Here is a 144,179-nt window from a genome sequence, read left to right on the forward strand (position 1 = left end):
TTAGACCTTTCCGAGCGTCTCCGATCTTGTGGCATGTAGTCCGTCCTATTGCAAAGAGGTAACTGCCTAAGACTCGATTCAGCGAGCTGCGACACCTACTGCTAGGACGTGAACACATCGCCCACTCTCCTTTGACACAACTGGTGTCCTCCTTTGTAAGTCCATGATCAAATGGCAATCCCTGAGGGGAACTACATCGCCCTGATCCTTGTTCCAGACGAGGTATGTAGGCAGGTGGTCGTGCGAGACCACTCCGGGCACCTTTCTTTTTTCTTTTTGTGTGTATTTTGGTTCGGATGCTGATGTAAGTCCAGTAATTGGCAGTCGGGCTCCATGTTTGCCACCTTTGTGTGTGTTTGGTTCGGATGCTGATGTAAGTCCAGTGATTGGCAGTCGGGCTCCACGTTTGCCCCTTTGTGTGTGTTTGGTTCGGATGCTGATGTAAGTCCAGTGATTGACAGTCGGGCTCCACGTTTTCCCCTTTGTGTGTGTTTTGGTTCGGATGCTGATGTAAGCCCAGTGATTGGCATTCAGGCTCCACGTTTGCCTGTGTTTGTTTGCGTGCGTGAGCCGAACTACGGCAACTCTGATTCTCATGTTCAGATGAGATACGTAGGCACAAGATGAGATGTCTTGCCGAGTTTGACTAACGACTAAAAACTAATCCTTGTTTGCTTTCGCCCTTGTTGCGATCCTTTCTCTCGCCCTCGTTGCGATCGAGACATTCCCTTTCTCTTGCCCTAGTTGCAATTGAGACCTTCATTCCCGTAGTTAGTTTGAACTACGTTTTGCTCTGATTCTCGTTCCCGATGAGATACGTAGGCATAAGACGCGATGTCTTAGCGAGCACACTTATCCTTAACCCATAGATACCTGAGCTACGAAGACTCTGATTCTCATATTCAGATGAGATACGTATGCAGTGGATGCGACATCTGTGCGAGTCATTTTCTTTGACCCTTTTCTTTTAGTAAATAGTACATTAGATAAACACACACCCTTTAGACAAGAAACAACAAGAGTGGATCCCGTAGAGTACTACGGATGCGTAGGGGTGCTAATACCTTCCCTTCGCATAATCGACTCCCGAACCCAAGATTTGGTTGCGAGACCTTGTCTTTTCCTTTCCTTTCTCCAGGTTTACTTCGAGCGTTTCCTTTCCCTCCTTTGGGATAAATAACGCACGGTGGCGACTCTTCTGTCATTTCTTTTTCGCCGGTTGTTTTTTCGCAGACCGTATTTTTCGGGTTGCGACAGCTGGCGACTCTGCTGGGGACCTGGTTTCCCTAAGCGAGTCCCTCCTAGCTTTTGTAGGGTTCTTGTTTGTTGGGTGTTTATTGTTTTGTACAGTTATTTATTTTCAGCATTTACCTGCTTTACCTTATTGCATTCATGTACATATGCTTGTTGTATCTGTGGGTTGTTTGTTTGTTGGGTTGGGAATGTTCTATGAGAGATAAGCCCACTACCCAGGCTTGAGCAAACACATAAGTTTTAGAGTGGATGTTCATGAGGCTTGCGTGGCATGTTGCTACGTTAAGTCGTTCGTGAAGAACCACACCCAGACGAGGTTTCTCTTGGATATATTATGTCCTACGGATGTTCCGTAACGACATGATGTTCCTCTAGAAATTGTCGACTCTGGTGACCATTTTCCGAGGACTCAGCCGAGGCCTCTCCTTTGAGACGTGATTATGTTAGCTCTGGTGGGCGCATTCTCGCTGATCAATCCGAGGACCCCGAGACTGGGAACTTGCTTTAGGATGTCCTGTTGAGGGGAGTCAGCAGAGGTCTTTTATCCCGTAATAATGCCAAACCTTCAGTGGTAAACGTATTATTCTCGACTGAAGGGCAGAAGCTGACAAACTTCTGTTCTTAGAACCTACCAGTGAGGGGAGGGTTTGATCTCTACAGATACGGTTTCTGCCAGTGGTGCTGTGATGGTGACTTTGGTTCAGCCAAATTTATGGACATTTATTTCTGGGACGCCGGAGTTCTGTCTGTGGTTTATCAATGGGTTCCGTTTATTTCGGATCCCCGGGTTGAATTTGAAAGTACCTGTTCAGAGGATCTGACTGTCATCCGTTCAGTGGATGTTCCTGTGATGATAGTGATGTAATCTCCAGTTCCGTTTATTTCGGAACTCCCTAAGTCGGATTTATGGTGACTTAGTCCCGATGACTGTGACTAGTTCAGAGAATGGGTCTTCAGATGACTTGGTGGCGCAGTGACTTGCATTCATGCATTTGCATCGCATTCATCTGCATTCAACTCGTGTCTATCCGTACTCAGGGTCCACTTTTTGATTAAGATTCTGGTTGAGAGATAGCCAGATGTCAGAATGTTATTGATGAAAAAATTATCTGTCTCCGTGAAACCAAAATCAAAGGAATATTCCTGGTACGGATAGACATTGCATGCGTGAGTCATACTAACTCATTTGTTGTTTTGTAGGTGTCAACCAGTGCGCATAGCTCTTCCATTCAGACATACAGTCAGACTCAACAAATCCAAGCTGATGGATCTTCCCAACGCCGACATCCTTGAACTGAAAGAGATGATGAGGGGATTGTTCAGTATTGTGCAAGGGCTTGCCTTGGGGCAGAAAGCCATGTCTGAGAGATTGGAAAGGATTGAGAGCTGGATGACCAAGGAGAAAGTTCAGGGAAAGGCTTCATCATCCGATGTAACAAATCCCTCTGGCCCGGTAACAAAGAAACTCTCTGACAGTGGTCCGCTCAAAAAGGAGGTTGAGTCAAGTGGTGTGCCAGCAAAGAAAGAACGCAGTAAGGATCGTTATCATCCTTATGCTGTTGCTGTAACCACTCTTGTTGGCAACTCACCTGTACCCCCGCAACAACCACCACTTCAACAGAAGGCACCGAGAGCTAAGAGCCAGGTGAGGAAGAAGAAGGAGGATCGTCAGTTTGAGGAACCACCTGTGACTTATACCCTTTTGTTCAGGAGATTGAGAGATCTAGGATTAGTTCGGCCGAGGATTTTGATTCCTGTAGAACAGCAGCGGAGGCTTCCAAACTATGATGAGAATGCCAGGTGCGAGTTCCATTCTGAGGCACCCGGGCACAGTGTTGAGGGTTGTAGGGCTTTCAAGCATGTTGTCCAAGACTTGGTGGACTCCAAGATCATCAGTTTGGCACAGATCATGGAGGGGGATGTCAACCCTGTACCCAGGCAGGGTCCTGTAAAGATGAAGATGGCGAAAAAGGTCAAGAAAGGAATGGAGATGACTGAGGAAGATCAGTTAAAGGTTCCCATGTCTGTGGTCCCAGAACCTCTAGTGCAGGATGGACTTTCCCCTGTTATTGATAATGGTTGTGCGGCCGTTGCCACAGAGGGGTGTGTATTGATGGGAGACACGACCCAGAAGATGAAAGAAGTAGAAATGGACATTGGAAAACTTGAAATACCCAGTCAAGCAATCGAAACCGTCCAGGTGGAGAGCGCTCTTGTTGTCGAGAAAGAGAAGAAGTTGTCCATTTCTTCCTATAAACAAGCTCTAGAGGTGGTGAAAAACCAAGAGGCCCGAGGATGGGGCAGGATCATCGACATAGTGGTAAAGGCAGACATGTTCGGGATTGGTTATCCAGATCAAGAGTCGTCTAGACCAAACAGAGGACGTCGTCCACCGTACATCTTTGTCAGTGCAGGAATGCTGGATTCTGATCATGCTTGTTCAGTGAGTGAAGAGATCGACCGCGACCGCGAGCTCGAGCTGTGGATAAAGTCGTGTGTACCAGGCAATTGGAAGGCCTCCAAAAGCATCACCGTCACTCATCCGGAAGTGTAGTATTTCTGTGTTTCAATTGTTGTTTGCATGAAAGCCATACGTTTTGCCCGAAACGTACTGGTCCATTATAAGGGTCATCTCATGTGTTTCATTTTGCAACGTTTTGCATCAGTAATAAATGGATGTTTTTGTGATTAAAAGCGGTGTTCCCTGTTTTTCATTTTTTACAGTTTGTTTAAAAAAATAAAAATGGCAATGTTTTTCGTTTTTCTTTTGAACTTGTCTCGTTCCAACCTCAAAAGTGATTACCCTCCTGATCTCATCGATAACAATTTGGTTACACCTTTGTATGACTTCGACAATTCGATCTATCATGCCGAAGGAGAAGGCGAAGAAGATTGTGATTTGTTGGAATTAGCCAGGTCGTTGAAACCAGAGGAGAAGGTGATTCAACCGCATGAGGAGTGCTCAGAATTGTTGCTCCAAGCACCGCCGAGGTCAGAAAGCGAATATTGAGGCCGCTTCAGAGGCAAGTCAAGAACAGGATGGTATATGTGCGCCTGGTTGTATCTAGATACACCAAGGTAGGATACCAATGTTGTGGAGGCACGAGTTACCATGGAGAGAAGACTGTCCTCCAGGGAAGCGGAAACCGGTGCTGAAAGATGAGAATGTGTGTGGACTGTCGAGATGTGAGCTGAGCTAATTTGAAAGATGAATTCCCGGTACGTCACAACGAGGTATTGGTTGATTATAATGCTCAGTTTATCTTCATGGATGGCTTCTTGGCCGAGACCAGTTTGAATTGTTGCCAGATGATATGAAGTAAACCATGTCCATCACACAAGGGGCACCTTCTGGTTATAAGGTGATGTCGTTTAGTATCGAGAAGGCCGGTGCCAAATATCAGAAGTCTAGGGTGACTTTGTTTCATGATACGATTCATCGTGAAAGCAAATGCCATGTTGATGACATGATGACAAAGTCCCAAGCAGAAGAGGGGCATCCGGTGGATCAAGTTGTTTGACAGGTAGAGATAACTCATACTGTTGAGTTCGAATTAGCACACTTATGGAGTGCTGTCCAGCAAGCTGCCGAGGCATGTTGCGAACGAAAGAGGAATCAAGGTTGATCCTGGAAAAAAAAAAAAAAAAAAAAAAAAAAAAAAAAAAAAAAAAAGAAAAAAGTAGTAGGAACCTCTGATTCTGATACCTTCCGGGGAAGAAACGACTGCTAATCTGGTACCTGACAGCCCTTAAGGGGTCTATGAGGTGCGTATTGAGTCAGTATGACTAGCCTTGTCGAAAAGAGCACGCAATTTACCTAAGCAAAAAGTTTATCGACCGTGAAACAATACACTCATTGCTCGAGAAAACTTGATGTACTTTGGCATAGGCTGCTCGCCGATTGAGACAGTGTATGCTGGTTCATACCACCTTGTGGATGTCCAAAATGGATCTGATCAAGTATGTGCTTGAGGAGCTAGCATCGAACGGACGGGTTGTGAGAGGGCAAGTGATGTCGACTGAATACGATATTCAGTATACCTCCTAGAAAGCAACCAAGAGGAGGGTATTGTATGGTTATCTCGCCCAACAGCCCACTGATGATTGTCAACCAAGGAAGTCTGAAGTCCCTGATGAGGACATCTCGAGGTACTCGAATCGAAAGATTGAGAGTGACCGATCTCGGAGGAGGGGCCTGACCCCGAATCCGAACGGGTTTTGATGTCTGATGGGGAGAGTTTAAAGAGAGTGAGCTAGTGCTTCCCTGATAACATGTGAACGCACCAATGTTAGTGGCTGAGTACGAAGTTGGTATCCTGAGTGTCGTACTTTGGTACGGGCATCTACTGGGGCAACGCCTTCCTCATGCGGTATGGGATGGAAGTGATCTTGCCTGCTGGAGGCTAGATTTCATTGTAAAGGGTCCGGATGGATGAGAAGTTAGAAAAGGGCGAGTGGATGAGAACTCGGTATAACGCATTGAGCCTGGTTGAGAAAAGCGGCTGACAGTTACTTATCATGGGGCAGTTGTACCCAGTAAATGAAGCGTGTTGTTGACCGAGAAGCGCGACCTCGTGGGTAGCATGGAAGAGATGTGGTGTTGAAAAGGATCCTTCCTCCTCAAGACGATCGAAGGGCAAGTGGATAAACAATTATGAATGTCCGTTCGTGGTCAAAAAGGGTTTTCTCTGACAGAGCCTTGTCGCTGACGACCACGGATGATGAGGATTTTCCATCCCTTGTGAATGCAGACGCAGTTAAAAGATACTTCGTGAAAAAGAGACCCGCTGGACAAAAAGAACAAAAGAGTCCAGGCAAAAAAAGGGCATCCCGGCGAACCAAAAAAAAAAAAGAGAAAGGTTCGGGCAAAAGTTAGGGATAATAAAAGAAAAGAACTGTACACCCGGCAAGTCGAAAACCCCACAAGGGCGACTTGGGCAAAAAAGGGGTATCCCGGTGGACTGAAACCCGAAAGGGCGGTCCAGGCAAAAGAGGGAATGAAACGAACAACTGCGTCTAGCATGATCGTTTGTGCTCATGATGACTTGGATAATCTCCAACAGAGACCAATCGGAAGCATCTTGTTCAGAAGATAGAAAGTGCGGAAAGTCTTGAGGACATATGAGGTGTAACTGAGTCGGAACCCGATAAGATCATGGTTTCACATTGCCACTAGGATAGAGTTTTTTCTGTTGTGTGCAATCACCTCTTTCCAGGGTTTGCTTCCTGTGTGTTGCTCGGTTGTGAGCCATCTTTTATTCCAGTCAATAAAGCGTGTGTTCGGTCAAATAAATTTTGTTTTTGTTTTCATTACCGTTTTGATTACGAAAACATCCATTCGTTTTGATAAGAATAGTTGCATTTTGAAACATAGAGGTCCCTTCCGATGCATGCTTATGAGGTTGAAATCTGGAAATCTTATTCGGAAGTGTGAGTGACTTAGGCGTTGAAATATCGGAACACCTGGGGCATACCTGGGGTACGCTTTTATCTAGCGATCCCTGCTGCAGAGCCTGATCAGGGGCAAGAGGTAGGTGAACGGTGAAAAGACAGTGAAGGATTACGACGACGGTCCTGGAAAGTTAATCAAGAAGACTCTTCAAAGTCTAAGGACTGGAAAGTTTGTATGAATCCCAGGAATTCGATCTTCGTGGGATGAATCAGAGGAGTCTAGGCGAGTCCGGGTGTTCTCAAAAGAGGAAAGCCGACACTGTGGGTGGACGATGGATGCCGTTGTTCGGCGACTCGACAGGTGTTCCGTGTCCAATAAGCTGTATTTTCCCAGTGGGTGTGAGAGGGTTACCTCCCTAACAGATTTGAGATCAGTGTCTCCTCAGCGAGCCTGAAGGTTACTGCCTTCCCAGTAGAGTTTGTGTTGATGGTTTTCCCTCAGTGAGATCCCCAAGCGGATCGGGTTTGGAGAAAATCATCCCCAGTAGAGATAAGAATGGGTTGCCTCCCCTAGCAGGGCGATCTCCAAGCAGTTCGGGTTCGATGGAGTGCATCCCCAGCAAGGTTTGTCTTTCCCCAGCAGGGTGGAAGTTGACGTGATTATAAGATCCTCAGCACAGTTCCTGGAGTTCCCCGGTGTTTGTCTCTGGAGGAGACGTGTGTTTATGCATTCATCATTTAGATAAGCATAGCATATTGCATCATTAGTGCATAGCATTTCCATGATCATGGGGCATTGTGTAAAACAAAAAAAAAAACTCATGCATCAACATTGCAAACATATCCATTAGCCCTAGGCCGTGGTGACCAGCCGAGTTTGGTTTGTTGGAAAGAGTTTAGCATCGCGCCATTGGATCGGCTTCAGAATTGGGTTCATCAGCATGGTTGAGAGGTTGGTGCTTTCCCAACAGGTGACTCCTTAGTTGAGTGGGTATCCCCAGCAGTGTTACTCCCCGAAGTTGGCAGCATCTTGCAAGCTTGGGTCCATTCCTTTAGCAGAAGTGGGTGTGTCTGATCTCTCCATGTAGAGTCTACCCCTTAAGCAGAAAGTGTCTACCATTTCCTTCTGCGCTCCCCACCGAGATACATCCTCGTGGATGACGGTTGTTTCCGTTCCCTCCCTAACGGGATGGGTTTTCCCTATTGAGTTCTGTCCTCATTAGGATGAGTCCTGTTTCAGTCTGCCTTTTTGGATCGATCCTAAATTGGCTTCCTGTTGGCTGTCTCCCGTGCTTCCCTGGGGCATAAATGAATAATCGCTCACTAACCAGCACTCATTCATCTCATCCTCAGCGGAATTGTTGGCTTCTACCAACGAACCGGTAGTTGTAAGTCCTATCTTTGTGGTTTTCTACCTACTGGCTGGTAGTCGTAAAATCCCACTTTCACCCCCTAGCAGAGGTAGCCTTTGTGGTTCATGCTGTTTGTGGCTTCTACCAACGAACCGGTAGTTGTAAGTCCTATCTTCGTGGTTTTCTACCTACTGACTGGTAGTTGTAAAATCCCACTTTCATCCCCTAGCAGAGGTAACCGTTGTGGTTCATTCTGATTGTTGGCGGATTTTGCGGTCTTCTACCTACTACCCGGTAGTTGTAAATCCTTTTTTCTCGCTCGGTTTCTCAGCAGACTGTTTGTGGCTTCTACCAACAAACCGGTAGTTGTAAGTCCTATCTTTGTGGTTTTCTACCTACTAGCTGGTAGTTGTAAAATCCCACTTTCACCCCCTAGCAGAGGTAACCTTTGTGGTTCATGCTGTTTGTTTGGCTTCTACCTACAAACCGGTAGTTGTAAGTCCTATCTTTGTGGTTTTCTACCTACTAGCTGGTAGTTGTAAAATCCCACTTTCATCCCATTGGCAGAGTTAACCCTTTGTGCTCATCCTGGTCGAGGACTGGTTACTTTTCTGTGGTTTTCTGCCTACTAACCGGTAGATGTAATCCCCTTTTTGTGGTATTGATAGTCTTGTTCCCTTTGGATACTTGCCTTGATCAAGCAGTATTGTCCCTATTGGGTCTTCCCCTTCTTTTTGGATACTTGCTCCGAGTAAGCAACTTTATCCTCTTTTGATTGGTCATCTTTTGCATACCTAGTATGGTACCCCGTTGCCTTTCTTTTCGGTCGTTTATCCATTTAACAACCTGCAACCCGGTTATGGATAATCTTCCATGCGAGTGTATTATCTACGTTTTGACGGCTATAGATAATATATCTCATGCACTCTTTGGTCAATCTTTCGATTGTTATCCCCAGCATAGGTCTTTGGCATGCGTGCCGGCTCACGTATCACTGTTTTGCTATCTTCGCCGATGCTGATAGACATGAAGTTTTCCCGGTATCCAGACCGAAGTGGCATTCAGGCCAGTTTCCGATTTCCAGATCGAAGAAGTTCTCAACAGTCAGGACGAAGAACTTGTGGTGTTCAGACTAGTTTTCCCGGTATCCAGACCGAAGTGGCATCCAGGCCAGTTCCCGGTATCCAGACCGAAGTGGCATTCAGGCCAGTTTCCGATTTCCAGATCGAAGAAGTTCTCAACAATCAGGACGAAGAACTTCTGGTGTCCAGACCAGTTTTCCCGGTATCCAGACCGAAGTGGCATTCAGGCCATGTTTCCATTTACAAGACAAAATACCAAAAAGAATCAATTCAATTTTAACTTGTTCATTTACCTATTCCATTCTAATTCAACCATTAAACCAAAATCCAATTACAAACTTTTGAAACCAATTTCCAAAACTCGAATTCCACACATAAACCGTACGCAAGCGTCTTGAGCTCTAATTGCATACAAACCTTTCATTCTTCACTCTTATAGTCTTGCTGAATTTTTCTTGATTGATTTACTAGCATCCAAGTATTTCAAGTATGTTGATGTCAGGATGTTACTTCATAAGTCTTGAAAATCTTGCTAGAAATTTGGAAGGAAATGATGTTACTGGTGATGAAACTGCAAGCGTATATGGCATTGATGTAAGTCATTTGAGCTCAAATATTGAAGGTGCCATCCAAAATGTACTACACCGTTCCACATGTCCCCTTTTTGAAAAGTCCAATGATACATCCGTTTTTGAAATGTGGAGTGTATCAGAAAGTGATCATAAAGTGCCTTCTGGAGATCTGGATGACAAGCAGCTTAAGTCCAAGAAGCAAAAAAAAAAATCTTCCAAATCCCAATCTACCGGTCAAGCGAAGGGATTGCTAAAAATGTAACTCTGCAGCAGTCGAAGAATTCAGAACCTGAAAAGCCAAATTATAGTGAAATCAATTATTGAGGTCAAGCGGAAGAGAATTATGGAGTTATCTGCTCACACATTACCCTCACCGGTCCTCCGAAAGTCTCACTGGAATTTTGTCCTAGAGGAAATGGCATGGATGGCAAATGATCTCGCACGGGAGCGTCTTTGGAAGACAGCTGCTGCTGCGCAACTCTGTCATCAGTGTGAAAAAAGCTGGTAGTAGCATTCAAGAAGAAGTATGATACTGGAGCAGAATTTGGGTGTGAAGATGTTGCATATGATGAAGATGAAGGAGAAAACAACACTTATTTTTTTTGCCTGGTACCTATGAAAGTAGAGGATCATTGAAGTCAGTTCAGAAGAAGCACAAAAACAAGATAAAGGCTTACAAATTTTGGACTCTGAAGTGATGACTGGCAAAAAAGATACAGAAACTATAGTTATTCTTTCAGATGTTGAGTTTGAACCAAACGTGTTTTCTAATTCCATTTTATCAGTTAGTGAGACAGGTCAAAACATATCTGATGGCAACATAATGACTCATGCTGCTGGTAATAGTTCACCAGCAACTGACTGTGCAATCCAGAATGCTGCTTACATGAAAACTTCTAAGGAAATAAAAGAGGCCTTCCAGAAAAAGGATACTGCTGAAGCTTTCAGTCTTTCTTCTCAGAAACAAGACTGTGGTAATTTACGGAATAAGCTTGCAGTAGCTCCATATGTTGATTCAAAGGGCCCGGAGAGTTGTAAGAGGGAAGGAATTTCAAAATCCAAGGATAGGGTTAATTCGATAAAATCTTCTGTTGAGACTCTTAGTACCAAGAGTTTGAGTAGAACCGGCAGTATGGCATCCAAAATTAGTACTTCAGTCTTCATTGGACTCTCAAGACTCATAACCTTCACGTTGCACCTTGAATTCGTCTGGTTGGCTTCTGGCTTTAAATCACGACTCTTTGATGATATCGTTGGGTGTCGTACTTTGGCATGCAACTGTTCCAGGTTTCCTTTTGAAGATTTTTCAATGCCCTGAAGAGACAAAGCAAGTAAATTATATGTTTACTCCAACCTCAAAAAGACAAAACCAGACACGATATTTGAATATATGTCATTCTTACCTTGATTTTGTTCTTCCTTCCAATCAAAACAGAAACACACCTACACATGGCCATGACAGAAGATTAAGTCTGTTCTGAATCCTTTTATATTCAACCTCTCAAATACACAATCCTATTGCCTTTACATCACCACCCCGTGACGGAGAAGATTGAATCACATTGGAGAAGATTGAATCAGAGAAAGTTAGCCATAATCAGTGGAGAGAAATAGGAGCTTGTCCAAATAAAACTTTGGACCAGAGAGCCAAGCACCAACGCCTCCTGAAGTTGGTGGAGGTATGACTATAGAGTTGGCCAGAATAGTCTATGCATATGTTGATGCCTCAGCTCTTCAAAGTTCCATCAATATTTGCAGACCTATCAAATTGAAAAACCAACCAATGTTTTAGAACTTCAGATAAACAAATATCCACTAACCCCAACAAAACTAGAGATTACAGGTGAAGTAAAACTTACCACAGGTTTCAGCCCAAACACCACCTGCAATGACCAGTTGTGAGCATTCCTTTAGCACTCCCTACTCCCATGATCGCCCTGCATGATGAAAAAACCCTGTTACACATGTTTGCAGTAAGGTATGTCTATTACAGCCAGCCACTTTGTGATAACACAATCATCAAACAAACTGCACCATGAAAAAAAAAGCAATGTCAATGTTAGTAAGGCAATTGCAAGTGGCACCATCAACATACAAAGCCATAGCCAAATTTGCTGCAGCAGAAAGAACAAGTAAACAGTGAACCAAAACATCATTCTCAATCATTTAATTCTAAGGTTACCTGCTACAGCCATTGAACCTCAACCAAACCAACTGAGTCTTCTAAGAATTTTACTGCGGTTAAAAAAGATAGAGTAATTAGACAAAGCAGTTAAAATTCAGAGGATTACCCAAAACAGAATTAAGACAAAACAATGAAGAAGAAAGCGCAGCTCAGATTACCGGTCCCGAATCAAGCATCAAAAAGGCCAATCCCAACTGAGCGTATCAAAGGCAGTTTGCAGAAGATATTCTTTGGGAATTCCATACAACAACCTTAAACCCTAAAGTTGTGAATATAAAAGGAGAAGGAAGCAAATCAGAAAAAAGGAGGAGACGGCGAAAAAAAAAGGGAGAGCACAACAACAAAACCCTAGAAAACGAGAAATCGGAGGCGGACCAAACCCACCAAATCAAATCAAAAAAACAGTATTGGAAAGGAGAAAAAAAGACTCGAGCTCACCTGATTCATTGTCGTTGCCAGAGGTGAGATTCCCGCTTGATGTCTCTTTGAAACCGCGGATTTGTGCTTGTCTTTTGATTAGCGTTGTTGAGCATCTGAGTTTGATTGAGAACGGGATTGAGAGCGAGATCGAGAGAGAGACTTTGAGAGCAAACGTGAGGTCGCGTTTGGTTGAGATGTGGGTGACTGGGAACGAGATTGAGTGAGATTGTGAGAGAAGTGAGCGAGGTTGAGCGATTGAGTGAGTTTGTGATTTGAGAGATCGATTGAGGACGCGAGAGCAGAGGGAGTTTTCGTTGAGGGCGAGTGAGATAGAGAGAGGATGACGATTGGGATTCTGGACTTTCCTTCGTTGTCCTCACCTTTTCTTTTCCTTTTTATTTATTCATTATTGTTTCTCTTTTTTAGCAGAACCTTTAAGTCCCAATGTTTGAACGTTTAGAGTTCTCAATAGTCATTAACTATGGTTTATTGGTATTAGTATTAGTTAAGTGCTATTTAGTGTCCCCAAATCCTAACCTTGTGAACCCAACAGCCAGACGGCTGGGTTTGACTTTTTCTGGTAGTCCAACAGATTTTTTATCTTAGTTTTTATTCTAATGTCTAATATATCTTGGTTTACATATCTAAAATAGCATTAAGATAATAACTAATGATAATTGGCTTAGTGGAGAGAGGGTAGTTTTATAATCTTAAGTGGGGTGGGTTCGATACCCATGTGTAGCATTTTTTGGCATTTTATTTCTTTTAGCTATTTTATTTTGGCATTTTCATTTCTTTTTATGTTTATGCCTTTATTATACTCATAGTTTCATTTGTTAATAATGTATATTTGTTTTCTCTTAATTTCACCATTCATTCAAAACCATTTTTAAACTTATAAAAATCATATTTTTCTCGATTTAATATCGAGCCCATTTTCACACCCTTGTAAGTCGATTGCTTTTTAAGCATCGCCACCAACCTTACATAGCTTACTCTTGGGCTTTCTTACAATGAGCCGGTTCCTTTGCACTTACACTCATACATTGTTTAATGCTTTATTATTTCATTCTTTGATTATTTGATTCAATTATATACTTGTTTATATCTTACTTGTTTGATTAACTGTGGCCTACTTGTATGGTGTTTGAGGCATATATTTATATTGTTTGATTGCCATGTCAACCCCCATTCATAACAAATGTATCCCTCTCCCATGAAGTGTATAATATTTATTCTTTCATTCTTTATTCATCTGTTAATACAAGAATTAAAATGAACATTCGATAACCATTTCAAAGCAAGATCAAAACCTCGATCCAACGTCGAGTAATCACTTTTCTCAAAAACCTAACAGAACCAGCACGTATTCATCCACCCTTTTGTAAGTCGATTGCTTTATGCATCGCCATCAACCTTGTAAGTCGATTGCTTTATGCATCGCCATCAACCTTGTAAGTCGATTGCTTCATGCATCGCCATCTACCTCTATCCCTAACACTTCTCCTTGCTCTTTTCGTCGATACTCGTTCCGATTAGGTAGCACCCATTAGATAGACCCTTTTGTATGATAACATAGGTAGAATTCCCATATTCTTTGCATGCTAACATTAGGTAGATATTCCCATTTGTAAATCCTAAACACTTAAGTACACACTGCATGACAACTTTAGGGCAGAGCTTCCCCATTTCTTTTAGACCTTTCCGAGCGTCTCCGATCTTGTGGCATGTAGTCCGTCCTATTGCAAAGAGGTAACTGCCTAAGACTCGATTCAGCGAGCTGCGACACCTACTGCTAGGACGTGAACACATCGCCCACTCTCCTTTGACACAACTGGTGTCCTCCTTTGTAAGTCCATGATCAAATGGCAATCCCTGAGGGGAACTACATCGCCCTGATCCTTGTTCCAGACGAGGTATGTAGGCAGGTGGTCGTGCGAGACCACTCCGGGCACCTTTCTTTTTTCTTTTTGTGTGTATTTTGGTTCGGATGCTGATGTAAGTCCAGTAATTGGCAGTCGGGCTCCATGTTTGCCACCTTTGTGTGTGTTTGGTTCGGATGCTGATGTAAGTCCAATGATTGGCAGTCGGGCTCCACGTTTGCCCCTTTGTGTGTGTTTGGTTCGGATGCTGATGTAAGTCCAGTGATTGACAGTCGGGCTCCACGTTTTCCCCTTTGTGTGTGTTTTGGTTCGGATGCTGATGTAAGCCCAGTGATTGGCATTCAGGCTCCACGTTTGCCTGTGTTTGTTTGCGTGCGTGAGCCGAACTACGGCAACTCTGATTCTCATGTTCAGATGAGATACGTAGGCACAAGATGCGATGTCTTGCCGAGTTTGACTAACGACTAAAAACTAATCCTTGTTTGCTTTCGCCCTTGTTGCGATCCTTTCTCTCGCCCTCGTTGCGATCGAGACATTCCCTTTCTCTTGCCCTAGTTGCAATTGAGACCTTCATTCCCGTAGTTAGTTTGAACTACGTTTTGCTCTGATTCTCGTTCCCGATGAGATACGTAGGCATAAGACGCGATGTCTTAGCGAGCACACTTATCCTTAACCCATAGGTACCTGAGCTACGAAGACTCTGATTCTCATATTCAGATGAGATACGTATGCAGTGGATGCGACATCTGTGCGAGTCATTTTCTTTGACCCTTTTCTTTTAGTAAATAGTACATTAGATAAACACACACCCTTTAGACAAGAAACAACAAGAGTGGATCCCGTAGAGTACTACGGATGCGTAGGGGTGCTAATACCTTCCCTTCGCATAATCGACTCCCGAACCCAAGATTTGGTTGCGAGACCTTGTCTTTTCCTTTCCTTTCTCCAGGTTTACTTCGAGCGTTTCCTTTCCCTCCTTTGGGATAAATAACGCACGGTGGCGACTCTTCTGTCATTTCTTTTTCGCCGGTTGTTTTTTCGCAGACCGTATTTTTCGGGTTGCGACACATACTATGATGTGATGTAGGGCGCTAATGCATGGCAGCTGTTCCTTTTTTTGAATAATTGTGTTTCTTGCAGGTCACAGGTTCCTTTACTCGGTTACCAAACTGGAATCCCTTGTTGCTTGCAAGTTGTTCAATCCCTGCCTCGTATCACCATCAGTTAGCGGATACAAGTACGTAGTACTAGAAGCATAATGACCATCATTGTCGGTAACAATACGACTCCTTTGCAAAATCAAACCAACAACATGTGCACTTAAACTCTTTAGCTTCTCATTAACCTCCTTTCTAGTTCAAATACTCTTTCACATAATCATATTATGGACTTCCGCAGGAACAGAGGCAGACATGTAGAGGTTCCATTTTGAGTACATTTCACGAGTTTTCATAGGCATAATCCAAGGCAAAACCAATACAACTGTAACAGTAGTAAATGTCAGAGTGGCATAAAAAACTTGAACTGAAAAGGTGGCATCCTGAAATCTCCAGATGAAAGCATCTTGAAGTCTCCAATCACAATTTTGTAATCCGTTAATCAAAGAACAAGTCCCTGGGCAAAATTGTATTACTCGGGATGCTCAAGTCTACAACTCTCAATTGGTGCAAATGTTTTAACTGAGAAAGAAATGAAATTTGACTTTGGTTTGGTGCAGATTTGGCTTTGCAACCAGTTGGTGCAGCAGGGTAAATGCAGTAGGATGGTTAATTGGAAAAGCAAGATTCCAAAGGTTCAAGGCATAACCAAACATGAAGAAACAAGTCCACATGGTTAACTCACAGAGCATATGGAAATGGATAATGGAATGAGAGTTATGGCCAGCCATTTAGTGATTAGGGGTGACCAATGGCATAGGGTTGACTTTGGTCAAAGTTGACCAGAAAAGTCAACTGTTGACCAAAGTCAATAATTGGTTAAAACTCAATTTTATTTGCATTTTTCTTGTAAACAGTTAATGGATTGATGATTGTGGTGAAAATTTAGAGTTTTTGGATTTTGGGTGACTTTGGTCAATGTTGACCAAAAAGTCAACTGTTGACCAAAGTCAACAATTGGTCAAAAATTGTCAAGACTTGTATTTTCTTGTGTAGAATCAAATGTAATGGTTTACAATGACATGAAATAGATTGAAATGGATTAACAAATGGTTTGAAGTTGGCTTCCAAATTGTTTTGTCTTATGACTTGAATGTTTTGACTTTGAAAAATAACTTGACTGATAATGTACATGAACAAGGCCATGAAATGAGACCATAAGGTTAGGGTTTTGACATAGTATACATGAACCAATAACATGACTAGCAAGTGGCTTGAAACACAAGAAGCTTGGTTGTTTGGATGACCAAGACCATATGAGTATTAACAATCACATGAACCACACCATGACTTTGGACCAAGACCAATCCTCATATAAGACCAGAGTAAGGTTAGGCCAAACGTGCTAAACAAAAGTGAAAACATAAAAAATTTAGGACCAAAATCGGGGTATGACAGTTGCCCCTATTTAAGCGTCTTCAACTAGAGAATATGAAGCAGGACGTTCTTCATATGATCATAGTGGGAGATGGTTAAATACTAAGAAGACCCGGATTTTGATCCTGAATCCCTATGAAATAATTAACAATGCCTGTCAAAATCGGCAAAGAAGCAATCTCAAAAGAAGAATCCGTCTGGTACGGTGAAAATCGGCCTGAGTGCCGAAACAGAAAGTTGACATGGATACCAAAATAAATGGTAACACAGGAATACCCATGGTCTGAACGCCGCACATTAGTCTGAACATTAAGCATCGGAATATGAGAGTATCAATGTTGGTCTGATCGCCGGAAATCTGGTCTGAACACCACTTCAATCTGGAAATCGGAAAACTGGCCTGAATGCCACAAGTACTTCGACTTGATCGTCGAAAACTTCTTCGATCTGAAAATCGGAAACTGGCCTGAATGCCAAAAGTACTTCGACCTGATCGTCGGAAACTTCTTCGATCTGAAAATCGGAAACTGGCCTGAATGCCAAAAGTACTTCGACCTGATCGTCGGAAACTTCCTCGATCTGAATATCGGAAAAACTGGCCTGAATGCCACAAGTTGCATCGACCTGAATGTCGGAAACTTCTTCGATCTGAATATCGGAAAAACTGGTCTGAATGCCACTTCGGTCTAAATACCGGAAAATTGGCCTGAATGCCACTTCGGTCTGAATACTGGAAAATTGGCCTGAATGCCACTTCGGTCTGAATACCGGAAAAAACTGGCCTGAATGCCACTTCGGTGTGGATACCGGAAAAACTGGCCTAAATGCCACTTCGGTCTGGATACCGGAAAACTTCATGCCTGTCAGCATCGGCAGAAATAGGGAAAATGATAATTGAGGCGGCACGTGGGCCAACGACCCATGCTAGGGATAATAAGTCATGAACAACCTTCAGTCTGAGCACTGGAAACAAACTTCTGGCTTGTCACTTGGGATGTCGAGAATGTTTTATGCTTACATGCGTATGTTTGAATTTTTCAATGGCGTAATGCTCCATGAGAATGGAAATGCTACGCGATTTGGGAGGATGCAATGCAATATGATTCTACATGCAGGGATGCGAAATGCTGGGGAAAATGCCAAGTTGAAGCAAGGAATCCCGTTAGGGAAATGATCACAATCTTCTGGACCCTGGCACTACTGTTGGAGATGCACAGCATAATGAACTATGTGGGGAAATGACCGGCCACGCGGTGTTCTGGCAATGACGAGATACCGAGACTCTGACTGGGGAGGGAACGGCGCTGCAAACCTGTTGTTGGGGGAAGCGATAGTGGTTCTGGCAACCATAATCTACGAGAGATGACTCAGCAGGGGGGGCAACCACCGATACGGTACCGAGGTTATACTTCCAGGAAAGAGATCATCGATCTGGGATCGAAATCCTCGATCTGGCATCGAACTCTGAGGAGCGGTGGCTTCGGCTGGGGAGATACAGTCTGGTACTGTCAACTCCGCTGGGAATATACAGTCTGACACTGTCAACTCTACTGGGGAGTGTATAATCTGAAGCACATGCTTGAGAAGCACCGTAGTGAGAAACTGCTGGGGATTGAAGAATCCAACACTCTGATCAGCTCTGCAGGGATAAGACATCGGATTCGTCTGTTGGTGACTTCACTGGGGAAGATATTCACGGTCATCTGCAGGGGATTTTAAGGAAATGCCCCGAGGATATCTGTTCTGAATAGATGATTCAAAGTACTTAAAATTTACAGCAATTTTAAATGTTCATTGAGAATGTACCTGTAAAGCTCTTATGTTTCATGATGCAATGTTTATCAAAAATTCGGACGTCATTTTTGCAAACAAAACAGTAAAATGAAAATGAACACAGAGATGTACTGAATAACATGATTTTATTGATTGAATGGCCTCTGAATAGGCATTTACATCAGGAAGCAATCCCTGGAAAGAGGTAATCGCAAAACAAGAATTAATCTAATGGCAATGTGAAATGGATTTCTATTGGGTTCCAATTCTGCTATGACTTGCCCGTCTTCAAGATCTTCCAGATGATCAGCCTTCTGAAAAGGTGATTAGATTGTTGTCTTCCTTTTGAAAGTTTCCAGTCATCGACATGAGATGAGATTCAGAACTAAATCAGAACGCAGTCATTCGCTTGATCCCTAACTTTTGCCTGGATTGCCCTTTTCGGGTTTTCAATCCACCGGGATACCCATTTTTGCCTAAGTTGCCTTTTCAGGTTTTCAACTTACCGGGTGTACGATCTTTTCATTTTTAATCCTTAACTTTTGCCCGAACCTTTTCATTTTCTTGGTTCGTCAGGATGCCCATTTTTGCCTGGACTGTTCTTTTTACTGTCCAGCGGGTCTATCTCATGCGAAGTATTTTTTAACTGCGTCTGAGTTTACAGGGGAAGTGAAGTCTTCGCCATCCATCGTTGCGAGCATTAAGGCCCCTCCATCATAAACCTTGGTGACAATATAAGGTCCCTCATAGTTAGGAGTCCACTTGCCCCTGTGATCCGTCTGAGGAGGAAGGATCCTTTTCAACACTAAATCTCCGACTTGGAAACAACGAGAACGCACTTTCTGATCAAAGGCTCTCTTCATCTGACTCTGATACAACTGCCCATGACAAATGGCTGCCATTCGCTTCTCTTCGATAAGACTCAACTCATTGAACCTTGTCCGAATCCATTCAGCTTCATCTAACTTGACATCCAACAGGACTCTTAGAGAAGGAATCTCCACTTCAACAGGTAGGACTGCTTCCATACCATACACCAGGGAGTAAGGGGTTGCCCCGGTCGACGTACGTACTGAAGTGCGGTACCCATGCAAGGCGAATGGTAGCATCTCGTGCCAATCTCTGTACGTAACGACCATCTTCTGCACAATCTTCTTTATGTTCTTATTTGCTGCCTCAACAGCACCGTTCATTTTAGGACGATAGGGGGAAGAATTGTGATGCTGAATGTTGAAGTTCTGGCACAACTCCCTCATCATTTTGTTATTGAGATTGGAACCATTATCAGTAATAATTCTTTCGGGAATCCCATAACGACAAATGATTTCTTTCTTGATAAAATGGGCAACCACATGTCTAGTGACATTTGCGAACGATGCTGCTTCGACCCACTTGGTGAAATAGTCGATGGCAACAAGGATGAAGCGATGCCCATTGGAAGCAGTCGGCTCAATCTTTCCAATCATGTCAATGCCCCACATAGCAAAAGGCCACGGCGAAGACATCACATTCAGAGGATTCGGCGGTACATGCACCTTATCAGCATAAATCTGGCATTTATGACACTTCCGAGCATACTTGAAACAATCTGATTCCATGGTCATCCAATAATAACCCGCTCTTAACAATTTCTTAGCCATTGCATGTCCGCCGGCGTGAGTACCGAAGGAGCCTTCATGAACTTCCTGCATTAACATGTCCACTTCGTGTCTGTCCACGCATCTGAGCAGAACCATGTTGAAGTTCCTCTTATACAACACATCGTCTTTGTTCAAGAAGAAACTGCCTGTCAATCTTCTCAAAGTCTTTCTGTCATTGTTGGATGCCCCTGCAGGGTACTCTTGATTCTTCAGAAAGCACTTGATATCGTGATACCAGGGCTTGTCATTGACCATTAGTTCAGCGGCAAACACATACGCGGCCCTATCAAGGCGCATAACATCGATCCTAGGAGCATGGTTCCACCGAACCACCTTGATCATGGAGGATAGAGTAGCAAGAGCATCTGCCATCTGGTTCTCATCACGAGGTATATGATACAGCTTTACTGTTGTGAAGAAAGTCAATAGTCTTCTCGTGTAATCTCTGTAGGGGACCAGAGTGGGCTGGAGAGTATTCCAATCACCATTCACTTGATTGATCACTAGAGCTGAATCTCCGAAGATGTCCAGAGTCTTGATTCTCAAATCAATGGCTTGCTCAATACCCAAGATACAGGCCTCGTACTCAGCTTCATTATTGGTGCACTCGAAAGTCAGACGAGCGGTGAAAGGCATGTGGGCACCTTTCGGAGTAGTAATGACAGCGCCAATTCCACTTCCTTTGGCGTTGACGGCCCCATCAAACGTTAAAATCCACTTTTCATCTGGATCAGGTCCCTCCCCAACAACTGGCTCTTCACAGTCTTTCATCTTGAGGAACATGATGTCTTCATCTGGAAAATCAAACTTCATCGGCTCATAGTCTTCAATCGGTTGTTGAGCAAGATAGTCTGATAGAATACTCCCCTTGATGGCTTTCTGGGATGTATACTGGATATCATACTTTGTCAGTACCATTTGCCAACGAGCAACCCTTCCGGTGAGAGCTGGCTTCTCGAATATGTACTTGACTAGATCCATTTTGGAGATCAGTAAGGTTGTGTGAGTCAGCATGTATTGTCTCAATCGCTTAGCAGCCCATGCAAGTGCACAACATGTCTTCTCAAGCATTGAGTATCTCGACTCGCAATCTGTGAACTTCTTAATCAAGTAGTAGATGGCATGTTCTTTCCTACCTGTCTCGTCGTGTTGACCGAGAACACAACCCATAGAATTGTCAAGTACTGTCAAGTACATAATCAGCGGTCTCCCTGAGACTGGAGGCATAAGGATAGGAGGATTCTGCAAATACTCTTTTATCTTTTCAAAAGCCCTTTGACAATCGTCGTTCCACCTGATAGCCTGATCTTTCCTCAACAATTTTGAAAATTGGCTCACACGTGGCTGTTAGGTGGGAGATGAACCTTGCAATGTAGTTCAACCTTCCTAAGAAACCACGAACTTGCTTCTCTGTTCTTGGCTCAGGCATTTCTTGTATCGCTTTTACCTTGTAAGGATCCACCTCAATCCCTTTTCCGCTAACAATAAAACCTAGCAACTTCCCAGATCTCACCCTGAAAGTGCACTTGTTCGGATTAAGCCTCAGCTTGAATTTCCTTAACCGCTCAAACAGCTTCTGCAGATTTACCAGATGTTCTTCTTCTGTCTGAGATTTGGCAATCATATCGTCCACATAAACCTCGATTTCATGATGAATCATATCATGGAATAGAGTCACCATAGCTCGTTGATATGTTGCCCCAGTGTTTTTCAGACCAAACGGCATCACCTTGTAGCAGAAGGTGCCCCATGGGGTTATGAAAGTTGTCTTCTCCATGTCTTCTGGTGCCATCTTGATTTGGTTATAGCCAGAAAAGCCATCCATGAAGGAGAATACCGAGAACTGAGCTGTGTTATCCACCAAAACATCGATGTGAGGTAATGGGAAATCATCTTTAGGGCTAGCTCTGTTCAGATCCCGGTAGTCGACACACATCCGTACCTTTCCATCCTTCTTAGGTACTGGAACGATATTTGCAACCCATGGCGGATAATTTGTGACTGCTAGAAACCCTGCCTCCAACTGTTTTTGCACTTCTTCCTTTATCTTGACAGCCATCTCTGGTCTCGTTCTTCTGAGCTTCTTCTTGACCGGAGGACAACCTTCTTTGAGAGGCAAACGGTGTACCACAATATCTGTGTCAAGCCCCGGCATGTCCTGATAAGACCAAGCGAAGACGTCAACATACTCTTGCAACAGTTCAATCAACCCCTTCTTCACATCATCTTCCAAAGCAGCCCCTATCTTGATTTCTTTCTTGACGTCCTCGGTGCCAAGATTAATCACTTCAGTAGACTCTTGATGCGGTTGAATGACCCTTTCCTCCTGTTTTAACAGCCTGGCAAGTTCTTCAGGGAGTTCACAGTCTTCATCACCCTCTTCTTCAGCTTGGAAGATTGGATTTTCGAAGTCGAAGTGAGCCATAGCAGAACTGTTATCAATAGGATCCGGTGGTGTGCATCTGCATGAGTGATGGTATGTGCTTATGAGTGTGGACAGTGAGTGAGAACTAAACAAAACATTGCCAAATATTTTTATTCTTTTGAAATTTTGAAAAACTGCAAAAATAGGAAGACAGTGAACAAAATATTTGAATGCAAAAGACGTCCTTCATTTATGATAAACAATGTAGGTATTCACATAAATGAGCCCTACAATGAGTCATTACGCCCTGGGCGGAACGTAAGACTTGGACATGCATGAATAAACAAAGAAAAATTACTCCTCTAGAAGAGTGACTTGGACAATTTCCTCGGAAGACCAATTGTTGATGACTTCACCAGGGATCCTCGGACGCACCCAGTTGTTGATGTCGCAATCACTATCTCCATTTTCATCGTTGATCGCAGAGATCTGACCATATTGGATGACGCCAGCACTAGAGAAAGTAATCGGCCCCTGACGAGTCTGAAGTGCTGAAGTTGTAGAAGTCAGCGCTGGTTGATACCCAATCCCGAACTTATCGTCTTTCATTGGTAACTCCAACAGACGTCCCCAACCGGGAGCAACACCTGAATCCACCAAAGCCTGCGCCTGCTTGAAGGATGAGATAGGGGCTCCTGCTTTAACCCCTTCCACCGGAGCTGCATCCTTGATCTGAACTGACTCAAAGGCCTGACAGAGAGTCTCATGAATTTCACCTTCTACCTCTACGTACTTGAAGGTAGACAGGTTACTTACCAGTATGTCCTCCTCACCACAGACGGTGACAATTCTTCCATTGACTGGGAACTTGATCTTCTGATGCAGTGTTGAGGAGACTGCCCCAGCATTGTGGATCCAAGGACGACCCAGAAGGCAACTGTACGAGGGACTGATATCCATCACATAGAATACGGTGTTGAAGGTTTGTGATCCAATCTGAATTGGCAATTCTACCTCTCCAAACACCGACCTCTTAGAACCATCGAAGGCTCTCACCATGAGATCGGAAGGTTTCAAGATCAAACCTTCTACTTCTAACTTTGACAGGGCTCTCTTAGGTAGCACATTGAGAGAGGAACCTGTATCCACCAGAACATGAGATAACACGGTGTCTTTGCATTCCATTGAGATATGCAAAGCTTTGTTATGGTTGCGTCCAGCTGGTGTTAAGTCAGAATCAGTAAAACCCAACCCGTTGCTTGCATGAACATTTGCAATGATCCCTTCTAGTTGGTTTACTGAGATCTCCTGAGGCACATATGCAGCATTAAGGACCTTCAGAAGTGCCTCCCTGTGTGCCTCTGAACACAACAGGAGTGAGAGAATGGATATCTTAGACGGCGTCTGAATCAACTGATCGACTACCTTGTAATCGCTTTTCTTTATGATTCTCAGAAGCTCGTCCACATCCTTCACAAAAGTGGGCTCAGAGCCAGCTTGGGGTGCAGAGGTACCCTCATTTACAACTTGTTTGCCTTTGGCCTTAACCGCGGCATCAGTGCTCTCGGTTTAGGTAACGGGTGGCGAGAATAGTCTGCCACTCCTGGTGAATCACCCGATTCCACCAACATTGTCCACTGCAGGACCTTCAACTTTGAGTTCAGACTTTTGACCCTCTTCTACCTTCAAAGGTCGTTCCACCCCATGATCGTGTGTGTATACACTCCCCCCATAATGCCAAGGAATGGCCCTATTTCTTGTGAAAGGTAAAGGACCAGGGGTTGTGATTGTCATAGCGGCCGGTCGCACTGGTGGCACTAGTTGTGCTTCTGGCACACTGATCTGATTAGTCGGGTAAAAGATGGTGATAGTAGCGACATCATAGTCATACTCGGGAATTTCATTCATTGAAACAAAAACATCCGGAACACCGGAATCAAGTTCAGTTACATCAAGATCAGACACATTGTTTGGTATATCAGCAACAACATTTGAAAAATTAAATACATTAATAGGAAATACACAATCAGCAGGAACAACATCTGTGAATTCTTCAACAGCATCTTCAAATACCTCTTCAACTACCCCTTCAGCAAACTCTTTGACAGACAAGTCTTCAACTTGGAGGATACCATTGTCAAGCAAGACCTGGATACCCTGCTGCAGCTTCAAGCAACCCTTGCCCTGTATAGCACAATCCAAACAACCCTTCCCACAACCGGGGAAAACATCGGCCTTCAGCAAGCATTCCTTAATTTCCAACAACGGAGTCTTCAACTTCAACACATCCTTAACGGACTTGGCTTCTTCTTCCAGCATATTAATGTTTGCACCACCATGCTGTGGCATGGGATTGTTGACGACATTAGGAGCCGGTGCAAGGCTGATAGCCTTTGAATCAATGAGGTCCTGAACTACGTGCTTAAAAGCTTTGCAGTTCTCGATATTGTGGCCAGGTGCCCAAGAGTGGAAACTACACCTAGCATTGGCATCGTAACCCGCCGGAAGTCTACCAACCGGAGGAGCCAGAGTGCGTAGCTGCACAAGTTGTAGCTGTTGAAGACTAGCAAGCAGTTGAGCGCACGACATTGGAAGAGTGTCGAAACGCCGGTCCATCATCCTCTGCCTCTGTTGATAGGCGGGTCTGTTACCTGGTTGTTGTTGTTGTTGATACTGAGCTGGTTGACGTTGTGGTTGTTGTTGTTGTAGTGGTGCTGCAGCCAGAATAGTCACAGCTGCAACAAACGGTCGCTGATGATAGTTTTGAAAGTTATTCCCTTGGTTATTCCTATTTTGATATGAAGACACGGAATTCACGCCCCCTTCCCTCTGCTTCTGTCCTCCCATAAATGGCTTCTTTACTCCTGATGAAGATCCACCTCCATTGTGGCTCTTGTAGGTCTTCAGGTAATTCTCTACCCTATCTCCAATAGAGACCACATCCGCAAAGTTGGAGGCATTGCACCCCACCAGACGCTCTAGGTAAGGTCCAGGCAACGTATTCATGAACATGTTGGCCATTTCCTTTTCCAACATGGGAGGTTGAACACGGGAAGCTGTCTCCCTCCAGCGTTGAGCGTATTCCCTGAAGCACTCATTGCTTTTAAGAGACAGGTTCTGGAGTTGAGTTCTGTCCGGGGCCATGTCTGCATTATACTGGTATTGCTTCACAAAAGCCTCTGCCAAATCCCTCCAGCAACGGATATGGGCTCTATCCAACCTCATGTACCATTCCAGGGATGCCCTAGCTAGGCTGTCCTGGAAGAAGTACATAAGTAGCTTCTCGTCATCAGAGTATGCAACCATCTTTCGGAAGTAGGCTTGCACATGGGTCTTCGGGCAAGAGCTACCATTGTACTTGTCAAAGATTGGGACTTTGAACTTCGGTGGGACCCTCACGCCTGGGACCAATCCCAAGTCAGAAACATCTACCCCCAGGGGGTTTTGTCCTTCTACCGCCTTCAGCCTCTCCTCTAATCTCCTGAACATGGGATCCATGCCATGGCCCATGCCAAAGTCTTCTGGCAGCAAGAACTGATCATCTTGATCATCGTGAATGGGTTGTTGATCGTGGTTGTTATGTGGGATCGGGACAGGCCCCGGTCCATTAACCTCTGCAATTGGAGGATCAGTCACGACCTCTGGTTGAGTAGTTGCGGGATTCCTTTGTATCATTTGTCTGATCTCCTGCTGTCCCTGAGCTACTCCCTGAACCACATCCATGAATTGGTTCATGCGGACCCTCATCTCAGCAAGTTCTGCTTGTAGACTTTCCATTACTTTCTGCTGGTTTCTGCGGGTACCGTACCGGTGGATTCCTGAATCAGCTATCCTGCTAGTGGAACACCAAATAATATGAGAACACCGCGGCGACACCTGTTATGCAAGAATATGCAAATGAATATGTTAATGCAATGACATGTTTATCACTTCCAAAAAGGTATTCTACCCCCTTGATTCCAGTCTCACATCAGGTGAATAGTGCAAGAAGACCGAGTCATGGATAAACTTCCGAGATCAATATGCAATAAAGGGAAACCACCATACAAACAAGTTCAAGGAAAGGGGCTTTAGCCGAAAGTACATCAAAAGAGGATCTCCACAACAAGCCTGTGGATCACACAACAAGAAAGCAATAAGTAAAAGGAGGAGCAATAATCAGGACTCAGCCTCCTGTGTACAAACCATGAGGACTGCTCCTCACTTCAGCCAGCAATGCTATCGTGTCAGGATGATCTGGGAATTCTATCAAATGCCGGATAAGCAGATTCCTTTGGTGAATAACTCCATCCAACTCGTTGATGTGCTCTCTGTAGTAATTCCCATCATCTTCTCCGAATACCTCTTCAAGTCTGGATTTCTTCAAAGCTGCCAACACCTTAAGTTCTTCAATCTGTCCTCGAGCCTCATTGAGTTGATCGGTGATGTAACCATTGGTAGAACGGGCGCACAGAAGCTCATTGTTCTTCTCCTTTAGCGAAGTCTTTAATTTCTCCATCTGACCAGTCAGTTCGGTCACCATCTCCTCCTCCTTTTCCTTCCAAGAAGTTGAAAATGCATCCCATCGCTCTTGCCACCCAGCTAATTTACCATGAGCATCCATTAATTGTTGCTTGACTCGCCTCAACTCAGAACTGGATGATCCCAAGGCCTTGTCTGTCTTCCTGAAGAAGTCCACCTCCACAGCTAATTTCCTTTCTGCTTCCCCTTGCAATCTGACGGCTTCCCTCTTCTGATATTCTGCCTCATGGAATTGATGCATATAGTCTTGCAACTTCACACTTAACTCTGAGTTTTCAATTTGAAGCTCCTCCATGGCTTTCTTCAATTTGTCATACTCCTCTCGGCTCACCATTGTTGACCGCGCAGGAGTCGGTGGATACAAAGGTTCTTCTATAGGAAACGGCAGACCCAACTCTTCGACTCTTCCTTGAAGCCACTCTCCATACTGAGGGTAAGTTCTACAATCTCCTTTTCCAAGCACAGTTCTTCCTCTCTTGATCACCTTGAGCCAGGCCTCAGCTGCCTTACGGAATACAGTCAAATCAGGCGAAGAATGGAAAAACAGAGATTCTTCCACATCCTTTTCCAAAGGCGGAGTTCTTAAAGCATATCCAAACTGTCTGACTGCTAGAGAAGGATTATAGTTGATTCCTCCTCTTCTTCCTACCAACGGTACAATGGGAAGTTCCCATAACTGTGAATAATATCCGCCCGAAGCAAGCTCCGGTCAGACCACCAAGAAATATCTTCAGCTCTCAACCCCATCAATCTCTTCGACCAACTCAACGAGTCCTCGACATCAACGAACGCTCCTGACTTGGGTAGGTGAGAACTGAACCACTTATAAAACAAAGGCGCACAACAATTCAACAATCCTCCTTTTCTATTCTCATTCCTGTGATGCACCGAATGAAAGAAATCTCCCAACAAGGTCGGCACTGGATTACCCAACACAAAAAGGCGTATTGCGTCTACGTCCACAAATTTGGCAACATTAGAGAACAGGACAATCCCATACACACAAAGAGCCAACACAGCATTGAAACCCCTCTAGTCACCATCTTCAAGTTTCTTCTTTGCTTCTCCCAGTAAGAAACTCAAATGAAAACCACTGACTCCTCCCTTCTGACACATATTAGCCTTCAAGACTGATTTCCCCAAATATGTGGCCGAAGCAACCATGCTGAGATCGGGCAGAAGCTCAGAACTGTAGAATAACAACTGTGACTTGATAGGAACTCTGAGAACACTGGAAATCTCCTCCAAGGTAGGGACCAAAATATAATCCGGGAATGTGAAACACCTCAATGGAGGGTCATAGAACTGCAGCAGTGTGAATAGAGCATCATGTTGATCCTTGGAAAGAACCGTGACGAAACTTAGAATCAAACCGTACTCCTTCCGGAATCCTTCTAGAGAATCAGGATCCATTAACTTCATCAACTGTTGAATAGGCTCCAGACAGACCACCGGAAACTTGTAGGCGACATGTCTCTTTCTGCCAATATCCATCTCTAGAGAACCAGAAAAACTCGACCGGAATCAAGAAGAAGGTGTAAACCCCTGGGAATAGATAAACATGTATGAAGTGATATGAATGCAAAATGATGTGATGCAATGCAGTGACATGGAAATCAGGACTGCTGTATCTGCTTGAACATATGTCGGGTTGCACTGTTTGAAGAGAAAACCCACTGAAGAATATAATATAAGATCAAAACTCTGCTCCAGAAAACCGGGTTGGTTGGAGGTTAAGGTTCCCTGAATTTAGCCCGCCCCTCACTGGTAGGTTCTAAGAACAGAAGTTTGTCAGCTTCAGCCCTTCAGTCGAGAATAATACGTTTACCACTGAAGGCTTGGCATTATTTCGGGATAAAAGACCTCCACTAACTCCCCTCAACAGGACATCCTAAAGCAAGTTCCCAGTCTCGGGGTCCTCGGATTGAGCAGCGAGAATGCGCCCACCAGAGCTAACATAATCACGTCTCGGAGGAGAGGCCTCGACTGAGTTCTCGGGAAATGGTCACCAGAGTCGACGATTTCTAAAGGAATATCTGTCGTTATGGAACACCCATAGGATAAAATATATCCAACAGAAACCTCGTCTGGAATGTGGGTCTCATGAACAACTTAACGTAGCAACATACCACGCAAGCCTCATGACTATCCACTCTAAAACCTATGTGTACACTCAAGCCTGGGTAGTGGGCTCATCTCTCATAGAACAGTCCCAACCCAACAAACAAACAACCCACAGAACCCACAGATACAGCAAGCATATGTACATGAATGCAATAAGGTAAAGAGGGTAAATGCTGAAAATAAATAACTGTACAAAAGAATAAACACCCAACAAATAAGAAACCTACAAAAGCTAGGAGGGACTCGCTTAGGGAAACCGGGTCCCCAGCAGAGTCGCCAGCTGTCGCAGCCTAAAAAATACAGGGGTGCGAAAAAACAACCGGCGAGAAAGAAATGACAGAAGAGTCGCCACCGTGCGTTATTTATTCCAAAGGAGGGAAGGGAAACGCTCGAAGTAAACCTGGAGAAAGGAAAGGAAAAGACAAGGTCTCGCAACCAAATCTTGGGTTCGGGAGTCGATTATGCGAAGGGAAGGTATTAGCACCCCTACGCATCCATAGTACTCTACGGGATCCACTCTTGTTGTTCTTGTCTAAAGGGTGTGTGTTTATCTAATGTATTGTTTACTAAAAGAAAGGGGTCAAAGAAATGACTCGCACGGATGTCGCATCCACTGCATACGTATCTTATCTGAATATGAGAATCAGAGTGTTCGTAGCTCGGCTGCCTATGGGTTAAGGGTAATTGTGCTCGCTAAGACATCGCGTCTTATGCCTACGTATCTCATCCGGGATGAGAATCAGAGCAAAAACGTAGTTCAGCTAACTACGGGAACAAAGGGTCTCGATTGCAACTAGGGCAAGAGAAAGGGAAGGTCTCGATCGCAACGAGGGCGAGAGAAAGGATCGCAACAAGGGCGAAAGCAAACAAGGATTAGTTGTTAGTCGTTAGTCAAACTCGGCAAGACATCGCATCTTGTGCCTACGTATCTCATTTGAACATGAGAATCAGAGTTGCCGTAGTTCGGCTACATAGGGATTGCCATCTGAACATGGACTTACAAAGGAGGACACCAGTTGTGTCAAAGGAGAGTGGGCGATGTGTTCACGTCCTAGCAGTAGGTGTCGCAGCTCGCTGAATCGAGTCTTAGGCAGTTACCTCTTTGCAATAGAACGGACTACATGCCACAAGATCGGAGACGCTCGGAAAGGTCTAGAAGTGGGGAAGCTCTGCCCTAGAGTTGTCATGCAATATGTACTTAGGTGTTTAGGATTTACAAATGGGAATATCTACCTAACGTTATCATACAAAAGAAATATGGGAATCCTACCTATGTTATCATACAAAAGGATATGAGAATCTTACCTATGTTATCATACAAAAGGATATGGGAATCTTACCTATGTTATCATACAAAGTGTTATATCTAATGGGTGCTACCTAATCGGAACAAGAGTTGACGAGTGGAGCAAGGAGAAGTGTTAGGGATAAGGGTAGATGGCGATGCATGAAGCAATCGACTTACAAGGTTGATGGTGATGCATAAAGCAATCGACTTACAAGGTTGATGGCGATGCATAAAGCAATCGACTTACAAGGTTGATGGCGATGCATAAAGCAATTGACTTACAAAAGGGTGGATGAATACGTGCTAGTTCTGTTAGGTTTTGAAAAATGATTACTCGACGTTGGATCGAGGTTTTGATCTTGTTTTGAAATGGTTATCGAATGTTCATTTTAATTCTTGTATTAACAGATGAATAAAGAATGAAAGAATAAATATTATACATTTCATGGGAGAGGGATACATTTGTTATGAATGGGGATTCAAAGTATTGGAATAATTAAATCGGGTCCAAACAATAAATAATGCAATGTATGAGTGTAAGTGCAAAGGAACCGGCTCATTGTAAGAAAGCCCAAGAGTAAGCTATGTGAGGTTGATGGCGATGCTTAAAAAGCAATCGACTTACAAGGGTGTGAAAATGGGCTCGATATTAAATCGAGAAAAATATGATTTTTATAAGTTTAAAAATGGTTTTGAATGAATGGTGAAATTAAGAGAAAACAAATTTGCATTATTAACAAATGAAACTATGAGTATAATAAAGGCATAAACATAAAAAGAAATGAAAATGCTAAAAGAAAATAAAATAGCTAAAAGAAATAAAATGCCAAAAAAAATGCTATACATGAGTATTGAACCCACCCCACTCAAGACTATGATACTACCCTTCTCCACCAGACCACTCATGGTTAGTTATTATTTACGATGCTAATTTAGATATATAAACTAAGATAGAATAAACATTAGAATAAAAACTAAAATAAAAAAAATGACTGTTGGACTACCAGTGGTTAAACCCAGCCGCCTGGCTGTTGGGTTTTTCAATGGGGAATAAGTTGAAAACATAAACACAATTATTAACTAAACCTAGGAATTCTAAGCAAAACCTTTAATGTTTTTTTAAAACTTATTCTGTATAAAAAATAAATTAAAGAAAAAAAATAAGGAAACCAAAACAGAAGACACTTCCGTCTCCGTCTCTCACAATCTCACGAATTCTCCATCAAACTCAAAACTCTCTCAGGCGAAACCTCTATCTGCTCTCAGAATCGCTATCCCTCAACCTTACCCAATCGTCTCTCAAACGCGTCCAACCCTCTCTCTCTCAAACTCGCTCAAACGAAATCTCCCTCTGCTCTCAAAATCGCTCGCATCTATCTCTCAAACCTCTCTCGCGCGTACTTTCAACCTCAAAGTCGCTCATCAACGAACCCTCTCACGCTCTCAAACTCAAAGAATCACTCTCTCTCAACTCTCATGATATCTCCATTAACAAGCAAGTGAAAAGGATAAAAGGAAAAAGGAGAAGTTCTTACAAAGTGTCACGGCGGTGGTGAAAGGCGTGAAGAAGCTGACCTCCCAATCCAGGTAATCGATTTTGGGATTTTAGGGTTTTTGTTTGAGATTTTCCGCCTCCATGTTTTTCTGTCGTTAATTCCTGATTCTCTTCTCCTTTTATATTTCTGCAGCTAGGGTTTCAAATTGGTGCCCTTGTGTTCAAAAGCGTATCTCTGTAAAATCCTCTTTGATGTTCTCAGTTTGGATGGGCTTGTTTAATGCTAAAACCGGAAACGGTATTCTGAACCCACTCTTTCTTCTTCATTTTTGTCTCTATGCCAAATTGGGATATTTTCTTGAATTACTGCCTTTGCTAATTACCTTATTCTTTTTACTGCAGTGACTTTTTTGTGAAAACTCAAGAGCAGTTTCGGTTGAGTAGAAACGAAAACGAAACGGTTTGGGATGAACAGGTTGTATGGTGCTTGTGGAATTGATTCCTGTTGGTAGTTCCATCAAAGAGGACGAGTATGTCTTCCGGTAGCCCTACCACAAAGTAATGCATTCTTAGGAATAGGATATTCATCTCTCAGTGATGTTGAGTCTGTGTATGTTCACTGCAGGTTACCATGTTCCCATGAGCATTTTGGTCTATAACCATGGAGTTGGTTTGTTGTATTTTGGTAACAGGTGAATTGGTTCATAGATGCATTGGTTCTATTATACCTTGGTCTTATGGTTTGAAAATATGCAGGGCTTTCAATAAGACCAAGTTGCTTGTTCATTTGGCTTGGAGCAGCAGGGCTTAAATGCAAGACCTATTTGATGTAAATGAGGTTTTGTACCAGCTGGGTGAATCAAAATCAAAGGCGAGGTAGTCATGATCAAGGTTGACTTACCCATCAGTTCATGCTTTTTGATGATGAAATATTATAATGCATCCTTGCCCTGTGTCTGCTTGAGGTTCAAGGTAATGCTAACTGATTTTACATGTTGTTGTTGCTGCTGATGCAGGTTGAGGATGAGCATGAGGCTCGACACACGCCTGCTGGTACTGATTCTGGTCCAGGGTATTTGCTGCAAGTTATTTCACGTTTTGACTTGGCTCATTTGCTTTAAGCACTTAAAAGTCATAAGCTTTGAACCACACTTCAATTTATTTTTCTACAGCCAAAGCGTGAGAACACCGATGGTTTGAATGAACTAAACAGGGGACCTAGGGCCAAGGGTGGCAAGAACCAAAAGGTTTTTGCACCGACTGTTGTTGCTGTGAAAGGGCAGAATTTGCCTACTGTTGCTGATGAAGAGAAAGAGAAGACTTCTAATATTCCAGACCGTGAGCAATACAACAAGGCTGATTTTCCAGAAGAATACACAAGAGGTCCAGCAGAAACCTGGTGGCTGCCCTATATGCCTTTTGTTCTCAGTTAATACAAGTGGGCAGTTTGTTGGGCTTGCAGAGATGATTGGTCCTGTTGATTTTAACAAAAGTTTGGAGTACTGGCAGCAAGACAAATGGAATGGTTGTTTTCCTTTGAAGTGGCACATTGTTAAGGATGTTCCCAACAATGTGTTGAGGCACATTATTTTGCTGAACAATGAAAACAAACCTGTTACAAACAGTAGGGATACACAGGAGGTATTGTTGGAGCCTAGTCTGAAATTGATCAAGCTTTTTAAGGAATACTCTAGCAAGACGTGCATTCTGGATGATTTTGGTTTCTATGAGGGCCGTCAGAAGACTCTGAGTTGCTTAAGGAGTCTACCACCCTAGCTGTGAAGGACATTGAAAACCACACACTTTCTGAGAATGGAGCTGTTGCTAAAACTGGAGATGCCCCAAAGGGTGCTAAGCCAGTTGTATTGGAGAGTAAAATTGTACCCAATGGGGTTGCTAATGGTTGCTAAGTTCTCTCTACTGTTTCCAAAGATGGCGGTGATCGAGTTTAATGGAATATATATTCATCCTTTGCAATACTAAACTCAGCAACTTGGTTACGCCTGATTGGATCCGTCTCGCCTTCTCTTGCTGTGTGAAGATGAATGGGTGATTAGTGAGATCTGTACATCAGAAACTTCAAATTCTTGTAGTCCTACAATACAAACTTGCTGCCGTCCATCCTCTCTCATTAAGAGTTTCTTCCTGTCACCAAGAAGATCATACAATTCTCCACCATATATCTCAGAGTAGCTAAGCCAAAATTTAAATTTCTGATTTCGGTAAACTGGTCGATGCAACTGTCTAACAAGGTCGTTCGCAGCTCTGAGTGGTAATGGTTGCATTGTAAATGTTTTTCCACTTCCTGTCTGACCATATGCAAAACAGGTAGCTTTTACAGTATCAAGTTTTCCTCCCCATTGTGACGTGCCATATGATGCTTGCTATGAATGCTTATGCATACTATGATGTGATGTAGGGCGCTAATGCATGGCAGCTGTTCCTTTTTTTGAATAATTGTGTTTCTTGCAGGTCACAGGTTCCTTTACTCGGTTACCAAACTGGAATCCCTTGTTGCTTGCAAGTTGTTCAATCCCTGCCTCGTATCACCATCAGTTAGCGGATACAAGTACGTAGTACTAGAAGCATAATGACCATCATTGTCGGTAACAATACGACTCCTTTGCAAAATCAAACCAACAACATGTGCACTTAAACTCTTTAGCTTCTCATTAACCTCCTTTCTAGTTCAAATACTCTTTCACATAATCATATTATGGACTTCCGCAGGAACAGAGGCAGACATGTAGAGGTTCCATTTTGAGTACATTTCACGAGTTTTCATAGGCATAATCCAAGGCAAAACCAATACAACTGTAACAGTAGTAAATGTCAGAGTGGCATAAAAAACTTGAACTGAAAAGGTGGCATCCTGAAATCTCCAGATGAAAGCATCTTGAAGTCTCCAATCACAATTTTGTAATCCGTTAATCAAAGAACAAGTCCCTGGGCAAAATTGTATTACTCGGGATGCTCAAGTCTACAACTCTCAATTGGTGCAAATGTTTTAACTGAGAAAGAAATGAAATTTGACTTTGGTTTGGTGCAGATTTGGCTTTGCAACCAGTTGGTGCAGCAGGGTAAATGCAGTAGGATGGTTAATTGGAAAAGCAAGATTCCAAAGGTTCAAGGCATAACCAAACATGAAGAAACAAGTCCACATGGTTAACTCACAGAGCATATGGAAATGGATAATGGAATGAGAGTTATGGCCAGCCATTTAGTGATTAGGGGTGACCAATGGCATAGGGTTGACTTTGGTCAAAGTTGACCAGAAAAGTCAACTGTTGACCAAAGTCAACAATTGGTTAAAACTCAATTTTATTTGCATTTTTCTTGTAAACAGTTAATGGATTGATGATTGTGGTGAAAATTTAGAGTTTTTGGATTTTGGGTGACTTTGGTCAATGTTGACCAAAAAGTCAACTGTTGACCAAAGTCAACAATTGGTCAAAAATTGTCAAGACTTGTATTTTCTTGTGTAGAATCAAATGTAATGGTTTACAATGACATGAAATAGATTGAAATGGATTAACAAATGGTTTGAAGTTGGCTTCCAAATTGTTTTGTCTTATGACTTGAATGTTTTGACTTTGAAAAATAACTTGACTGATAATGTACATGAACAAGGCCATGAAATGAGACCATAAGGTTAGGGTTTTGACATAGTATACATGAACCAATAACATGACTAGCAAGTGGCTTGAAACACAAGAAGCTTGGTTGTTTGGATGACCAAGACCATATGAGTATTAACAATCACATGAACCACACCATGACTTTGGACCAAGACCAATCCTCATATAAGACCAGAGTAAGGTTAGGCCAAACGTGCTAAACAAAAGTGAAAACATAAAAAATTTAGGACCAAAATCGGGGTATGACAGTTGCCCCTATTTAAGCGTCTTCAACTAGAGAATATGAAGCAGGACGTTCTTCATATGATCATAGTGGGAGATGGTTAAATACTAAGAAGACCCGGATTTTGATCCTGAATCCCTATGAAATAATTAACAATTCCTGTCAAAATCGGCAAAGAAGCAATCTCAAAAGAAGAATCCGTCTGGTACGGTGAAAATCGGCCTGAGTGCCGAAACAGAAAGTTGACATGGATACCAAAATAAATGGTAACACAGGAATACCCATGGTCTGAACGCCGCACATTAGTCTGAACATTAAGCATCGGAATATGAGAGTATCAATGTTGGTCTGATCGCCGGAAATCTGGTCTGAACACCACTTCAATCTGGAAATCGGAAAACTGGCCTGAATGCCACAAGTACTTCGACTTGATCGTCGAAAACTTCTTCGATCTGAAAATCGGAAACTGGCCTGAATGCCAAAAGTACTTCGACCTGATCGTCGGAAACTTCTTCGATCTGAAAATCGGAAACTGGCCTGAATGCCAAAAGTACTTCGACCTGATCGTCGGAAACTTCCTCGATCTGAATATCGGAAAAACTGGCCTGAATGCCACAAGTTGCATCGACCTGAATGTCGGAAACTTCTTCGATCTGAATATCGGAAAAACTGGTCTGAATGCCACTTCGGTCTAAATACCGGAAAATTGGCCTGAATGCCACTTCGGTCTGAATACTGGAAAATTGGCCTGAATGCCACTTCGGTCTGAATACCGGAAAAAACTGGCCTGAATGCCACTTCGGTGTGGATACCGGAAAAACTGGCCTAAATGCCACTTCGGTCTGGATACCGGAAAACTTCATGCCTGTCAGCATCGGCAGAAATAGGGAAAATGGTAATTGAGGCGGCACGTGGGCCAACGACCCATGCTGGGGATAATAAGTCATGAACAACCTTCAGTCTGAGCACTGGAAACAAACTTCTGGCTTGTCACTTGGGATGTCGAGAATGTTTTATGCTTACATGCGTATGTTTGAATTTTTCAATGGCGTAATGCTCCATGAGAATGGAAATGCTACGCGATTTGGGAGGATGCAATGCAATATGATTCTACATGCAGGGATGCGAAATGCTGGGGAAAATGCCAAGTTGAAGCAAGGAATCCCGTTAGGGAAATGATCACAATCTTCTGGACCCTGGCACTACTGTTGGAGATGCACAGCATAATGAACTATGTGGGGAAATGACCGGCCACGCGGTGTTCTGGCAATGACGAGATACCGAGACTCTGACTGGGGAGGGAACGGCGCTGCAAACCTGTTGTTGGGGGAAGCGATAGTGGTTCTGGCAACCATAATCTACGAGAGATGACTCAGCAGGGGGGGCAACCACCGATACGGTACCGAGGTTATACTTCCAGGAAAGAGATCATCGATCTGGGATCGAAATCCTCGATCTGGCATCGAACTCTGAGGAGCGGTGGCTTCGGCTGGGGAGATACAGTCTGGTACTGTCAACTCCGCTGGGAATATACAGTCTGACACTGTCAACTCTACTGGGGAGTGTATAATCTGAAGCACATGCTTGAGAAGCACCGTAGTGAGAAACTGCTGGGGATTGAAGAATCCAACACTCTGATCAGCTCTGCAGGGATAAGACATCGGATTCGTCTGTTGGTGACTTCACTGGGGAAGATATTCACGGTCATCTGCAGGGGATTTTAAGGAAATGCCCCGAGGATATCTGTTCTGAATAGATGATTCAAAGTACTTAAAATTTACAGCAATTTTAAATGTTCATTGAGAATGTACCTGTAAAGCTCTTATGTTTCATGATGCAATGTTTATCAAAAATTCGGACGTCATTTTTGCAAACAAAACAGTAAAATGAAAATGAACACAGAGATGTACTGAATAACATGATTTTATTGATTGAATGGCCTCTGAATAGGCATTTACATCAGGAAGCAATCCCTGGAAAGAGGTAATCGCAAAACAAGAATTAATCTAATGGCAATGTGAAATGGATTTCTATTGGGTTCCAATTCTGCTATGACTTGCCCGTCTTCAAGATCTTCCAGATGATCAGCCTTCTGAAAAGGTGATTAGATTGTTTTCTTCCTTTTGAAAGTTTCCAGTCATCGACATGAGATGAGATTCAGAACTAAATCAGAACGCAGTCATTCGCTTGATCCCTAACTTTTGCCTGGATTGCCCTTTTCGGGTTTTCAATCCACCGGGATACCCATTTTTGCCTAAGTTTCCTTTTCAGGTTTTCAACTTACCGGGTGTACGATCTTTTCATTTTTAATCCTTAACTTTTGCCCGAACCTTTTCATTTTCTTGGTTCGTCAGGATGCCCATTTTTGCCTGGACTGTTCTTTTTACTGTCCAACGGGTCTATCTCATGCGAAGTATTTTTTAACTGCGTCTGAGTTCACAGGGGAAGTGAAGTCTTCGCCATCCATCGTTGCGAGCATTAAGGCCCCTCCATCAAAAACCTTGGTGACAATATAAGGTCCCTCATAGTTAGGAGTCCACTTGCCCCTATGATCCGTCTGAGGAGGAAGGATCCTTTTCAACACTAAATCTCCGACTTGGAAACAACGAGGACGCACTTTCTGATCAAAGGCTCTCTTCATCCGACTCTGATACAACTGCCCATGACAAATGGCTGCCATTCGCTTCTCTTCGATAAGACTCAACTCATTGAACCTTGTCTGAATCCATTCAGCTTCATCTAACTTGACATCCAACAGGACTCTTAGAGAAGGAATCTCCACTTCAACAGGTAGGACTGCTTCCATACCATACACCAGGGAGTAAGGGGTTGCCCCGGTCGACGTACGTACTGAAGTGCGGTACCCATGCAAGGCGAAGGGTAGCATCTCGTGCCAATCTCTGTACGTAACGACCATCTTCTGCACAATCTTCTTTATGTTCTTATTTGCTGCCTCAACAACACCGTTCATCTTAGGACGATAGGGGGAAGAATTGTGATGCTGAATGTTGAAGTTCTGGCACAACTCCCTCATCATTTTGTTATTGAGATTGGAACCATTATCAGTAATAATTCTTTCGGGAATCCCATAACGACAAATGATTTCTTTCTTGATAAAACGGGCAACCACATGTCTGGTGACATTTGCGAACGATGCTGCTTCGACCCACTTGGTGAAATAGTCAATGGCAACAAGGATGAAGTGATGCCCATTGGAAGCAGTCGGCTCAATCTTTCCAATCATGTCAATGCCCCATATAGCAAACGGCCACGGCGAAGACATCACATTCAGAGGATTCGGCGGTACATGCACCTTATCAGCATAAATCTGGCATTTATGACACTTCCGAGTATACTTGAAACAATCTGATTCCATGGTCATCCAATAATAACCCGCTCTTAACAATTTCTTAGCCATTGCATGTCCGCCGGCGTGAGTACCGAAGGAGCCTTCATGAACTTCCTGCATTAACATGTCCGCTTCGTGTCTGTCCACGCATCTGAGCAGAACCATGTCGAAGTTCCTCTTATACAACACATCGTCTTTGTTCAAGAAGAAACTGTCTGCCAATCTTCTCAAAGTCTTTCTGTCATTGGTGGATGCCCCTGCAGGGTACTCTTGATTCTTCAGAAAGCACTTGATATCGTGATACCAGGGCTTGTCATCGACCATTAGTTCAGCGGCAAACACATACGCGGCCCTATCAAGGCGCATAACATCGATCCTAGGAGCATGGTTCCACCGAACCACCTTGATCATGGAGGATAGAGTAGCAAGAGCATCTGCCATCTGGTTCTCATCACGAGGTATATGATACAGCTTTACTGTTGTGAAGAAAGTCAACAGTCTTCTCGTGTAATCTCTGTAGGGGACCAGAGTGGGCTGGAGAGTATTCCAATCACCATTCACTTGATTGATCACTAGAGCTGAATCTCCGAAGATGTCCAGAGTCTTGATTCTCAAATCAATGGCTTGCTCAATACCCAAGATACAGGCCTCGTACTCAGCTTCATTATTGGTGCACTCGAAAGTCAGACGAGCGGTGAAAGGCATGTGGGCACCTTTCGGAGTAGTAATGACAGCGCCAATTCCACTTCCTTTGGCGTTGACGGCCCCATCAAACGTTAAAATCCACTTTTCATCTGGATCAGGTCCCTCCCCAACAACTGGCTCTTCACAGTCTTTCATCTTGAGGAACATGATGTCTTCATCTGGAAAATCAAACTTCATCGGCTCATAGTCTTCAATCGGTTGTTGAGCAAGATAGTCTGACAGAATACTCCCCTTGATGGCTTTCTGGGATGTATACTGGATATCATACTCTGTCAGTACCATTTGCCAACGAGCAACCCTTCCGGTGAGAGCTGGCTTCTCGAATATGTACTTGACTGGATCCATTTTGGAGATCAGTAAGGTTGTGTGAGTCAGCATGTATTGTCTCAATCGCTTAGCAGCCCATGCAAGTGCACAACATGTCTTCTCAAGCATTGAGTATCTCGACTCGCAATCTGTGAACTTCTTACTCAAGTAGTAGATGGCGTGTTCTTTCCTACCTGTCTCATCGTGTTGACCGAGAACACAACCCATAGAATTGTCAAGTACTGTCAAGTACATAATCAGCGGTCTCCCTGAGACTGGAGGCATAAGGATAGGAGGATTCTGCAAATACTCTTTTATCTTTTCAAAAGCCCTTTGACAATCGTCGTTCCACCTGATAGCCTGATCTTTCCTCAACAATTTGAAAATTGGCTCACACGTGGCTGTTAGGTGGGAGATGAACCTTGCAATGTAGTTCAACCTTCCTAAGAAACCACGGACTTGTTTCTCTGTTCTTGGCTCAGGCATTTCTTGTATCGCTTTTACCTTGTCAGGATCCACCTCAATCCCTTTTCCGCTAACAATAAAACCTAGCAACTTCCCAGATCTCACCCCGAAAGTGCACTTGTTCGGATTAAGCCTCAGCTTGAATTTCCTTAACCGCTCAAACAGCTTCTGCAGATTTACCAGATGTTCTTCTTCTGTCTGAGATTTGGCAATCATATCGTCCACATAAACCTCGATTTCATGATGAATCATATCATGGAATAGAGTCACCATAGCTCGTTGATATGTTGCCCCAGCGTTTTTCAGACCAAACGGCATCACCTTGTAGCAGAAGGTGCCCCATGGGGTTATGAAAGTTGTCTTCTCCATGTCTTCTGGTGCCATCTTGATTTGGTTATAGCCAGAAAAGCCATCCATGAAGGAGAATACCGAGAACTGAGCTGTGTTATCCACCAAAACATCGATGTGAGGTAATGGGAAATCATCTTTAGGGCTAGCTCTGTTCAGATCCCGGTAGTCGACACACATCCGTACCTTTCCATCCTTCTTAGGTACTGGAACGATATTTGCAACCCATGGCGGATAATTTGTGACTGCTAGAAACCCTGCCTCCAACTGTTTTTGCACTTCTTCCTTTATCTTGACAGCCATCTCTGGTCTCGTTCTTCTGAGCTTCTGCTTGACCGGAGGACAACCTTCTTTGAGAGGCAAACGGTGTACCACAATATCTGTGTCAAGCCCTGGCATGTCCTGATAAGACCAAGCGAAGACGTCAACATACTCTTGCAACAGTTCAATCAACCCCTTCTTCACATCATCTTCCAAAGCAGCCCCTATCTTGATTTCTTTCTTGACGTCCTCGGTGCCAAGATTAATCACTTCAGTAGACTCTTGATGCGGTTGAATGACCCTTTCCTCCTGTTTTAACAGCCTGGCAAGTTCTTCAGGGAGTTCACAGTCTTCATCACCCTCTTCTTCAGCTTGGAAGATTGGATTTTCGAAGTCGAAGTGAGCCATAGCAGAACTGTTATCAATAGGATCCGGTGGTGTGCATCTGCATGAGTGATGGTATGTGCTTATGAGTGTGGACAGTGAGTGAGAACTAAACAAAACATTGCCAAATATTTTTATTCTTTTGAAATTTTGAAAACTGCAAAAATAGGAAGACAGTGAACAAAATATTTGAATGCAAAAGACGTCCTTCATTTATGATAAACAATGTAGGTATTCACATAAATGAGCCCTACAATGAGTCATTACGCCCTGGGCGGAACGTAAGACTTGGACATGCATGAATAAACAAAGAAAAATTACTCCTCTAGAAGAGTGACTTGGACAATTTCCTCGGAAGACCAATTGTTGATGACTTCACCAGGGATCCTCGGACGCACCCAGTTGTTGATGTCGCAATCACTATCTCCATTTTCATCGTTGATCGCAGAGATCTGACCATATTGGATGACGCCAGCACTAGAGAAAGTAATCGGCCCCTGACGAGTCTGAAGTGCTGAAGTTGTAGAAGTCAGCGCTGGTTGATACCCAATCCCGAACTTATCGTCTTTCATTGGTAACTCCAACAGACGTCCCCAACCGGGAGCAACACCTGAATCCACCAAAGCCTGCGCCTGCTTGAAGGATGAGATAGGGGCTCCTGCTTTAACCCCTTCCACCGGAGCTGCATCCTTGATCTGAACTAACTCAAAGGCCTGACAGAGAGTCTCATGAATTTCACCTTCTACCTCTACGTACTTGAAGGTAGACAGGTTACTTACCAGTATGTCCTCCTCACCACAGACAGTGACAATTCTTCCATTGACTGGGAACTTGATCTTCTGATGCAGTGTTGAGGAGACTGCCCCAGCATTGTGGATCCAAGGACGGCCCAGAAGGAAACTGTACGAGGGACTGATATCCATCACATAGAATACGGTGTTGAAGGTTTGTGATCTAATCTGAATTGGCAATTCTACCTCTCCAAACACCGACCTCTTAGAACCATCGAAGGCTCTCACCATGAGATCGGAAGGTTTCAAGATCAAACCTTCTACTTCTAACTTTGACAGGGCTCTCTTGGGTAGCACATTGAGAGAGGAACCTGTATCCACCAGAACATGAGATAACACGGTGTCTTTGCATTCCATTGAGATATGCAAAGCTTTGTTATGGTTGCGTCCAGCTGGTGTTAAGTCAGAATCAGTAAAACCCAACCCGTTGCTTGCATGAACATTTGCAATGATCCCTTCTAGTTGGTTTACTGAGATCTCCTGAGGCACATATGCAGCATTAAGGACCTTCAGAAGTGCCTCACTGTGTGCCTCTGAACACAACAGGAGTGAGAGAATGGATATCTTAGACGGCGTCTGAATCAACTGATCGACTACCTTGTAATCGCTTTTCTTTATGATTCTCAGAAGCTCGTCCACATCCTTCACAAAAGTGGGCTCAGAGCTAGCTTGGGGTGCAGAGGTACCCTCATTTACAACTTGTTTGCCTTTGGCCTTAACCGCGGCATCAGTGCTCTCGGTTTGGGTAACGGGTGGCGAGAATAGTCTGCCACTCCTGGTGAATCACCCAATTCCACCAACATTGTCCACTGCGGGACCTTCAACTTCGAGTTCAGACTTTTGACCCTCTTTTACCTTCAAAGGTCGTTCCACCCCATGATCGTGTGTGTATACACTCCCCCCATAATGCCAAGGAATGGCCCTATTGCTTGTGAAAGGTAAAGGACCAGGGGTTGTGATTGTCATAGCGGCCGGTCGCACTGGTGGCACTGGTTGTGCTTCTGGCACACTGATCTGATTAGTCGGGTAAAAGATGGTGATAGTAGCGACATCATAGTCATACTCGGGAATTTCATTCATTGAAACAAAAACATCCGGAACACCGGAATCAAGTTCAGTTACATCAAGATCAGACACATTGTTTGGTATATCAGCAACAACATTTGAAAAATTAAATACATTAATGGGAAATACACAATCAGCAGGAACAACATCTGTGAATTCTTCAACAACATCTTCAAATACCTCTTCAACTACCCCTTCAGCAAACTCTTTGACAGACAAGTCTTCAACTTGGAGGATACCATTGTCAAGCAAGACCTGGATACCCTGCTGCAGCTTCAAGCAACCCTTGCCCTGTATAGCACAATCCAAACAACCCTTCCCACAACCGGGGAAAACATTGGCCTTCAGCAAGCATTCCTTAATTTCCAACAACTGAGTCTTCAACTTCAACACATCTTTAACGGAATTGGCTTCTTCTTCCAGCATATTAACGTTTGCACCACCATGCTGTGGCATGGGATTGTTGACGACATTAGGAGCCGGTGCAAGGCTGATAGCCTTTGAATCAATGAGGTCCTGAACTACGTGCTTAAAAGCTTTGCAGTTCTCGATATTGTGGCCAGGTGCCCCAGAGTGGAAACTACACCTAGCATTGGCATCGTAACCCGCCGGAAGTCTACCAACCGGAGGAGCCAGAGTGCGTAGCTGCACAAGTTGTAGCTGTTGAAGACTAGCAAGCAGTTGAGCGCACGACATTGGAAGAGTGTCGAAACGCCGGTCCATCATCCTCTGCCTCTGTTGATAGGCGGGTCTGTTACCTGGTTGTTGTTGTTGTTGATACTGAGCTGGTTGACGTTGTGGTTGTTGTTGTTGTAGTGGTGCTGCAGCCAGAATAGTCACAGCTGCAACAAACGGTCGCTGATGATAGTTTTGAAAGTTATTCCCTTGGTTATTCCTATTTTGATATGAAGACACGGAATTCACGCCCCCTTCCCTCTGCTTCTGTCCTCCCATAAATGGCTTCTTTACTCCTGATGAAGATCCACCTCCATTGTGGCTCTTGTAGGTCTTCAGGTAATTCTCTACCCTCTCTCCAGTAGAGACCACATCTGCAAAGTTGGAGGCATTGCACCCCACCAGACGCTCTAGGTAAGGTCCAGGCAACGTATTCATGAACATGTTGGCCATTTCCTTTTCCAAAATGGGAGGTTGAACACGGGAAGCTGTCTCCTTCCAGCGTTGAGCGTATTCCCTGAAGCACTCATTGCTTTTAAGAGACAGGTTCTGGAGTTGAGTTCTGTCCGGGGCCATGTCTGCATTATACTGGTATTGCTTCACAAAAGCCTCTGCCAAATCCCTCCAGCAACGGATATGGGCTCTATCCAACCTCATGTACCATTCCAGGGATGCCCCAGCTAGGCTGTCCTGGAAGAAGTACATAAGTAGCTTCTCGTCATCAGAGTATGCAACCATCTTTCGGAAGTAGGCTTGCACATGGGTCTTCGGGCAAGAGCTACCATTGTACTTGTCAAAGATTGGGACTTTGAACTTCGGTGGGACCCTCACGCCTGGGACCAATCCCAAGTCAGAAACATCTACCCCCAGGGGGTTTTGTCCTTCTACCGCCTTCAGCCTCTCCTCTAATCTCCTGAACATGGGATCCATGCCATGGCCCATGCCAAAGTCTTCTGGCAGCAAGAACTGATCATCTTGATCATCGTGAATGGGTTGTTGATCGTGGTTGTTATGTGGGATCGGGACAGGCCCCGGTCCATTAACCTCTGCAATTGGAGGATCAGTCACGACCTCTGGTTGAGTAGTTGCGGGATTCCTTTGTATCATTTGTCTGATCTCCTGCTGTCCCTGAGCTACTCCCTGAACCACATCCATGAATTGGTTCATGCGGACCCTCATCTCAGCAAGTTCTGCTTGTAGACTTTCCATTGCTTTCTGCGGGTACCGTACCGGTGGATTCCTGAATCAGCTATCCTGCTAGTGGAACACTAAATAATATGAGAACACCGCGGCGACACCTGTTATGCAAGAATATGCAAATGAATATGTTAATGCAATGACATGTTTATCACTTCCAAAAAGGTATTCTACCCTCTTGATTCCAGTCTCACATCAGGTGAATAGTGCAAGAAGACCGAGTCATGGATAAACTTCCGAGATCAATATGCAATAAAGGGAAACCACCATACAAACAAGTTCAAGGAAAGGGGCTTTAGCCGAAAGTACATCAAAAGAGGATCTCCACAACAAGCCTGTGGATCACACAACAAGAAAGCAATAAGTAAAAGGAGGAGCAATAATCAGGACTCAGCCTCCTGTGTACAAACCATGAGGACTGCTCCTCACTTCAGCCAGCAATGCTATCGTGTCATGATGATCTGGGAATTCTATCAAATGCCGGATAAGCAGATTCCTTTGGTGAATAACTCCATCCAACTCAATGATGTGCTCTCTGTAGTAATTCCCATCATCTTCTCCGAATACCTCTTCAAGTCTGGATTTCTTCAAAGCTGCCAACACCTTAAGTTCTTCAATCTGTCCTCGAGCCTCATTGAGTTGATCGCCTGATGTAACCATTGGTAGAACGGGCGCACAGAAGCTCATTGTTCTTCTCCTTTAGCGAAGTCTTTAATTTCTCCATCTGACCAGTCAGTTCGGTCACCATCTCCTCCTCCTTTTCCTTCCGAGAAGTTGAAAATGCATCCCATCGCTCTTGCCACCCAGCTAATTTACCATGAGCATCCATTAATTGTTGCTTGACTCGCCTCAACTCAGAACTGGATGATCCCAAGGCCTTGTCTGTCTTCCTGAAGAAGTCCACCTCCACAGCTAATTTCCTTTCTGCTTCCCCTTGCAATCTGACGGCTTCCCCCTTCTGATATTCTGCCTCATGGAATTGATGCATATAGTCTTGCAACTTCACACTTAACTCCGAGTTTTCAATTTGAAGCTCCTCCATGGATTTCTTCAATTTGTCATACTCCTCTCGGCTCACCATTGTTGACCGCGCAGGAGTCGGTGGATACAAAGGTTCTTCTATAGGAAACGGCAGACCCAACTCTTCGACTCTTCCTTGAAGCCACTCTCCATACTGAGGGTAAGTTCTACAATCTCCTTTTTCAAGCACAGTTCTTCCTCTCTTGATCACCTTGAGCCAGGCCTCAGCTGCCTTACGGGATACAGTCAAATCAGGCGAAGAATGGAAAAACAGAGATTCTTCCACATCCTTTTCCAAAGGCGGAGTTCTTAAAGCATATCCAAACTGTCTGACTGCTAGAGAAGGATTATAGTTGATTCCTCCTCTTCTTCCTACCAACGGTACAATGGGAAGTTCCCACAACTGTGAATAATATCCGCCCGAAGCAAGCTCCGGTCAGACCACCAAGAAATATCTTCAGCTCTCAACCCCATCAATATCTTCGACCAACTCAACGAGTCCTCGACATCAACGAACGCTCCTGACTTGGGTAGGTGAGAACTGAACCACTTATAAAACAAAGGCGCACAACAATTCAACAATCCTCCTTTTCTATTCTCATTCCTGGGATGCACCGAATGAAAGAAATCTCCCAACAAGGTCGGCACTGGATTACCCAACACAAAAAGGTGTATTGCGTCTACGTCCACAAATTTGGCAACATTAGAGAACAGGACAATCCCATACACACAAAGAGCCAACACAGCATTGAAACCCCTCTGGTCACCATCTTCAAGTTTCTTCTTTGCTTCTCCCTGTAAGAAACTCAAATGAAAACCACTGACTCCTCCCTTCTGACACATATTAGCCTTTAAGACTGATTTCCCCAAATATGTGGCCGAAGCAACCATGCTGAGATCGGGCAGAAGCTCAGAACTGTAGAATAACAACTGTGACTTGATAGGAACTCTGAGAACACTGGAAATCTCCTCCAAGGTAGGGACCAAAATATAATCCGGGAATGTGAAACACCTCAATGGAGGGTCATAGAACTGCAGCAGTGTGAATAGAGCATCATGTTGATCCTTGGAAAGAACCGTGACGAAACTTAGAATCAAACCGTACTCCTTCCGGAATCCTTCTAGAGAATCAGGATCCATTAACTTCATCAACTGTTGAATAGGCTCCAGACAGACCACCGGAAACTTGTAGGCGACATGTCTCTTTCTGCCAATATCCATCTCTAGAGAACCAGAAAAACTCGACCGGAATCAAGAAGAAGGTGTAAACCCCTGGGAATAGATAAACATGTATGAAGTGATATGAATGCAAAATGATGTGATGCAATGCAGTGACATGGAAATCAGGACTGCTGTATCTGCTTGAACATATGTCGGGTTGCACTGTTTGAAGAGAAAACCCACTGAAGAATATAATATAAGATCAAAACTCTGCTCCAGAAAACCGGGTTGGTTGGAGGTTAAGGTTCCCTGAATTTAGCCCGCCCCTCACTGGTAGGTTCTAAGAACAGAAGTTTGTCAGCTTCAGCCCTTCAGTCGAGAATAATACGTTTACCACTGAAGGTTTGGCATTATTTCGGGATAAAAGACCTCCACTGACTCCCCTCAACAGGACATCCTAAAGCAAGTTCCCAGTCTCGGGGTCCTCGGATTGAGCAGCGAGAATGCGCCCACCAGAGCTAACATAATCACGTCTCGGAGGAGAGGCCTCGACTGAGTTCTCGGGAAATGGTCACCAGAGTCGACGATTTCTAAAGGAATATCTGTCGTTATGGAACACCCATAGGATAAAATATATCCAACAGAAACCTCGTCTGGAATGTGGGTCTCATGAACAACTTAACGTAGCAACATACCACGCAAGCCTCATGACTATCCACTCTAAAACCTATGTGTACACTCAAGCCTGGGTAGTGGGCTCATCTCTCATAGAACAGTCCCAATCCAACAAACAAACAACCCACAGAACCCACAGATACAGCAAGCATATGTACATGAATGCAATAAGGTAAAGCAGGTAAATGCTGAAAATAAATAACTGTACAAAAGAATAAACACCCAACAAATAAGAAACCTACAAAAGCTAGGAGGGACTCGCTTAGGGAAACCGGGTCCCCAGCAGAGTCGCCAGCTGTCGCAGCCTAAACAATACAGGGGTGCGAAAAAACAACCGGCGAGAAAGAAATGACAGAAGAGTCGCCACCGTGCGTTATTTATTCCAAAGGAGGGAAGGGAAACGCTCGAAGTAAACCTGGAGAAAGGAAAGGAAAAGACAAGGTCTCGCAACCAAATCTTGGGTTCGGGAGTCGATTATGCGAAGGGAAGGTATTAGCACCCCTACGCATCCATAGTACTCTACGGGATCCACTCTTGTTGTTCTTGTCTAAAGGGTGTGTGTTTATCTAATGTACTGTTTACTAAAAGAAAGGGGTCAAAGAAATGACTCGCACGGATGTCGCATCCACTGCATACGTATCTTATCTGAATATGAGAATCAGAGTCTTCGTAGCTCGGCTGCCTATGGGTTAAGGGTAATTGTGCTCACTAAGACATCGCGTCTTATGCCTACGTATCTCATCCGGGATGAGAATCAGAGCAAAAACGTAGTTCAGCTAACTACGGGAACAAAGGGTCTCGATTGCAACTAGGGCAAGAGAAAGGGAAGGTCTCGATCGCAACGAGGGCGAGAGAAAGGATCGCAACAAGGGCGAAAGCAAACAAGGATTAGTTGTTAGTCGTTAGTCAAACTCGGCAAGACATCGCATCTTGTGCCTACGTATCTCATCTGAACATGAGAATCAGAGTTGCCGTAGTTCGGCTACATAGGGATTGCCATCTGAACATGGACTTACAAAGGAGGACACCAGTTGTGTCAAAGGAGAGTGGCCGATGTGTTCACGTCCTAGCAGTAGGTGTCGCAGCTCGCTGAATCGAGTCTTAGGCAGTTACCTCTTTGCAATAGAACGGACTACATGCCACAAGATCGGAGACGCTCGGAAAGGTCTTGAAGTGGGGAAGCTCTGCCCTAGAGTTGTCATGCAATATGTACTTAGGTGTTTAGGATTTACAAATGGGAATATCTACCTAACGTTATCATACAAAAGAAATATGGGAATCCTACCTATGTTATCATACAAAAGGATATGAGAATCTTACCTATGTTATCATACAAAAGGATATGGGAATCTTACCTATGTTATCATACAAAGTGTTATATCTAATGGGTGCTACCTAATCGGAACAAGAGTTGACGAGTGGAGCAAGGAGAAGTGTTAGGGATAAGGGTAGATGGCGATGCATGAAGCAATCGACTTACAAGGTTGATGGTGATGCATAAAGCAATCGACTTACAAGGTTGATGGCGATGCATAAAGCAATCGACTTACAAGGTTGATGGCGATGCATAAAGCAATCGACTTACAAAAGGGTGGATGAATACGTGCTAGTTCTGTTAGGTTTTGAAAAATGATTACTCGATGTTGGATCGAGGTTTTGATCTTGTTTTGAAATGGTTATCGAATGTTCATTTTAATTCTTGTATTAACAGATGAATAAAGAATGAAAGAATAAATATTATACATTTCATGGGAGAGGGATACATTTGTTATGAATGGGGATTCAAAGTATTGGAATAATTAAATCGGGTCCAAACAATAAATAATGCAATGTATGAGTGTAAGTGCAAAGGAACCGGCTCATTGTAAGAAAGCTCAAGAGTAAGCTATGTGAGGTTGATGGCGATGCTTAAAAAGCAATCGACTTACAAGGGTGTGAAAATGGGCTCGATATTAAATCGAGAAAAATATGATTTTTATAAGTTTAAAAATGGTTTTGAATGAATGGTGAAATTAAGAGAAAACAAATTTGCATTATTAACAAATGAAACTATGAGTATAATAAAGGCATAAACATAAAAAGAAATGAAAATGCTAAAAGAAAATAAAATAGCTAAAAGAAATAAAATGCCAAAAAAAATGCTATACATGAGTATTGAACCCACCCCACTCAAGACTATGATACTACCCTTTTCCTCCAGACCACTCATGGTTAGTTATTATTTACGATGCTAATTTAAATATATAAACTAAGATAGAATAAACATTAGAATTAAAACTAAAATAAAAAAAAAGACTGTTGGACTACCAGTGGTTAAACCCAGCCGCCTGGCTGTTGGGTTTTTCAATGGGGAATAAGTTGAAAACATAAACACAATTATTAACTAAACCTAGGAATTCTAAGCAAAACCTTTAATGTTTTTTTAAAACTTATTCTGTATAAAAAATAAATTAAAGAAAAAAAATAAGGAAACCAAAACAGAAGACACTTCCGTCTCCGTCTCTCACAATCTCACGAATTCTCCATCAAACTCAAAACTCTCTCAGGCGAAACCTCTATCTGCTCTCAGAATCGCTATCCCTCAACCTTACCCAATCGTCTCTCAAACGCGTCCAACCCTCTCTCTCTCAAACTCGCTCAAACGAAATCTCCCTCTGCTCTCAAAATCGCTCGCATCTATCTCTCAAACCTCTCTCTCGCGTACTTTCTACCTCAAAGTCGCTCATCAACGAACCCTCTCACGCTCTCAAACTCAAAGAATCACTCTCTCTCAACTCTCACGATATCTCCATTAACAAGCAAGTGAAAAGGATAAAAGGAAAAAGGAGAAGTTCTTACAAAGTGTCACGGCGGTGGTGAAAGGCGTGAAGAAGCTGGCCTCCCAATCCAGGTAATCGATTTTGGGATTTTAGGGTTTTTGTTTGAGATTTTCCGCCTCTAAGTTTTTCTGTCGTTAATTCCTGATTCTCTTCTCCTTTTATATTTCTGCAGCTCGGGTTTCAAATTGGTGCCCTTGTGTTCAAAAGCGTATCTCTGTAAAATCCTCTTTGATGTTCTCAGTTTGGATGGGCTTGTTTAATGCTAAAACCGGAAACGGTATTCTGAACCCACTCTTTCTTCTTCATTTTTGTCTCTATGCCAAATTGGGATATTTTTTTGAATTACTGCCTTTTCTAATTACCTTATTCTTTTTACTGCAGTGACTTTTTTGTGAAAACTCAAGAGCAGTTTCGGTTGAGTAGAAACGAAAACGAAACGGTTTGGGATGAACAGGTTGTATGGTGCTTGTGGAATTGATTCCTGTTGGTAGTTCCATCAAAGAGGACGAGTATGTCTTCCGGTAGCCCTACCACAAAGTAATGCATTCTTAGGAATAGGATATTCATCTCTCAGTGATGTTGAGTCTGTGTATGTTCACTGCAGGTTACCATGTTCCCATGAGCATTTTGGTCAATAACCATGGAGTTGGTTTGTTGTATTTTGGTAACAGGTGAATTGGTTCATAGATGCATTGGTTCTATTATACCTTGGTCTTATGGTTTGAAAATATGCAGGGCTTTCAATAAGACCAAGTTGCTTGTTCATTTGGCTTGGAGCAGCAGGGCTTAAATGCAAGACCTGTTTGATGTAAATGAGGTTTTGTACCAGCTGGGTGAATCAAAATCAAAGGCGAGGTAGTCATGATCAAGGTTGACTTACCCATCAGTTCATGCTTTTTGATGATGAAATATTATAATGCATCCTTGCCCTGTGTCTGCTTGAGGTTCAAGGCAATGCTAACTGATTTTACATGTTGCTGTTGCTGCTGATGCAGGTTGAGGATGAGCATGAGGCTCGACACACGCCTGCTGGCACTGATTCTGGTCCAGGGTATTTGCTGCAAGTTATTTCACGTTTTGACTTGGCTCATTTGCTTTAAGCACTTAAAAGTCATAAGCTTTGAACCACACTTCAATTTATTTTTCTACAGCCAAAGTGTGAGAACACCGATGGTTTGAATGAACTGAACAGGGGACCTAGGGCCAAGGGTGGCAAGAACCAAAAGGTTTTTGCACCGACTGTTCTTGCTGTGAAAGGGCAGAATTTGCCTACTGTTGCTGATGAAGAGAAAGAGAAGACTTCTAATATTCCAGACCGTGAGCAATACAACAAGGCTGATTTTCCAGAAGAATACACAAGAGGTCCAGCAGAAACCTGGTGGCTGCCCTATATGCCTTTTGTTCTCAGTTAATACAAGTGGGCAGTTTGTTGGGCTTGCAGAGATGATTGGTCCTGTTGATTTTAACAAAAGTTTGGAGTACTGGCAGCAAGACAAATGGAATGGTTGTTTTCCTTTGAAGTGGCACATTGTTAAGGATGTTCCCAACAATGTGTTGAGGCACATTATTTTGCTGAACAATGAAAACAAACCTGTTACAAACAGTAGGGATACACAGGAGGTATTGTTGGAGCCTAGTCTGAAATTGATCAAGCTTTTTAAGGAATACTCTAGCAAGACGTGCATTCTGGATGATTTTGGTTTCTATGAGGGCCGTCAGAAGACTCTGAGTTGCTTAAGGAGTCTACCACCCTAGCTGCGAAGGACATTGAAAACCACACACTTTCTGAGAATGGAGTTGTTGCTAAAACTGGAGATGCCCCAAAGGGTGCTAAGCCAGTTGTATTGGAGAGTAAAATTGTACCCAATGGGGTTGCTAATGGTTGCTAAGTTCTCTCTACTGTTTCCAAAGATGGCGGTGATCGAGTTTAATGGAATATATATTCATCCTTTGCAATACTAAACTCAGCAACTTGGTTACGCCTGATTGGATCCGTCTCGCCTTCTCTTGCTGTGTGAAGATGAATGGGTGATTAGTGAGATCTGTACATCAGAAACTTCAAATTCTTGTAGTCCTACAATACAAACTTGCTGCCGTCCATCCTCTCTCATTAAGAGTTTCTTCCTGTCACCAAGAAGATCATACAATTCTCCACCATATATCTCAGAGTAGCTAAGCCAAAATTTAAATTTCTGATTTCGGTAAACTGGTCGATGCAACTGTCTAACAAGGTCGTTCGCAGCTCTGAGTGGTAATGGTTGCATTGTAAATGTTTTGCCACTTCCTGTCTGACCATATGCAAAACAGGTAGCTTTTACAGTATAAAGTTTTCCTCCCCATTGTGACGTGCCATATGATGCTTGCTATGAATGCTTATGCATACTATGATGTGATGTAGGGCGCTAATGCATGGCAGCTGTTCCTTTTTTTGAATAATTGTGTTTCTTGCAGGTCACAGGTTCCTTTACTCGGTTACCAAGCTGGAATCCCTTGTTGCTTGCAAGTTGTTCAATCCCTGCCTCGTATCACCATCAGTTAGCGGATACAAGTACGTAGTACTAGAAGCATAATGACCATCATTGTCGGTAACAATACGACTCCTTTGCAAAATCAAACCAACAACATGTGCACTTAAACTCTTTAGCTTCTCATTAACCTCCTTTCTAGTTCAAATACTCTTTCACATAATCATATTATGGACTTCCGCAGGAACAGAGGCAGACATGTAGAGGTTCCATTTTGAGTACATTTCACGAGTTTTCATAGGCATAATCCAAGGCAAAACCAATACAACTGTAACAGTAGTAAATGTCAGAGTGGCATAAAAAACTTGAACTGAAAAGGTGGCATCCTGAAATCTCCAGATGAAAGCATCTTGAAGTCTCCAATCACAATTTTGTAATCCGTTAATCAAAGAACAAGTCCCTGGGCAAAATTGTATTACTCGGGATGCTCAAGTCTACAACTCTCAATTGGTGCAAATGTTTTAACTGAGAAAGAAATGAAATTTGACTTTGGTTTGGTGCAGATTTGGCTTTGCAACCAGTTGGTGCAGCAGGGTAAATGCAGTAGGATGGTTAATTGGAAAAGCAAGATTCCAAAGGTTCAAGGCATAACCAAACATGAAGAAACAAGTCCACATGGTTAACTCACAGAGCATATGGAAATGGATAATGGAATGAGAGTTATGGCCAGCCATTTAGTGATTAGGGGTGACCAATGGCATAGGGTTGACTTTGGTCAAAGTTGACCAGAAAAGTCAACTGTTGACCAAAGTCAACAATTGGTTAAAACTCAATTTTATTTGCATTTTTCTTGTAAACAGTTAATGGATTGATGATTGTGGTGAAAATTTAGAGTTTTTGGATTTTGGGTGACTTTGGTCAATGTTGACCAAAAAGTCAACTGTTGACCAAAGTCAACAATTGGTCAAAAATTGTCAAGACTTGTATTTTCTTGTGTAGAATCAAATGTAATGGTTTACAATGACATGAAATAGATTGAAATGGATTAACAAATGGTTTGAAGTTGGCTTCCAAATTGTTTTGTCTTATGACTTGAATGTTTTGACTTTGAAAAATAACTTGACTGATAATGTACATGAACAAGGCCATGAAATGAGACCATAAGGTTAGGGTTTTGACATAGTATCCATGAACCAATAACATGACTAGCAAGTGGCTTGAAACACAAGAAGCTTGGTTGTTTGGATGACCAAGACCATATGAGTATTAACAATCACATGAACCACACCATGACTTTGGACCAAGACCAATCCTCATATAAGACTAGAGTAAGGTTAGGCCAAACGTGCTAAACAAAAGTGAAAACATAAAAAATTTAGGACCAAAATCGGGGTATGACAAGTCTCTAATACCCATGATGCAGAAGTAGATAAATTAATTTCAATAACAAAAATACCTGAAGTTGAAGTCTCTACTCAATTCTTCTTATCTTCCAGGTACTTTGGGTAGTTTCTCTTCTAGTGTCCGGTCTTACCCCAATGGAAGCAGGTGCCTTCCTTTGATATGCCTCCACTAGGCTTCAAAGCAGCAACAATGGGTTTGGGTTTGGCAACTTCCTTGCCTTTCCCTTTATCACCCTGCGTGGTGGGTCTTTTGTTCTGTCTCTTTCCATTTTCGATCACCAGAATGGACTTCCCTTTTGACTTCAGATTCTGCTCAGCAGTTCTTAACATGGCTAACAGTTCAGGAAGAGATTTTTCCATATCATTCATATTGAAATTTAGGACAAATTGACTGAATCTATCTGGCAACGATTGCAAGATCAAATCAGTCGCAAGTTCCTTTCCGAGGGGAAAACACAACCTCTCAAGGTTCTCCACATACTCAATCATCTTGAGCACATGGGGACCTACAGGGGCTCCCTCAACTAACTTGCCTTGAAAAAGGGCTTTTGAAACTTCAAACCTTTCATGCCTTGCTTGCTCTTGATAGAGCATCTTCAGGTGTTCGATCATATCGAACGCTGCCATGTTCTCATATTTCTTTTGCAACTCTGAGTTCATGGTAGCTAGCATGAGACAACCAGTTTCATTGGCATCATCGGCATGCTTCTTATAAGCATCTCTTTATGTCTTAGGTGCAGAACTAGGAGGTTCCTCTTCAGGAACAGGTTTCTCCAAGACATATAACTTTCTATCATGTTTGAGGATAATCCTCAGATTTCGGTGTCAATCCAGAAAATTTGTCCCAGAAAATTTTTCCTTGTCAAGGATTGATCGCAAAATGTTGTTAGAGGTGTTTGTTGTCATGGTAATCTACATGAAAGTAATGAAAATATAAGTATCAATAACATATTTAATTAGGCCTTTAATTAAATATGCTCCCACTATTTTACTCAAAATAAATGACCCTCACCATTTGATTCGGAAAATCCCGTTGGAAGATTTTCTAGTGGGTCGAGATCCACATTTCACTTTTTTTTTAAGTCCGCGTAGGAGGATTACACAAAACTAGGTTATTTAGGTAGGAACTCCTTCCAATTGTATCTAATACAACTCTCGAATATTCTAGTTGGGTGAATAACTCCTTATTACAATCCATCACATGGATCATTTCCAACTCTTGCTTCTAAACATATATAATCTTATTATAATTTGATTAGTTAAGTTTGACCCATTGTTTTAGCAATTGGATATTACAATTATCCCATCGCACCTTACTAATATAGAACATGCACCTCGCGTAGGCGAAACTTACATTATCCGATACTAGTCTTGATGAGTGCTAAAACTTGGAAAGCATAAACTTAATATTTAATTTGAGGGAATTTGCAATTATTCTGATCTCATCGGCTTATTTATCATATAAATCGTCTCTCACATGCATCAACATACATTCACATGCATCAACATACATAATGAAACAGTTACGGCCCCTAGCGCAATTGTTCTCCCAAGCCAATGAGAGAACCTAAGCTAACCTAATAACAATCTAAGCTTCTCCAAGCAAGATCTTCAAGGTTGTCCTCCTTTGATATTGAATTCTTCTCTTTCTTCATAACATTACATTACATAAAATAAACTCGTTTTACATACGAGGGAGTGAGATGAGAAAAGAAGTTACATTAAGAGATTAAAAGAGAGGCACGACACGCATGTCATATTTTAAAAACCCAAAACAAAATAAAGGAAAACTAAGGCCATAACCGATCACCACAAGACAATAATAATAAACACAATATTATTATTAATTTTAATTCTTTTAATTAATTAAAACCAAATTAAATTTCGGCGATCGATCACACTACGCAGAGTTAGCCGGGGGTCCGCTGCCCGGTCAGCGGACAGGGGTTCCGCTGCCCGGTCAGCGGACGGTGGTTCCTTTTCTAGGCCTTTGTTCCTTTCAAACTTAATTTTGATTAAAAAGCAATTCATCCACTTTGAAATTTATATCACGAACTACGAGGTTTTGATCCCTCATTTTTATGTTGGTACGTAGGCAGAAGTTCGAAGGTCTTGTCAAACACAAAAATATAATTAATGAATTCTTTTCTCATCCCTCCATTCTATTTGTTTGTATACATCATTTTGTAAAAAATACATATGCACACAAAAAAGGGCTCCTTAGGAGTACCTAGGACACTTTGGGTGCTAACATCTTCCCTCTGTGTAACACCCTCTTACCTGTAATCTCTGACATTTTATTAGTTTTGATTTGAAAACTTCTTACTTTTTGAGTTGTGTTCGTGCTTTTCCCTTTTCCCTTGGAAACAATAAAAGCGCGGTGGCGACTCTTGTTATTTGATTTCTTTCTTATCCATAACTTGATGATCATGAATTTACCGCTACAATCCTCACATTCAACGATTTGGGGAAGCATTTGTAAATATGTATAAATATAATGTTGATATGGCTTCCGATAGAGATCAGTTGAGATCATTGTCTCAGAAGGACAAGGAGACATTCAAAAAGTATGCGCAGTGGTGGAGAGAGCTTGCTGCTCAGATCACCCCTCCTTTAGAGGAAAAGGATATGACTAAGATTTTTCTGAAGACCCTGAGCTCATTTTACTATGAGCGGATGATTGCCAGTGCCCCCAGTAACTTTACAGAAATGGTAAACATGGGGATGAGGCTAAAAGAAGGTGACCGAGAAGAACGGTTGTCTAGAGAGGAGGTGTCATCCAACAAGAGGCATGGTAACAGTTTCAGTAAGAAGAAGGACAGTGAAGCTAATGCAGTTTCCAGTGAGAGGCAAAGGAGGCCTCAGATTATAAAAAATAAACCACCCTGTCAACATCATCATCAAGTTGAAGGAGAAGAGCGATCCAAAATGCAACGGAATTTAAAAATTTCTCCTTTAGTGATCCTTACAAATGGGCATGATCAGTGATAGAATCGTTACCTCTTGTGGAGATTGTAACCTTTGATGCAGATCTACGGAGCGATCATGAACGTTGAACGATGACAACGCCTCTACTCAGTCCACACGAACGGATTCCTTCAATCTCAGTGCTAGCTGAAGGCTTTGAGTGAGAGAGAGAGAGAGAAGGAGAGAGAGAGAGAGAGAGAGAGAGAGAGAAACGAAATTTAAACTACACAAATGCTTATGCACAAGGGTTCTATTTATAGAACCTCTTGTGTGTGCTACAAGCTGAAAAGCCTACTTAAGTGTATGTTGCCCATATCTTATAATATGCCAAAATCACTTAAGCGCGTGGTATCTTACCATATTTCGTATTCTACTTAAGTACACCGTACCTTACGATGTTTTAAAATTCACTTAAGTGCACCGTACCTTACTGTGTTCCTTAGTTACTCTATCTCTCATCAATCTGTCCTTTTGTGTGTAACCCTGTAGGTTTTCGCGGCATTGACAATTATATTAAATCACGTATTTAACATAATAAACAGTGAGCGGTATCTAGCAACACATCACTGCTACCCAAGACACGAAAAATGTCATGTGATCTGACAAATCCTTTTGTGATAATACTTGTGTATATAAATACCCTTTTGCCCTTATGTCTATATTGAACACAAGGCATAGACTGTGTCATCCTTGTCCAGTTCACTATTGGGCTCATAGACACTTATCCTGTTACGCGGGATGGGCAAATTCCATCTAGGTCACTCATGTCCCTTAGCATGCTTCGTGGAGTACCCATCAATTGTCTTTATGGTCATCCAATTATGGATAATGTTTGATCAACAATAAGGCACTCGACTCTACATCTAGGGTCCATAGTGGTTTCAGGTCGAAGGGTGGTATACACCATTATCACCATGAGAATAACTTATGACACTTTGCATAACATTCTATATAGTATTCTCATAGAGGGTCAATCCAGTATAAATATTACTCCTAATATTCATACCTATGTTTAAGACTTGATAACTCATTATCCATGAATCATGAGATGTGATCATCAGTATATATACATAATAGTCTTAATGCTTTAATGTTATCCCACTTCACAATAAAGCTCGACTACGGATACATTAAGAATAATGTCCTTATGTTTAATGTGATCTCATGATTAAGTCACACTTGATACATTAAACGGACTAGCTATTCTAGGTACTTTATTAAACAAACATAATAAATAAAAAACCTTTTATTATTAATAAATAATTCGATACAAGTACCAAAAGTATTGGCCTCTAGGGCTTACACCAACATAAGTATCTTCAGTCATTCTTGTATTTTCAGCAAATCAATAACCACCAATTCAACAACAACAACAACCACATCAACGAACAAACACCTACAACAACAATAATACCAACAATCATCAGCAACAAACTTTTGAGAGGAAGAATGTCTCTTTCGACCCAATTCCGATGACATATGCAGAATTATATCCCTCTTTGGTTCTCAAGAACCTATTACAACCAAGAAATCCTCCGCAAATCCCCAAACCACTTCCATGGTGGTACAAACCAGAACTCCATTGTGCTTTCCATCAAGGAACTCCCGGGCATGATATAGAGAACTATTACCCCCTCAAGTATGAAGTTCAAAAGTTGGTTAAGAGTGGAATGATATCCTTTGAGGACCGCGCGCCGAACATTAAAGCTAACCCACTACCTGCCCATGGAAATTCATCTGTTAATATGGTAGATGGTTGTCTATGGGACTTCAAGGTACTTGATGTACGCTTCATTAGGAGGTCCTTTGTGAGGATGCACAAGGACATTTAATTGGTTAGTGATTGTGAGCATGACCATGATGGTTGTGCTATCTGCAGTGTCAACCCTAGAGGTTGTATGATTGTGAAGAAAGACATCCAACGGTTGATGGATGAAGGCTTGAGCTAGATCGTTCAATCCCGTCACATAGATAACGGTGTTAATGTTATAGTACCGGTTTTAAAGAATCCTGAGAGAGTGGTTATTCAGTACGACAGTAGCAACGGTAACAATATCAGCAAGAGATCAGTATCGCCGTTGGTTATACGGTTGGCGGGTCCAGTCCCGTATGCATCCGATAAAGATGTTCCTTATCAGTATAATGCAAATATAATGAAAGATGGTCAAGAGGTTCCTTTGCCGACGACCAGTTCCGTCGTAAACATTTCTGATGTTACTAAGGTGACCAGCGGTGGTCGTGTGTTTGAGTCGGTGTTCCCAAAGAATGTAGAAGATTTGACTGTCGGTAAGAAGGTGGATGTGCCTGTTGTAGAATCGGTCAGTTCTCCAAGGTGTCAGTCTCGTGAATCTAGCGGCTTGAAGCCTAATGACGACGATGAGGTACTCAGGCTAATTAAGAAAAGTGAATTCAATGTGGTGGAGCAGCTGCTCCAAACCCCCTCGAAGATCTCAGTATTGTCTCTGTTGATGAATTCTGAAGCGCACAGAGAAGCACTGCAGAAAGTTCTTGAGCAAGCCTATGTGGAACATGATGTTACGGTGGATCAGTTCGATCAGATTGTGGATAACATCACTTCCTGCAATAATCTCAGTTTCTGCGATGAAGAACTCCCCGAGGAGGATAGGAATCATAACTTGGCTTTGCATATCTCCATGAACTGCAAAGATGACGCTTTCTCAAATGTGTTAGTTGACACCGGATCTTCGTTGAATGTGCTTCCAAAGTCAACATTGTCCAAGATATCATATCAAGGAGCGCATATGAGATATTGTGGCGTGATCGTCAAAGCTTTTGATGGTTCGTGCAAAACTGTGATTGGCGAAGTGGACCTTCCGGTGAAGATATATCCGAGTAACTTCCAGATTACTTTTCATGTAATGGATATCCACCCGGCCTATAGCTGTTTGTTGGGAAGGCCATGGATTCACGAGGCAGCAGCCGTTACTTCAACATTACACCAGAAGCTAAAGTTTGTCAAGAATGGGAAGCTTGTTATTGTTGGCGGGGAGAAGGCGTTGTTGGTCACACACCTGTCATCTTTCTCTTATGTTGAAGTTGAGGATGAGGTTGGAACTCCATTCCAAGCCTTATCTATTGCTGTTGAAAAGAGAGTTGGGGCACCTATATCCTCATTCAAAGATGCAAGGAAGATTGTTAAAGATGGAAATGTTGATCAGTGGGGGCAGATGCTAGAGGTCTCCGATAATAAGAACAGAACCGGTTTGGGTTTCCAACAAGGTTCGTCAGCTATCAGATCTGAAGATACGCAACTCAGCTTCCATAGCGGAGGGTTCATTCATGGCAATGAATAACACTTAACTACTGTGCTAGAGGATGACAAAGAGGAAGACTGCACCAATTTTGTGACGCATGGAAAAGCTTGCAACAATTGGACTGTTGTTGATATTCCTGTTATTATGCATAGATCTAAGTAATTGCTTTTATTTGTTTTTGAAAATCCTTCTCCTATGCCTAAGGGAGAAGCGAATATTGTTTGGGCATTTTCAATTTGATCATTAATAAAATATAATTCTATTCATCCACATATATGATGTTTTATTTTTACTTTTTGCTTTATTTTGAAAATGGTAATCACAAAAAACATGAATAAATAGTATAATTGTCCATCTGCATGATATTTGGTCACAAATTTACTTCTCTAAAATCAAAATATCAAATCATTATGCAGGTTGGTCCCTAACCCCATTGAACACAATGATCCTTCTCCTTCTCCAAACTTTGAATTCCCTGTGTTTGAGGCTGGTGAGGAAAGTGATGAGGAAGTGAGTGATGAATTGTCTCGTCTTCTTGAGCATGAAGGAAAATCCATTCAGCCATTCAAAGAGCAGATTGAGCTAGTCAACTTGGGTTCCGAAGATGATGTGAAGGAAGTCAAGATTGGGACTCGACTATGTCCTAAAGTGAAGAAGGGGTTGATTAATCTTCTCCGAGAATATTCAGATGTGTTTGCTTGGTCCTATCAAGACATGCCTAGTTTGGATTCTGAGATTATGGAGCATAGATTGTCGTTGAAGCCAGAATGCCCGCCAGTCAAGCAAAAGTTGGGAAGAACTCATCCTGATATAGCAGTGAAGATCAAGGAAGAAGTGTAGAAGCAAATTGATGCTGGTTTTCTTGTGACCGTTGAGTATCCGCGATGGGTGGCCAATATTGTGCATGTTCCGAAGAAGGATGGAAAAGTTTGTATGTGTGTTGATTACCGAAATTTGAATAAATCCAGTCTGAAAGATGATTTTCCTCTGCCACACATTGATATGTTGGTAGACAATACACCTAAATTCAAAGTCTTTTAGTTTATTGGCGGATTTTCCATATATAATCAGATCAGGATGGCACCCGAAGATATGGAGAAGACCATATTCATTACACCTTGGGGAACATTCTGTTATAGAGTGATGCCTTTCGGTTTAAAGAATGTCGGTGCAACGTACCAGAGAGCAATGACTACTCTTTTTCATGATATGATGCATAAAGAGATTGAAGTTTATGTCGATGATATGATTGCTAAATCCATTGATGAAGAGGAACATGTTGAGCATTTGTTAAAGCTATTCCAGCGTTTGAGGAAGTATAAACTCTGATAGAATCCTAATAAATGTACTTTTAGTGTTCGTTCTGGTAAGATGTTAGGCTTTACTATCAGCGAGAAAGGTATTGAAGTTGATCCTACCAAGGTCAAAGCAATACAAGAGATGCCTGCGCCCAAAACTGAGAAGCAAGTCAGAGATTTTCTCGTCCGCTTGAATTATATCCCAAGATTCATTTCATACATGACTGCCACATGTGCACCTGTATTCAAGATTTTTCGGAAAGATCAGTCTTGTGATTGAACCGAAGACTTCCAGAAAGCTTTTGATAGTATCAAAGAATATCTGCTTGAGCCTCCGATTTTGTCTCCACCTGTTAAAGGAAGACCATTGATCATGTATTTGACTGTGCTTGAAGAGAGTATGGGTTGTGTTCTTGGTCAGCAAGATGAAACAGGAAAGAAAGAATTTGCAATTTACTACCTTAGTAAGAAGTTCACCGACTGTGAGACTCGATATTCTATGTTAGAGAAGACTTGCTGCGCATTGGCTTGGGCTGTTAAACGTCTGCGTCAATATATGCTGAATCATACCACTTGGTTGATATCCAAAATGGATCCAATCAAGTATATATTTGAGAAGCCTGCTTTAATTGGGAGGATTTCCCATTGGCAGATGTTGTTATCAGAATATGATATTGAATATCAATCTCAGAAAGCGATCAAAGGTAGAGTCTTGGCTGACCATTTGGCTTACCAACCGATTGAAGATTACCAGACAGTGCAGTATGATTTTCCCGATGAAGAGATCTTGTACTTGAAAATGAAGGATTGTGATGAACCATTGCTTGAAGAAGGGCCAAAACCTGGTTCCCATTGAGGCATGATATTTGATAGAGATGTTAATCAATATGGTAATGGCATTAGGGCGGTGATTATTACTCCTCAAGGCACGCATTTTCCATTTACAGCTAGATTGACCTTCAAGTGTACAAATAATATGGCAGAATATGAATCTTGCATTATGGGGCTTGAAGAGGCCATTGATCTCAGAATCAAGTATTTGGATGTCTATGGAGATTCAGCTTTGGTTGTGAATCAAATCAAAGGTGAATGGGAGACGAATCAACCCGGTTTGATACCATATAGAGATTATGCGAGGAGGATTTCAAATTTCTTTACAAAGGTTGAATTTCATCATATCCCTCAAAATGAAAACCGGATGGCAGATGCTCTTGCAACGTTGGCTTCCATGATTATGGTGAAATATTGGAATGAGGTTCCCAATTTGACTGTGATGCGTCTTGATAGGTCAGCTCATGTGTTGAATATTGAAGAGATCAAAGACAAAAAGCCGTGGTATTATGATATCAAGTGTTTCCTCCAAAGTCAGATTTACCCGTCTAGGGCATCGTTGAAAGATAAGAAGACTTTGAGAAGATTATCCAGCAATTTCTACCTGAATGGTGATGTGTTATATAAGAGAAATTTTGATATAGTTCTGCTCAGATGCGTGGATAGACACGAAGCAGACCTATTGATGACTGAAGTCCATGAAGGTTCCTTTGGTACTCATTCCAATGGACATGCAATGGCGAAAAAGATGTTGCGAGAAGGTTACTATTGGATAACAATGGAATCTGACTGTTGCAAGTTTGTGAAGAAATGCCACAAGTGTCAAATGTATGCAGATAAGATTCATGTTCCTTCGAAACTGTTGAACGTCATTTCCTCCCCATGGCCCTTCTCCATGTGGGGAATCGATATGATTGGCATGATTGAGCCCAAAGCATCGAATGGACATCGTTTCATTTTGATGGCTATTGACTACTTCACAAAATGGGTTAAAGCGACATCGTATGCGAATGTAACCAAGCAAGTTGTTGTAAGGTTTATCAAGAATCAGATCATATGTCGTTATGGTGTGCCAAATAAGATCATTACTAATAATGGATCAAACTTGAATAATAATATGGTGCAAGATCTTTGCAAAGACTTCAAGATCGCACATCATAATTCTTCTCCCTACATACCCAAGATGAATGGGGCTGTTGAAGCTGCAAACAAGAATATCAAGAAGATTATTCAGAAGATGGTTGTAACGTATAAGGATTGGCATGAGATGCTCCCATTTTCTTTACACGGATATCGTACATCCATCTGCACTTCAACAGGGGCAACCCCTTTCTCTCTTGTATATGGTATGGAAGTTGTGCTCCCAGTAGAGGTTGAGATCCCATCACTGCGTGTCTTAATGGAAGCTAAGTTGACTGAGGCTGAATGGTGTCAGACCAGGTATGACCAACTGAATTTGATTGAAGAGAAGAGATTGACTGCCATGTGTCATGGTCAGTTATATCAGCAGGGGATGAAGAAAGCTTTTGACAAGAAGGTTAGACCTCGTGTGTTCAGAGAAGGTGACCTTGTGCTCAAGAAGATTTTGTCTTTCAAACCAGATTCTAGGGGCAAATGGACTCCTAATTATGAAGGCCCATATGTTGTTAAGAGAGCCTTTTCAAGCGGTGCTTTGATTCTTACAACTATGGATGGTGAAGAGTTCACTCGTCCTGTGAACGCAGATGTAGTCAAGAAATACTTCGCCTAAAAAGAAAAGAACAACTCGCTAAGTTGAAAACCCGAAAGGGCGGCTTAGGCAAAAATGAGCGTCTCGGTGGATTGAAAACCTGAAGGGGCGATCCAGGCAAAAATTAGAGACATAAAACAGAAAGAGTTATCCCGATAATTTGAGTACACCACTTTGGGGCAATTTATACAAAAATTAGGGATTCTGGAAAGTAACTGCATCCTGCTGATCTTCAGTTCTTGAGCACAACAGTTGGATTCTGATCCCCAGTAGCAGCCAAGAGCACAGTGGATATCAAGAGTTGGCGGAAGGATTAGTGATCATTGTATTTGATGTAACCCTTTTCCATGTAAATTACCATTTTCAACTTTGTAAATATCTATGGAGTCCTTTCATTTACAAACTACCATTCTCTTAAATAAAGTTGAACTTTTATCCAATTGTTTCTACTCTTGTTTAATTCAGCCGAATAGATTTAAATTTTATTATGTTCACTTTTGAAATTAAAATTTTTAAATCAAAATCGTTTTTCTTAAACATATAAAAGCATGAATTTTAAGAAATCGATTTCATTTAAGAGGAATATCAACAATGGTTCGAAAGTAGTAAGCCCTAAGTGTGGAGCATTATTGGTTCTCCCTAAGCAGTAAGTGCAATTTATCTTTCATCCCCGACAGCATTGTTCAGCACTCGGTGTTGGTTGTTTTCTCCAGACGGTTATTTCTTCTTTGCCGCTTCAGCTGGATTGGTTGATTAATCCCATGCGAATTTTGGTATGTATTCCCCAACCGAGTTTATATTTGGTCTCCAGCAGAGTAAGAACGGTTCTTCGCAGCAGTTTGCATGGTTCTGATAGGACTTTGGTTCCCCCACTAGTCGCCATCAGATTCGCTCCCAGTCAGAGTTTCCTCCATGTTTCTGAGCAGTTAGTTGTGTTTATCCCCTACTTGGTTGTCTCCCATTTGATATGGTGTTGACCTAAAATTCCCTGCAGACTTGATAATGGTTTTCCTCAATAGATCTCCTTTGTTTCCCCAGCTAAGGTTGAGCCTTCGGGATATTGATTTCATTTTTCTCCAGCAGTTGTTTCTCTCTTTTGTGGATTGGTCGAGAATTGTATCAATGATTCAAATCTGTGACATCTTTGTATCCTTCGTGATTGTGTTGTCAGCATAATCATCATATATACATACACATATACATATTGTCACATCTCGAAAAATACGATTCCTCGCGATGGTCACGGAAAAAATTAATGTTCGAACAGAGTCGCCACCGAACTTTATTTATCCCAATGAAGGGATAGGAAAATATCGATAAAACCTTTAAGAAATGGAATAATGGTCATCGCAACCATATTCGGGTTCGGGAGTGGATTACGTAAAGGGAAGGTATTAGCACCCCTTACGTCCGTTGTACTCAACGGGAACCTTTTAGTTCTAATTTGTGTTTCGAGTGTTAATTTATGTTTGTTTGTTATTGTAAGACCCCAATTTTGTCCCTAAGATCCCTCATGGCATCATATCATAACATTGCATTGCCTCAAGGATCATTGGACACCTTGCTTCCTTCCTTGTGGGTGGGATCTTTCTTTGAGAGTGGTTCTTGATCACCAAGTATTGTTTGAATTTGTATATCATTGCTTTTCTTTTGTTTACTAACCAAAATGTACAAAAATATGTCATTAACCTTTGTTACTTGCAGCTTTAGACAGTTAACAAGTCAAGGCATCAGGTGAATTCATGGTCCAAAGAGCAGATGGTATTTTCTTGAGATATGGATCATGTGATCATTTTATGGAGCTTATTTGAGCTATAGGTTCATTTTGGAGCAAATTCCCAAGTGGTTGAGGCCCAAAATTCATCAGAACATTTTCAGGTCATCTAAGGACCAATGCAGTCAACTGAAAAGTCAATTGTGGGTTTTGAGTATGGAAATTGAGTTTCTTCATCCCATTCATGTCCAAATCATGCTTATTCATCATACCAAAGATCATGGTTGAAGAATTTGAAGTCAAGTCAAAAGTTTCCAAAAATGGAAAGTGACCTATAATTTCAACTTTCCAAAAATGGCAAGTTTTTGATCCAACTTCAACTCAACTTTCCAACATCAAAGAAGCTTCAAATGAAATTTTGTCAAATATGAAAGTTGAAGATCTCTTTATCCTATTTCCAAAAAGTCCAAGATGATGGGCATCTAATGAATGGTTGAGGAGATATGATCCAATCATTGCCAAGTGTACATGGAACTTCAAATGGCCATATCTTTTGATCCATAACTCCAAATTTGGTGGTTCTTTTTGCATTTTGCTTCTCATGACATGAGCTTTTCAAAACATTCACGACATTGCATGAAATGTTATCACATGATCATTTGTTAATCCATGCCTTTTTTGGAGGGAAATTGCAAAATTCAAAAATGGTGCATTGTATGGACTTTCTACCATTGCCAGTGCGTTTAAAAGATGATTTTAAGTGACTTTGATGAAGGAGATGGTACTGTTCACGTGGGTTTACTACATGCACCATGCAATTTTTATTTTTTGCAAAACACCTTATTTTCATTAACCAAGTTAATCATGGATTAGCAAGTTGATTAGGACTTCATATAAATACCTAAATCTAACAGAATTTGAAAGAGGTTAATCACAATTCACATTTCTAGATCCAAAATTCTCTCTCCCTCCAAAATTTTCTTCCATTCATAATTCAAATTTTCTTCAAATAGCATTGCAATTTTACTTCATATTCTTGTTCCCTAGCTTTGATTTAGTGCAGATCAAGTGTTAGATTGTTGAATTCGAGCAAGAATTGTGCATAGCAAGCTCATGAAGATGAAAATGGAAATTCAGAATTGAGCTAGATCCAGCACCTTTCAAGCTCCAATCTCTTCATCAAACATCATTTCAAGCATTGTAAAGTGGATTTGGATCAATACCAGCTGTAGATCGTGCGAATTCAAGAACTGCTCTTCAAGAGGTTCAGTTTCTGAATCTCTTATTTCTCAAATTCATTGCTATATTCTTGTAGATCTTATGTTCCTGATGATTCTGGTGAAAAAATCGTGTGAATTGGTGCATTATTGAGCAAGATATGTGTGATTAAAGTTTGATGCATCGAAATGTTTTCTATCGATTCTCTCTTGTTATGTTGAATTAAGTTTAGATGTTTGTTGATCTATGATCTCCATTAAATATGCTGCATGATGATGTGCTTGTTGTTGATTTCTGGAAAATTCTGGAAAATTGCATGAAGTTCATGCACTGTTCATCTTCTTCCTCATGAAGAAGATGAAGATCTTCATCTTTGCGTCCGTTTTTGTGACGGTCTTTCCGTCGCTATTAGGAGCGCTAGGGTTTTTACAAAACAGCGTTGTTTTGTGCATGGCGCACGCTCACATTTGAATATCAACCTAGTTCGGTCCTGGCCTGAGGCAAATATTCAAATGTTCATCATATTTTTATGCTTTCCCTCCAATTTGCCATGCCATGCTTCAATTGTTTTTTTCATTTTTCTTCCAACTTTAAAAATTCATATAAAATTGAAAAATGCTCCAAAAAATGCCTGGTTTTTTGCTACTTGTTCCTTAGAATGTCTAGAATTTGATGACGTTAAATTTGGAAGTTGTGCATGGCTGGATTTTGAATGGTGCTAGAATGTTCGATCATATGTGCTTTTGTGACCTTGCATTACTCTTTCTATTATGAAATGCTTGATATTGATCCAATTGCTACCAAATTTTACATGATGATTCTAGACACATTGATGGATGTTTTAGGCTTGGTTTGGTATTTTTCTCAATCACCATTTCTGTTTTATGCATGTGTTTGCATGGTGTGACAATTTGTGTCACACCTTTGGTTGTTCAACTTGTGCAATTTAATTTCCATACCAAATGATCTTGGATGCTTCTGATTTTTTGTATGATGATCATGTTGGATGTTTTGAATGCTCATGAATTTTTCCAGAATTATTTGAATCATTTCTGTTTTGATTTGGAATTTTCATTCATGATGATCACATATGAGCTTTGAAATTGCCTTTGACTTCTTTTGCACATGAAATGCCTTTGCTTGATGATTTTGATGTGATCCTTTATAGGACCTGTTAATATGTGTTTGAAGTTACATTGTGTTGAATTTCAGCTCCTGTTTTGGATTTTTTCTTCACCTTTGACCCTAGGCTTTGACCTAGTGGTTTGTACTTACATGTGAGCTTTGAGTTTCAGGTTCAAGCATCCAAATTCCATGGTTAATGTTGCTTCACCATTTGGATGTTGATATTTGCTTTTGATTGCTAACATTTGCTGTTTTGTAGGTTGATGATAACTCATTTGAGTTTGCCTCATGGCTTTTGTGTTGTACATTGGGATTGCCTGTTTGTTATTGACTGTTGTCTGTTTGTCTGAGTATTGTACTGATTTGCTTAGTTGTTTCCACAGGTACCTAAGTTGCTTTAAGTTCATTTGAACTTTGCTTTGCTTTTGCTTGTGGTTGGCATACCACTTAGGTATAATCCCTAATCTTCATGTAGTCTGGAAGACCTGTCATGTTACTTTGGCAGGCACCTGTCTGAAGCCCTCCTTAAGAGGCCATGTTTTTGTTTGTTTAATTTTGTGCAAAGCAGGTAAAGTCCTCTTAAGAGGCAATTGGCAGATAAAAGGGATGTGTAATCCATCCCCTGCTATTCAGTTGTGTCATTCACTTTGCTCATACCATGTGTTGATGCATTGTGAATAAGAACCCAAGATCTTATAGAGTCCATCATTTGTGGAGAAGAGTTCCCTCATTCTGAACTCCCACACCTTCTATTTGATTCAAGCTCTCCTAGGCCAGGGATAAGAGCTATGAGGCATAACCCTCATCTCCATTTCATCTGCTTCACCCTAACTCTCAATGTTAGGGTTAAGAGCTCAAAACACCCCATTCCAGTTGGCTTGTTTCTAAAGCCTAACCTTGCTTGAGCCTATTGATTGTGTATAGTGTGTGCTAATTGGTTGCTTGTTGTTTGCTTGCCCATATGTGCATAATTGTTTGTGTGTGCCTCTGTGCATTGTTTTCATCTACGAACATTAATTGTATATCATCTCATGATCATTGTTCATATTTTGTGACATTTTGTTTTGTCCATTGAGGAGTCAATTGTAAGTCCATTTATTGGCAGTTGTTTCCTATGATCTGGTAGGAGTTGGGACTAAGACCATTGATTGGCATCCCATTTCATTGGAGTCGAGTGTAAGACCATTTATTGGCAACTTGTTTCCTTTTGCTTATTGCATTTGTTATTTGCTTCTTGTGAGGAGTCAATTGTAAGTCCAACTATTGGCAGTTGTTTCCTATGATCATTCCTTGGAGATTGGTGTAAGTCCATTGATTGGCATCCGGTATCCATTTTGCTTTCGTGAGATTGGTGTAAGTCCATTGATTGGCATCCGGTATCCATTTTGGTTTTGTGAGATTGGTGTAAGTCCATTGATTGGCATCCGGTATCCATTTATGTTGTTTACCTGTTATTTGCTTGTTGCCTTTCCCAAAGGAATCACTTGGATCATCTACATATGATCTCAAGAGGTGAACATCTAAGAAGTTTTATATCCCTTAACCTCCCACCCTTTTTGTTCTTTAAACCTCCATTTGCATGTTAACCCAAACCAGAAAACTTTTGTGCAAACATTTTCACTTGTTTTTCAAATTAGAAACCTAGGCCTTAAGCCTTTGATTTTCAAACTTCATTTTCACAACACTTCTTCTGAATTGAATTCTGATAATACCTTGACTTCATCTTTGGGAATAATCCTAATTGGTTAATTTCACTCACTCAATTGCTTTTTTGTGGCCCCGGTCCACCTCTTAATCAAGTTTTCATACATTAGCCATAGATTTGAATTATCTTAGTGGTTGATGTGAATCTCACCTTTTGTCCTTAGTGATCGAACTGTAAGACTTCCATACTGAAAACAGGGTTAACCCCTCTAGTATGTCGAAGCTATTCTCACATGGTGGACTTGTGGTTGTTCAGGTTGAGTTTTCTCCCATGGATAATGAAAGACCTTAGGGCTTTTGTTTAAAATCAATCCACTTACTTTTTGGAAATCTTTTAGCCGAACTACGAGGTATTGATCCTGTAAAGGTACGTAGGCAATGGTTATCCATCCAAACACAAAAATAACTAAATTGTATATTATTTTCTCATCCTCCCAATCAATGTTTGCACAATAAGTATTTTCATAAACAATATATTTTGCAACAATTTGTGAAAAGGGTTTCCTAGGAGTACCTAGGATGCTTTGGGTGCCTAACACTTTCCCTTTGCATAATTACCCCCTTACCCAGATCTCTGACCTTTCATTAGTTTTCTATGTGTAAAACTTCTTAGGCTTTTGTTCGCTTTTTAGCCATTCCTTTGGATAAATAAAAGTGCGGTGGCGACTCTATCTTTGTATGCTTTGCTTTTGATTTAGTCAATAAATCATACAGTGACGAATACACCGCTACAGAAAAGTGGCGACTCTGCTAGGGACAAACTGTCTTCCTAGTGGGTTTGCCAACTTTTCACAATTGTTGTGATATATTGTTTATGACATATTTTTGTACAATTTGGGATGAATGTATTGTTTGTAATGATTGATTTGCTTGATATATCAATTGCTTGCTTGTTTGGTGATCTCTGTGAGATGAGTTCTATACCTGAACTCGAGTGCACCTTATGATAGGAGAATGGCATAGTCTTGTCGACTTGTGTGGAGTTATTCCTTAGCAAGTTGACTTGCGAGTCCATTCACTTGGTGGAGGTCATGTTGGACTAATGATGTCACACAAGTTATTTGTGGTTAGGCATCATTCTTCTGATGTGTGCCGTAGAAGCCAAGGACCTTAGTTTACCAAGCCCATCTGGGCCTATTTTTAGGACGTAGTGCGGAGGTCGTTCAGATGTAAGATCTGATGCGATTGTTACGCGATGCTACACTCATAAGAGTCTCTCTTGAGAATATTTTTGGAATACGAGTATTCGTTCCTCCGATAATATTCGAAAGATGGGATGATGACTATGGGAACCTCTGGTAGAACATGTTCGGCAGGTTTAAACCATAGTACACTCCCTTTGGGTGGTTCTTAACCGAGACTCCATGCTCGTGACTCACAACAAACCCGTGATTCATGGTTGAGTCGTTCAGACATCCTTAATATCAATGGAACTTGGGTGTCGATAAGGTGAAAACCATAATCCACCAAAATGGATGATTGATATTAAGGATGATTGAGCCGGTTCATGTATCGTTAATATCAATGGAACTTGGGTGTTGATAAGGTGTAAACCATAATCCACCAAAATGGATGATTGATATTAAGGATGCTATGAGCTTTCCCATGACCTTTGTCTGGTGTGCTTTGCTTGATCCTTGAGTGTGATTGTTGCATTCATACATTCATGCATTCATCTACATTCATGCCATCAAAAAAATCAGAAAATTTTCAAGGAACTTAAAGGGTTTATTCGCAAAATTTTCAGACATGGAAAGACCAAAAAGGCATACAAAGAAGTAAAGCTTTAGACAGCCCGATGTGAAAGAGTTAAGGAATCTGACAACTTATGTATTGGATCCCTTGGGTTTCAAAGCTCGTTATGGGAAGTTTCTGCCTCTGGTGACTACTCAGGTTGATGAAGGGTTGATGAATACTTTGGCGCAGTTCTATGATCCTCTGTATCACTGCTTCACTTTTCCAGACTTTCAGCTATTGCCTACCCTTGAGGAGTATGCTCATCTTGTGGGTATTCTGATTCTGGATCAGGTGTCGTTCAGTGGCTTGGAGAGTATTCCTACTTCTCAAGAGATAGCTGACATGTTGCACATAGATGAATCCTTGGTTAAAGCTCATATGACTACCAAAGGTGGAATTCAAGGTCTTCCTTCTGAGTTCCTCATTGCTCAAGCTACCGTTTATGGGAAGGCCATGAGTGAGGATGCCTTTGAAGCCATATTCGTGCTTCTCATCTATGGATTGGTATTGTTCCCCAACATCGACAAATTTGTGGATGTGAACGCTATTAGGATCTTTTCTGTTCTTAATCCCGTTCCGACTCTGTTGGGTGATGCCTATGTCTCTTTGCATCTGAGGAATGCAAAGGGTGGTGGCGCTATTGTGTGCTGTTTGCCTCTGTTGTATAAGTGGTTTATTTCTCACTTACCTCAGACGGTCGCTTTCAAGGAGAACAAGGGATGTCTACGGTGGTCTACGAGACTCATGTCTCTCACTAATGATGATATCTCTTGGTATGATCGTGCATATGATGGTGTCCAGATCATTGATTCTTGTGGTGAATTCTCCAATATGCCTCTTCTTGGTACATGTGGTGGAATTAGCTACAACCCTGTGTTAGCACGTCGTCAGCTTGGGTTCCCCCTAAAGGATAAACCTAATAACATTATGTTAGAAGGTGTGTTCTTTCAGGAGGGTAAAGATCCCCAAGGCCTAAAAGTCAGGATGGTTCGCGCGTGAGTTGGGTCCGAAGAACTGCATAGCTTTGGAGCCTTATACGACTTGGGTAAGGAAGAGAGCATCTGAGTATCTCATGCCATATGATTATCCGAGACCTACACCGTTGGTTGTGGCTGGGCCTTCAACCCTCCCTAACCAAGGCGTAGAGGAGTTGAGAGACGAAGACCTTTCACGTGCCTGGATCCGTGAAAGAGAAGAGTTGCTTAAGCAAATGAAGGAGAAAGATGCTCTGATCGAGTTCCTCGAGCATCAGGTGATTGATGATCCGAACGATGCTTGGACTTCTTTACTTCCTCAGTCTTCCAAGTTCTGGAAAAGGAGGTATGACAGACTCGCCAAAGACAAGGCGGATATGGAAGCAGCGTATGAGAGAGAGATCAAGAGGCTTCGTGCAGCTTATCTTCCAGCATCCCGAGCTTCTAGGGATCCATAGGATGTTTATTTCCTTTTCTCTTGTAATATGATTGACAATGCTGTACTTCTTTGTCTCAAATATATTTGATGAGATATTTTCCATATGCGATTAAATGCTAATATTCAAAAATTTGCAAATAATACCCTAAAAGTTCCTTGAAATAAAAAACAAAGCATATGCACAAACATTGCATGCATCATTTGCATAAGCAGGTGTTTGTTCCGGTCTTCATGCCTGTGGCCTAACTCTGTGCTCTTCATTTATTTTAAAGACAAGCTGACTCATCGGTACTACACCAGAGCCAACTCTGCAAGAGTGATGGATCATCTCGAACAAGAGAACCGTGAGCTGAAGGAAGAGGTCGCCAGACTGAGCGCTCTGATGGAGCAATTCCTAGCTGCTTAGAACCAACCGTCTCCACCGCCTGCAACTCCTCCCCAGAGGACGGTTATTTCAGAGATAGTCTCCTCGACAGTGCCAGCTGCCAGTGCCCATTTTGTGCCAACAGCCATGCCGCCCGGGTTTCCGTGGGGGATGCCTCCTGGTTTTATGCCTGATATTCCATCTCCCACATTTGCTTCCATGCCGGCATCTATCCCGGTCCTTGCAGTGCCTCCTCCTGTCGTGCATACCGTTCCCAGGGTAGACGACACCATCTATCACTCTGAGCCGTCTGAGGGCCCAGATTTTCATGAAAGATGGATGCGATGAACGACCAATTCCTTGAACTCCGCAAGGAATTGAAGACCCTTCGAGGAAAGGATTTGTTCGGCAAATCTGCAGCCGAGTTGTGTTTAGTTCCCGGTGTGAAGATACCTGTCAACTTCAAAGTCCCTGACTTTGAAAAGTATAAGGGGAACACCTGCCCGCTCAGACACCTGGTTATGTATGCCAGGAAAATGTCTACTCAGACAGATAATGATCAGCTGCTGATTCATTATTTTCAGGATAGTTTGTCCGGTGCAGCTCTTCGGTGGTATATGAGCCTAGATAGTGCAAACATTCGTTCCTTCAATGATCTTGGCAAAGCCTTCGTCAAGCAATACAAATACAACGTGGATATGGCTCCTGATCGGGATCAGCTCAGAGCCATGTCCCAGAAGGACAAAGAGACATTTAAAGAGTACGCCCAGAGGTGGCGAGAGCTGGCAGCTCAGATTACTCCTCCGCTGGAAGAGAAGGAAATGACCAAAATCTTTTTGAAGACTTTGAGTTCATTTTATTATGAGTGGATGATTGCTAGTGCTCCCTCTGATTTCACTGAAATGGTGAACATGGGGATGCGATTGGAGGAAGGAGTCCGTGAAGGACGGTTATCCAAAGATGAAGGCTCTTCAAGCAAGCAATATGGGGCGTTTGCTAAAAAGAAAGATGGGGAAGCACATGCTGTGTAATCCCATGTCAAACCCAGAAGACCCTCCGCGGGGAGGAAGCCTGTGCGTCATGCCAGCAGTCAGCATCAGGTGGCTCACATAGCACCTGTCTTCAGAGACAACAATCAGCAATATCAGCAACACCATAATCAACAACCACAGCAGCAGTATCAGCAACAGCATCGCCCTCTGTAACACCCTTCTACCCAAACGACATATTTATATATATTATCAGAGTACAACATGTAGAAGAGTTTACATTTCATACAACATGTTATTTCTCGCATCACAACATAAAATATATTCTTTATTTGATTTAAAACTTCGCAGCGGACAACAACATAATTATTATAATAATGTGTCAACATGATCTCCACAAAGCATCTCAACAATTATCCATCATAAACAACATAAATAAAATGTAATTATCTATCGAATCCCATAACCCCGGTGTCACATGACCAGAGCATTTGACTCGACTCCGTAGAATAACTCTACACTTATTCTTCAAACCTCAACAATAGCTACTCCGCTGTATCTGCACATTGCTCATCATAGATGAACATAAACACATGCAGAAGGGGTGAGAATTACATTATTAAATAACAATATAACGACAGAAATATAAACATAAATATATTTCACATATGCCAACACAGCTCATCATAATCATCATAATCAACATACTCATGAACATCAACAAAACAACATATCAAATGCAATGCACACACCCATGCATGACTCAACACGACTCGGTATACCCATTTTGTGACCACTACAGGATCACCACTCCCAGATTCATCACCATAGAATCCGGGTCCCCCATAAGGAACCAAGCCTCTCAACAAGCCCGGAGTCAACAACATCATTGGAACTCATGTCCGTTCATCACTAGGCATCGGCCTTTCATGAATGCATGCACACCAAACATGCATCATAATCAACATCGCAACAACAACATCACATGATCATGTTATCTTTATCATTAATAGCATGACATACAACTCAACAAAACAACAACAACATTACATCTTAACACATGGATTCATCACAATCAATCACAATAGGCCAAATCACAATTTCAACATAAAAATTAGTCATTTTTCAATACTGGAACAGTGTTAACCGGTTAACACCATGCGTTAACCGGTTAACGCAGGACAACAATACCTCCCCAGGCAAAACGCAACAGTGTTAACCGGTTAACGCTATAGGTTAACCGGTTAACGCAGGCAAAACTCAACATATTCACAAATTGTAACAGTGTTAACCGGTTAACACCATGGGTTAACCGGTTAACGCAGACGAAACAGCAGTTCCTGCGCTAACACAAGGCAGAATGCAGAGTTTCCGCATTTTTTCCGCCGTTGGAGGACTTCCGGACCTCCGATTCTAAATCTGTAAAAGCTATACGCTCAGAATTTCACAATACTCTCAACTACGGATTCAATTTCAGCTTAATTCAACTTATTCATCATAACCTTAAACGACGATAAACCCCAACTTTCCCAATCTCCCTAAATCCCCAAAGTCCATCAACAATCCTACATAAATCATGAAAATGCTCGCATATTATTGTTTAATAAGGTTCAGACCCCTTACCTGAGATAATTCGGCAACTCAACTCTTCAGCTTTTCCACTCTTCCGCCTGTGCTCTACCGCTTCTCCCTTCTCTGCAGCTTCTCAACTTCCACGTAAAACTCTTCTGTTCCCAAAAATGAGACTATTTTTCTTATTTCCCACTTATATATTTTCCAAAATAATAATAATAATAATAAATCCAATAATCCAATTTATTTAATTAATTAATAAAATAATATTATCAACTTAATCAAATAATTCTTTTACTTTATTTGGGGTGTTACAACTCTCCCCCACTTTAGAAGTTTTCGTCCTCGAAAACATACCTCAAGCAAATAGAGTCGGATACGACTCCTTCATCTGATCTTCGCGCTCCCAAGTCAAGCTCTCACCAGCTGGACCTCCCCAAACAACTTTCACTAGAGCAATCTTCTTACCTCTCAGGGTCTTCTCTTCTCGGTCATCTATCCGAATTGGCAACACCTCAACGGTCAAATTATCCCTCACCTGGATATCATCCAACTGAACAACATGCGAAGGATCTGCAATATATTTTCTCAACTGAGATACATGAAACACATCATGCAGATTAGAAAGCGACGGCGGTAAAGCTATCTGATACGCCACTTCCCCAACTCTCTTCAAAATCTGATACGGACCCACAAACCTCGGAGTAAGCTTTTTAGACTTTAAAGCTCTACCCACACCTGTCGTCGGAGTAACTCTCAAGAACACATGATCTCCCTCTTGGAATTCAAGTGCCTTTCTCCTATTATCATGATAACTCTTCTGACGACTCTGAGAAATCTTCATTTTCTCCTGAATCATCTTAACCTTTTCAGTCGTCTGCTGCACAATCTCAGGTCCGAGTACAACACTCTCACCTGACTCATACCAACACAATGGAGTTCTACACCTCCTACCATACAATGCTTCATATGGAGCCATACCGATACTAGCATGAAAACTATTATTATAAGTAAACTCCACTAACGGAAAATAATTATCCCAAGAACCACTCTGCTCCAATACACAAGCTCTCAACAAATCCTCCAAGGATTGGATAGTTCTTTCAGTCTGACCATCCGTCTGAGGATGATAAGCTGAACTCAACCTCAACTTAGTCCCCAACGCTTTCTGCAAACTTTCCCAAAATCTAGAAGTAAATCTGGGATCTCTATCAGACACAATACTGGATGGAATACCATGCAGCCTCACTATCTCCTCAATATACAACTCTGCCAACTTCTCTAAAGAGTGATTAATCTTCATCGGCAAGAAATGCGCCGACTTAGTCAATCGATCCACAATCACCCAAATAGAATCATTACCTTTCACCGTCCTCGGCAATCCCGTCACAAAATCCATGGAAATGCTATCCCACTTCCATTCAGGAATCTTCAAAGGTTGCATCATACCTGCCGGTCTCTGATGTTCAGTCTTTGACTTCTGACAAGTCAAACAGGCATACACAAACTTAGCAACATCTCTTTTCATACCAGCCCACCAAAACAACTTCTTCAAATCTTGATACATTTTTGTTGCACCTGGATGGATACTCAATCCACTCCTATGGCCCTCTTCAAGAATATTCCTTCTCAATTCAGACACCTCAGGAACACAAACTCTACCTTTAAATCGCAGGATGCCATTCTCATCAATCTCAAAATTACCACCATTACCCTGGTTAACCATAGTAATATGATCAACTAGAGCGACATCAACTTGTTGACCATTCCGAATATCTTCCAGAATTCCACTAGTCAACTTCAGCATACCCAACTTTACACTATCAGCGGAAACTTCACAACCCAAACTCATATCACGGAACTGTTCAATTAACTCAAGCTCCCGAACCATCATCATAGACATATGTAGAGACTTTCTACTCAGCGCATCTGCAACTACATTAGCCTTACCGGGATGATAACTCAATTCAAAGTCAAAATCCTTCAGTAATTCTAACCACCTTCTCTGCCTCATATTTAACTCTTTCTGATCAAACAGATACTTCAGACTCTTGTGATCACTGAACACTTCGAATCTGGAACCATACAGATAATGCCTCCACATTTTCAACACAAATACAACAGCCGCAAGTTCTAGATCATGCGTAGGATAATTCCTCTCATGAACTCTCAACTGTCTAGAAGCATAAGCTACAACTTTACCATTCTGCATCAAAACACCACCAAGACCCATCAAAGAAGCATCACAATAAACAACAAAGGACTCACCAGGACTAGGCAAGATCAACACTGGAGCACTGGTCAACCGCCTCTTCAGCTCAACAAAACTCGCTTCACAAGTTGCATCCCATACATACACTTGACCCTTCTTAGTCAACTGCGTCAACGGCAATGCCAACTTAGAGAAGCCCTCAATAAATCTGCGATAATAACCAGCTAACCCCAGAAAACTGCGTATCTCAGTAGCAGACTTCGGAGTCTCCCACTGTAATACAGCATCCACTTTAGCAGGATCAACGGAAATTCCACCACTCGAAATCACATGGCCAAGGAAACTCACTTCCTTCAACCAGAACTCACATTTAGATAATTTTGCATATAATTTCCTTTCTCTTAACACCTGTAAAACAATTCTCAGATGTCCTGCATGCTCTTCTTCCGTCTTAGAATATATCAATATATCATCTATGAACACCACCACAAAATCATCAAGGTACGGATGAAATATACGATTCATATATTCCATAAACACACCTGGAGCATTAGACACACCGAACGGCATCACAGTGTATTCATAATGACCATACCTCGTACGGAAAGCAGTCTTCGCAATATCATCTGACTTCACTCGGATCTGATGATAACCCGACCGCAAATCAATCTTACTGAAAACATGAGCTCCAATCAACTGGTCCATCAAATCATCAATCCTCGGCAATGGATACCGATTCTTGATAGTCACCTTATTCAACTGCCGATAATCGACACACAACCTCATCGTACCTTCTTTCTTCTTCACTAACAATACTGGTGCACCCCAAGGAGAAACACTTGGACGCACAAACTTCTTCTCAAGCAATTCTTCAAGTTGCTTCTTCAATTCAACTAATTCAGTTGCCGACATTCTATAAGGAGGCATCGACACTGGACTCGTACCTGGTACTAAGTCAATGGCAAATTCAACTTCACGTTCTGGAGGTAAATCACTTACATCCTCCGGAAACACATCCTGAAATTCACAGACAACAGGCAAATCTACACTCACCACTTTCTTATCCGCTTGCAGAGACGCAAATAAAGCGAATATCTGAGCTTTATCTTTCACAAAATCCCCCACCTGCCTAGCAGATAGAAATCTTGCCTCATCATTCTCACCAACTTCAGAAAACCGTACCGTCTTCCTATAGCAGTTGATAAACACGCCATAGAATTCTAGCCAATTCATTCCCAGAATAATATCGATTTGGTGTAAGGGTAAGCACACCAAATCCACCACGAACTCTCTCTCGAAGATCGTCAATTGACAACCTCGACAGACAACCGAAGTTTTCACAGAACCATTAGCAGGAGTATCTATCACCATACTTCCGCCTAGGGACGACATAATCACACCAATCCTGGTCGCACACTCATACGAAATAAACGAATGAGTAGCACCAGTGTCAACAATAGCAAGCAATTCAACATTATTAATCAAGCAAGTACCTTTAATCAGATTATCTTCTTTAGGAGCTTCAGCCCCACTCAGAGCAAACACCCTACCAGTAGTATGAGCTGCAGTAGCCGCCTTCTTCGGTTTCGAGCACTGCGAACTGATATGACCTTTCTCGCCACAATTAAAACATGTAGGACCAGCATCCTTACATTCAGTAACTCTATGACCAGTCTGACCGCATCGGAAACATCTCAGCACTTTCTTGGTACAGCTATCAGCACGGTGGCCTGGTTCGCCACACTTGAAACATTTACCAGCTATGGAAGATCCTCCCCCACTTGGCTTCTTCTCATCTACTACTTTCTGCTTACCTTTACCATTCGGAGATGCATAAGGACCACCACGATCCTTATTCTTCTTCTCACTAAGACTTTTGTAATGAGCAGTCCTAGCCTTGCTATCTTCCTCGAATATCCTGCACTTATTAACCAGTGTAGGAAACCTACGAATCTCCTGGTAACCAATGCCTTGTTTGATCTCGGGACGCAACCCGTTCTCAAACTTGACACACTTGGATCCCTCAGCATCAGCATTATTATAGTGAGGACAATACTGCACCAGCTCTTCAAACTTCGAAGCGTAGTCAGCAACAGACATGTTACCCTGCTTCAGTTCTAGAAATTCCATCTCCTTCTTACAGCGCACATCAGCAGGAAAATATTTCTCCAGAAAGGCCGTCTTGAACCTTTCCCAAGTCATCTCAGCACCTGGTACTTCAATTCTCTGGCGAGTGTTATCCCACCAGTTTTCAGCCTCTTCAGATAACATATGCGTACCAAACTGCACCTTCTGTGCTTCAGTACACGTCATCACCCGGAAAATCTTCTCAATCTCCTTCAGCCAAATCTGAGCACCATCCGGATCATAGCGCCCTTTGAATGTAGGAGGGTTATTCTTCAGAAACCTTCCCAAATTCTTAAACTCGTCGACCGGCGGATTCTGCTGCGCCTGCATAGCCTGCGCCATAGCAGCCAAAGCCTCAGCAATCGCACGGTCATTTTCCCCAGCCATACTCTGCACAACACAACCACAACCGTTAAATATCGACAGTGTCATTTCCACTAATCGACCAACAGGGAAAACATCACATTATGACTCGACTGGACTGACAATGCTCTGATACCACTAATGTAACACCCTTCTACCCAAACGACATATTTATATATATTATCAGAGTACAACATGTAGAAGAGTTTACATTTCATACAACATGTTATTTCTCGCATCACAACATAAAATATATTCTTTATTTGATTTAAAACTTCGCAGCGGACAACAACATAATTATTATAATAATGTGTCAACATGATCTCCACAAAGCATCTCAACAATTATCCATCATAAACAACATAAATAAAATGTAATTATCTATCGAATCCCATAACCCCGGTGTCACATGACCAGAGCATTTGACTCGACTCCGTAGAATAACTCTACACTTATTCTTCAAACCTCAACAATAGCTACTCCGCTGTATCTGCACATTGCTCATCATAGATGAACATAAACACATGCAGAAGGGGTGAGAATTACATTATTAAATAACAATATAACGACAGAAATATAAACATAAATATATTTCACATATGCCAACACAGCTCATCATAATCATCATAATCAACATACTCATGAACATCAACAAAACAACATATCAAATGCAATGCACACACCCATGCATGACTCAACACGACTCGGTATACCCATTTTGTGACCACTACAGGATCACCACTCCCAGATTCATCACCATAGAATCCGGGTCCCCCATAAGGAACCAAGCCTCTCAACAAGCCCGGAGTCAACAACATCATTGGAACTCATGTCCGTTCATCACTAGGCATCGGCCTTTCATGAATGCATGCACACCAAACATGCATCATAATCAACATCGCAACAACAACATCACATGATCATGTTATCTTTATCATTAATAGCATGACATACAACTCAACAAAACAACAACAACATTACATCTTAACACATGGATTCATCACAATCAATCACAATAGGCCAAATCACAATTTCAACATAAAAATTAGTCATTTTTCAATACTGGAACAGTGTTAACCGGTTAACACCATGCGTTAACCGGTTAACGCAGGACAACAATACCTCCCCAGGCAAAACGCAACAGTGTTAACCGGTTAACGCTATAGGTTAACCGGTTAACGCAGGCAAAACTCAACATATTCACAAATTGTAACAGTGTTAACCGGTTAACACCATGGGTTAACCGGTTAACGCAGACGAAACAGCAGTTCCTGCGCTAACACAAGGCAGAATGCAGAGTTTCCGCATTTTTTCCGCCGTTGGAGGACTTCCGGACCTCCGATTCTAAATCTGTAAAAGCTATACGCTCAGAATTTCACAATACTCTCAACTACGGATTCAATTTCAGCTTAATTCAACTTATTCATCATAACCTTAAACGACGATAAACCCCAACTTTCCCAATCTCCCTAAATCCCCAAAGTCCATCAACAATCCTACATAAATCATGAAAATGCTCGCATATTATTGTTTAATAAGGTTCAGACCCCTTACCTGAGATAATTCGGCAACTCAACTCTTCAGCTTTTCCACTCTTCCGCCTGTGCTCTACCGCTTCTCCCTTCTCTGCAGCTTCTCAACTTCCACGTAAAACTCTTCTGTTCCCAAAAATGAGACTATTTTTCTTATTTCCCACTTATATATTTTCCAAAATAATAATAATAATAATAAATCCAATAATCCAATTTATTTAATTAATTAATAAAATAATATTATCAACTTAATCAAATAATTCTTTTACTTTATTTGGGGTGTTACACCCTCAGCAGCAGGCCTACCAGCCTCGCAACAGTAATCCAGCTGGTCCGAATTATGAAAGAAAGAAGATCACTTTCGATCCTATTCCTGTATCATACGCAGAGCTGTATCCCCCTCTTTGATAGAGCGGAAACTGATTACTCCGAGGGACCCTCCAGCTATACCGGTCAACCCGCAGTGGTGGTATAAGCCTGATCAACATTGTGTTTATCACTCGAGTGCTCCCGGTCATGATGTAGAGAACTGCTTTCAGCTGAAGACTAAGGTTCAAGACCTTATGAGATGCGGTATTCTGAGCTTTGAGGACGCAGGTCCAAATGTTAAGAAGAACCCATTGCCCGAGCATGGGAAGTCAGTTAACATGGTCCAGGGTTGCCCTGGCAAATATAAGGTCAAATATGTAAGCCATATTCGACAGTCATTGGTTGAGTTGCATCGTTTACTGTGTGATTACAGTCATCTGGAGCACGACCATGACAAATGCCGTATCTGCTCCGTCAATAGATTGGGATGTCGCCAAGTGCGTAGAGATCTGCAAGAGTTGCTAGATGATAGGACTATTGAGATTCTTCAGAATAGAAATGTTGATGAAGACGAACCAGAAGTGAATGTGATTTCTCCTGTGTTCAAGATACCTGAGCCTGTTGTCATCCGATATGATGGTAGCAAGCAGAAGGTTTCTCCTTCCCTGATTATCAAGCCTGCAGGCCCTGTGCCTTATTCGTCTGATAAAGCAGTTCCCTTCCGCTATAATCCTGTTGCTGTGGAAGATGGGAAAGAAGTGCCGTTGCCTTCATCCTCTGTTGTAAACATAGCTGATGTCAGTGGGTTGACCCGTAGTGGTCGTGTGTTTTCACCCCCGAAGTCGCAGGCTAGGGCTGATACTGTTGAGTGTCCGGTGGGGAATGCTGTTAATCCTATGAACCCGGCACTTGCTGTTGCTAAATCCTCCTCTGTACAAAAGACTCCTACTTCTTCTGTTGGTCCAAGTGGCACTATGAATGAAGACTGTGATGAGATGCTGAGGCTCATCAAGAAGAGTGAGTACAACATTGTAGACCAGCTTCTACAAACGCCGTCCAAAATCTCCGTGTTATCGTTGCTTCTGAATTCAGAACCCCATAGGGAGGCTCTGCAGAAAGTTTTGGACTTGGCTTATGTTGATCATGACGTCACTATAGAACAGTTTGACAGTATTGTTGCAAACATCACTGCTTGCAACACTTTGAGTTTCTGTGACGCTAATCTCCCTGAGGAGGGAAGAGACCACAACATGGCTTTACATATTTCCATGAATTGCAAGAACGACGCCATGTCCAACGTACTGGTAGACACTGGGTCATCTCTGAATGTATTGCCGAAGACCACTCTTTCTAGATTGTCATATCAAGGGCCTCCCATGAGGCAGAGTGGTGTTGTTGTGAAAGCTTTTGATGTGTCGCGTAAGACTGTGATTGGGGAAGTTGATCTCCCGATCAAGATTGGACCAAGTGATTTCCAAGTTACCTTTCAGGTTATGGATATCCACCCATCTTATAGCTGTCTCCTTGGTAGACCATGGATTCACGAGGCTGGCGCCGTGACATCCACCCTACACCAGAAGTTGAAATTTGTTAAGAACAAGAGACTGGTTGTGGTAGGGGGAGAAAAGGCTCTACTGGTTAGCCACTTATCATCTTTCTCATATATTGATGCTGAGGATGAAGTTGGAACGCCTTTCCAAGCTTTGTCTATTGCTGAGCCAATTGAGAAGAAGTCTCCTTCATTTGCTTCCTATCGAGATGCGAAACTGGCCATTGAATGTGGTGCAGTTGCTGGTCTAGGAAAGATGATCAAGCTTGAAGATAACAAGTCCCGGGCTGGCATTGGCTATTCTTCTGGGGTCTTCAATGACAAAGGGTTGTTCAAGAGTGGAGGTTTCATCCACACCGATCAAGCTAAGGAAGCTGCTGCTATTCTGGAAGAGGATGCAGAGGACTTTGACAACTTTGTTATCCCTGGTGGGATCTGCCACAATTGGGTCGCTGTGGATGTGCCTACAGTCATTCATAGATCAAAGTAAAGCTTCACTTTGTTTAAAAACCCTTCTCCCATGCCAAAAGGAGAAGTGATGACATTGTTGGCATCATATATACAATGATATTTCATTCAATGAATTCATGTTGAACATTTGTTTTCACTTTTTGCTTTTTCATGAAATCGGTGATCACAAAAAACCTTAAAAACAAGAATAAAAGCAATCTTTTCATCTGCATAATGATTTGTTTGTTTAAATTCTAAAGCTTTTCATTATCCAAAATCATTATGAAGGTTGATTCTAAAACCCATTGAACATAATGATCCAACGCCATCTCCCAATTTTGAATTCCCTGTATTCGAAGCAGAGGAAGATGATGTTGAAGAGATTCCTGATGAGATTACTCGTCTCCTTGAGCACGAAGAGAAGATCATTCAGCCGCATCTCGAGAATCTGGAAACAGTCAACTTGGGGTCTGAAGATTGTGTTCGGATGGTGAAGATTGGGGCACTCCTTGAAGAGTCTGTCAAGAAGGGGTTGATCAGTTTGCTACGAGAATATTCCGATATCTTCGCTTGGTCGTATGAAGACATGCCAGGTCTAGATACAAATATCGTGCAACATTTCCTGCCTCTGAAGCCTGAGTGCGTGCCTGTGAAGCAGAAGCTCAGAAGAACTCATCCAGATATGGCATTGAAGATCAAAGAGGAAGTTCAGAAGCAAATTGATGCGGGGTTTTTGGTGACTTCTACATATCCTCTATGGGTGGCCAATATTGTGCCTGTGCCCAAGAAAGACGGAAAAGTCCGTATGTGTGTTGATTACAGAGATTTGAATAAGGCTAGTCCGAAAGATGATTTTCCTCTACCACACATTGATATTTTGGTAGACAATACGGCCAAATTCAAAGTCTTTTCCTTTATGGACGGATTTTCCGGATATAATCAAATCATAATGGCACCCGAGGATATGGAGAAGACAACATTCATCACGCCATGGGGAACATTCTGTTATCGAGTGATGCCCTTCGGTTTGAAGAACGCCGGAGCCACGTATCAACGTGCTATGACTACCTTGTTTCATGACATGATGCACAAGGAGATAGAGGTCTATGTCGATGATATGATTGCTAAGTCACGAACGGAAGTTGAACATATTGAGCATTTGTTAAAGCTTTTTCAGCGTTTGAGGAAGTACAAGCTTCGTCTGAATCCGAACAAGTGTACATTTGGAGTCCGTTCTGGCAAGTTATTGGGCTTTATAGTCAGCGAGAGAGGTATTGAGGTTGATCCTGCAAAGGTCAAAGCAATACAAGAGATGCCTGCGCCCAAAACTGAAAAGCAAGTCCGAGGTTTTCTTGGCCGCTTGAATTACATTTCCAGATTTATATCCCATATGAATGCCATATATGCGCCGATATTCAAGCTCCTCCAGAAAGATCAGTCTCATGATTGGACCGAGGATTGCCAGAAAGCTTTCGACAGTATCAAAGAATATCTGTCTGAACCTCCGATATTGTCTCCGCCTGTAGAAGGAAGACCTCTGATCATGTATCTGACTGTTCTTGAAGACTCGATGGGTTGTGTACTCGGTCAGCAAGACGAATCCGGGAAGAAAGAATCTGCTATCTACTACCTGAGTAAAAAGTTCACCGATTGTGAGTCTCGATACTCTATGCTTGAGAAGACGTGTTGTGCTTTGGCTTGGGCTGCTAAGCGTTTACGCCAGTACATGATAAATCATACAACTTGGTTGATATCCAGAATGGATCCAATCAAGTACATCTTCGAGAAGCCTGCTTTGACCGGGAGGATTGCCCATTGGCAGATGTTGTTGTTTGAGTATGATATCGAGTATCGAGCTCAGAAAGCTATCAAAGGTAGTATCTTGGCTGACCACTTGGCACATCAGCCGATTGAAGATCATCAGTCTGTTCAGTACGACTTCCCAGACGAGGAGATTCTGTATTTGAAAATGAAAGATTGCGATGAGCCTACACTTGATGAAGGTCCAGAACCTGGTTCCATATGGACGATGGTGTTTGATGGCGCTGTAAATCAGTACGGAATTGGAATTGGGGCAGTAATCATTACTCCTCAGAGCACACATATTCCGTTTACAGCAAGGCTAACTTTCAAATGCACGAATAATATGGCTGAATACGAAGCCTGCATTATGGGATTGGAAGAATGCATCGATCTGAGGATCAAGCACCTCGACGTTTATGGTGATTCGGCCTTGGTTGTCAATCAAATCAAGGGTGAGTGGGAAACGAATCAACCCAGTCTCATTCCGTACAGAGATTATGCGAGGAGGATTTCAACGTTCTTTACAGAAGTTGACTTTCATCATATTCCTCGAGAGGATAATTGGATGGCAGATGCTCTTGCTACGCTTGCTTCAATGATTATGGTCAAATATTGGAATGAAGTTCCCAATATCACCGTGATGCGCTTGGATAGACCAGCTCACGTGTTTGCAGTTGAAGAAGTACAAGATGACAAGCCTTGGTATTTTGATATCAAGAATTTCCTCCAGAACCAGGTCTACCCGCCTGGGGCATCTGTGAAAGATAGGAAAACCCTGAGAAGGTTGTCAGGCAGTTTCTACCTCAGTGGTGAAGTGCTGTATAAGAGAAATTTTGACATGGTTCTGCTCAGATTCGTGGATAGACACGAAGCAGACCTGTTGATGACTGAGGTCCATGAGGGTTCATTTGGTACTTATTCCAATGGACATGCCATGGCTAGAAAGATGCTGAGAGCAGGCTACTATTGGCTGACAATGGAGTCTGACTGCTGCAAATATGTGAAGAAATGCCATAAGTGTCAGATTTACGCGGATAAGATTCATATTCCTCTGACACTTCTGAATGTGATTTCATCACCATGGCCTTTCTCCATGTGGGGAATTGACATGATCGGCATGATTGAACCGAAGGCGTCTAACGGACACAGGTTTATTCTCGTAGCAATTGACTACTTCACGAAATGGGTTGAAGCGGCATCATATGCGAACGTGACCAGGCAGGTGGTCGTGAAGTTTGTCAAGAATCAGCTTATATGCCGTTATGGTGTGCCTGATAAGATCATTACTGATAATGGATCTAACTTGAACAATAAGATGATGGAAGAGTTGTGCGTTGAGTTCAAGATTGCACACCATAATTCCTCTCCTTACAGACCCAAGATGAATGGGGCTGTTGAAGCTGCTAACAAAAACATCAAGAAGATTATCCAGAAGATGACAGTCACGTACAGAGATTGGCACGAGATACTGCCATTTGCTTTGCATGGATATCGTACATCTGTCCGCACTTCAACAGGGGCAACCCCTTTTTCTCTTGTTTACGGCATGAAGGTTGTTCTCCCAGTAGAGGTGGAGATCCCATCAATGAGAGTCTTGATGGAAGCCAAGTTGACTGATGCTGAATGGATTTAGAGTCGTTACGACCAACTGAATTTGATCGAAGAGAAGAGATTGACTGCCATGTGCCATGGTCAGTTATATCAGCAGAGAATGAAGAAAGCATTCGATAAGAAGGTCAAACCTCGTGTGTTCCGAGAAGGTGACCTTGTGCTCAAGAAAGTCTTGTCGTTCGCGCCCGATTCCAGGGGCAAGTGGACTCCAAACTATGAAGGTCCATATGTTGTTAAGAGAGCCTTTTCAGGCGGTGCTTTGATTCTCACAACAATGGATGGGGAGGATTTCACTCGTCCTGTGAATTCAGATGCAGTCAAGAAATACTTCGCCTAAAAAGAAAAACAGAATAGCTCGCTAAGTTGAAAACCCGAAAGGGCGGCTTAGGCAAAAATGAGCGTCTCAGTGGAGAACCCGAAAGGGCGATCCAGGCAAAAGTTAGAAAAAAAAAAGAATATTTGCATCCCGCTAGATTGAGTACCTCACTCTGGGGCAATCTAGGCAAAAATTAGGGATTTGGCAAGTAACTGCATCCTGACAAGACTTTCTGTTTCACAACTGTCTTCTCGTCAGAGATTCTCGCTCAGTCATCGTCAACTGAAGTTTCAAATACATCGGATTCAAATTGGTAGAGAAATGGTCATTATGTTCAATGTAGCCCTCTTCCAATATATATCACCGATTTTAAATTTGTACAGATCTATGGAGTCTCGCCATTTGCAGACTACCATTCCATCAAATCAATTTGAGCTTTTATCCAATTATTTGCACTCTTATTTGTTTCAATTCAACAAATGTTTTGCATGTTTTAATTGATAAAAATGTCATTATTTTCAAAATAAACAAATTTTTCACAAAATCAACTTTTAAACAAAGTGAACATTCACAATGATCAAAGGATACTCAGGAGATTCTCAGTGCTCTCCCAAGGGTGGTATGATTTCCAATAGGGTAAGACATTTGTTCATATCTCCAGCATAACTGTATCTTTTTCCTATAGAACCTTTCATGGTTTCTCCTCAGCGAGGTTGCTCAGTGCAGTGTTGGTTGAAGTTGTTCAGCTTCATTTCCTCCGGCAGTACAACATTATTCCTCCTAGCCTCTACTAGCCCCATGGTGGTTTTCGTCCCCAGTGGAGTGCTGTTCTAGCCCTATGGTGGTTTTCATCCCCAGTAGAGTGATGTTTGAACTTTTTTGTGGGCCAGTTCCCAAGCAGAGTGTTTGTTGAAGACTTCAACTTGCCTCTCCAGCATTATTCTCTCCCCAGCATGGTTGCTTTTCTTTGGAAGATTCGGTATTTGGTGGGTTGACATCCCAGTACTTCGTCATTTCCTCGGATAGATCCCTGTGGAGTTGTTGGTATGATGAACTTCATCTATGTTGTCTATCCCCATCAGAGATTTGGTTGCTTCCTGGTATCTCTGATCCCTAGCATGAGTTGTTGTTGCGGCGTTTCTGCCTATGCATTGAACTCTTTTCTCCGGTTGTGACTGACGATCCCTCCGGAAACCTCTTGAGGCTTTCCTCCCTGCAGAGATTTGGTGATTTCCTCATATCTTTGATCCCCGGTAGAGTGGTTTGTGTGGCAGAATCTACTTGCGTGATCTTTTCTCCCTCAGTGGGTTCGTCCCCAATGGAGTTGTCTCCGATCCCCAGTAGAGTTGCTTGTGCGGCCAGAATCTACTTGTGTGTTCTGTTTTCGTAACAGTTCTCGCCTGTGCAGCGAGTTCCTGTTTCCCAGCTGAGACTGATGATTCATCCTTGCAGATGATCCTTGTTTCTCTGATCCCGGTAGTTTGTTTGTTCTCCGGTGATCCTGGCTTTATCTCCTGTGGTGTAGTACCAGGCGTTCGATTCCTGGACCTGTTTGTGTTAGAAATGTCTGTTTTGTCAGCATTCATCAAACATAAATCACGCATATTCATGCATAATCATGACATTCAGATATTCATGCTGCATTCTTTTGCCATATATCTTTTGCTTGTTGTCTCCTGCTATTGGTGATACAGATCTCCCTAGTAGATCTCCCCAAGCAGATGTCGGGTGTCCAATCTCTCAATATAGAGTCAGCCCCTTAAGCAGAAAAAGTTTGTCCTTTCCTTCTGCATTTCCCCACTAAGTTATATCCTCATGGATGACGGTTGTTTCCGTTCCCTCCCAACACACGTAATTGGATGTGTTTTCCCTTTTGAGTTCTATCCTCATTAGGATGAGTCTTGATTCAGTTTGCCTTTTAGTTCGATCCTAAATTGGCCTTTTGTGACTGTCTCTTGTGCTTCCCTGTGGTATAAATGAATAGTTGCTTACTAACCGGCACTCATTCATCTTATCCTCAGCGGAATTTGTTGGCCTTCTACCTACTAACCGGTAGTCGTAAGTCCTATCTGTGTGGTTTACTACCTACTAACCGGTAGTTGTAAATCCTACTTTTATCCCCTAGCAGAGGTAACCTTTGTGGTTCATGCTGGTTGATGGCGGATTTTTGTGGTTTTCTACCCAGTATTCGGTAGTCATAAATCCTATCCTTTGTTCCTCAGCAGATTGTTGTGGTCTTCTACCTACTAACCGGTGGTTGTAAATCCTATTTTCTCGCTTTGTTCCTCAGCGGAATCTTCGGTTTTCTACCCATCATCTTGGTAGTTGTAAACCCTATTTTCTCTCCTTGCAAGAGTTAACCTTGTTGTTCATCCCAACTGATGACGGTTACTTTTCAGTGGTCTTCTACCTACTAACCGGTAGATGTAATCCCCTCTTTGCGGTTATTATTACCCAGTTGGCGGTATTGATTTCCCTTTCCCCTTTTGGATATGTGCTTTGATTAAGCAATTTTATCCCCAGCGGGTCTTCCCCTTCCTTGTGGGTATTTGCTCCGAGTAAGCAATTTTATCCTCAACGGGTCCTCTTTCATTCACCGTTTGTCGGTAATGTTTGTTGTCCCTTTTGATGGGTCATCATTATCATACCTAGTTTGGTATTCCGATGCCTTTCTTTTCGGTTGATTTATCCTTTAACAACCTACAACCCGGTTATGGATAATCTTCCTTGCGAGTATATTATCTACGTTTTGACGGCTATAGATAATATATCTCATGCGCTCTTCAGTCGAAGTTTTGTCTTTCTTCAGTCGAGTAAGATTCGTATTCTTTACAGAATCGAATGTCCATCCTATAAACAAGTGTGCCTTTCCAGCTTTCTTCAGGGTGATGAGTGTTTTGGAACACAAACCAATTCACGTTTTCGGTCGATCTATCCTTTAACAACCTACAACCCGATTATGGATAATCTTCCTTGCGAGTATATTATCTACGTTTTGACGGCTATAGATAATATATTTCATGCACTCTTTCGGTCAAATCTTTTGATTATTTCTCCAGCAGAGTAAGATTTGTATTCCTTGTGGAATCGAATGTCCATCCTATAAACAAGTCTGCTTTTCCAGCTTTCTTCAGGGTGATGAGTGTTTTGGAACACAAACCAATTCACGTTTTCGGTTGATTTATCCTTTGATAACCTACAATCCGGTTATGGATAATCTTCCATGCGAGTACATTATCTACGTTTTGACGGCTATAGATAATATATCTCATGCACTCTTTGGTTGAATCCTTTGTTTGTTTCCCCAATTGAGTATGATTCGCATTCTTTATGGAATCGAATGTCCATCCTATAAACAAGTTTGCTTTTCCAGCTTTCTTCAGGATGATGAGTGTCTTGGAACACACACCAATTCACGCCTTGGTCGGTCACCTGTTATATGCCTACAACCCGGTATCCTTGGTGTTCCTTCCTGTCTGCTCCCTATTATGACCTTGGTCCCCTGTGGAGTCAGATTTTCCTAAGTTGATGTACCTTTTTTAGGTCTTTCTCAGATGTTTTTGGTTGATTGATATCTCTCACCCGTACACAGGTCTTAGATATTCATTCTTCCTGAGCTCGTTACTCACTAACCGGTAACACCTCATTTTGCAGATTTTCCCCAGGAGAGTCTTTGTTAGACGTTCCCCAGCGGAATTCCTGTTGTGACTTTTCCCTTTTGCTGTATTGGCATAACTCCCCAATATATGCATTTTCCCCGGCAGGGAGGTTCTATGTGAATCTTTCCCCAGTCCGAGTCCGAATTTTGATCTGAAGTATCCTTTGTGGATAGTTGTGTTATATTGGCGTTTTCCCCAATACACGCATTTTTGAGTCAGCTTGAGTCTTTTCATCGGATTTGTTTTCCTTTGGAACTCTCTTCCCCAGTTTGAGTCTTTACTCCCCAATGAGTCTCCAGTCGAGTCGTGTCCTGCTCACGCAGTGTCTAGTTCTTGTTTTCCCCTAATTCAGAGTCATGTCTTGATCAAGCAGTGTTTCTCATCCCCATGAGAGTCCTGTTAGAGTTTCTGTTCCTAGTGAGTGAATTACTCCGATGGATCGTCTTTTTCTTCTTTGTGGACCTATATCCCCACAGAGTTGTTTGTTTTACATGCATACATTTGCATCATGAGGTCTCTCAGGGATCAAAACTTGTCTCATTGTTGTTATTTAAGCCCATTCTACCGCGTCGAGGTGAAGATTTTAACCTTCACTTCTCCGGCTAGAATGACCTTAAATAGGGGCATCTGTAAGACCCCAATTTTGTCCCTAAGATCCCTCATGGCATCATATCATAACATTGCATTGCCTCAAGGATCATTGGACACCTTGCTTCCTTCCTTGTGGGTGGGATCTTTCTTTGAGAGTGGTTCTTGATCACCAAGCATTGTTTGCATTTTTATATCATTGCTTTTCTTTTGTTTACTAACCAAAATGTACAAAAATATGTCATTAACCTTTGTTACTTGCAGCTTTAGACATTCAACAAGTCAAGGCATCAGGTGAATTCATGGTCCAAAGAGCAGATGGTATTTTCTTGATATATGGATCATGTGATCATTTTATGGAGCTTATTTGAGCTATAGGTTCATTTTGGAGCAAATTCCCAAGTGGTTGAGGCCCCAAATTCATCAGAACATTTACGGGTCATCTAAGGACCAATGCAGTCAACTGAAAAGTCAACTGTGGGTTTTGAGTATGCAAATTGAGTTTCTTCATCCCATTCATGTCCAAATCATGCTTATTCATCATACCAAAGATCAAGGTTGAAGAATTTGAAGTCAAGTCAAAAGTTTCCAAAAATGGAAAGTGACCTATAATTTCAACTTTCCAAAAATGGCAAGTTTTTGATCCAACTTCAACTCAACTTTCCAACATCAAAGAAGCTTAAAATGAAATTTTGTCCAATATGAAAGTTGAAGATCTCTTTCTCCCATTTCCAAAAAGTCCAAGATCATGGGCATCTGATGAATGGTTGAGGAGATATGATCCAATCATTGCCAAGTGTACATGGAACTTCAAATGGCCATATCTTTTGATCCATAACTCCAAATTTGGTGGTTCTTTTTGCATTTTGCTTCTCATGACATGAGCTTTTCAAAACATTCACGACATTGCATGAAATGTTATCACATGATCATTTGTTAATCCATGCCTTTTTTGGAGGGAAATTGCAAAATTGAAAAATGGTGCATTGTATGGACTTTCTACCATTGCCAATGTGTTTAAAAGATGATTTTAAGTGACTTTGATGAAGGAGATGGTACTGTTCACGTGGGTTTACTACATGCACCATGCAATTTTGATTTTTTGCAAAACACCTTATTTTCATTAACCAAGTTAATCATGGATTAGCAAGTTGATTAGGACTTCATATAAATACCTAAATCTAACAGAATTTGAAAGAGGTTAATCACAATTCACATTTCTAGATCCAAAATTCTCTCTCCCTCCAAAATTTTCTTCCATTCATAATTCAAATTTTCTTCAAATAGCATTGCAATTTTACTTCATATTCTTGTTCACTAGCTTTGATTTAGTGCAGATCAAGTGTTAGATTGTTGAATTCGAGCAAGAATTGTGCATAGCAAGCTCATGAAGATGAAAATGGAAATTCAGAATTGAGCTAGATCCAGCACCTTTCAAGCTCCAATCTCTTCATCAAACATCATTTCAAGCATTGTAGAGTGGATTTGGATCAATACCAGCTGTAGATCGTGCGAATTCAAGAACTGCTCTTCAAGAGGTTCAGTTTTCGAATCTCTTATTTCTCAAATTCATTGCTATATTCTTGTAGATCTTATGTTCCTGATGATTCTGGTGAAAAAATCGTGTGAATTGGTGCATTATTGAGCAAGATATGTGTGATTAAAGTTTGATGCATCGAAATGTTTTCTATCGATTCTCTCTTGTTATGTTGAATTAAGTTTAGATGTTTGTTGATCTATGATCTCCATTGAATATGTTGCATGATGATGTGCTTGTTGTTGATTTCTGGAAAATTCTGGAAAATTGCATGAAGTTCATGCACTGTTCATCTTCTTCCTCATGAAGAAGATGAAGATCTTCATCTTTGCGTCCGTTTTTGTGACGGTCTTTCCGTCGCTAGTAGGAGCGCTAGGGTTTATTACAAAACGGCCTTGTTTTGTGCATGGCGCGCGCTCACATTTGAATATCAACCTAGTTCGATCCTGGCCTGAGGCAAATATTCAAATGTTCATCATATTTTTATGCTTTCCCTCCAATTTGCCATGCCATGCTTCAATTGTTTTTTTCATTTTTCTTCCAAATTTAAAAATTCATATAAAATTGAAAAATGCTCCAAAAAATGCCTGGTTTTTTGCTACTTGTTCCTTAGAATGTCTTGAATTTAATGATGTTAAATTTGGAAGTTGTGCATGGCTGGATTTTGAATGGTGCTAGAATGTTCGATCATATGTGCTTTTGTGACCTTGCATTACTCTTTCTATTATGAAATGCTTGATATTGATCCAATTGCTACCAAATTTTACATGATGATTCTAGACACATTGATGGATGTTTTAGGCTTGGTTTGGTATTTTTCTCAATCACCATTTCTGTTTTATGCATGTGTTTGCATGGTGTGACAATTTGTGTCACACCTTTGGTTGTTCAACTTGTGCAATTTAATTTCCATACCAAATGATCTTGGATGCTTCTGATTTTTTGTATGATGATCATGTTGGATGTTTTGAATGCTCATGAATATTTCCAGAATTATTTGAATCATTTCTGTTTTGATTTGGAATTTTCATTCATGATGATCACATATGAGCTTTGAAATTGCCTTTGACTTCTTTTGCACATGAAATGCTTTTGCTTGATGATTTTGATGTGATCCTTTTTAGGACATGTTAATATGTGTTTGAAGTTACATTGTGTTGAATTTCAGCTCCTGTTTTGGATTTTTTCTTCACCTTTGACCCTAGGCTTTGACCTAGTGGTTTGTACTTACATGTGAGCTTTGAGTTTCAGGTTCAAGCATCCAAATTCCATGGTTAATGTTGCTTCACCATTTGGATGTTGATATTTGCTTTTGATTGCTAACATTTGCTGTTTTGTAGGTTGATGATAACTCATTTGAGTTTGCCTCATGGCTTATGTGTTGTACATTGGGATTGCCTGTTTGTTATTGACTGTTGTCTGTTTGTCTGAGTATTGTACTGATTTGTTTAGTTGTTTCCACAGGTACCTAAGTTGCTTTAAGTTCATTTGAACTTTGCTTTGCTTTTGCTTGTGGTTGGCATACCACTTAGGTATAATCCCTAATCTTCATGTAGTCTGGAAGACCTGTCATGTTACTTTGGCAGGCACCTGTCTGAAGCCCTCCTTAAGAGGCCAGGTAAAGTCCTCTTAAGAGGCAATTGGCAGATAAAAGGGATGTGTAATCCATCCCCTGCTATTCAGTTGTGTCATTCACTTTGCTCACACCATGTGTTGATGCATTGTGAATAAGAACCCAAGATCTTATAGAGTCCATCATTTGTGGAGAAGAGTTCCCTCATTCTGAACTCCCACACCTTCTATTTGATTCAAGCTCTCCTAGGCCAGGGATAAGAGCTATGAGGCATAACCCTCATCTCCATTTCATCTGCTTCACCCTAACTCTCAATGTTAGGGTTAAGAGCTCAAAACACCCCATTCCAGTTGGCTTGTTTCTAAAGCCTAACCTTGCTTGAGCCTATTGATTGTGTATAGTGTGTGCTAATTGGTTGCTTGTTGTTTGCTTGCCCATATGTGCATAATTGTTTGTGTGTGCCTCTGTGCATTGTTTTCATCTGCGAACATTAATTGTATATCATCTCATGATCATTGTTCATATTTTGTGACATTTTGTTTTGTCCATTGAGGAGTCAATTGTAAGTCCATTTATTGGCAGTTGTTTCCTATGATCTGGTAGGAGTTGGGACTAAGACCATTGATTGGCATCCCATTTCATTGGAGTCGAGTGTAAGACCATTTATTGGGAACTTGTTTCCTTTTGCTTATTGCATTTGTTATTTGCTTCTTGTGAGGAGTCAATTGTAAGTCCAGCTATTGGCAGTTGTTTCCTATGATCATTCCTTGGAGATTGGTGTAAGTCCATTGATTGGCATCCGGTATCCATTTTGCTTTCGTGAGATTGGTGTAAGTCCATTGATTGGCATCCGGTATCCATTTTGGTTTTGTGAGATTGGTGTAAGTCCATTGATTGGCATCCGTTATCCATTTATGTTGTTTACCTGTTATTTGCTTGTTGCCTTTCCCAAAGGAATCACTTGGATCATCTACATATGATCTCAAGAGGTGAACATCTAAGAAGTTTTATATCCCTTAACCTCCCACCCTTTTTGTTCTTTAAACCTCCATTTGCATGTTAACCCAAACCAGAAAACTTTTGTGCAAACATTTTCACTTGTTTTTCAAATTAGAAACCTAGGCCTTAAGCCTTTGATTTTCAAACTTCATTTTCACAACACTTCTTCTGAATTGAATTCTGATAATACCTTGACTTCATCTTTGGGAATAATCCTAATTGGTTAATTTCACTCACTCAATTGCTTTTTTGTGGCCCCGGTCCACCTCTTAATCAAGTTTTCATACATTAGCCATAGATTTGAATTATCTTAGTGGTTGATGTGAATCTCACCTTTTGTCCTTAGTGATCGAACTGTAAGACTTCCATACTGAAAACAGGGTTAACCCCTCTAGTATGTCGAAGCTATTCTCACATGGTGGACTTGTGGTTGTTCAGGTTGAGTTTTCTCCCATGGATAATGAAAGACCTTAGGGCTTTTGTTTAAAATCAATCCACTTACTTTTTGGAAATCTTTTAGCCGAACTACGAGGTTTTGATCCTGTAAAGGTACGTAGGCAATGGTTATCCATCCAAACACAAAAATAACTAAATTATATATTCTTTTCTCATCCTCCTAATCAATGTTTGCACAATAAATATTTTCATAAACAATATCTTTTGCAACAATTTGTGAAAAGGGTTCCCTAGGAGTACCTAGGATGCTTTGGGTGCCTAACACCTTCCCTTTGCATAATTACCCCCCTTACCCAGATCTCTGACCTTTCATTAGTTTTCTATGTGTAAAACTTCTTAGGATTTTGTTCGCTTTTTAGCCATTCCTTTGGATAAATAAAAATGCGGTGGCGACTCTATCTTTGTATGCTTTGCTTTTAATTTAGTCAATAAATCATAAAGTGACGAATACACCGCTACAGTTATCTTTGGGTTATAAAATATTGAGAATAGAAATGGATGAGAACCTCAGAAAGGAGAAAGGGGAGGTTTTTATTAGTGTGCTCGCGAAGATACAGCAATCTCCTACCTACGTATCCTTAAATAAGGAAATCAGAGCATTCGTAGTTCGGGGAACTACGGTTGGTTGGTGTTTTTTAGTGAACAACTGTTTTAGATCGCGTTCTAAAGGCTAAACGTTAGCTTGTCTACTCTCGGCGGAGGCTTAAGCATTGGTTTGTTATGCGCATTAGAAAGGATTAAATAGTGTTCTTTCTGAAAATAGTTTTGATCACACGAGGGTGACAAATTGGATTAATATGTTGGATGTTTTGATTGGTTAAGATGTTTTGATCGCACGGGGGCGCGGAAGATATATATTTGATATGTTGAGACATTTTGTTGGATGACGATTACTCGGATGGTCGAGTAAGACAACTCGTATCCTAACAATCGGGAAAGGGAATAGAAGACTCTAGACCGCTTTCTTTTTCATCTTTAATTGTGAAAGGATCTTAATGATGATTAAGGTATTTTAAATGGATGACGAATACTCGGATAACCAAGTAAGACAACTCGTATCCTAATAATCGGGAAAGAGAATAAAAGACTCTAGACCACTTTCTTTTTCATTTGAGTGATTATGGAAATAGAGTTGTGTATGGTTGATGTATTTTTTAGAATGAACGACAAGTGCTTGAATGACTGAGTAAAACAACTCATATCCAAGCATTTGAGAAGAGGAATTGAAAACTCAAAACCATCTCCTTTTCGTACAGTTTGTTATGAAAATGATTTGATTAAGTTGTATGTTTGTAAAAAATGACAATTGTTCGACTGACCGAGTAAGAGAACTCGTATTCAAACAAATGAGGAGAGAAGTTAAAGACTCAAAGTCATCTCCTTTTTCATTTAGCTTATTATGAAAATAATTTGATTTAATCGGGTTTAGAAGTTTGTAGAGGAACGACAATTATTTGAATAACCAAGTAAGAGAACTTGTATTCAAATAGTCGTGGAGAAAAATTGAAGACTCAAAGTTATCTCCCTTTTAGTTTCTTGTTATAAAAGGATTTGATTTGTTTTTGCTTAAATGGATTAGAAATGACGACCATTTGACTAACCGAGTAAGAAAACTCGTATTCAAATAATCGAGGAGAGGAGTTGAAAACTCAAAACCATCCCCCTTTTCATTTTCAAATGAAGTGTCGTTTAGATGTGATTAAGTATTTTAATTTAACTTTCGATGTCGGATCGAGGTTTTAAAAATTGCATTCTTGTGAATGAATTGAATTTATTTAGTGAATGGTCCATTTAATCGATTAATTAAAATCGAATAGGTCTTATTGTAAGAAAGCCCAAGAGTAAGCCATGTGAGGTTGATGGCGATGTTTTTACAAGCGATCGACTTACATGGGTGTTTCGAAAATGGGCTCGACTTTGAATCGAGAATTGTTTGAAAATTGGTTTGGATATTTTGAATCAATGATGAATTGGAGTGAAATAAATCAATCAATATTTAATTAACCAAATTAATTAATTAAAGTTTGATTGAATTGATTAATTAAATTAATTAAAACTAATTATCAAAAACTATTTAATTAAGCCAAATAATCATGTTAACTAAAATTAGTTAATAGAAATTAAGCAAAATCTCAATTGATTAATTAACTTAATTAAAACTAATTATCAAAAATCATTTATTTAAGCCAAATAATCATGTTAATTAAAATTAGTTAATAGTAATTAATTAATTAAACAAAATCTCAATTGATTAATTAACTTAATTAAAACTAATTATCAAGAATTACTTAATTTTTAATGGTTTATTGAAATTACAACACTTAGAGCGGCTAACAAGTGGATATCATTATAATTTAAAACATGATTTATGTGAAACTGGAAATTCCACAAATGAGTTTAGCCAAGAAAAATGCAAAGTATTAATTCAAACCAATTCTACAAAAGTGAATAAATGCTTGACCTTAATTAAATTTACAAATAAAGTATAATAATTATATAAACAACATGTATTATTCTATCTCATTTTTATTATTATATTTTATATTTATTGTTATGACCATTCTTAAAAAAAAATTTAAGCCCAAATCCTGTTACCACATAAATCTAATGGAAACAAATTATACATTGAAGCCAACCATCCCTACTACCCTCTTTATATTCCCTGGCGCGTGCTACTTCACGGTGAATTTGGGAAAAGACCAATCAATCAGATTTGGCAATAAATGAAAGCAGACTTGATCACATGTTTTTTAAAAAAAGAAAATAATGGTAATAATTCTCAATTTAATATCCAGTAACTGTTCCACCTTAAAACACGATATTTTATTTCCTAGTACCCCCCACTTTCTCTTAACTCAAAAACAAAAGTTGAAGCCATCACATACTAGGAAAAGAAAACAAACATGGCGACCAATATGAACTCCACGACGATGCTAAGGAGCAGTCACGGTGGCGCCGCCATAATCTCGCGGTGGTTCAACCACCCAAAACCCTATCCCCCCTAAACCAAGCCCTTTGAGTTCGAATCCAGGCTTGGATTTCCAAAAAAACAACCCATTCATCCAGATCTTGAATCCCAAACATAACCCTAAATTCTAATCAAAACAACAACAACCACAGTTTGAAGCAAACAAAGAATGAGGGCTTCGCATGCATTAAGGATTCGGTCACGAAGGCAATGTGAGGAGATTGAAATAAGAGCAAAGGAAACCAACCTGACGGCGGCGCTCTTCAACGAACCCTGGTAAGCACTCTCCTTCGCGATTTCCTTCCTCTGTTTTCGTTTCTTGGTGATGATGAAGTAATACCGTGTTGTTCTTGCTGTTGTGTTCTGGGTTTTCAAAAAACAAATCGTTCTGTTATCTCATGTGCCTGTTTCTTTTCGTTAACCTCTTAGGGTTATTTTAGAAAAATTATTGTGTTCTTTTTTAGGGGTTTTTTTTTGAGAAAAATGCTTTGTTGTTGCTGTTAACTTTTTAGATTTTTTTAGAAATCTTGCTCTGTGTTCGTGTGAGTTCCTTAGGGTTTTAGAAAAGAAATCTTTGTCCTTGTTGTTGTGTTCTAATGAATCTTTTATGGTGAATTTCTTGAGTCTAAAAAAAACTCCCTGCTGTTACACTTTTTCTCCAGATTATATGGGATTCTACTTTTGATAATTTGTTACCGTTTAAGCTATTGTTGCAATGCCTTTTCAGATGTTCAAATTAGTCCTCTAGATAAAGCTTTGAGCTGAGTAATTTGTTTAGTTATTTTTTAGTTTTTTAAGTGCTTTTAAAAAGTGCTTTTTTAATTAAGCTATTTTTCTCTGCAGGTTATAGCTATGAGATGACCTGATGGAATGGAAAAGTGGCTGCTCCAAGCTTCAAGACAACATGTTTTTGCGCCTAGGTCCAAAGGAGTGTTTAACCACTTAGTCAAAAAAATGTAATTATTTAGTCAAAAAAATGTAATTATTTAGTTTAATAATTATAGCTCTAGGATGACCTGATAGAATTAGGAATCTATTTTTGCAGCAAATTCCACTTAGTCAAAAAATATGTAATTATTTAGTTTAATAAAAAAATTTAAAGACAAAATGTATTTGGATTATTTGGAAGTTTTTGAATTAAATTTTAATTATGTAATTATCTTTTAAGCTTTTTCAAAATTTAACTCAACATTTATTTATGTTAATCAATTTCAATTTTTAAAAAACAACAAATTTTCAACTTAAGTATAATGACTTAATTTTAAAAAAACAAATTTCTAATTTAAGTATAATGACTAAATTTAAAAAAAAAACAAATTTCTAATTTAAGTATAATGACTTAATTTAAAAAATAAATTTCTAATTTAAATATAATGACTTAATTTAAAAAACAAATTTCTAATTTAAGTATAATGACTTAATTTTTTTAAAAACAAATTTCTATTTTAAATACAAAAATCTAAATATGGGACTTTTAATTTAAAAATAACACAATTCTATTTTATATACAAAAGTCTAAATATGGGACTTTTAATTTAAAAACAACACAATTCTATTTTATATACAAAAATCTAAATATGGGACTTTTAAAAAAAATACAATTCTATTTTAAATACAAAAAATCTAAATATGAAACTTTTAATTTAAAAAACGACACATACATGTTTCTAAAAAATGCAAATTTAATTTGGGAACCCATGAAGAACTTAGAACTTGGTATAAATATTTGGGATGTGTAAATGGACTAATAAATAGTGATAATAGAAATAATAACGTGGCTCTTAATACTTACTAATAGAAAAAAAAATAGGTTTTGGGTTAGTAATGTAAAAGGATTCAAACCACATTTTAGATTATGGACATACTTATGCAAATGGGCCTTTGAAATAAAAAGATCTCATGGGTAAACCACAAATGGCCGGACAAAATTGGGGTATGACAGTTGCCCCTATTTAATTACCTCAAACCGGTAAGTGATAATGACAGTAGTCTTTACGCATCCGCGGTGGGTGATAATTAAATACAAGAAGACCCAAATTTTGTCCTAGGAAATGGAAGGAAGAAAATACAGGAAGAATGTATGGTGAGAAATGGCCAAAAACATTATCCCACAGTAAAATGGATCAGTCAAGACTTTCTGGGAGTCGTCAGAACAGTATCCTGGACGTCATAGTCGAGATATGTTAGCAATGGAATGACATCCCTAGCTAGATCTCAAGATTTTTCAGGATGCAAGTGCAGTATAAAGAAAATCTGGCATGAGACTCTTCATATTGATGAAGCAGCATCTCAACAGTAAAAGTGAGATTCTCTGTATCGAGTCGAAGCAGCATCTTATATGATAGAATTAAGATGTTCCAGCAAGGGAAAGATACCTTAATTGAATCTAATACTCTCCGAGGATATTAGAGCAGTATCTTTAAAAAAATCTGAAATGAGACTCTTCAGATTGATGAAGCAGTATCTCAAACAGTAAAAATGAGATTCTCTATATCGCGTCGAAACAACATCTTATATGATAGAATTAAAGTATTCCAGCAAGGGAAAAATACTTTAATTGAACCTAAGACTCTCCGAGGATACTTAGAGCAACATCTCTAAAAAGATCTGAAATGAGACTCTTCATATTGATGAAGCAGCATCTCAAACAGTAAAAATGAGATTCTCTATATCGAGTCGAAACAGCATCTTATATGATAGAATTAAGATATTCCAGCAAGGGAAAGATACCTTAATTGAACCTAAGACTCTCCGAGGATACTTAGAGCAGTATCTCAAAAAAAATCTGAAATGAGACTCTTCATATTTATGAAGCAGCATCTCAAACAGTAAAAATGAGATTCTCTGTATCAAGTCGAAACAACATCTTATATGATAGAATTAAGATATTCCAGCAAGGGAAAGATACCTTAATTGAACCTAAGACTCTCCGAGGATACTTAGAGCGGTATCTCAAAAAAAATCTGAAATGAGACTCTTCATATTGATGAAGCAGCATCTCAAACAGTAAAAATGAGATTCTCTGTATCAAGTCGAAACAGCATCTTATATGATAGAATTAAGATATTCCAGCAAGGGAAAGATACCTTAATTGAACCTAAGACTCTCCAAGGATACTTAGAGCAGTATCTCAAACAGAGAAAATGAGATTCTTCAGATAAGTGAAGCAGTATCTCGAATATTCGTCTGTTGGGGGAATTTTTGAAAAGACTCCTTTTGGGAGATTTACTAGAAATGCTCTGCAGGGGAAAAGCTCATAAGAGACTTTTTAGGGTAACCTCTGCTTAGGGAGCAATGACTGTAAAAAAAATGTTGGGAATATCACTATTTAAAAAGTTGAAAAATGATTTGCTGAGAAATAACCCTACGAGCCTATGTAGGGTAATAAGTTTATTTGGAAATGAGGAATGTCCGAGACATATACTAATGACCTTGGATCCTGTTATTTTATATTTGGCTTTTGTATAATGTCCCACTTTAGGTGGGAATTACATATATGGGATGATGCACGGGATGTATGCAAGTATGCCATTGCTGGGGATATTTGGATGTGCATGTAGGAATGCGAATGATTTTTATTTTGCTGAAATTCCCATTTTGTGGGAGTGTTATGCATGAGTATGCTGATGCTTGATATGACTGTGTTTTTTTGAATTTTCTTGTTTGGCAGGAAATTATGCATGAAATGATGCCTGTGATGCATGTAGGAATGCAACTGGGTAATTGGATATGCCCCGGTTAAGACATTTCGCTTTGAGGTATGATGCCAACAGCATAGATTTTTTATCATTGGGGCGATCAATGGAGATCAAATTTTAATGCCCCTGCTAGGTGGTTCTGGGAATATACTTGGGTTGTTCCGGATCATTGAAAGGTTCAGACTTTTCAACACACGATACTCTGTCCATGATTTATCGATGTTTCTGTTGGAAATGTGATGGAGCTTTGCCCTGGTCTGGCTATACCATGAGTACATTTATGAGAGGTATGAATCAGTAGTTGAAAGGAACATAACCGTCTGCAATCAGTCCCGCACCTTTATGAAAGACAAGAGTGAATCTTGGGGACTAAAGGATTCGTCCGCTTACTGTTTCAAAAACAATTTTACCACTTTATTCAAACATGCATTTCATTTTCTCCAATAGTTTTTTTTAAAAGTAATGTTTATCAAAAATAAAAGGTTCTTTGCAAACAAACAGATAAAATAAAAAAATGATTTGGGCACACTTTGTTGAGAAAAATTATCTTTTAATGATTTGACCCTTAAATGGGTGATTGTACATAAAGACGCAATTCCTTAATGAGGTAATTGTTGTGCATAGAAAACAAAATGGCAATGAGAATTGAGTTCTTATTGAGTTTCCACACTGCTATGATCCTTATGTCTTCGATAGCCCGAGCACTTTGCTTTTGAAAAGTGAGGTAGATCGATTATTTGTCTTCGAGGGTATGTCAGATGTCTGTAAGTATAACTCTTTGCCTTGGAATTAATCCCTAACTTTTGCCTGGACCGCCCTTTCGGGTTTTCGATCCACCGGGATACCCATTTTTGCCTGAGTCGCCCTTTCGGGTTTTCAACTCAACGGGTCAAATTCTTTTATTTTTATCCCTAATTTTTGCCTAGATCGCCCTTTCGGGTTTTCGATTCACCAGGATAGCCATTTTTTTTCCTAAATCGCCCTTTCAGGTTTTCGATTTAGCGGCTTTTATTATTCCACTTTTTTAGGCGAAGTACTTTTTAACAGCATCAGTGCTGGTGGAAGCGGCAACTCATCACCGTCCATAGTTGCTAGAATTAGAGCGCCTCCGGAAAAGGCTCTAACCACCACAAATGGGCCTTCATAATTTGGTGTCCATTTCCCTCTAGAGTCTTTGTGAATGGGCAAGATTTTCTTCAGTACTAAATCTCCCTCTTGAAACACCCTGGGACGAACTTTCTTGTTGAATGCCTTTTTAAGACGCCTCTGATAGAGTTGACCGTGACCTAACGCTTTCAAGCGTTTCTCCTCAATAAGGTTGAGCTCGTCATACCTTGATTGAACCCATTTCGCCTCTTCTAGCTTAGCCTCCATTAGGACTCTCATCGAGGGGATCTCTACTTCTATAGGGAGAACTGCTTCCATACCGTATACTAAGGAATAAGGGGTTGCCCCTGTTGAAGTTCGTATCGACGTGCGATAGCCATGTAACGCAAAAGGTAACATCTTGTGCCAATCCTTGTACGTAACAACCATCTTTTGGATGATTTTCTTGATATTTTTATTTGCAGCTTCAACAGCCCCATTCATCTTAGGTAGATAGGGTGATGAGTTGTGGTGCTCGATCTTGAATGTTGCGCATAACTCATCCATGGTCTTGTTGTTGAGATTGGACCCATTATCAGTGATGATTTTGTTGGGAATACCATATCGACATATGATGTTGTTTTTTAAGAAACGGGCGACTACGTGCTTTGTGACATTCGCATAGGACGCGGCTTCCACCCATTTGGTAAAATAATCTATGGCCACCAAGATAAATCTGTGTCCATTTGATGCTTTGGGTTCTATCATTCCAATCATGTCGATGCCCCACATAAAGAAAGGCCAAGGTGATGCTATGACATTCAGCGGGGTAGGCGGTACATGTAACACCCCGATGAAATTAAGATAATTGTTTAAATTAAGTTAATATTTTATTTATTAATTTAATTAAATAATTAGAAAATTATTGGATTATTAATATTATTATTGGGATAATATTATTGGGTTTTATTATTTGAGTATATAAGTTGGAATAATAAAAAGTCCTAATTTTTGGGGAAAAGGGTTTTCACGTGAAAAGGAACAGAGAAGCGGCTGAAAGTGGAAAAAGGCAAAGAGGCAGAGCAAGAGAAGAGGAAAAGCTTGAAGCTAACGGAAGTGCCGGATTAACTCAGGTAAGGGGGGTTTATCATCGATTAACGGGTATTATGGGATAGTATGTGATGGGTAGTGAGAAACCATTGAAATTGCCTCTGATTGAATGATATATGTGATGAACTTGTGACTTATTGATGAACGAATTTGGGTGATGATTGATGAGGAATTCGTAGGAATTAGAGGTAGAAAGGTTAACAATTTGTGAAATCGAAAATGTATGATTCGTGTTAGATGTTATGTGTAATATTATGTGAAATTTGGACTGTGGAAGGGTAAATTGGATAGATCTCGTAGCAGAGAAAGCCATTGCAGATCTGAGAGTTCTGGTTTCTGGTCATACGCGTATGGCACTAGGCAATACGCGTATGAGATGGCTGGTACGCGTATGGCACTAGGCAATACGCGTATGGATGAGGAAGATGATGTTTTGAACGTGTTTTGGTCTCTGTTGGTACGCGTATGGGAATGTGATACGCGTAGCATACGCGTATGGGCGTGAGCATTACGCGTATGGATTTGGTCAGGCGTGGGCAATACGCGTATGGGCATAGGCAATACGCGTATGGGCAGAATTGTGATTTTTCTGTGCTGTTGTTGTGCAGTTTTGGTTGTTTAGGCTGAGTGATGTACTTAGCTGATGTATGATGTAGCAGGGATCATTTCCCGTTGTTTTGAGTAGTATGGGTATTAGTAGAATGTGCTAATACTGTATTTGATTATGTGGCATGATGTGATATGCTTTTGTGATAAAATGTATTAATGATGTGTGATGATAAGCATGACGCTGTGAATGTATCAGTTATGTATGTATTTGTGAATAGACTGTTTTATGGCTTAGAGTGTGAGCTTATGTCTATTCTTGAATTGTTGCTGTTGTTGTTGCATTGCTAGGTGATTAGCATGCTTATTCTAGCCTTTGGGGCTGTAGCTAATTCCCATGGTGAGGAATTAGTGAGTGAACCATGGTGGGTTTGTTGTTGATGTTTGCATGCTAGATGATTAGTGTGCATAGTCTAGCCTTCGGGGCTGTAGCTAATTCCCATGGTGAGGAATTGGTGAGTGAGTCATTAGATCTCAAATGAGTGGGACTAGTGAGCTTAGTAGCCGTATCTGGATTTGATCGGTGAGCTTGAACTGTATGTTCAAGAATAGTCGGTACCGCATGTGTGGAGTCTCATTTCATAATGAATGTATGGCATATAATATGAATGGATGTATTCCAGTATTATATGTGTGTTATGTGTTGTGTTGTTGATGTTGAGTATGGTTGAGATTATATATATGCTATATGTTACTGTTGAATATGATGTTTGAACGGATATTGCCGTTGCTGAGTGCGTAGTCTGATTAGGGTGAATTGATGTGTTATTTACTTAGCATTACATGTTGTTCTATAATGCTTATTATGTTGATTGAGGAACTCACCCTTACATCTATTTTTCAGGTAACGAGCAGTGAGTTGAGTAGAAGCTAGTGCTATGGAGTCTAGTGTCGTCCTTAGTGGGTCATGCTCTGGTAGATGTAACATCGGGAGGGAATGTTTGACTATGTTTTAATTTAGTTGTTGATTCAACTTTACATGTAATGTAGTACATGATTTGAATGTCGATGTTTTGTACCCGCTGCGAATTATGCAAAAGAGTCTTATTTTGATTTAATAAATGAGCATGACAGGATATTTTGATAATTGTTGTGAAATGATTGTGTGACACCCTTCGGGGCATAATTACTCTGATTGATATGTTATTATTTTAATTAAATATTTTGGGGTATTTGGAAGGGTGTTACATTAGTGGTATCAGAGCATAGTCGATCGAGTCGAGTCGTAATTATTTTGTTTCCCCTGTACGGTATAGGTGTTGTATAACCTATCAGTACTCATTGTTTTAGTTTGTTTGGGTTTTCAGAATAGAGATGGCTGGGAGAGGTAGAGATGATGCTGCAATTGCTGAGGCTCTGGGTATGCTAGCTGGAGTACTTGGAGGAAATCCGAATGTTGTAGGAATGGGAGCTGCTCGTCAACTGAGTGAGTTCCAGAAGAACAATCCTCCAATGTTTAAGGGAGCATACGATCCAGATGGGGCTCAGAAGTGGTTGAAGGAGATCGAGAGAATCTTCCGAGTAACTGAGTGTGCCGATAACCAGAAGGTCGGGTTCGGTACGCATATGCTGTCAGAGGAAGCTGATGATTGGTGGGTTGCTACCCGCACTGAGTTGGAATCTGCTGGAAATGCTGAGATCACTTGGGCTGTGTTCAGAGAGAGATTTCTGAGGAAGTACTTTCCAGAGGATGTCAGAGGAAAGAAAGAAATAGAATTCTTGGAATTGAAGCAGGGTAACCGGTCTGTTACTGAGTATGCTGCTAAGTTCACAGAGCTGTCAAAGTATTATACTCCCTATAGTGAGGCTACTGGGGAATTTTCCAAATGTGTGAAGTTTGAGAACGGGTTGCGTCCCGAGATCAAGCAGGCGATTGGATATCAGCGGATCAGGGTGTTTTCTGATTTGGTTGACTGTTGCAGGATTTTCGAGCAGGATTCCAAGGCTAGAGCAGAGAGCTATCAGCAAAGGGTTGATAGGAAAGGTAAGAATCAGATTGATCGTGGAAAACCGTATGCAGCTGGCAAAGGTTTCCAGCGGCAGAGTGGGATGAAGAGGCCTAGTGGGGGAGACTCTAGTGCCCCTGTTAAGTGTTATAGATGTGGTCGGGCTGGACATCGTGTTCATGAGTGTACCAGTGCTGAGATGAAGTGTTTCAAGTGTGGAAAAGGTGGTCATTTGGCTGCAGAGTGTCGGTTGAAGACTGTGACTTGTTTCAACTGTGGAGAAGTGGGTCATATCAGTCCACAGTGTCCTAAGCCAAAGAAAGAGAATCAGTCAGGAGGCAAGGTCTTTGCTTTATCGGGTTCTGAGACTTCTGCAGATGATCGTTTGATCCGAGGTACGTGTTATATTAATGGCTTTCCTCTTGTAGCTATTATTGACACAGGTGCTACTCATTCCTTTATATCTTTGGATTGTGCTGTGAAACTTAAGTTAGAGATATCTAAGATGCTTGGAAGTATGGTGATTGATACTCCTGCGAAGGGTTCAGTGACTACTACTTCAGTTTGTTTGAGTTGTCCTTTGAGTATTTTTGGTAGAGACTTTGGGATAGACCTTGTGTGTCTTCCACTAGTGCAGATTGATGTTATCCTGGGTATGAATTGGTTGGTGTTTAACCGAGTTTCTATCAACTATTTTGATAAGACTATGATATTCCCTGAGATTGAAGAAGGAAAGGATTTGTTTCTATCAGCGAGGCAGGTGAATGAGGAAGTAGCAGATGGGGCAGAGTTGTTTATGCTGTTAGCGACTTTGGAAGCTAAAGATAAACTGGTGATTTGTGATCTGGCTGTGGTGTGTGATTTTCCTGATGTGTTTCCTGAAGAAGTGAATGAATTGCCGCCAGAGCGTGAAGTTGAGTTCTCGATTGATTTGGTACCTGGTACTAGACCGATATCGATGGCTCCGTACCGTATGTCTGCTGTTGAGTTAGCTGAATTGAAGAGTCAGCTGGAAGATCTGTTGGATAAGAAATTTATTCGTCCGAGTGTGTCACCGTGGGGTGCACCAGTGTTGTTGGTTAAGAAGAAAGAAGGTACTATGAGGTTGTGTGTGGACTACAGGCAACTGAACAAAGTGACGATCAAGAATCGGTATCCTTTGCCGAGGATTGATGATTTGATGGATCAATTGGTTGGTGCGAGGGTGTTCAGCAAAATAGATTTGAGATCTGGGTATCATCAGATACGTGTGAAAACTGAAGATATTCAGAAGACTGCTTTCAGAACAAGGTATGGACATTATGAGTATTCTGTAATGCCTTTTGGTGTGACTAATGCGCCTGGAGTATTTATGGAGTATATGAATAGGATTTTCCATCCGTACCTAGACAAGTTTGTGGTAGTGTTTATTGATGACATTTTGGTGTATTCGAAATCTGAAGAAGAGCATGCTGAGCATTTGAGAGTGGTTTTGGGAATTCTACGAGAAAAGAAGTTATTTGCTAAACTGTCTAAATGTGAATTTTTGTTAGAAGAGGTTAGTTTTCTTGGTCATGTGATTTCAAGAGGTGGTGTTGCTGTTGATCCTTCTAAGATAGAAGCGGTATCTAAGTGGGAAGCTCCGAAGTCTGTTGCGGAGATTCGAAGTTTTCTTGGTTTGGCTGGTTATTATAGGAAGTTCATTGAGGGATTTTCTAAGTTGGCGTTACCGTTGACGATGTTGACTAGAAAGGGGCAAGCGTTTGTTTGGGATTCGAAATGTGAAGAAGGTTTCCAAGAGTTAAAGAGAAGGTTGACTACTGCTCCTATCCTGATATTACCGAGTTCGTCGGAACTATTCGAGGTTTATTGTGATGCTTCATTGTTGGGTTTAGGTGGTGTGTTGATGCAGAATAAGCAGGTTATAGCTTATGCTTCGAGACAGCTAAGGGTTCATGAGAGGAACTATCCGACGCACGATTTAGAGTTGGCAGCTGTGGTGTTTGTTCTGAAGTTGTGGAGGCACTATTTGTATGGGTCAAGATTTGAGGTTTCCAGTGACCATAAGAGTTTAAAGTATTTGTTTGATCAGAAAGAGCTGAATATGAGACAGAGGAGATGGTTAGAATTTCTGAAGGATTATGACTTTGGTTTGAATTACCATCCGGGTAAAGCAAATGTAGTGGCTGATGCATTGAGTAGGAAATCATTGCATATGTCTATGTTAATGGTTAAAGAATTGGATTTAATTGAGCAGTTTAGAGATTTGAGTTTGGTGTGTGAAAGTACTCACAATAGTGTTAAATTGGGAATGTTGAAGTTAACGAGTAATATTTTGGATGAGATCAGAGAGGGTCAGAAATCCGATATGCTTTTGGTTGATAAGTTGACTCTAGTGAATCAAGGTCAAGGTGGTGAATTCAGAGTTGATGAGAATGGTGTTTTGAGATTTGGTAATCGGGTGTGTATTCCGGATGTTACTGAGCTTAAGAAGAGCATTCTTGAAGAAGGACATCGTAGTGGTTTGAGTATTCATCCTGGAGCTACGAAGATGTATCATGATTTGAAAAAGCTATTTTGGTGGCCGGGAATGAAAAGAGAAATTGCGAGTTTTGTTTATTCCTGTTTGACTTGTCAGAAGTCAAAGATTGAGCATCAGAAGCCGTCTGGGCTAATGCAACCGTTGGCTATTCCAGAGTGGAAGTGGGATAGTATCAGTATGGATTTTGTTTCTGGTTTGCCGAGGACAAGTAAGAATTTTGAGGCTATATGGGTAATTGTTGATAGATTGACGAAGTCGGCTCATTTCATTCCGATCAGAATGGATTATCCGTTAGAGAGATTAGCCGAGTTGTATATTGAGAAGATTGTAAGTTTGCATGGTATTCCGTAGAGTATTGTTTCAGACAGAGATCCTAGATTTACATCGAAATTTTGGGAAGGTTTGCAGAGAGCTTTGGGAACTAAGCTGAGATTGAGTTCTGCATATCATCCGCAGACTGATGGTCAGACTGAGAGGACGATTCAGTCATTAGAGGATCTTTTGAGAGCTTGTGTTTTGGAAAAGGGAGGTGCTTGGGATTGTTATTTACCTTTGATTGAGTTTACCTACAACAATAGTTTTCATTCGAGCATTGGTATGGCACCGTTTGAAGCCTTGTATGGTAGGAGATGTCGGACACCTTTATGTTGGTATGAGTCCGGTGAGAGTGTTGTGGTTGGACCGGAGATTGTTCAACAAACTACGGAAAAGATTAAGATGATTCAGGAGAAAATGAGAATTGCTCAGAGTCGTCAGAAGAGTTATCATGATAAGAGGAGGAAGTCACTTGAGTTCCAAGAGGGAGATCATGTGTTTCTTCGTGTTACTCCGATAACTGGTGTTGGTCGAGCTTTGAAGTCGAAGAAGTTGACACCTCGATTTATTGGTCCTTATCAGATTTTGGAGAGGATAGGAGAGGTAGCCTATCGTATCGCTTTACCGCCATCGCTTGCGAATTTGCATGAGGTTTTTCATGTGTCTCAGTTGAGGAGGTACATTCATGATCCGTCGCATGTAGTCCAATTAGATGATGTACAGGTGAGAGATAACCTGACTGTGGAAACATCACCTATGAGGATCGAGGATCGAGAATTGAAGCAGTTGCGGGGTAAAGAGATTGCCTTGGTGAAGGTAGCTTAGGGAGGACCAGCAGGTGGCAATGTGACTTGGGAACTTGAGAGCCAGATGAAGGAGTCTTATCCTGAGTTGTTCGCTTAAGGTATGTTTTCGAGGACGAAAACTCTTTTAGTGGGGGAGAGTTGTAACACCCCGATGAAATTAAGATAATTGTTTAAATTAAGTTAATATTTTATTTATTAATTTAATTAAATAATTAGAAAATTATTGGATTATTAATATTATTATTGGGATAATATTATTGGGTTTTATTATTTGAGTATATAAGTTGGAATAATAAAAAGTCCTAATTTTTGGGGAAAAGGGTTTTCACGTGAAAAGGAACAGAGAAGCGGCTGAAAGTGGAAAAAGGCAAAGAGGCAGAGCAAGAGAAGAGGAAAAGCTTGAAGCTAACGGAAGTGCCGGATTAACTCAGGTAAGGGGGGTTTATCATCGATTAACGGGTATTATGGGATAGTATGTGATGGGTAGTGAGAAACCATTGAAATTGCCTCTGATTGAATGATATATGTGATGAACTTGTGACTTATTGATGAACGAATTTGGGTGATGATTGATGAGGAATTCGTAGGAATTAGAGGTAGAAAGGTTAACAATTTGTGAAATCGAAAATGTATGATTCGTGTTAGATGTTATGTGTAATATTATGTGAAATTTGGACTGTGGAAGGGTAAATTGGATAGATCTCGTAGCAGAGAAAGCCATTGCAGATCTGAGAGTTCTGGTTTCTGGTCATACGCGTATGGCACTAGGCAATACGCGTATGAGATGGCTGGTACGCGTATGGCACTAGGCAATACGCGTATGGATGAGGAAGATGATGTTTTGAACGTGTTTTGGTCTCTGTTGGTACGCGTATGGGAATGTGATACGCGTAGCATACGCGTATGGGCGTGAGCATTACGCGTATGGATTTGGTCAGGCGTGGGCAATACGCGTATGGGCATAGGCAATACGCGTATGGGCAGAATTGTGATTTTTCTGTGCTGTTGTTGTGCAGTTTTGGTTGTTTAGGCTGAGTGATGTACTTAGCTGATGTATGATGTAGCAGGGATCATTTCCCGTTGTTTTGAGTAGTATGGGTATTAGTAGAATGTGCTAATACTGTATTTGATTATGTGGCATGATGTGATATGCTTTTGTGATAAAATGTATTAATGATGTGTGATGATAAGCATGACGCTGTGAATGTATCAGTTATGTATGTATTTGTGAATAGACTGTTTTATGGCTTAGAGTGTGAGCTTATGTCTATTCTTGAATTGTTGCTGTTGTTGTTGCATTGCTAGGTGATTAGCATGCTTATTCTAGCCTTTGGGGCTGTAGCTAATTCCCATGGTGAGGAATTAGTGAGTGAACCATGGTGGGTTTGTTGTTGATGTTTGCATGCTAGATGATTAGTGTGCATAGTCTAGCCTTCGGGGCTGTAGCTAATTCCCATGGTGAGGAATTGGTGAGTGAGTCATTAGATCTCAAATGAGTGGGACTAGTGAGCTTAGTAGCCGTATCTGGATTTGATCGGTGAGCTTGAACTGTATGTTCAAGAATAGTCGGTACCGCATGTGTGGAGTCTCATTTCATAATGAATGTATGGCATATAATATGAATGGATGTATTCCAGTATTATATGTGTGTTATGTGTTGTGTTGTTGATGTTGAGTATGGTTGAGATTATATATATGCTATATGTTACTGTTGAATATGATGTTTGAACGGATATTGCCGTTGCTGAGTGCGTAGTCTGATTAGGGTGAATTGATGTGTTATTTACTTAGCATTACATGTTGTTCTATAATGCTTATTATGTTGATTGAGGAACTCACCCTTACATCTATTTTTCAGGTAACGAGCAGTGAGTTGAGTAGAAGCTAGTGCTATGGAGTCTAGTGTCGTCCTTAGTGGGTCATGCTCTGGTAGATGTAACATCGGGAGGGAATGTTTGACTATGTTTTAATTTAGTTGTTGATTCAACTTTACATGTAATGTAGTACATGATTTGAATGTCGATGTTTTGTACCCGCTGCGAATTATGCAAAAGAGTCTTATTTTGATTTAATAAATGAGCATGACAGGATATTTTGATAATTGTTGTGAAATGATTGTGTGACACCCTTCGGGGCATAATTACTCTGATTGATATGTTATTATTTTAATTAAATATTTTGGGGTATTTGGAAGGGTGTTACAGTACATGTATTTTGTCAGCATAAATTTGGCACTTGTGGCATGTTCTGGTGTAATGATAACAGTCAGTTTCCATTATCAACCAGTAGTAACCTGCCCTTAGAATTTTCTTGGCCATGGCATGCCCATTGGCGTGCGTACCGAAAGAACCTTCGTGTATGTCCCTCATAAGTTGATCTGCTTCATGTTTGTCCACACACCTCAACAAAACCATGTCGTAGTTTTGTTTGTACAATACCTCCCCATTCAAGAGGAATTTTGATGCCAATCTTCGAAGGGTCCTTTTGTCAAGGCTGGAAGCCTCTGCCGGATACTCCCTCTTCTCCAGATACTGTTTGATATCAAAGAACCAGGGTTTACCATCTGGCTCTTCTGCTGTCGTCAGGCAATGGGCAGGTTTGTCAAAACGTCTAATCTCAATATGAGGCTGATGGTTGGGCCATATTAATTTATACATGGAAGCCAAAGTTGCTAAGGCATCTGCCATCTGATTCTCTTCTCGAGGAATATGAGAGAAAGTGATTTCGTCGAACTTTGGGAGTAGCTTCAACATATAATCCCGGTATGGAATTAGGTTAGCATGTCTTGTTTCCCAATCGCCTCTGATCTGATGTATGACTAGAGCGGGGTCCCCAAATACTTCTAGTATCTTGATCTTCAACTCAATAGCTTCTTCCAACCCTAGTATGCAAGCTTCATACTCGGTCATGTTATTTGTGCAGGTAAAACAGAGCTTTGTGGTGAATGGTAGATGGAAATTCTTGGGAGACATCAGCACTGCCCCAATTCCATGGCCTATTGCATTTGAGGCGCCATCAAACATGAGCGTCCAACCTGCTCTTGGCTCGAGGCTTTCCTCTAGTTCGGAGTCTTCAACATCCTTAACAGCCATGATGTCCTCATCTGGAAATTCAAATTTCAAGGATTGGTAATCCTCCAGTGGTTGATGAGTAAGGTGGTCCGCTAGTATGCTTCCCTTGATCGCTTTTTGTGTAACATATTGGATATCATATTCTGACAACAACATCTGCCATCGAGCATTCCTACCAGTGAGAGTTGGTTTCTCGAATATGTACTTGATGGGATCCATTTTAGATACCAGCCAAGTTGTGTGAGTTAGCATGTACTGCCTGAGACGCCTAGCAGCCCATGTGAGTGCACAACAAGTCTTCTTGAGTAGTGAATATCTGGTCTCACAATCATTAAATTTCTTGCTCAGATAATAGATGGCATGCTCTTTTCTACCAGTCTCATCTTGTTGTCCCAATACACAACCCATGGATTCATCGAGCACGGTTAGATACATGATGAGAGGTCTTCCTTCGGCAGGGGGCATTAGAATCGGTGGCTCTTGCAAGTATTCCTTGATTTTATCAAAGGCTATCTGGCAGTCCTCATTCCACTCCACGCCTTGATTCTTCCTCAGAAGCTTGAATATTGGTTTGCATGTTGCAGTGAGGTGAGAGATAAACCTGGCGATGTAATTTAGTCTCCCCAAGAAACCACGAACCTCTTTCTCGGTCTTTGGTGCAGGCATGTTCTGAATGGCTCGAACCTTGTCAGGATCTACTTCAATTCCCTTTTGGCTTACAATAAAGCCTAAAAGCTTTCCAGATCGAACCCCAAATGTGCACTTATTAGGATTAAGTCTCAACCTAAACTTCCTCAAGCGTGTGAATAGTTTCTCCAGGTTGGTGATGTGCTCTTCTTCTTTCTGGAATTTGGCAATCATGTCATCGACATACACCTCAATTTCTTCATGAATCATGTCGTGAAAGAGAGTCACCATGGCTCGTTGATATGTTGCACCAGCATTTTTTAAACCAAACGACATTACTTTGTAACAAAAAGTGCCCCAAGGAGTAATGAACGTGGTCTTCTCCATGTCTTTGGGATCCATCTTAATTTGGTTGTATCCTGAGAAACCATCCATGAAGGAAAACACGGACAATTGAGCTGTATTATCCACTAGTACATCAATGTGAGGTAATGGGAAATCGTCTTTGGGACTAGCTTTGTTTAAGTCTCGGTAGTCTACGCACATGTGGACTTTTCCATCTTTCTTCGGTACCGGTACAATGTTGGCAACCCATTCTGGGTATTTAGCGACTTCCAGGAAACCAGCGTCAAACTGCTTTCTCACCTCTTCTCTGATCTTGAGAGCCATATCTGGTCGAGTTCTTCTTAGCTTTTGTTTGACAGCAGGGCACTCTTTTTTAAGGGGAAGCTTGTGGGTCACGATGTCAGTGTCTAATCCGGGCATGTCTTGGTATGACCAAGAAAACACGTCGTCATATTCGTGGAGGAGCTCTATCAATCTTGTCTTTACTGTATCTTGAAGCGTTGCGCCTACCCTTACATCTCTCTTATCTTCTTCTGTCCCCAGATTGATAACTTCAACGTCTTCCTGGTGTGGTTGAATAACCTTTTCTTCTTGTCTGAGTAATCTGGCCAACTCTTCAGGGAGTTCGCAATCGTCCCCCACTTCGTCTTCAGCTTGGTAGATTGGACAATCAAAGTCATATTGGACCATAGCAGTATCGTTATCAATAGTCTCGGTGGTGTTTCTGCATGTTATGATTTATGCAGTTTATTTAGAAAGTGCGTGCATAAAAAATTGATTGCCATTTTCGTAAATAGATCAAAACGAAAGAAAAGGAACAAAAATTTGAATGCAAAACGACATTTCATTAATGATAAAAACTCTTGAAAAAGATAAAGGAGGCCCTACAACATGCCACTGTGCCTTGGGCAGAGCACATGGTTTTGTCTAAAAATGATAAAATTACTTTTGAAATATTTGGGGAACTTCCACAGCCTTCCAGTTTGTTAGTTCTTCATTAGGCGCGACTTGACGCATCCAGCTGGACACCCCCTCCTTGCGGTCTTCTTCACTGATCATTGCCACCTGCTTGCCAAAGATGTGGCCAACACTGGTGAACGTTTTCTCCACAGAAGGAATATTCTATTTGTCATAATTGCTACCAGCTTTGTCTGATGATGGGTCATACCCCAGGCCAAACTTGTCTCGTTTCTCTTTCACTTCCACCACTTTGCCCCAGTCTTGTGCATCTTCACTTTCCATAACAGCTTTTGCTCCCCGCCAAGAGGCCATGGATGGTCCTGATTTCGGGGCCTCCAAGGTCTGTTGAATGGCCATCATGTTCACTACTTCCAAGGATTGGAAGGGTGTCTCAGTGATTTCGCCATCCACCTCGATATATCGAAAAGATGTTAAGTGACTGACCAAGATATCTTCTTCTCCTCCAACCACAATCATTTTGTCATTTGTGATGAATTTTAGTTTTTGATGCAGAGTGGAGGTGACAGCACCTGCAGAGTGAATCCAGGGTCTCCCGAGTAAGCAACTATAGCCAGGATGTATATCCATGACCTGGAATGTAATATTAAAAAGTATTGGACCTATCTTGGTTGGTAGGTCAACCTCTCCTATCACTGCTCGCCTTGAGCCATCAAATGCTTTTACGATTAGGGTCCTAGGCTTCATACCTATCCCTTCCACTGGCAGTTTTATCAAGGTCGTCTTTGGCATGACGTTCAAAGAGGAACCTGTGTCTACCAACACCCTTGACAGTATAGTATCCATGCACTTCAAGGAGATGTGGAGAGCCTTGTTATGGTTCTTTCCTTCAATCGGTAGTTCATCATCATTAAAACCCAAGAAATTTCCAGTAGTCACACAAGCTATCACGTCATCAAACTGTTCTATTGTTATGTCCTTGGTGATATGAGCGGCGCTCAATACCTTCAACAGCGAATTCCTGTGTGCTTCGGAGTTAAGTAGGAGAGATAACATGGAAATTTTGGAAGGTGTTTGGTTTAGCTGGTCCACCACCTTGTAATCGCTTTTCTTGATTATTTTCAAAAACTCCTCAGCCTCCTCACGAGTGACACCAGCTTTAGGAGACAGGTGCATGTCTTGCATCCCCTGATTAGGAATGGGGATCTGGACAGTAGCCTCCTTCCCTTTAGCTCTCTCAGAAGTATCAGCAGTTCTTGGTGCAAACACTCGGCCGCTGCGCGTCATTCCTGCTGGCCCCACAATTGAAGTGACATTTGGTTCGTTAATGATTAAAGGTTTATCTTCCTGCCCCTGCTTAAAAGCTCTGGGTTGATATATCCATGGGACTGCCTTCTCATCTTTATATTCGAATGGTGCTGGGAACTCTATCACCAACGGGCTTATAGGTATTTCTACTTTGACCTCATCATAGGGGATATCTACCACGGCTATCTCTTCCTGACGCTTGCTCTTGACACGGTAAGTTATCTGTAATTCCCCCCGATCCAGCATTTGTTGTATAAAACTCCTCAACTCTTCATTATTCTCTTCCTTAACCAGCTCTTCCAGGATCAGACCACTCTTCAGCAATTGTGCTCCTATCATGGTGATAGGCGTTTGAATCTCTTCAACCTTACGGATCAGTATGCCTTCATCACTCTCCTTAATGGCACTGACGGAAGCATCCTTATGCGTCGGCATAGGGTTGGTATTCACGTTCGGGCGTCTTGGAGTGAAAGAAACAGCCTTGGCTTCGATCAAGTCTTGTACTCGATTCTGAAATGCAAAACAGTTTTCCAAAGTATGACCAGGTACTCCCATGTGAAATTCACAATGGGCATTAGCGTCGTATCTAGGTGGATACGGAAAAATAGCTGGTTTTAATTCCCTCAATGTTAGAAGGCCCTCCTTCTGCAGATACGGGAATATCTGACTATAAGGTACTGGTAGAGGGTCAAGTTGTCTTCTTGGAGGTCTTGGCTTAAACTGTCTTAATGGTGCGGTATTTTGCTGATGATGATGTTGTTGATGTTGTGGTTGATACATTTGTTGTTGCTGCATTGGCTGTTGATAGGGTATAGGTACCACGGCGGCGACTTGACCATATGAAGCTTGTTGCTTCCTTTTATAGTTCCTGGATATGGCGTTTGTTTCACCTTCTCTTTTCTTTGGGAAGCCTCCAGAATATTTCTTTGGTGCGCTAGATGCTGTTACTGCTCCAGGAATCTTTCCATCCCTTAACCCGTTCTCTATGCGGTCTCCAATCGTGATGAGATGTGCGAAGTCAGATGCGACACTGCTCACTAATCGATCAAAGAATGGGTCCTTCAAGGTGTCCACAAATATCCCGGTCATCTCCTTCTTAGACAATGGTGGCTCTACCTGAGCAGCCAACTCTCTCCACCACTGAGCGTATTCTTTGAATGACTCACTCTCCTTCATAGCCATCCCTTGCAACTGCATTCGGTCGGGTGCCATATCTAACTTGTATTTGTACTGAAGGAGAAATGCGTAAGCCAAATCCTCCCAACTCTGAATTCTCCCCTATTCTAAACACATATACCATCTCAGAGATGCTCCACTCAAACTGTCTTAGAAACAGTGTACGAGTAGTTTGTCATTTTCGGTATGAGCAGCCATTTTCCTGAAATACATCACCAAGTGACTTCTTGGACAAGTTTGTCCTTTGTATTTCTCGAAATCAGGGGTTTTAAATTTAGCCGGGATGACTAAATTCGATACCAAACGCATGTTCATGGCAGAAGCACCGAAGATGTTGTTTCCTTCTATGGCTTTGATTTTCTTTTCTAGGGCACGAAGCCTATCTGTAGCAGGATCTGAAAGTATCTTGGGCTTTGGTTGATCGGGCATATAGAATGCATCATACTGGTCATCTCCAATCTCGGATCCATGATGAGTAGACGTATCAGAAGGTTCTGCATGATCTCCTCCTACCGGTATCTGAACCAATCTCTTCTTGGTGGGGACGTAACTTTCGTCTTGGGGATTCGGACCTGGCACGCCATCATTCCTTTTTGCCCTAGCTTCTTCCTCCTCGCTCCTCTCTCTCTCTGAGCGATTGCAAGCATTGTTTCCAACAGCTGATCCATCTTCTCCTGGATCGTATTGATGTCTGTTCTCATGGTAACCTGGTTGGCCTCAACTTGTTCTAATGTCATCTTGTATTTGCTTCGCGTCTCGTACCGGTGTCGATTAGTCAGTGTGGCTGGATAAAGGGTAAAAAGGTTGGGTAAGTTTTTTTGATTTTCATGAAGTGTGATGCATAATGAAGATGCAAATTTTATGCATATTTTACTTCCAGGGAGTCATTCGAGTTTCATTAGTTGTTAGTAATTCGAAGAAACAAAAAAAATACTTATAATATCAATAACGGAGTAATTTTTAAACGTCATTCATTCCCATACATAACATAGAGGTCCAAAAAGTCATAGTTCAAAAGTACATTTGTTTAAAGGAACAAAAATATAAGACATGAGCAAATTAAACAGCTGGCTTTCTGGCCTGAAGCTCTTCTAGTTCCTCATTGAATCTCTTCAACAACCCTTTGCAGAGCAGAACGAAATTGATTATGGCTGGTGGAGTGCTATCTTCTTTCAACTCTTCGACTGCGTCTCTCAACCTCCATGGCAACTCTTTAGCTGCCCAATTACAGAATCCTACTAGCCCATCGAGTTTTGCACGAAACTTATCCCTGTCTCCTTGTAAGAAGCTTATGGTCTTCTTAAAGGATTCATAATCTTCAATCACATAGTCTCGTTCTTTCAACCATATGGAGCTGTCCTGGGGTAATGACTCTAGCTGGTTCTTCCAATAGCTTATAGACTCCCTGGCATCTCTTACTTCTCGACACTTCTCCTCCCATACCATGGGTGACACCCTAGAAGCTTCAGTGGCTATTTTCTTGAGTCGGCGCTCCTGATCTACTTCATCTTTTGCATGACGAATAGAATTGGTGAGTTCCTTTATCTGAGCCCCAAGTGTATCCCTTATTGTCTTGTTCTCCTTTGTGGCTAGATGCCACCAACGCTCATTGTCTTAACATTCTTTCTGAGCTTGTCGTAGTTGACCCTTAAGAGTATCCAAACAATGATCAGCCTGTTCTAATCCCACTTTGATCTTCTTTCTCTTATGCTCCTCCTTGTTGAACTTTTCCACGTGGGCTTGAAGTTGTGCCTCCTTTCTCTCGAGCTCCCACTTCATATTGTTTTTCTCATTGATGGTTTGTTGGAGTTTTATCTGCAGCTCTTCATTCTCTTTTTCTAGCTTTGCCATGGTGGTCTTAAGTTCCTCCATTTCTTCAATAGGGACATGGGTGAGCTTAGGTTCAAGAAGAGGTATAGGTGTCCGAATGACAAATGGCATTTTAATTATTTGCACTCTTTCCTTTACCCACTGAAAATATGGTTCTTTTGTAATCCCATTTGCTCTCCCTAACTCAGCTTTCCCTTTTCGATTGATATTCTTCCAAGCTTCTTTGATTCGCTGGAATAAGCTAGGATTCTCAACCCCAAAGTCAAGTAATAAGAAAGCTTCCAAAGAATTTGCCTCTGGAGGGTCTTCCATTGGGTAGCCAAGTTGTCTGAGTGATAGAACTGGATTAGCATTTATACATCCTTGAGTTCCAATGAGCGGTAGATTTGGGAAATCTCCACAACTGAATATGATGTCTACGTTGATATATTCTTTGGAGTACCAAGAGAGATCTTCAGATCGGAGTGATCCCAATCTCTGAGGCCAACTAACATCTGATTGTTCAACCCAAGCACCTGTCTTCGGAAGATGTTCCAGAAACCACTGATACAATAAAGGAGCACAACAAGCAATCAATCCCTTCTTCTTAGTATACCTATGACTTATGTGATAATAAACATCGGCTAACAAAGTGGGTACTGGGTTCCCAGTAAGGAAAACACAAATGGCAGTCATGTCTACGAATCCATCCATATTCGGGAACAGGACGATGCCATAAATAGCCAATGCAATAGCAGAGTAACAAGCATCCCAACTTTCTGCCTTCAACAGGGTATGAGCTCTTTCCAAAAGAAAACTTAGTGAAAACCCTTTGGTATTCCCTTTGGTCTCTAAGTTGTCTTTTGCTTCCTTTTCATCCATGTGAAGCGCACTAGCAATGACCTCAAGGGGCAAAGATTCATCTGTCCCTTCAAATAGTGACTTGTCCTTCATAGGGATCCTAACAAGACGCTCGAATTCTTCCAACATTGGTGCTAGCTGGAAGTTTTGGAATGTGAAGCATCTTAAAGGTAAGTCATAAAATTGGGCTAAAGTGATCAAGGTTGTATGGTCCACTTGTTGATTGAGGATGCTGAGCAAATTGCCATTATTCTTTCCAAAGTTGATTCTGTATACAGGGTGCATCTGAGAGACCAAGTTACGTAAATTCTTCAGATCGGGATCCTTGAACTTGAAGGAGTAAATGTTTCTTTTGCTTGATTCCATGTTTCTTGAATTCCTGCAACTCATGATACTCAGATTCCTTGGAAATAAAATAATATGAATGCTATGCTATGAATGATATTATGCGTGTCACATGTAGGTTAATATACAGGTCGTGAGGGCGGGTATTCTTGGTTACTAAACAAAAGCCTTTTGGGAGGATGCTAAAGTTAAAAAGTTCCCAAAGTCATCAATCAATATCTAGGAAAATTATTGTCATGATGAAAACTCATCTGCAAATAACATCCCCAAACAAAGTTTCATCTGGGTGAGGCCTTCATATGGTCCCAAAGAGGAAAACTCCTAGTGGGTCCATACTACACAACTCTCGAGTCCAAGGTTCTAATAAAGTTCCCAGAGTCATAGATCGAGGTTGGGAATACCACTGTAAGGTAGTAATACGCCCAAGGGATCTCATCTGATTGGGGTTTCGTATTAACCTAATAAGTCTGAGACTTTTCAGGTAAATACTACATAATCACCGGATATAATGGGTTAAAGGTCCCTAGAGTCATTGATCCAACTTGAGAATACTATTGTCGTGACGAAAACTTGTCGGGCAATAATATTTCAAGAGAATCTCCTCTAGGCGGGGTCTTCGTTTCTTCCCAACAAGGAAGACTCCTTGTGGGCGCCCACTACGCAACCACCAACTTAATCTTATGGTTTTCCTCAGACTCGGATGGAGAGCCTATCTCACAAAGTATCACCAACCAGAGATCCCCCAATAAGACATGGTCAATAAATCACAATATAATAATTATGACAGAATGATAATAGCAGAATAAAAATAACAGACAAACAAACAAGATTAACACACAATACAAAATCTGAACTAAATTAGGCTTCACTCTCTTTTGCTTGGAGCTAGTCCCCAGCAGAGTCGCCATCTGTCACATCTCGAAAAATACGATTCCTCGCGATGGTCGTGGAAAAAATTAATGTTCGAACAGAGTCGCCACCGAACTTTATTTATCCCAATGAAGGGATAGGAAAATATCGATAAAACCTTTAAGAAATGGAATAATGGTCATCGCAACCATATTCGGGTTCGGGAGTGGATTACGTAAAGGGAAGGTATTAGCACCCCTTACGTCCGTTGTACTCAACGGGAACCTTTTAGTTCTAATTTGTGTTTCGAGTGTTAATTTATGTTTGTTTGTTATCTTTGGGTTATAAAATATTGAGAATAGAAATGGATGAGAACCTCAGAAAGGAGAAAGGGGAGGTTTTTATTAGTGTGCTCGCGAAGATACAACAATCTTCTGCCTACGTATCCTTAAATAAGGAAATCAGAGCATTCGTAGTTCGGGGAACTACGGTTGGTTGGTGTTTTTTAGTGAACAACTGTTTTAGATCGCGTTCTAAAGGCTAAACGTTAGCTTGTCTACTCTCGGCGGAGGCTTAAGCATTGGTTTGTTATGCGCATTAGAAAGGATTAAATAGTGTTTTTTCTGAAAATAGTTTTGGTCACACGAGGGTGACAAATTGGATTAATATGTTGGATGTTTTGATTGGTTAAGATGGTTTGATCGCACGGGGGTGCGGAAGATATATATTTGATGTGTTGAGACATTTTCTTGGATGACGATTACTCGGATGGTCGAGTAAGACACCTCATATCCTAACAATCGGGAAAGGGAATAGAAGACTCTAGACCGCTTTCTTTTTCATCTTTAATTGTGAAAGGATCTTAATGATGATTAAGGTATTTTAAATGGATGACGAATACTCGGATAACCAAGTAAGACAACTCGTATCCTAATAATCGGGAAAGAGAATAGAAGACTCTAGACCACTTTCTTTTTCATCTGAGTGATTATGAAAATAGGTTTGTGTATGGTTGATGTATTTTTTAGAATGAACGACAAGTGCTTGAATGAATGAGTAAAATAACTCATATCCAAGCATTTGAGAAGAGGAATTGAAAACTCAAAACCATCTCCCTTTTCGTACAGTTTGTTATGAAAATGATTTGATTAAGTTGTATGTTTGTAAAAAATGACAATTGTTCGACTGACCGAGTAAGAGAACTCGTATTCAAACAAATGAGGAGAGAAGTTGAAGACTCAAAGTCATCTCCTTTTTCATTTAGCTTATTATGAAAATAATTTGATTTAATCGGGTTTAGAAGTTTGTAGAGGAACGACAATTATTTGAATAACCAAGTAAGAGAACTTGTATTCAAATAGTCGTGGAGAAAAATTGAAGACTCAAAGTTATCTCCCTTTTAGTTTCTTGTTATAAAAGGATTTGATTTGTTTTTGCTTAAATGGATTAGAAATGACGACCATTTGACTAACCGAGTAAGAAAACTCGTATTCAAATAATTGAGGAGAGGAGTTGAAAACTCAAAACCATCCCCCTTTTCATTTTCAAATGAAGTGTCGTTTAGATGTGATTAAGTATTTTAATTTAACTTTCGATGTCGGATCGAGGTTTTAAAAATTGCATTCTTGTGAATGAATTGAATTTATTTAGTGAATGGTCCATTTAATCGATTAATTAAAATCGAATAGGTCTTATTGTAAGAAAGCCCAAGAGTAAGCCATGTGAGGTTGATGGCGATGCTTTTACAAGCGATCGACTTACATGGGTGTTTCGAAAATGGGCTTGACTTTGAATCGAGAATTGTTTGAAAATTGGTTTGGATATTTTGAATCAATGATGAATTGGAGTGAAATAAATCAATCAATATTTAATTAACCAAATTAGTTAATTAAAGTTTGATTGAATTGATTAATTAAATTAATTAAAACTAATTATCAAAAACTATTTAATTAAGCCAAATAATCATGTTAACTAAAATTAGTTAATAGCAATTAAGAAAAATCTCAATTGATTAATTAATTTAATTAAAACTAATTATCAAAAATCATTTATTTAAGCCAAATAATCATGTTAATTAAAATTAGTTAATAGTAATTAATTAATTAAACAAAATCTCAATTGATTAATTAACTTAATTAAAACTAATTATCAAGAATTACTTAATTTTTAATGGTTTATTGAAATTACAACACTTAGAGCGGCTAACAAGTGGATATCATTATAATTTAAAACATGATTTATGTGAAACTGGAAATTCCACAAATGAGTTTAGCCAAGAAAAATGCAAAGTATTAATTCAAACCAATTCTACAAAAGTGAATAAATGCTTGACCTTAATTAAATTTACAAATAAAGTATAATAATTATATAAGCAACATGTATTATTCTATCTCATTTTTATTATTATATTTCATATTTATTGTTATGACCATTCTTAAAAAAAAAATTTAAGCCCAAATCCTGTTACCACATAAATCTAATGGAAACAAATTATACATTGAAGCCAACCATCCCTACTACCCTCTTTATATTCCCTGGCGCGTGCTACTTCACGGTGAATTTGGGAAAAGACCAATCAATCAGATTTGGCAATAAATGAAATCAGACTTGGTCATATGTTTTTAAAAAAAAGAAAATAATGGTAATAATTCTCAATTTAATATCCAGTAACTGTTCCACGTTAAAACACGATATTTTATTTCCTAGTACCCCCCCCCCCCCCCCCCCACTTTCTCTTAACTCAAAAACAAAAGCTGAAGCCATCAAATACTAGGAAAAGAAAACAAACATGGCGACCAATATGAACTCCACGACGACGCTAAGGAGCAGTCACGGTGGCGGCGCCATAATCTCGCGGTGGTTCAACCACCCAAAACCCTACCCCCCCTAAACCAAGCCCTCTGAGTTCGAATCCATGCTTGGATTTCCAAAAAAACAACCCATTCGTCCAGATCTTGAATCCCAAACATAACCCTAAATTCTAATTAAAACAACAATAACCACAGTTTGAAGCAAACAAAGAATGAGGGCTTCACATGCATTAAGGATTCGGTCACGAAGGCAATGTGAGGAGATTGAAATAAGAGCAAAGGAAACCAACCTGACGGCGGCGCTCTTCAACGAACCCTGGTAAGCACTCTCCTTCGCTATTTCCTTCCTCTGTTTTCGTTTCTTGGTGATGATGAAGTAATACCGTGTTGTTCTTGCTGTTGTGTTCTGGGTTTTCAAAAAACAAATCGTTCTGTTATCTCATGTGCCTGTTTCTTTTTGTTAACCTCTTAGGGTTTTTTTTAGAAAAATTGTTGTGTTCTTTTTTAGGGGTTTTTTTTAAGAAAAATGCTCTGTTGTTGCTGTTAACTTTTTAGATTTTTTTTGAAATCTTGCTCTGTGTTCGTGTGAGTTCCTTAGGGTTTTAGAAAAGAAATCTATGTCCTTGCTGTTGTGTTCTAATGAATCTTTTATGGTGAATTTCTTGAGTCTCAAAAAAAACTCCCTGCTGTTACACTTTTTCTCCAGATTATATGGGATTCTACTTTTGATAATTTATTACCGTTTAAGCTATTGTTGCAATACCTTTTCAGATGTTCAAATTAGTCCTCTAGATAAAGCTTTGAACTGAGTATTTTGTTTAGTTATTTTTTAGTTTTTTAAGTGCTTTTAAAAAGTGTTTTTTTAATTAAGTTATTTTTCTCTGCAGGTTATAGCTATGAGATGACCTGATGGAATAAAAAAGTGGCTGCTCCAAGCTTCAAGACAATATGTTTTTGCGCCTAGGTCCAAAAGAGTGTTTAACCACTTAGTCAAAAAATGTAATTATTTAGTCAAAAAAATGTAATTATTTAGTTTAATAATTATAGCTCTGAGATGACCTGATAGAATTAGGAACCTGTTTTTGCAGCAAATTTCACTTAGTCAAAAAAAATGTAATTATTTAGTTTAATAAAAAAATTTAAAGACAAAATGTATTTGGATTATTTGGAACTTTTTGAATTAAATTTTAATTATGTAATTATCTTTTAAGCTTTTTCAAAATTTAACTCAACATTTATTTATGTTAATCAATTTCAACTTTTAAAAAACAACAAATTTCCAACTTAAGTATAATGACTTAATTTTAAAAAAACAAATTTCTAATTTAAGTATAATGACTTAATTAAAAAAAAACAAATTTCTAATTTAAGTATAATGACTTAATTTAAAAAATAAATTTCTAATTTAAATATAATGACTTAATTTAAAAAACAAATTTCTAATTTAAGTATAATGACTTAATTTTTTTAAAAACAAATTTCTATTTTAAATACAAAAATCTAAATATGGGACTTTTAATTTAAAAATAACACAATTCTATTTTATATACAAAAATCTAAATATGGGACTTTTAATTTAAAAACAACACAATTCTATTTTATATACAAAAATCTAAATATGGGACTTTTAAAAAAAACACAATTCTATTTTAAATACAAAAAATCTAAATATGAAACTTTTAATTTAAAAAACACAATTCTATTTAGAATACAAAAAATCTAAATATGAAACTTTTAATTTAAAAAACGACACATACATGTTTCTAAAAAATGCAAATTTAATTTGGGAACCCATGAAGAACTTAGAACTTGGTATAAATATTTGGGATGTGTAAATGGACTAATAAATAGTGATAATAGAAATAATAATGTGGCTCTTAATACTTACTAATAGAAAAAAAATAGGTTTTGGGTTAGTAATGTAAAAGGATTCAAACCACATTTTAGATTATGGACATACTTATGCAAATGGGCCTTTGAAATAAAAAGATCTCATGGATAAACCACAAATGGCCGGACAAAATTGGGGTATGACACATATACATTCATATAATTTCATTATTGCATCATCACACTTGTTGATTCATTCTTGTGATTTTAATTCTCTGTTATAGTAGTACTTTATTCCCATACAAGTTTGGTGTCTGTCCTCCTCCAATTGTAGAGTGTCAGCCCCTTAAGCAGAAAGGCTTTAACCTTTCTCCTTTCCCAACTGAGTTATTTTCCTCGTGGATGATGATTTGTTTCAACTTCCTCCCCAGTTGATTATCTGGATGGAACTACCCCCTTGAGTTATATCCTCATTGGGTTGAGTCTTGATTGACTGTTTTCTTTCTAGATCTTACCTAGATCGATGCTTCAGGTCCCCTAAGATTTTATTACCCAGTAACTGGTAATGTTCTTCTTAGGTTGCAGTTTGCTACTTCTTGCCCAATACCCGTCAAAAGTAACCTTTTTCTCCCTAGCGGATTCATTTTCAGGTTTACCCAGGAAGATTATCCTTGATATGTTCATCCTAACCGGTGACGGATATTTTCTTCCCCTGTTTTGAGTCTATCCTTGACATGTTCATCCTAACCGATGACGAATATTCTCATCTTTGGTATTCTACCCAGTAAAAAGGTGGTTGTGATCCCTACTTGTTCCCCGGAGAGTTAATCCTCGATATGTTCATCCTAACCGATGACAGGTTTCCTTCTCTTTGCGGTCTTCTGCCCAGTAACCGGTAGTTGTAAATCCTGCTTTCCTCCCTTTGCAGAGTTTATCCTTGATATGTTCACTTTAACTGGTGACGAATATCCTCTTTGTGGTATTCTATCCAACATTTAATATATGTAATTCCTACTTTTTGTTCAGGTGGTTTATCCTTGATATGTTCATCCTAACCGATGACGGGTATCCTTCTTAACAATTCCCAGGCAAGATTATCCTTGATATGTTCATCTTAACCAATGACGAATTCTCTTTCCTTCGAGTCTATCCTTGATATGATCACTTTAACCGGTGACGAATATTCTCATCTTTGGTCTTCTGCCCAGTAACCGGTAGTTGTAAATCCTATTTCTGCAGTTTTTCCCTAGCAAGTCTATTCTTACCCAGTAACTGGTAATGAATGCACTTCCTGGAGGCCCTCGGTGAATCATCCTTGATATGTTTATCCTAACTGGTAACGGGTGTCCTCTATGATCAGATTTTATTATCTTCTTACCCAGTAACAGGTAGTGGATAATAGATTTCTGCTCCCCTTGTGTTAAAGTTTATTTCTTCCCCAGATGAGTTGAGTGCGTATTTCCTTGGTGAAATCGTTTTTCCTGCATGATTCGAGTATTTCAGTTTTATTTTGATCTACTTGTTTCCCCTACAGATGTCTTTTGTTTCTCCAGCCGACTCTTTCCATTTTCATGGAATTCCTCTAGTCTCCCAGCAGTTTTTAAGTCATAGCCTGGCCTACGCACAACCTTTTTTATCCCCTCAGAGTCTCTGTCTCCCTAGTGAGTTTTTCCTTATGGAATGCGTCATGCTCCTACGGACCTTTGGTCTCTCTGACTTCTTTTCCTCTGTGGCAATATTTCCCCATAAAAAATTGCTTTTACATCCATATCATATGCATCATAAGGTCTTTTAGGGACCAAAATTTGTTTCTATATGTTTTTATTTAAGCCCATTCTACTGAGTCAATACAAAGATTTTAACCTTCATCTCCTCAGTTAGAATTTCCTTAAATAGGGGCAGCTGTAAGACCCCAATTTTGACCCTAAGATCCCTCATGCAATCTCATCATATGCATTAGCATTGGGATCATACCTTGGCATCCTCCTTACCCCTCTTTCATTGGGTTTGTTTTGGAAGAGATCACCAAGCACCATGTGATTGTATCATACTTGTATTTTATCATTTCACTAACCAAAATACCAAAAATATGTCTTTGTATTTGCCTAACTCTTTTGTAGGTAGGGCATGATCACTATTGATCTATCAAGTTCACATCTAGGGTTTAAGACCCTCATTGCTAAGAGCACAACCAAGGAATGATCCATAATGTCTCTAGGCATTATATATGAGTCTCCATGATCTCTACATGTTATTTTGATCAAGATTTCTTCAAGAGTTTGGAGTTGGTTTACCTTGGAAACCCTAGTTCATCTGGGTATCTTGAGTAACTTCTCCAACAAGCTTCTTCACCAATTGATCAAATTTCTCAAGGGACACTTCAAATTTCATCATCTTATTCATATATGATTTACCATGAGCCTAAAAAGTCAAGAGAATTGCAAGTTAGCAAGTTGGTTGATGGTGGTTGGCCAAATGAATTCATCTGATCAAAACTGGGTCCCCTTAGACCATATCTCCTAAAAATTTTATCATATGAAAATGATTCCAAGAGAAACGTTACTCTAAATGACATTCCAAACAACTTTCATGTTGAAGTCTAGAGCTAATTTTTATTGTAAATTCATTTTCTATGTTAAAACATTATAGGTCATTTTGTTTAAACCCTAATTTGAAAGTCAACTTCCCAAGGCCATAACTTACTCAATTTTTATGATATGAAATATTTACAAGTTTCACAATCAAATTCAACGTGTCTAATACAACTTTTATGTTTGGAGTAAGAGCTAATTCAAATTTTATGAGAATGTGATATAAGGATACATTATAGGTCATTTTGGACCAATACCATTGAACAAGTGATTTTCCTCAACTTCAAAAATGCATAACTCACTCATCCCAAATCCAAATGATGTCAAATTTGTGACCATTTTTAAGTTTTTTAAAAGAGCTACAACTTTTATGAAGACACGTTTCTCATTTGGAGATCACATGAAAAGTTAGGCAAGGTGCAATAATTGAACATGTGGCTTGACACTTAGAAAATATTTTGACATGTTGAAATTTTCAAAATTACACCTCAAAATTCACCATGATACAAGTTCCAAATTAAAAAGTGCTCAACATAAGAGTTGTTCCTCTTGATCTAAGCTTTCCAAATAGTCATAATTCATTCATTTTGGATAAAGTTTGAGGGGTCTACGCATGGCTTAAACAGGGATGTATCAGTTGTCAAGAATCATGCTTCAAACATTTAAATATATTTGCCTTGCAATCCAAGCTTCATTGAGACCTCATTTCAGTTGATTGTGGACCTAGTAGAGTTGCTTCATGGGACTACACATGCCCATGCAAGCATGTACATTGCATTGCCAATTTTGGAAGTATTTTCAAGTGTGCAAATAACACTCATCTTTTTTGCTATAAATAGAGGTCCAATGCTTCAGTTTCAAGGAGCTTGCGCGCCAGCTTTGAATCCCTAGCTCCAAACCTTCACCATTCCAAGGAAAACCTGATAAATTTCAATTGAAATTTGAGTTTGAAACTTACTGTTTGGAGATTCAAAAACTCCAGGATCCAAAGCTTTGCATCCTTCTTAATCCACTTCTCCAAGCTCCATAAGCAAGATCAAGCAAGAATTGAAGCAAGAGAGATCCATTTCTGCACAACATTGAAGGTATTTTTCCAGATTTTTCTTCTCTTCGATTCTCTCTCAATTCTCATCAATTCTCTTGGATCCTTGGTTGTCTGAAGTCCTGCCAATGTAGGCAAGAAGATTGAGTTGCTTTGAGGTCAAATCGAAGCAACTCAGTTGACACACCTCAAAATTCAACTCCACATATCTCTCTATATATTTGGAGTTAGGTTAAATTGAGGTGATCTACGCCATTTTTTCTTTAAGATCAAGTCCTCCTTTTTCATTTAAGATATGGTGATGAATGAACCAGTCCAGCCAGGGTCATTGGAGAAGATGACTGGCCTTTGACTCCGCCGGTGAGCTGGAAGTGTTCAGAGTCACTGATTTGATTTAAAATGTTTTAATCTGAAGCACTCATTGTGATTACCAAACATGTGAAATGTTGACTAGCGCACACCATGGAACACACGCTCTCCATCACTTGATCTGCCACCTCAATTAATGTACATAATAAGAACAAAAACCCTAAAAAAATATCTTGTGTGGACTGTTGGTTTGATCTAAGACAATTGGACTTAGAATTTAGGCAACACTCCCTATGAAAAGGACTTGGCCAATGCCAATTTTCATGTAACTAGGTGCTTGGAATTTGAAACTCCATTTGATACATCATTGAGGATCCATCTAAGTTCATCTGCAACATGATCATGGTGAAGCTGTTATATTGAACCTGTGATTTGTGCCATCTCGAAATTCATCTGATACATGGGAAATCTTGAGCAATATCATAAAATTGTCAAGATTGGATGTGGATATCTTTATTTGATGCCTTGCTCTTCAACATGCTGTTCGTATATTAATTGTTGTGTGATTCTAAAGTCCAAGGGAAATTTGAATTTTTATATGACATTTTTGTCTATTGGATTGCAACCCATTGGTCAGATCTTTTCAACTCTCAACTTTTAATTTTTATACTTAGGATTAGTCTCTTCATCTCCTCCCCGCTTCTTTAATTTCAAAATCTCTCCCTCCTTTTAAAAGTCTTCTTTTCTTGTGTTTGTTGATTTCTAAACTTTGACCATTTTTTCAAATTAGAAACTTTGGCCTTATGCCATTTCATTTTCAAACTCTTTTTCTTAATCAAAGTTGTAAATGGACTTAACTATACTTGACTTAAAATTTCAAAAGGCAAAAAGAACTAACACTCATTCAAACCATTTTTAGGCCTTTGAGCCTTCCAAACTTAAAGTTTTGTTAAAAGCAATGCACTCACTTTGAAATTGATACCACGAACTACGAGGTTTTGATTCCTCATTTTTATGTTGGTACGTAGGCACAAGTCCAAAGGTCTTGTCAAACACAGAAATATAATTAATGAATTATTTTCCCATCCCTCCATTCTATTTGTTTGCAAACATCATTTGTACAAAAACACATATGCACACAAAAAAGGGCTCCCTAGGAGTACCTAGGACACTTTGGGTACTAATATCTTCCCTCTGTGTAACCAACCCCCTTACCTGTAATCTCTGGCATTGTATTAGTTTTGATTTGAAAACTTCTTATTATTGGGTTTTTTTTCGTACTTTTCCCTTTTCCCTTGGAAACAATAAAAGCGCGGTGACGACTCTTGTTTAATTAATGTCTAGCTTATCCATAGCTTGATGATCATGAATTTACCGCTACATTGCCAAGAGGTGTTATAAAGGAAGAAGAATTTTTTGGTGTATTAGATGAGGAACTGTTGAGTTTAGAAGGTGAAGAATGATGTAAATTTTCATCTGGTGTGTCCAAAAAGGAAAGGTTGTAATCTAGAATTTTGGATTGGGTAGGATATTTAATGTTTGGAGGTGGGACAAAAGGAAAAACTTGTTCATAAAAAAGAAACATTATAGCTTATGGAAATATCATGTGCGGATAGGTTCATGACAACAAAACCTTTAATATCGTGTTTGTAACCAAGGAAAATTCACTTAGAAGCACAAAGGTCCAATTTTTTTCGGCCCTGCATGATTGTGGAGGCAAAAACAAGACAACTAAATACTTTTATGTTGTTGTAGTTAGGTGTAGTTCCATGTAAAAGCTCATAGGGATATTTGGCATGAGTAATTGGAAAAGGAAGTCTGTTTATGAGAAAGACTTCATGATTGACAGTGAAATTCCGGAAAATATTTGGGAGGTGTGAGTGAAACATGATGGCTCGAGCAACGTTCAAAATGTGTCTGTGTTTTCGTTCAACTACTGCATTTTATTGTGGTGTTTTGATGCATGTCCGTTGATGGATGATGACTTTGTTTTTGTAGCAGTCATGCATGAGAAATTCTTTTCCATTGCCGGATCTGATTTGTTTGACCGAAGTGTTGAATTGAATTTGAACTATGTTGATGAATTGCATAATGAGTGGTCTTGCTTCACATTTGTATTTCATAAGGAAAATCCAAGTGTGTCTCGAGTAATCATCTACAATTGTTAGATAATAAACATTACAATGAATAGATGATGGAGAGAAGCGCCCTCATGTATCCATGTGAATTAGTTCAAATGTTGTAGAAGATTTAATAGTGCCCAAAGAAAAAGATAATTTGGTTTGTTTGGCATAGTGGCAACAATCACATATAATTTTGAATTATCATTACCATAAGGGATACTTTATTGAATGACTTTCAATACATTGTTTGAAGGGTGGCCCAACCTATGGTGCCAAATACTAATCTTGCTAGAAACATTATTACTACATGTAGCAGAAGATGTATTAGTGTGGTAAGCAAGAGGGATACAAGGATGTTGTGTCAGGATATACTAGTGTTTATACACGTTAGCATGCCCAATCGTCTTCAGCGAAGGTAGTTCCTGAATGATGCAAGAATAGTGATAAAAAACAAGATGACATGTATTGTTATCAAATAATTGATGTGCAGATATTAGATTGCATGTAAATGTAGGAACATACAAGACATGGTGAAGTGTTAAATTCTCATTTAATGTAACAGTGCCATAGATTGTTGCAATAATGTTAGAACCATTAGGTAATTTGATAGTGATAGGATTGATAGAATGGTATGAGTAAAATAGATTTAGGGAAGAACATATATGGTTTGTTGCACCTGTGTTAATTATCCAACTGTTGTTAGGGGAACTTACCTTATTGTGGATGAAAGTTTGGTGCAAACCTGATGAAGATGTGTTAATGGTGTGAGAATAAGATGAAGTTGGGGTATCAACATAATTAAGGAGAGATACCAATTTGTTGTACATTTTTGAAGAGATATCCACTTTGTCTTCTTAAGAAGTTACATCAGGGAATGCTGGTTGTTGGTGTGCATTATCAGTGGCCACATTGTTGGTGAATCGAACTTTGTCTTTGAAACGAAAATCTGGTGGAAAGCCATGTTTGAAATAACATGTATCAACAATATGGTATGTCTTACCACAGAATGAACACACTTTGAAGTTACTTGGAGATTTGGTGTAGGAAGAGGGTTTTCCACGCCATTTGCTTTGCTTGAGATTGAATCTATTTGGAGTCATGTGTTGAGATTGGGCCAAGAGAATGTTAGAATTATCAAAGAAATAAGAAGAAGATATTTGACGTTCTTATTGCAAGATCGAAGAGAAAACTTTCGAAACATCAGGAAGAGGCTCGATCATGAGAATTCGAGACTTGATGGTGTTGTAGTTTTCATTCAAACCTTTCAAGAAACACATAACGTACTCCATGTCACGTTTTTTCTTGAGGGTAGCATGAGCACCGCATGTGCAGGTTGGAAGAACTCTAAGAGTTTCCAGGTCTTCCTAATGTGTTTTGAGTTCATTGAAGTATGTCATTACCGATTTCTCTCCTTGGCGCATAGAATGAATGTGTTGGAGAAGATTTGATAATCCGAAATGATCAGTTTTTGAAAAGCGGTGTTGGAGATCTGTCCAAAGTTGAGCAGCATTGTCGACATAGATTATGCTCTGCGTGATGTCAGGAGAAAGTGATGTAGAGATCCATGCGAGCACAATATTATTGTTGCGTTCCCAAGTATCGAACAAGTGATTGGTTTCGTCTGGAGTTGTTATCTTTCCATTGATAAATTTGATCTTGTTCTTGTTGAGAAGAGCTCACTTTATGGATCTACTCCAAGATTCATTGTTGTTCTCCGATAATGGAGGTGAGACAAGAACCGTGTCGGGATTTTCAACAGGATGTGGTTTCGTCTTGTCGTTGTTATTCTTGTTTGTGATGATAAATGAGTCTTCTTTATCGCTATCCACCATGATGAAAAAGTTGAGGAAGTTCAAGAATGGAATGAAGAAGATGGTGAATAGTAAAATTGAATATTATTCATATTATTGATACCATAATATGATTTGTGTGTAATTGCATTAATAAACATTAATACAAGGAAAGACATTGATATATATATATATATATATATATATATATATATATATATATATATATATATATATATATATATATATATATATATATATATATATAATAACTATTTTTGCATCAACATATAGTAATTTGTGAACCATGTTGTATAATGACTAAGTTTGAATAGTTAACTAAATAATTACATAGAAACGTAACCTAAAATAATGTCAAATATACGTTGGTTGCTTTATCATGCTATTTGATGCATCATTTATCTCATTATACAAGTAAGTTATTGTTGCAATCCACCTGACATAGTTATCCACCATCTTTAGATGTTTGAAAATTAGAGATATACAAGGAGTACGTAGGTGGCGCTTTTTCCAAGAAATTTTTTGAGTCCAAAAAACAAATAGAACATAATCGGACTTTTTTCTCAAAATGCTCCATATCTGAAAATAATATCTTATAATATTTCAGTTTGAAAAAAAAAATTCAATCTGCCCTTTTTTTTTATTAGACTCGTCCATTCATTGGGCGAGTTCCTGAAGCCCATAATGCGCTGGGTAGGCTCGGCCATTCATTGGCCGAGCTAGTGAAGGAAGTAATCTTTTTTTTAAAAACTATTATATAATTAAATAATTTTATTAAAATTATTATTAAATAGTTTTCTAATTAATTCTATATTTAATTAATATAATTGATTTTTTTAAAATAATAATAATATTTTTATAAAAATATTTAAAATAAAATGTTAATAATAATAGTTTTTTATAATAATAATTGTTTTTCTAATATTGTTTTTCTTTTAATATTATTAATAAAATGATTTTTTTAAATATTAATAATAGAAATGATTTATTTTTTTAAGAATTACAATGGAAGAAATACATTTTATTTATAGTGACCGCCTTATCCACATCTTATGCCAACTTTTTTGCGCTTTCCCTTGCCCAAGTCTTCTTGTCTTTGTCTTGCGGGAGACGGAGATGAGTCGGAAGACAATTCATTATGGGCGTCTTGTTGTTGATGTTGTTGTTGACTTTGATGTTGTTGTGATGTGTTTGGAGGCATATCCATATCGTCGAGTTCTTGAATGCGAAAAGAAGGCATATTCATTAGATGGTCATTAGTGAGGTCAAAGTTGGGTAGTGAATGTGTGGCTTGTGTGTAGGTGTCGGGTTGGGTGTGTTGGATAGGAGGATAATAGACATCATCAGGGTTGTATGTGGGAGTGGGATGTGCGAATGTGGTGTTAGAAGGTTGGGGTTGAGAATGAGGGTTTGAGTATTCAAAGTTGGATTGAGGAATTGGAGTGTATTGTATGGGTGGGCGTAGGTTGGTTTGTTGTTGATATTGTTGGTTGTAATAATAGTTTGTTTGAGGGAATGGAGTGTGGGGATTATGGTGTTGGGTTGAGGTGGAATAAATTGTGTGTTGTTGTGTGGTCTGGGTGTGTTGGTAAGTTTGTTGAGCTGAGGATGATGGTTGGTTATGTTGTTGTGGGGGTGATGTTATTTGTTGGGTTGAAGAAGCTACACGTTGACGGGGATCATTCAAAAACTGTGTCGGAGCAACGTGCATAAAAGGAATTGATAAAAACCAATTCATGTATTCTCTACCCGACTTAGACTCACCAATTACCGAGTTTCCTTATAACACCAAATGCCTTCTTCTTTTCCATTCTTTCAGCTCTTCTTTATTTAAATCTTACCAATGTGTGTCCCAAGCTTGGACCATAGTCATGTTATGGTGTTCACTTAGACATCTTGGCTGAGACGGTATTTGTTGTTCAAATCCAAATTGGAGTTTAACTCGATCCGTCTGATGCATCTCAACGGTAAAGAAACATAGCATATATGTTGTTGCACTCCAAATTCGGCTGTCATTATAATCAGGCACTGGATATTGTATGTACGACCTCCAAATAAACTGTTAAAAGAAATATAACTATTAGAATGTATAAAATAAATTTAAATAAGTTGAATATTATAATTAATCATTCTTATATCGTTTTCTTCCATGTGTTCTATCGCAACACAGTACCCTCGTAGATGATGACGAGGATTATTTCCATAATTCATACCTTGTTTGCACCATCTTGCATATTAAAAAAAATACGTTAAAGCGACGTATAAATAATTTTGAGAAATATAAATTGCATTTAAATGAAAATCGTTACCTTAATGCATAAGGATGTGATGGAACCTCGTTACTAACCGGGGCTAACAAGGGTATGCGTGTGAATGTCCATACAGTTAGTAATACAACATATCCTCCTATGCTCTTGACTCCTTTATGGGCTGCCTTGCACATATGTCTATATAGTGTCGCCAGACAAGAAGAACCCCAACTGTATGTATTACATTTTTCAAGGTCTCCTACTAAAGGTAACCAAGAAGAATGCAACAAATTGTGACTCTTATCTGGAATTAAAAAAGTAGCAATTAAAAGTAAAATATAAATTTTTGCATGACGAATATTTTCTGCCTCGGTCGGGTTAGGGTTATTTTTTAGTTGTGTTAATACTGCTTCTAACCAAACTATTTTGACAGAAGCCCCATTTTTATCCGAAGCTGTTGGTTCAATGCCCAAATTCTCCATGTAAACATCATTGGTTACGTTTGTTGGGCCATTAACAGCTTTACCATGGATTCGGAGACCGAGTAACATACTCACATCCTCTAGTGTGATAGTACATTCACCTGTTGATAAATGAAAGGTATGTGTCTCTGGCCTCCATCTCTCTAACAATGCAACAATTAGTTTAGAGTCTACTTTTAGACTTGCAATCTTGGCCATATTTGCAAAACCGGCTAGTTCCAAATACGGTATTATAACCGCACTTGGTTGAATGTATGTATGCGAATGGACCCGAAACCTACTGTCTTGCTGAAATTAAAATAAAAAATGGTAATGAATATTTAATGTGATATTTACATATTGAATTTGTGAAATGGATTTGAAAGAGACTTACGTATTCGGAAATGTTTGCCGCCGTCCCACGGTGTGATTCGCCCATCCATAACTAAGATATTTTGGATTTGAAGATAGTGAATATTTGTAGAGAGTAAATATTTGAAGAGAGTAAGTATTTGTGAAATAGAAATTGTAGGTAGATGGTGAGAAGGAAGTGTAGAGGTAAGGATTATTTATAGTAGTAAAATATAATAAATATATTGGTTAAGATTTTAATGGGTGATTGGACAATGCATGGAATGCATGCAAAAAAAATTGGTAAGGAATCCTGCAAGAAGAGATTCCCACGCTGATGAGAAATTTCACTGCCCAAAAGCCTGCTTTCAGACTCATCACTTTGATGGACGAGTTAAGCTTTGTATGTATGAGCTCGTCCAATGGAATGACGAGTTTAGTCTTTTAGGGTTTTGGCTCGCCCAATGAATGGACGAGCTAGTACAGCCTAGGGATTACACTTTCTCTCTCTTCCTATTAAATGAATATCTGCATGTGATTTGTATAGGATTTGGTTTACTATAAATACCACTAACATCTTCATTCATTCTCACCAAACCAAATCTACATTCATATCTCCTAAATCAAATCAAATATTCCACATCCATGGCTCAAAGAAATTTAATCGTGTCTATCCATTCCGAAGGATCCCTTTTCACATATCCAAGTGAGGGATTCTCATTTTGCAATACGAATTTGCATATGTTCAAAATCCACATCAACTCCGACTTCCATCATTTAAAAGACCGTATTGAAAAAAGTTGCAACGTTATGTTGAAGACATCATTTATCGTCATCCATTATTTAATGGAGATGATAATACCGTCTTTTACATAATGAAATCCATTGAGACCGACGAAGATGTCAAGTCGATGTTTCAATGTCATGTAACAATATCTCAATAACCCACCATTGAGATATATGTTCGTCTATTCGAATATCTTGAAGAACAACCGAGTCACAATGAAGATGTTGAAGAACAACCGACTCACAACGAAAATCTCGGTTATCCAACGCAATCTGTACAGTCACACGACTATGGAATGAGTCAAGCCATTGACGAAGAGCTGACTCAAAATAATGAACCTTTCATACCAAATGAAGAGGTAGCCGAGAATAGTGAGGATGATCTTGAGGAGGTTCGATTTGAAGATCTATTTGGTGTTAGCGATGACGATGGCAATGAGGACATATTCGACACACCGACCATTGCACTAAGAGCGCGACCAATTAGTTTGTACAACCCACCTGTGCACATGCAAAACATAAGTTTGGATGATGCTGAACCAATCTCCGTTTTCGAAAGTTTCATACCAACTCACAATTCTGACGAAATAGAGGAGGGCATCGAGTATGAAAATAAGGAAGAGTGTGTTCTGGCGTTGCAATAATGGCATATAAAACGTAGTCTAGATTTTTCTGTGGTTAAATCTGACAATGCACGTTTTGTCATCAAATGTAGAAATTCAACATGCAATTTCAAATGCAGAGTCTCTTTGCGTAAGGGCAACTCAAGGTGGAGAGTTGGTAAGTCTGGTGGGCCTCATACGTGCATAACCACTTCCATGTCACAAGACCATACAAAACTCAGTTCAGAAATGATTAGTAAGAGCATAATGGAGCTTGTAATTCGGGACGCTTCTCTTAAGGTGAAGGTTATCATCGCTCATGTTGCTGAGAAATACAGGTATATCATATCCTACAAAAAGGCATGGATTGCAAAGTGTAAGGCAATTGAGTCGCTGTATGGAAATTGGGAGACATCTTACAACGATCTGCCATAGTGGATACTGGTAATGAAAACATATCTACTAGGTACCATTATAGAATTACAATCCTTACCTGTGATTTCAAATTATAGTTCATACTTGGGTGACCAAAGGATATTCCATCGTCTGTTTTGGGCGTTTAGACCATGTATACGTGGTTTCGCGTATTGTAAACCAATTGTGCAGGTTGATGGAACTTGGTTGTATGGCAAGTACAGAGGGACTCTGTTGATGGCTGCGGCACAAGATGAGAACGGGAACATATTTTCGATAGCGTTCGTATTGGTTGAAAGTGAGACAAAGGAAGCTTGGAGTTTCTTTCTTAAGAATTTAAGAATACACGTTACCCCCAAGCAAATCTATGCCTAATATCAAACAGGCATGAATCAATAAAGAGTGCATACAACAATCCGGAAAATGGATGGCAATATCCTCCATCATCACACGTCTATTGCATTAGACACATCGCGCAAAACTTCATGCGCGAGATTAAAGACAAGGATCTGCGCAAAATAGTTGTTAACATGGGTTATGCATTAACAGAGGCAAAATTTAACTACTATCGGGGGGAAATCCGAAGAACAAACAACGATGCTATATCATGGATAGACAACATCCCTCGGGAGAAGTGGGCAAGGGCATTTAACGGAGGGCAACGCTGGGGTCACATGACAACTAACCTAGCAGAAGCAATGAACTCAGTGCTAAAAGAAACCCGAAACCTTCCAATCACTGCATTGGTCAAATATATATACTATCGTTTAGGATCACTATTTGGTAGAAGAGGCCATCAATGGACAAAAATGTTAGCCTCTGGGCAGGTTTTCACTGATAACTGCAACAAGGGGATGGCTGAGGAAGTCATCAAAGCTAACACGCACAACGTCATGCAGTTTGATCGAGAAAGATTTTATTTCATGGTCCAAGAGAAGATTAATCATAACGACGGTCGACCAACCGGAACATTCAGCGTTAATCTGAGGAAATAACACTGTGACTGTGGGAAATTTCAGGCATTTCACTTACCTTGCTCCCATGTAATCGCAGCATGTTCAAGCATACGCCAGGATTACTCCATTCACATTCCAGACGTCTTCAAAATTCTTAACGTCTTCAAGGTCTATTAGGAGAGTTTCCTAGGACTTCCCCATGAGGAGAATTGGCCACAATATAAAGGATTTACTCTTTGCCACGACGACTCTATGAGAAGGAGGAAGAAAGGGCGTCCAAACAGCACCAGAATTAGAATCGAGATGGACGACGTTGAGAAGGAAAAGAGAAGGTGTGGAATTTGCCGTGAAATAGGACACATGCGTAGGAAATGTCCTAATGTTGCAGGACCGTCCCAGCGACCATCCAGATGATTATGTTGTTATTTTAAATATCCGTCCAGATGATTATGTTTTTTTTAATTATTAACTACTATGCACGTAATATATATAAACCATTGTGTATTTCTAATGTCTTTTGGGAATAAACAATTATGAAATACATTTGATAATCAAAGGCTTCTGGTTACAAAGTACGACCACATTAACTAAACAACAACAACAACCAACACAAGTGGTAATTAAAAAACTAATCAACAACAACAACCAACACAAGTGAACCTTCAACTCCTCTATTAACTTCACCACTATGTGCCGAAAACATACACTGAACATCTTCATCATTTTCTATACGATCCAGGTAATACATGTACGTACCATCGGGGCTTGCATCAGTCAACGTTATGTATGGACAACGATACTCTACTTTCCTCACCTTCATACGACGCCCGCCCAACTGTCGGAAGCCTAAACCCTAAACCCTAAACCCTAAACCCTAAACCCTTGGCTGAAATCAGTGTTCTGAAATTCCATTGCAGATCAAGGCAAACACTCATTTTTTCACCGTGTCCATAAAATACAAGACCCCAAATAGACATTCTGACCAAAAGAAAGGATTTTGTGATCTAAGTTACATTTCTACAAGTTCTGCTATTTATAGAAAATTAATACTTGAATACTCGGCCAATCATTGGCCGAGACAATACAAACACAAAGCAATTGCTCGGTCATTGAAATTTTAGAGGGAAATATATCATTCCCAAAAAATTATTGAAATTTTGGAGGGAAACATATCATTTTTATTATTAATATATAAGAAAAAAATTATTTCTATTATTAATGTTATAAAAAATAATCATTTTTATTATTAATATTTTAAAATAAACAATATTAGAAAACTATTATTATATAAAAAAACTATTATTATTAATATTTTATTTTAAATATTTTTATTAAAATATTATTTTTTTTTTTAAAAAAATCAATTATATTAATTAAATATAGAATTAATTAGAAAACTATTTAATAATAATTAGAGAACTATTTAATAAAGTTTTAAAAATAATAAAAAATAAAAAAAGGCGCTTCCTTCACTAGCTCGGCCAATGAATCGCCGAGCCTACCCAGTGAATATTGGGCTTCACACACTCGACCAATGAATGGACGAGCCCAATAAGAAAAAGGGGACAGATTGGGAATTTTTTTTCAAAATGGGGTATAATGAGAGATTATTTTCAACAATGGGGCAGTT

The 144,179-nt window shown here is 40.4% G+C and overlaps 1 protein-coding gene across 1 annotated transcript; it reads right to left on the reverse strand.

Moving 5' to 3' along the window:
* Positions 1-118,070: 118,070 nt before the first annotated feature.
* LOC127131360 (uncharacterized) lies at positions 118,071-120,263 on the reverse strand. Its single transcript, XM_051060286.1, has 4 exons — positions 118,996-120,263; positions 118,616-118,675; positions 118,439-118,499; positions 118,071-118,319 (listed from the first exon to the last, which is right to left on the reverse strand). Exons 1-4 carry the CDS (start codon positions 120,261-120,263, stop codon positions 118,071-118,073), a joined length of 1,638 nt encoding a protein of 545 aa, XP_050916243.1.
* Positions 120,264-144,179: the final 23,916 nt, after the last annotated feature.

This window comes from Lathyrus oleraceus, chromosome 3 (genome assembly GCF_024323335.1).
Source record: "Lathyrus oleraceus cultivar Zhongwan6 chromosome 3, CAAS_Psat_ZW6_1.0, whole genome shotgun sequence".
NCBI classification, from domain to species: Eukaryota; Viridiplantae; Streptophyta; class Magnoliopsida; order Fabales; family Fabaceae; genus Lathyrus; species Lathyrus oleraceus.

What these genes read in the sequence shown, in the direction of transcription:
- LOC127131360 (XM_051060286.1), bottom strand. Translation starts at nt 120,263, where the DNA reads ATGACCGGGATATTTGTGGACACCTTGAAGGACCCATTCTTTGATCGA. An exon ending in ACTCGTGAGGAGGCTGAGGA is followed by an intron (nt 118,676 to 118,995) that starts GTTTTTGAAAAT and finishes TGGTAGACACAG; the next exon opens with GTTCCTCTTTGAACGTCATG. An exon ending in ACTGCCAGTGGAAGGGATAG is followed by an intron (nt 118,500 to 118,615) that starts GTATGAAGCCTA and finishes ATTACATTCCAG; the next exon opens with GTCATGGATATACATCCTGG.